The sequence below is a fragment of the Silurus meridionalis genome, chromosome 22 (genome assembly GCF_014805685.1).
Source record: "Silurus meridionalis isolate SWU-2019-XX chromosome 22, ASM1480568v1, whole genome shotgun sequence".
NCBI classification, from domain to species: domain Eukaryota; kingdom Metazoa; phylum Chordata; class Actinopteri; order Siluriformes; family Siluridae; genus Silurus; species Silurus meridionalis.
Window position 1 is genome coordinate 5522238 of NC_060905.1, and position 121896 is coordinate 5644133.

At 39.0% G+C, this 121896-nt stretch overlaps 5 protein-coding genes across 15 annotated transcripts in view; 2 read left to right on the forward strand and 3 right to left on the reverse strand.

Annotated features, from left to right (window-relative positions):
* The window catches only part of recql4 (RecQ helicase-like 4), a 19033-nt gene extending 13377 nt beyond the window's left edge, over window positions 1-5656 (reverse strand). Inside the window, 8 exon segments of the mRNA XM_046835562.1 lie at window positions 126-257; window positions 456-606; window positions 698-797; window positions 1958-2940; window positions 3018-3158; window positions 3266-3369; window positions 3942-3975; window positions 5383-5656. Of these exon segments, the coding sequence (XP_046691518.1) occupies window positions 126-257; window positions 456-606; window positions 698-797; window positions 1958-2940; window positions 3018-3158; window positions 3266-3369; window positions 3942-3975; window positions 5383-5466 (1729 nt within the window). The 5' untranslated portion in view covers window positions 5467-5656.
* Window positions 5657-12103: 6447 nt separating this feature from the next.
* Window positions 12104-31418, forward strand: si:ch211-80h18.1 (uncharacterized protein LOC555593 homolog). Of its 10 annotated transcripts, none has more exons than XM_046834345.1 (40): window positions 12104-12198; window positions 12756-12823; window positions 12940-13008; window positions 13566-13598; window positions 14776-14817; window positions 15183-15230; window positions 15422-15466; window positions 16590-16628; window positions 16724-16768; window positions 17278-17319; window positions 17428-17466; window positions 17587-17721; window positions 17849-17893; window positions 18003-18047; window positions 18368-18421; window positions 18532-18579; window positions 18810-18854; window positions 19777-19815; window positions 19940-19984; window positions 20069-20116; window positions 20189-20227; window positions 20335-20385; window positions 20839-20880; window positions 20995-21042; window positions 23761-23802; window positions 23936-23974; window positions 24068-24103; window positions 24404-24442; window positions 24614-24667; window positions 24774-24830; window positions 24924-24977; window positions 25070-25114; window positions 26419-26462; window positions 26554-26586; window positions 26723-26767; window positions 26865-26915; window positions 26994-27029; window positions 28764-28799; window positions 30549-30593; window positions 30912-31418. In XM_046834345.1, the coding sequence occupies exons 1-34, from the start codon at window positions 12188-12190 to the stop codon at window positions 26560-26562; spliced, it is 1584 nt and encodes a 527-aa protein (XP_046690301.1). In that variant the 5' UTR covers window positions 12104-12187; the 3' UTR covers window positions 26563-26586; window positions 26723-26767; window positions 26865-26915; window positions 26994-27029; window positions 28764-28799; window positions 30549-30593; window positions 30912-31418. The 10 variants fall into 10 exon arrangements, with proteins under 10 accessions (XP_046690301.1, XP_046690306.1, XP_046690307.1 ...); XM_046834350.1 differs by having other exon boundaries at window positions 24927-24977; XM_046834351.1 differs by having other exon boundaries at window positions 24617-24667.
* Window positions 31419-35915: 4497 nt separating this feature from the next.
* hsf1 (heat shock transcription factor 1) lies at window positions 35916-61943 on the reverse strand. 2 transcript variants are annotated; one of them, XM_046834447.1, is made up of 14 exons: window positions 61497-61943; window positions 57649-57757; window positions 57383-57519; window positions 54256-54380; window positions 49649-49724; window positions 46587-46648; window positions 46312-46399; window positions 45464-45597; window positions 43623-43856; window positions 40934-41011; window positions 40100-40205; window positions 37885-37935; window positions 37659-37701; window positions 35916-36796 (listed from the first exon to the last, which is right to left on the reverse strand). In XM_046834447.1, the coding sequence occupies exons 1-14, from the start codon at window positions 61620-61622 to the stop codon at window positions 36594-36596; spliced, it is 1572 nt and encodes a 523-aa protein (XP_046690403.1). In that variant the 5' UTR covers window positions 61623-61943; the 3' UTR covers window positions 35916-36593. The 2 variants fall into 2 exon arrangements, with proteins under 2 accessions (XP_046690403.1, XP_046690404.1); XM_046834448.1 differs by lacking the exon at window positions 40934-41011.
* Window positions 61944-62280: 337 nt separating this feature from the next.
* bop1 (BOP1 ribosomal biogenesis factor) lies at window positions 62281-119551 on the forward strand. Its single transcript, XM_046834446.1, has 16 exons — window positions 62281-62422; window positions 63152-63403; window positions 79462-79620; window positions 105344-105498; window positions 105729-105846; window positions 106588-106689; window positions 107235-107447; window positions 107710-107871; window positions 108887-108967; window positions 109635-109704; window positions 114167-114299; window positions 116559-116739; window positions 117273-117564; window positions 118268-118352; window positions 118453-118560; window positions 118833-119551. The coding sequence occupies exons 1-16, from the start codon at window positions 62327-62329 to the stop codon at window positions 118984-118986; spliced, it is 2361 nt and encodes a 786-aa protein (XP_046690402.1). The 5' UTR covers window positions 62281-62326; the 3' UTR covers window positions 118987-119551.
* Window positions 89166-93783, reverse strand: scxa (scleraxis bHLH transcription factor a). The gene is made up of 2 exons (XM_046834449.1): window positions 92925-93783; window positions 89166-89896 (listed from the first exon to the last, which is right to left on the reverse strand). Exons 1-2 carry the CDS (start codon window positions 93483-93485, stop codon window positions 89858-89860), a joined length of 600 nt encoding a protein of 199 aa, XP_046690405.1. The 5' UTR covers window positions 93486-93783; the 3' UTR covers window positions 89166-89857.
* Window positions 119552-121896: the final 2345 nt, after the last annotated feature.

The following is a 121896-nucleotide window of genomic DNA, read 5'->3' on the forward strand; positions in this document are numbered from 1 at the left end:
GTAAATTATTCCAAATACGGGTCCATTCACAGTACAGTGTGCAGTTATATATTTCTATAACATCAAAAATCAATAAATTTTACATATGTTGAATTGTAACCCTTTTTTTGGGGTACTGTACTCACTAATGGGTTCAGAACAAAGAGTTCCTGTCGCTCTGGCTACTTCCTCTAAGGTGGGCAGCTCAAATGGCTCCTCTTCCTCGTCCTCAGGGGTCTTGTCCTTCTGAGACGACCCTCCTGTACCAGGAGCCAGAGCTTAGACAGACAAAATAAAAAATAAAATAAATTAATAAAAAAAAAAAAAGCAATAGATTAATTTAAATAATTTGCTACGGGAGTGGACAAAAGTTCACCCTTCTTTCATTTCTTAAGCAAATTAAGATTTCATAAGTTTGTGTTTTCTCTCATAAAACTTTAACACCAAAACAAAAACAATAGTCTTCTGATTTTCACCTGCTCCACGACAGTCTCGTGCCCAGTGTCCACTTCCACCACATTTATAGCAGACGTCTCCCTGTCGGTTAAAGCCCCCGAATCGGCCTCTGCCCCGGCCAAAGCCTCCGCCGAACCGCTCGCCCTTCAGCTGGAACTTTTGCATGTACATCTGCAAACACAGCGCATGAACATAACTCATTCACGTGCAGTTGAGTTACTGAGTAGAAATTAGGATCCAAGTGGAATCGTGATTCACTCGCCTGCTTGCGGAGAGCAGCACCTCTCAGTGCAAAGCCTTTAACATGGGACTTCTTCTTCAGGTTGATTTTCACAAAGTTACCATCTGTGTTTTTGGTCACCCTTGGAAATATTTCATTTATTAATATTGACATAACAAGCTTATTTTTAAAAACTGTTGATCCAAGGAAGGATCGTCTAGACGTCACAATTCTTTCAAACTCGCTCAAATCCTTACGCTCGCCTGTTTTTCCCGCTTCTAACATCGACTTTGAGGACAAAATGTCCACTTGCTGTCTAATAAATCCCAACCACAAACAGGTGTTATGATGAAGATAATCAGTGTTCTTCACGTCACCACTCACTAACGAGTTACATTCCCAACGACCGCATATACCATGAATTTGTTGGGATACTGTTACTGTGTTTGTTATTGCCTACACATATCTACTATGATATAAGAGCTGTAAATACTATATTATTCAATAAAATGTACTAAAACACTGTATACAATATTTTGTATTAAGTAATAAAAAATAAATAAATAACAAAAGAAGGAAAATGCATTCGCTGCAGTCCAGTGCGCATCATGTAGTTACGGTGGACGATTATCCTCCGAATTTTTTTAATTTTACAAATTTACAAATCGGAACTAATTTCACTTTGAGGACAGGTTTGTTTGTATCCGCAAAAGTTCATAAAGTGAATGTTCGTAAAGTCAATATGTATGATGTTGGAAGACATTTCTTCCAACAAGACCGTAATAACACCTATAATTGTTTAGTATCTGAATCAATCATTTGTTTCCTTTCTTTTAATTTTATTACTTTTTTAATATTAAAGATTGGGTGCACAAATTTTAACTAAATTTTTTTATATTGCAATAGTAATGATGTCGAAAGTTAAAGACAACCATATTACGGTATTATCTTTTGATGCTGGATGTCCTGCTACTAACTTGGCCACTTCGGAGCTGCATTAATGTAACTGCATACATTTTTTTTTAAATAATTTTAAAAAATGGCAACATCTGGAAAGCAGCAGTAAATGTTCAGAATGTGGTATTATTGTCTATCAGATACCTTCAGTTGTGTGAAGTTTCGTCATTTTATCCTAAATGGTCATGTTTGTTTGTTAGTTCTGTCTGTCTGAGAAAAAAATGTGTTTGGATGTTGATTAGCTTGGATTCCTGGATCTATTTGCAAGTTAGATCTTTCTTCTACACAAAAAGAGCACCTACTATAATTCAGTTCATTGGGAGAAGATCAGCATAAAGGTTTCACCTGCTTCTGATCGGGTTCGTCTTCTTGGATGACGCCGCTCTCACGTCCTCCTCGTCCACTTCTCCAAGAAGGTTCTCCTGAGGCATCTTTGATTTCTGAGGTACTTTTTGAATCTCAGGAGTGCTTTCCTCCTCCTCGGTTGCTCGCTCTTTCTTTTTCCGTCCTTTTTTCACAGGCTTCTCCTCTGCAGCGTCCCCTTTCTTGGTCCTGCGTTTCTTCTGGACACTTTCGATTTGTCCTGCTTGTTCTTCGCCTTCTTCGGTTTCTCTCTGTCTTTTCCGTCCCTTTCTTCTTACAGGCTTCTGCTCGCAATCTGAACCTTCAGAATCCTGTGCTTTTCTTGACTGGGTTTTTTTCACTTGTTTTCTAGTTTGTAAAGGAGGACTGCACCTGTCGATGTGGTCCTGACCCTCTGGGACTCGATCTAGCGTCAATAATTTATCAGGGGTTCCTGGAATGTGATTAATGTCTACTGAACATTTCTCAGCATGCACCTGAGACACATCATGTGGTGATGATGATGCGTCTCTGGATGCTTCGTTCTCAACAACTTTTTTCTCACTCGTAGCACTACTCTGATTAATTTCCGGAAGGTCTACATTTCCGGCAACTGGTTTGTGCTCAACACTTGCCTCAGTGAAGCCCTGACAACGCTCCAGCCAGCCCCTGTCCACACACGACAGCCGCTTGGTCATGGACTGCCTGAGGAACTGGGCTTTCTCCAGGCTTTTACTCGGAGTCTTTGAGCTTAGTGAGGACATTTTCAAAGGAGTGAAAGAAGGAAAATGATCAGAGGGTTCACCCTCACACTCAGTGCTCCCTGTCTGATCTGAAGGACTGAGCAGCGCTGGACTCGTGTTAGCAAGTTTTGGGGATGGATTCACCACGTCCTCGAGTGCCGAGCTCGCGATTCCATCGTCTTTCCGGCTCTTTCCCGGTGTCCGTCGAAGAGTGACTGCTTTCTTCAGAGAGAACGATCGCTCCTAAAAAATATATATCAGATCACTGGTGAGAACATCTGGTTTAAAGAACTCCGGCATTGGAGGTTATATTTACATACCTTCGATAACGAGTTGAGATTAGACTTCAGCTTCATCCCAAAGTACTGAGGAGAGGCCTGTAAAGTCTCCTTGTCTGTAGATGTGAGTTTGGGTGTTGCTGCAGGCAGGTTTTTACGATTAAGATGAGAACCCCAGTAGTCCTTTTCAACAATTTTAGAACCAAATTCAAAGAGTGAGTCACATAGAAAACAACAACAACAACAACAACAACAACAGAAATAGAAAAATCAATCAGACAGTGGCTTACGGAAATGGCTGGAGACTGGACCTCCTGCTTTTGGATGCAACCAGCATTCTCATTCGTGGTCTTCTCCTTTGCCTCTTTGAGCATGCGGTACTCTTTATAAAGATCTGAAACGAAACAGGGAAATGCACGTTTTCTTTAAGACGCTATTTTTATTTTGCGTTTTTTGAAATGAGTCTCCAGTGTTAGTGTTTAATCACTTTGTCTTTTGAAGTTTCTCACTGACAAAAGTGTTTTAACTTTAAACAGATGATGTGCGACAAGGGTCTCCATCCTGCTGCAGCCCATGGAGCGCTTTCCTCAGATTAGAACAATCATTTACTAACTTAACATTTCATTGACAGGAAATCATCAATTTCATCTCCATAGCAACTGCGTACCTCAAACAAACGTTAAAAATAATCTAACCATCCATTTATTTCTTTAACGTTCGTAAAACCATGAAAAACTGTCCCTGTAGCACAATAAATAATAGCATACCATATGCCATGATTAGCATAAAAAGTGTCATATCTATAGACATTTTACACAGAACAGTTTAGCGACCCGACAGCAACTCTTTCACAATCCGGGGTTTGGTGACCTCTGATTTATGTTCTGCACAATGACTCATTCGTTAACAAATTCAAACTTGAAATCAAGTCTGTGAAATTAAACATTATACCATAACTGTACTTACTTTTAGTGTCTTCGGGAGCTGCAGCAATATCATCCTGAAAATACATTTTTATTATTATGAGTGGTAAAAGATTCCTCGCTTTTCATTCCTGTATTTCACTTCCTGTCATCTAGGCCCTGTTTTTTTTTCCCTCTTTCTGATCTTTATTATTATTATTATTATTATTATTATTATTATACTATGATTAATAAGTCAAACATTTTACCTACACTTTGTGACCATTTTTTGCAGACATACTACTGTATGTGGATAGAATTTGTGTTTTTATATATATATATATATATATATATATATATATATATATATATATATATATATATATATATATATATATAGAGAGAGAGAGAGAGAGAGAGAGAGAGAGAGAGAGAGAGAGAGAGAGAGAGAGAGAGAGAGAGAGAGAGAGAGAGGACAAAGTGCATGTGTGTGAAGGTGGAGGAGTTTAAGTACCTGGGGTCAGCAGTGCAAAGTAATGGAGAATGTGTTAGAGAAGTAAAGAAAAGAGTGCAGGCAGGGTGGAGTGGGTGGAGAAGAGTGACAGGAGTGATTTGTGATAGAAGAGTATCTGTAAAAGTGAAAGGGAAAGTTTAGAGACAGTGGCATTGAGTAAAAGACAGGAGGTGGAGCTGGAGGTAGCAGAGCTGAAGATGAGGTTTTCGTTGGGAGTGATGAGGATGGACAGAATTAGAAATGAGTTTATTAGAGGGACAGCGCATGTAGGACGTTTTGAAGACAAGGTGAGGGAGGCGAGATTGAGATGGTTTGGACATGTGCAGAGGAGGGACATGGGGTATATCAGTAGGAGAATGCTGAGGATGGAGCCACCAGGCAGGAGGAAAAGAGGAAGCCCAAGGAGGAGGTTTAAGGATGTGGTGACATGCAGGCAGTTGTTCTGAAAAAGGCAGATGTAGAGGACAGAGGGGTGTGGAGACGGATGATCCCTAATAGGAGCAGCGAAAAGAAGACTAATTATATTTACAAATGTATATGCACTTGTAAGTTTGCACAACGCTGCTATTTGCACTTCTGGTGGATGCATCTCGTTCTCTGGACCTGTACTATGCAGTGACAGTAAAATTGTGTCTATAAGAACCGACTCTTTCGACTCTGAATTTATTTTCCTATTCTTCTTATAACCCCTCACTCATCTGCTTCTAATGCACAGTTGTCTAGCTTTTCTACGTTGTTACATAGTAATAATAATAAATAAATAAAGATTTATCAATAAATAAATGCATTATATTATTCAATATATAGGTAAATCGGTTCTCAACGTGCATGCACAACTGGCAACTCGAAGAGCCGACTCAAAGAGTCGATTCAAAGAACCCACTCATAAAAATGAATAGTTAGAGAATGGCTGGTATTTTCCGAGACTGTTTTATTTCGTAGGAACATTACCGAATTTAAAGGATTGTAAAATGTCTGGTGTTTAACTCACCTTATTCGGTTTTCTGTGGTGTGTTTGCATAAATGAATGTTCCCACTGTTTTAAGAGTATTTTCAGGTCGTTATAGCGGTCCATGGCAACAGCGCGCGCTGAAATACGCTTCCGTGGTAAATAGTTTTAATAAAATCGGTCTTTTCCCACGACGTTTTATCTAATCACGACTAAAAGTTCATGTCGTAATTTAGTTCATTCAAACGAGCCATAAGATCAGGTAAAGTTTAACAGCGTCGCCAGGCTTTAAACACAGCGCGCCAAAAACACGGAAATGGGCGTGTCCGTCTTACATGTCAGAATAAGAGTCACCATAACAGGATAAGGGTTTACATTGTTAGTGTTTTACTCTGGTATTAAGTGAAAGATTGTATTTTTTTGTTTTGCCCTTTTTTTCAGAGTTTGGCAGCCGCCTTTATCCAAAGAGACACTCTCCATTACTTTGCACTGTTGACCCCAGGTACCTAAACCCACCTTCTCCACCTTTTCTCCCTGCAACCGCACCACTCCATTGCCCTCCCTCTCGTTCACACACGTACTCTGTCTCACTCCTACTTTCATTTCCCTTCTCTCCAGCACATACCTCCACCTCTTCACTCCTTACTAATCCTATCCACTTCCTGCTTCATCATCTCCACACCATCCAACCTTCTCTCTCTCTCTCTCATTTTCCTCATTCATCAGATGCTCAAAATCCTCCCTCCATCTTCTCAACACAATCTTCTCACTAGTCAGCACATTTCCATCTCCATCCTTTATTGCTCTAACTTGCAGTACATCCTTCCAGCTCGGTCCCTCTGCCTGGCCAATCGCTACAAATCCTTTTCTCCTTCCTTAGTGTCCATCTTCTCATACAGCTCCTCATATGCCATTTCCTTTTCTTTCGCCACGTCCCTCTTTACCTGCTGCTGCATCTCCTTGTACTCCTGCCTACTTTTCTCATCACTCTGTCAATCCCAGTTCTGTTTTGCCAACCTCTTTCTCCTTATGCTCTCCTGCACTTTCTCATTCTACCTACATGTCTTTTTCTCTTCCTTTCTATTTCCAGTTGTCACACCAAGTATCATTCTAGCTGTCTCCCTCATCCAGCATCTCATCACCACCACAGAGCCCCTGTCTGACCTCTTTCTTCAGGATCACCCAGATACAACATCCACACAGTGATAGAACAGTTTAAAGCCACCTCCAATGCTCCTGGTCTTACTCTCTTTCCACTTGGTCTCCTGAACACACAACACATCTACCTTTCTCTGCTCTATCATATCAGCTACCTCTCTCCTTTTACCAGTCATGGTACCAACATTTAAAGTACCAACCCAAACCTCCACTCTCCTCCACCTCTCTTGAAAAATATAAAGAATAAAAAGGAAAAGAATAGACTATTGTAATGAATTAACTATATATATATATATATATATATATATATATATATATATATATATATATATATATATATATATATTAGGGCTGTCAAAATGAAATAATGCGTTAAGCAAATTCATTTTAATGGCACTAATTTTATCAATGCACGATTAATGCAGCACACATTTCTGATTGACTATTTTTATTACAAATTTAAATAACTAAATATTAAAGAGGCGAAATTAAAACCAACGACGCAACACACGTTTATTCATAACATCCTTTCTTTACACCAAACTCCACCATGATGCACGCATCCGGCAATTAAAACCGTCCGTGTGGAAACACAGCAAAAGTTCCGTTTGGTATCCTGATGATTTACGTAATTTACGTAATCATGCTCGAAGTTGAGTTTGGTTTTACTAATAATAAACATATATTTGCATAAAGCATCCATATTTCTCCACGTCCATATTGATTAGAGTATTAAAAACCTTAAAAGTATTAATTTACGGTACAATTAGAACAGATAAAAATGTGATTAAGTTGCTTGACAGCCCTAATATATATATATATATATACAGTGGAACCCGGTTATGTCGATGTCCTAGGGGGTCGCCAAAAAGCATCGAGGTAACCGATGATCAAGATAAACGAAAATCAAAATGGCGGCAATATATTAACGTGCTTCAAATTTCTTTATGTACATGATGTGCGTTAATAAATGAGAATGTGCATGCACGTGTTTTTGAAGGGGTTTTTTACACAACAACGTTGCCGCGATTTGTTTGATGAAGGCATGCTATAAAAATACATACAGTACATGTTTATCTGTCAGGAATCCACCTGCCACGCCCCCTTCGCCCCCCTTCGGCGTGTCAGGTGCTTTCTCGGCCGCTTTCTCTGAAGCTCCTGCAGCTTCAATCGCGCACATATGGTGCTCGTTTATCATCATCACCAGCTCCTATTTAAACTTCCACACTCTCACCGTCCGTTATTGTTGGTATATGTTGGTTCACGCCGGTCGTTGTTATCGCTCATGCGTATCCCGGTACGTGCCTTCCCACCAGCACACTCTCAACGGCTGCTCTTTTCTTCCCAAAGCGCATCGCGGATTCCCCCGATCCTGCCGGTGTTCATTCTATGCTTTTGCTCATCCCACATTCCGCGCCGCCAATCGCGGCTTTCATCGCATAACATTTAACAACAAAAGGCATATGTGCACTAACTAACAGCAGAGATTCACCAGTATACAATACAACACCTGTAGCAGCTGTAATGCTTGATTTTTCCGCCACTTCCGCGAGTTCTTCTGCGGCTGCACAGAGATAACTGACGTTAAATGGCAAATTTTCCCCCCTTGTGCTCGAGATATTAGGGTTTGGCGACATAAAAAAAGTCGACATAACCGATAAAAAATGCTTAGAAAAAGCGAGAATTTGGCGGTTCCACTTCAAAAACGTCGACTTAATAGGGTTGTCGAGGTAACCGAGGGCGAGATCACCGGGTTCCACTGTATATATATATATATATATATATATATATATATATATATATATATATATATATATATTTACATTTGTACTATATGTTTGCACAAAGGCCTACTCCTGTCTGGATGGTCTGGGTGGGCTTACCTTGTCACCCTTGAGTACATATGATAAACACTTGCTCAAATGGGGTCCACCTGCCTGCATTTGAAGGTGAATGTTATCAGATCACAAAAATAGTCTTAAAGTTAGCTCATATGTCAGCAGGTCTAAAGCCAAAAAAGAGCTTTATATCATTCTTTTTTTTTTATCTTAAAGTCACCCGGCAGGCAAGATCATTTGACCCCTTCTCAGTGAAATACGTTTCCACATGTGCCTCTAAATGGTCCTCAGAGCAGGGGCCTCAGAGTCACATTACATATCGACTAAACTTGGTGGTCCAAGCCGGGTGCTCGAATAAGGCAGGGGAGAGAGGAGGAGGAAGGAGGAGTGCTTCAGACAAAAGTTACTAAACAGCTCAGAAACAAAGAGCCTATGCCCTGCCAGCCCGAGCAAGCCTTATTTCCCAGTCGGTACAAGCAGCCAGCCATCTCACCACAACCAGAGACGTACAGAGAGCCCACTGAAGAACCAGAGTAAATTTCCAAAAGTAGACAGCCAATGAAGCCTGACCCCCCTGGAAACGTATTATATGCCCCAGCCTACAGTGACCCACTTTCCCAAAAAGTCAAAAAGGCTAGGAAGGCCACGAGAAACTTTTCTGAAATATTACACTTTAATTTACGGTGTAAGAGGGTTTCAGTGTCTGCTCAGGTTTGGGACTGATATCTGTGAGAAAAGGTTTACCTTTACCTTATGTACAGGTTCTCATTCACACTCAGTCAAACTTATTTCACAGGGGTTTTTTTTGCATGTATTGTAATTTTAGCCCTGCCTGGACAGTGCATCAGTTTTATAATAAAATTGTGGAGTTTCATTTATGGAATTAATGAAGTATTATTGTAATAAGGTAATGGATTCATATAATAGCTAGCTCACTCTTATAGTATATGAGTTTAGTACATGGGTTCAGTATTTGGTTAATATTACATTTACATTTATGGCATTTGGCAGACGCCCTTATCCAGAGGGACTTACACATGAGCAGGGTTAGGGCCTTGTTTAAGGGCCCAGCAGTGGTGGGATTTGAACTTGTCCCTATCCAATCCAAAGTCCAATGCCTTCACCATTGAGCTACCACTTCCCACTTATAATAGCTTAAAGTATATAGATTTATATGTATATACCGTATATATTATGTATATAAGTTTAGTATTAAGGATTAATTATATGGGTTAAGTAATTAGGTTTAGTATATAGGTTTGTTATGTGCATTTAGAATATAGGCTTAGTGTATGGGTTTGGTATATAGTTTATTATATAGGTTTATTTTTTTATTTTTTTTATGTGTGTTTAGTATAAGAGTTTAGTATTTAGGCTTAATATATGGGTTTAGAACATTGGTTGATTATGTGGGTATATAGGTTCAGTATATGAATTTCGTATATAGGTTTTGCAATGGATTTAGTATATTGGTTTAACATAATGTATACATTTAAAGATGGATAGAGTATTTGGGTCTAGTTTATATATGTATTTATATAGGTATAGTATATGGGTTTATTACATATGTTCAGTATATTAATTTTCTACATATATTTATATATTTTTTATACAGGTTTAGTATGTAGGTTGTGTATACCTGTATGTATTTATTTTATGGGCTTATTATATGGTTTTAGTACATGGGTTTAGTATATAGTTTAAGTAGATGGGTTTAGCATATAGGATTAGTATATGGTTTTAATATCTTTACATATCACTTTTGTTTCAGAACAGCATGCCTAAATAACAGCTGTTAACCCGTCATGAGGTAAGCTTTGAGCCTTAAATAACAGCAGTGAGAGTAAGTCTATGTGAGATGTGATGGAGGAAGCAGGAAACCAAGCTGATGCTCTGATAAAGCGTAATATCCACCTGTAGTTCACCCACACTTATTCCCTTAGTTCTGTAATACTGAAGATAATATATCACTAATTAATTACAAAATAATAAAAGTCTGGGAGACTGAAACAGTACTCATTCCATAATTTCACCAAGATAATGTTTCTAGAGTAGGGCTGTTTCCTGACCAATAAGATAAAAAAAATTTTTTAACATAGCTTGAGAAAAAGATTTGTGCCTAAATGGATTTTCTTTAATTAGTATCTTGTACTTCCAGCATGTTGTACCGCATTTAAACCTAATAGTTAATTACCTGTAGGCCTTGTTGTGGGATTTAAGCATTTGCCAAGTCTGTGAATTCCCAGTAACACATCTCTTGTCACCCTAATTCTATCAACATAGCACACCAAACTCTCTGTGAACAGCAAAGACATAACCTCCCTGCCTGACCCCTAACCCCAGCCAAACTGGATGGAACCAGCTCCAAGGATTCTGGATCTAATCTCATCACCCAAGATAGGCTCCAAAGCTGCTATGGTTTCATCACACTACAGAGGGCTATTGTTCCGGAGCAGGCAGGCCTGCAGGAAGCCGGAGAGGCATAAGACACAAATCTGGCTAAGAGAAATCTTGGCAAGATGACCAGCAGACCCCTCTTGCATGTAATAATGTAGCCTTTCTATACATCCTCACCTCTGAACCCATTCATTTGATCTTGCAAGGCAGATAGGGGCTCTCATTTCCAAAGTAACACTGTTTACTTTAAAGGCGGCTTGTGCATGGATGTTTAAAACAACTGCTGTGGCAGGAAACCTCTGAGTCAAGCTTTAAGTCAGTTTGCAGCAAACTGATAAAGAATCGTTGGGGGGAAAAAGTATTTCAAAGATGAAATATTCTACTCATAGAACGAACTTGTCAAAGCAATTCGAGACTTAGGTTTCAGAACGGAACAATGAGAGCCTGTTCATAGTAATGTAGCTGATCATAGGGAGTTTATTAAACGAATAAGTATGGGTGCCTGCTCTCGTTAATTACATTCTAAAGCAGGAGGCTTGTCTGGTACCGCTGACAACTGGCAAGCGGAACGGGAATGCAATCTTCCTCTGAGGCAGCAGGTATTCAATAACAGTAAAGCAGCATTTATGTAGTAATCCTCTTAAACTTGCACAGGCACTGATATTGTCAATGCATATGAATACATATCCCTCATGTAGAATAACATCTTTAAGGCCCATGTGATAATAAAACTCCTATGTACACTGTAAATAGTGCAAGATCTTTATATTAGGATCCTCAACTGATCAGTACAATCACACAGTGCAATTATCAGAGGATAAAAAAAAGAGAAAAGCCTTGGATTGGATAATCAGCTCATTAAGGTTTTGCTAACAAGGTCATCTAACTGGGAATGGTGCACATTCTACAGTCCATACATTGTACATCCAGATGTCAGTTTATTTCACTATCTAGGAGGATCTGAGAGAGAGAGAGAGAGAGAGAGAGAGAGAGAGAGAGAGAGGAAGTTGATGCTCCATCTGAAAAAGAGCTGTGCTCTAGCCAATGGGTAGAGCTCCTCCATTGTTATCCACATTCCAGGAACTGTACATAGAGTACATAAAGTAAATGGAAAGCCTAATATTTAATTTGCCTGCTTTGATCCTGGCATACAAAATGTTGAATCGTTTTTTTTTTATAAACTGTGAAGGTGAAATGCAATTCGTCCCAAATTTGATCAAATATACATGTATTTTGTTTTATTATTATTGACTAATTTGTGCACAAATAATGGGAGTAGCTTGATTGATAAGGGCTGTGGTTAGAAATAAAGTCCTGCCCCTTACCAAGATGGGGGATGGGACGGTATAAAACAAATATTTGTGCCCACTGAAGCATAGGGAAGTCAAAAAATCCTGTGTGCTTCTTGTGCTTTATGTCTGTTCTTGAGTTTCCCACTTAAACCTGCAGTAAAGATGTTGTCACGGTAAGTAAATTACATGGATAATGATTTCGATGAATGTAGCACCAAATCAACAAAACAACTGAGATAAGTAAATGGTATTGGCAGGTAATGATGAGAGTATGACACCTTAATCAGTGAGTGTTTAGAAATGTACTGATTATGTTTAATATATAACTATGAACCTCAGAATAAAATATTGTATGCTGTGGTGATGAAATGAAGAATCTGGTCTGTTGCGGTCGATGTGTTTTGAAGCAATGTTTTAATATGTTTTATATATTTTAATTGGATTTGGTCACATGTATAGTGATGTCAAGAATAACTTGAGGATATGTGGCCTCTTGATACATTTGTTTGTTATATCTATTTTCCAACATATCATTTTACTCTCCGTGCATATAAAATAATAACCTGTAATAACCTTTAATAACCTTTATTAACAAATATTACCCATGACAGACAAGAATCATGTATGATGTGTTATGAATATTGGGAATATTGGGAATGTCCTGTATGTTGTGTCAGATTCTTTTTCCTTTTTTTTGTGTAATACCTACAAAAGATGTTTTACTTTACAGAAACCTTGTAGTTGCCTCAATAGCAATTGTCTTTCTGGCTACAGCAGTTTCAGCTGCTCCAGTCGAAGGTATGATGGCGTACCATGTTTTTCAGAACTAATCCTTTGTCTAAATGCAAGATCTCATGCAAGAACTTTTCTGTTACTGGCAACTGCTATCCCTGACTCTTTCTCTCTTTATTTAGACAAAGAACCAGAGGAAAATGATTTTGAAGCAGAGGAGGGTGAGGAAGAGCTCTCAGAGGAAGAAGAGGGTAGGAAATGTAGATCCACTTTCAATTGTGATGAGCATCCACAACCAGTACAGCAAAACAAAGAGAAAAAATGTGGAAAATCGTAAACTGTCTTTTTATTTTCTGAAATAGATATTTATATAAAATCCTATAAAGTTATATTTATATAAATTCTTTATAAAAAAAGAAATCCTTACACATGTCTGAGATAAAATAACTAGTGCAGATTGAGATGCTACAATAAATATAGCAATAATATGTGCTAAGTGAAAATGTAGCTACAAACATGTGGTTTAATAACATTTTTAAAAAGTCCTAAAAAAAAATCCTAAATATTTTTTAACAAGGACTAAAACAAAACCATTCTCAATTTCTGATATTGTACTGCTATGAGATGAGCATGAGTACCACTCTGAACACTTTTCTTTCTTTTTACTAGTTTAAATAGCCGAATAGCCATGCAGAAAAAAGTGAATCAATAGCAAATGCGTCAACGGAAGAAGAAATCGTCGGGAAAACAAAGTGAAAAACTTGTGAACAGTTGTTATAAACTGTATCCATCTTCCCTTTCTTTTCAGATGATGATGACTCCAAAGGTCAACATATGAAGGGTGGGTGACAAGTTAGCAACTTACCACCAAAATAAATAAAAAAAACTTCACCCATGGTTTAATTAGCCAACCTTGGCTGTGTATCTATAACATCTTTTGCGTATTTATTACTAGAAAAAAAAATATGGCACCACTTTATATTAAGGCCCACAAATAAAAAATATACTAATAATAAATAGTGTTTACTTGATGATGAATTGATACATGCGCTTGTCAGGAGATAATAAAGCATACACATTGTGCGCATCAGAGTCACATGACTAGCCATTAATAATACTATTTGTTAAGTATTTATAATAGTTATTAAAGTTTGTGTAGTTTAGCCCAAGTTATGTTATAATATTTGATATTTTTTGTTGTCCTGTACCTCGTGTTTAAATTAAAAAGCCCATTTCAGTGTCATAAATACAAAATCAGATGTTTTAAAGAACAGCTCGATTCGCTTCTTTTTTTTTTTTTAACATCGTTCCAATAAATTGAGTTGGTTTTGGTCACCGATGTTTTCTCGAACTGGATTTAAATAGCAAAATTGTCTCGAATTATTTGATAAATCTAGTTTGGGGTTAATCCACATTTTGTAGATAGCATAAATAATTTGCTAATGATGTAAAATGTAAAAAATACTGCAATTGTCATTATACTGTTAGTAGCATGATATATAATCATTTTCAAAATATTGAAAATGAACTATTACCATTATTAATAGGATTTTAATACTGGTAACATCATTTTCTAGTACACTAAGGATTGGTGTTTGTCTCAATTCATCATTTAATATAATTAATGATATTATAAAATAATATTAGTCAGCACAATTTTTCCTATTTGTGGACCTTACAGTAAAGTGTTACCAATAACCCAAGAACATATAGGGCAGGGATTGATGTCATCATACAAAAATTGTGTGTTTTTAACATTATGTCTAAAATGATCATAACAAACATAAACCCATTTCTAAGCATCATATAAACACTTATAATCCGATTTATAATACAGAACTGCATAGATTTATTTGTGTCCTTACATAAAATGCACAAGGTCTTGTAAGTCTGACAGAGTGGTATTGTGCTGCGCTTACTGACCCAGCCAGGACCAAACCAACTGCTCGGACAAGAGTTGATCTTGCGGAACCTCAAGGATATGTTTCTTGTTTCTCTGGATTTCTTTTTCTCAACAGGAGCTGGAGCCCAGCAAGCCACAAAGGTGCCCAAGGGCCCTGGTAAGATGATGCTAATCCTCTTTTTTAAGCTTTGGGGAGAGATCTCTTTGGGATTTGGGAGAACACTAAACCTCCTCACCTGTGAAAAGCAGCTCAGTGGGCACAGCTTAAGCTACCTTTACTGCCGAGTCTGCAAAGTCAATCATTTAATAATCTGGTTAGGGCTCAGGTATGTGGACATACTATACCTTAAAGGCTTCGTTTTACTTGATACATTCATGGAAGCAGAAAACTGAAATTAGTCCGGTGAGGATTTTCAAGTCTGGCTCAAAGAAAGCTTTGAGGTAGATATGGTTGGGAGTTTGCTGAGAAGTATTTTAGTAGACTGTAACCTTGCCTGCAATGAAGGTCTCGCTCTCTTCAAGGTGTGACTGTTCTACCTGGCATTTCTCCGGTGGGCGAACCTCCAAACGGTAAGGAGAGTAAACTCTATTCGTTAACTTAAGAAACAAGTCCATTAGCCCAATTTTCTCATGTATTCAGTGACAGAATGGTCCTGAGTGAGTCTGACAGAAACCTGGTGACCCCTTGGCTTATAAAATGTACTTTTATGGAAGCTTTTAGGGAAATGAAGTGTAAGAGACAACATCTTGTTATTTCCTAGGTCACAAAGTGAATGGAGCTGGTGCTTTACAGGCAAGCCTTGGCTGTAAGTTACACTTCACCCAATCAAAGACAGGCTAATGAAATAAAAAAAAAAAAGAATTTATGGTGATCAGTCGTGTATGAACCAAACATAAAAGGTTTACAAGCAAGAAATAGTTTTCGTCCCTCAATTCCTCAACTCCTAAACTATATTATAATGATTTTGATGTTTAGGAGTCATTAAGAGTCATGTGTTATTTATGAATGATAATGGCTAAAAAACCTGATTCTGATTCTAAATCTGATAAACGGTATAGATCTTCTTCTTTCGCCTGCTACCGTTAGGGGGCGCCACAGCGGATCATCCATCTACGTACCACCCTGTCCCCTACATCTGCCTCTTTTAAACCAACTACCTGCATGTCTTCTTTCACCACATCTGTAAAGCTCATGAACCATATAAATAATACATAATATATTAATGTAAGACTTTGTTGACACCTGACTCGAAGATTGTGGTTTTTTAAACATCCCATTCCACATTTAGTCCCTTTTGGCTGTTATAATAACCTCCACTCTTCCGTGAAGATGTTACACTAGTTTCTGGAGTGTGCTTGTGGAGATTTGTGCTCATTCAGCCATAAGAGTTTTAGTAAAGCCAAGTACTGATGTAGGGTGAGGATGCCCGGGGTGCAGTCATCGTTCCAATTCATCGCAAGTAGGGTTAAAGTCAGAGCTCTATAGCAGGCACTTATAATCTTCCACACCAGCCCATGTACACCAATGTTCTTGAATCTGGCTTTGTGCACAGGTTTGTGTGTCCTAGTTCAACTGAATGGAATTTTTTGCTACTTTTAACAACTTTAAGGTAAAAGTTTGGGGAGGAACCACGTCCGAGAGGAAACTTCTTAATACTTTTTTCCATCTAGTGTAAATGTAAAATGTAAATGTACTTGACTTTTCCTAGAGGCTATAGAGGTTAAATCTGTTAATTGTGTGAGGGTGGTAGCTCATTGGTTAATATGTTGGACTTCTGACTCTAAGCTGCCACTTCTTGGCCCTTAACCCTCTACCGCACAGTTGTACAAATGAGATAAATGTAAATGTCAAGTAACATAAATGTAAATTTAAATGTATTTGTATTTTGTTTCTATTTGAACAACACTTCTTCTCTTGTTGTTTTACAGCAGCAAGTGGATCCTCAGTCCAGGCAGTTGGAACTGATGGTAATAAAAGTCATCTTTCCAGCCACTGTTTGATGTTTGGTTAGTTTTATTTAACCATCTACATGCTGCCTAACCATATTTTCATATGGTTACAGGAAGTAACGGAAAAGACTCTCAAGCTTTGCCTTCAAGTTCTCACGGTAATGCACTCTGATGGTGATTCGATCAGCTTCAAACTGACCCAAAATATGGTCTCTTGCAAAGCAGTGTGTATACATCAGACACATTTTAGTTAAGTAGCGCTAGAGCACATGGTCATCATCTGAAGGAAACACAGTAAGCATGGGCATGTAGACTTTGTAGTGGCATAAAAAAAAAACATAAAACACAAAGTTAATTCACTTTCCTGGAGGTTTTAGGGGAAAAGAGGCCTCTTTATAAGTTTGGGATTAATACTTTCCTGTACTTGTTAATAGTGGACTTTGATGGAATTTCTTTTTTTTTTTTTTTTAAGAAAAAACAATAAAATTAAAGTAGGTACAACAAATAAAAAATGGAATAAAAGTAAATTCAACAAATATGCAAAGTAGGTAAAACTGGAGAACCTGAATTAAAAGGTGAATGATTTCTGTGGATTTTTGGATATAAAGGTGAAATGTGAAGTTATGTAACATGACACATTGTTGTGTTTAACAAAACATGATTTTAGGTACAGTTCATGGTCATGGGAGCTCAGGGTCCAAAGTCCCTGGTAATGGCAATTTTAATAAAAAATTATCAAAAATTACTTATAAAGAATTGTAATTCCAATCTTAAAATTCCCACTTTAGACTTCATAGCGTTTTTTTCTCTTTCGCAGGTGCAGCTGAAACTGCTTATTCAGACACTGCTTCTCATGGTATTTATCTAATTGTATGTTGCATGTCACATATACTTTAAAATATAGTAGGTTGATTTGTCTAGGTTTTTGTTTTTTTATCTTACTGTAAGATATTAGCCCATCACTTTTGTTCTTTAGGGTCATCAAGCCAAGTAGCACTGAGTCATGTGTCTTCAGGCCAAATGTCTTCAAACCATGTGTCAAGTCTGATGATATCAGGACACACAAGTGGCTCAGCTTTTGTTTCCTCTGAAATCCAGTCACAGACAGAGGGTATGATGAAGCATTCTGGGATTATTTTCCTTCCTCAGTGGAGTCAAGATGCCATACATTAAGATTTCTGAATGTGTGTGTGTGTGTGTGTGTGTGTGTGTGTGTGTGTGTGTGTGTGTGTGTGTAGAAGCAGCAACTACAGATGGAACTGCACATGACATTGGTGACTATGGTATGTTGAATATAAATCCCAATATTGCCCTGTATGAATAATTTCTTGACATTCCCCTTTTTTAACCTGATTATATGAACAATCTGGTAAAGTATTTCTCTTGCATTAGGTGAAAGCCAGGCAGTTCATCTTGGATCTCAGATTGAAGCTCCAGGTAAGATGATGCCGTATGAAACCAGCACAGAATTAAAAAATTTCTTCTGCAATTCACACTGACATTTAACATCACGACTGAATCATGATCTTATCTTCAACTGACCTCATCAACAATACCAAGGATCCAATATTATATCTGATCTGCCTCCACAAACACTAACATTATCACTAACAGTCATCATATATGCGTTACATTCTCTAGTTGTGTTACATTCTCTCTAGTTTTTCATATTTTTTATTATAAGCACATGACAAATTCCTTGTACATGGAACCCATGATGCATGATTCTAATTCTGATGTTATTTACATAAACATAGGCTCAGAGTCAATATTAGAGAAACCAGAGACGGGTTCAGAGACTGAGACCAATGGTAAGTATAAAGTTTTATCTTATGCATTATGTATAAGAGTTAAAAAATAAATATCATTATGTTGGTAACGAGGCCGAAGCACCAGTTGTGATCAAGATTTACCACCACAGGCAATGGACACAAACATCTCATTAATGGACAGGAGACAGGACACGCAGGTGAGAACATGAAACGTTGCTGATCTTAAAGATATTACAGAAAAGCTTCAAGGAAATTTTTGTAACATTTGAGTTTGACTTAATTTGACTTTATATTTAATTGTGAGTTATGCCTTCAATGTTTAGAACACAGGCATTTATTATCTAATGACTAATTGCGAGAAACCTTTTTTTAATGATGCTAGAATTATATTGTGGACTGATTTGTTCATTGATTGGTTCTTACACAGGCATGAATAATTTCATGGAAGGCACGACTCAAATAGACTTGACAGGTATGCATGTTTAAATTTAACCACATATAATATATTAAATACTGTGTGTTTATATACGTATATATATATATATATATATATATATATATATATATATATATATATATATATATATATATATATATATACACAGTACAGACCAAAAGTTTATATATATTATATATACAGTACAGACCAAAAGTTTGGACACACCTGCTCATTCAAAGAGTTTTCTTTATTTTCATGACTATGAAAATTGTAGATTCACACTGAAGGCATCAAAACTATGAATTAACACATGTGGAATTATATACATAACAAAAAAGTGAACTGAAAATATGTCATATTGTAGGTTCTTCAAAGTAGGCATCAAGAGAATGCCAAGAGTGTGCAAAGCAGTAATCTAAGCAAAAGGTGGCTACTTTGAAGAAATGAAATGAAATTCTTTGAATGAGAAGGTGTGTCCAAACTTTTGGTCTGTACTGTATATACACACACACACATATGTATACATTGACAGTAGTTTATGGACATCTGAGCATAAAATTCATATGTGCTTTTTAAACATCCCAAACCACATTTAGTCTCAATTTGCTGTTATAATAACCTCCACTTTTCTGGGAATATGTTACACCAAATTTTGGAGTGTGTTTGCAGAGATTTGTGCTTATTCAGCCACAAGGGTGTTAGTAAAGTCAGGGACTAATGCGGGGTGAGGAGGCCTGGGGTGCAGTCAGTTGCAATCAATCTCAAAGGCGTGGAATAAAATCTATATCTATAGACCTTCTATTCATATAAAGTTCCACAGAGTCTGTATGTATATGCATGTATATATATAAATATATACATACAGTATACATGTTGTTAAAGGGTGTTTGCATTTTAAAATCTTAGATTTATTTTAGAATTGAGGAAAAGACATGTAACAAGTTTTATTTCCCAGGTGGTTTTGATTCATATGGTTCCAATCTGGAAATGACAGGTATGTAAATGTTAGTACAAAGTGCACTAACAGTTGATCTAGAGACACTGGATTCCTCATTGATCTTGTATAACAGTGTAAGAGATGTTTCAGACCGTGCTCTTTGTGTCCATTAACTGCACAGGCATTATAGACCATTCCAGCCATGACTTCCTTATTGGTTTAATGGGTGAGCATCAATTTTTGCTCCTAGAAAGAACTCTTTTTTGTATGTCTGCTTGCTGAAACCCACTCATGGTATGTCTGTGTGCAGGTGGCATTGGGGACGGCTTTTCTCCAGATCCTTACACCGACACTATAGGTATGGCTTTAGACCTCACCGACGCTCCCTCAGACGTTATGCCCACTTGTCTAATCAATAATGCTGTTTCAGCAGATCACATGGGACTCAATTTTCAGGTAGAGTCAACAGGTTAGTGTCCCTTTGTGCCCAACCAAATACACTTGCAGGGTAGCTGTTGTACATTCCTAAGGATAGTGGTATCACTTAGATGTCATTCATTGGTCATTTTTTTGCAGGAGCTGGATTAGATCCTGGATTTCCAGCCATTATCAGTTCAGCTCAACCAGGTAATGGCTTTTTCTACATGACATATATCTACACTATCATTCTTCTTCTTCTTCTTCTTCTTCTTCTTCTTCTTCTTCTTCTTCTTCTTCTTCTTCTTCTCCCCTTTCTCTCTCTCTAGGCTTACACCAAGACTAATTTTTTTATTATTATTATTGAGAAACAAGATAATATAATGGGCCTAATAATATAATAGTAATAATGAGATAAGACCATGGGCTCATATGGAAGAAGCAAACACTCATCCCATCACTTGCCAAATTTCCATAATGTTCTAAGATTTAATTTTCCAAAAGCATCAAATAAATCATGCTAAATAGCTGCATGAGTATTACACTAAACAAAAGTTAATATGATCTTAGCCTTTTAGGAAACTGGAGCCCAAACACTAAATATATTTATAAGTTCTAATTAATAATGTAAAAATCTTTCATTCCTATACCCAACTAATCCAGCTCCTCACGCTGCAGAAAATGGTCCAGCTGCTTATGCCAGTGGTAAACATCTTTTTCAGCTATTTACAAAATGTACTAAATCAAGATGAAATCTATGTAAGCTTTTGTCTTTCATCACATTTGTTATACATAAATTATTAAATTATACATTTTCAGTGACCTCTGACAATGGTGCTCAACTCGGCTCCCCTGGAGATACGACAGGTAAATACAACAGATACTACAGATGTTGTGTAGCGTAGCAATGCTAGTTCTCAACACCAAATGATCAGCAACAAACCAAAATGGAAGTTAGGAATGGTCACCAGTGTGTGAATGATCAATGTGCAACATTTAAGGTTTTTAACACATTCAGATCCTACCTTTAATGATTAAACCATAGTGATTAGTTTTGATATAGAGTTTGGGTATGATGTGGTAATTAGTTTCAATATTGGAATTAGGGTTGATATATGGATTAGGGTTGATATAAAGATTAGGGTCGATAGAAGGATTAGGGTCGATACGGGGATTAGGGTGGATATAGGGATTAGGGTTGATATGGTGTTTAGAGTTGATATAGGGATTAGGGTTTATATAGTGATTTGGGTGGATATAGGGATTAGGGTTGATATGGTGTTTAGGGTTGATATAGGGATTAGGGTTTATATAGTGATTCGGGTGGATACAGGGATTAGGGTGGATATAGTGATTACGGTTGATATAGGGATTAGGGTTGATATAAGGATTAGGGTGGATAATGGGATAAGGGTCGATATAAGGATTAGGGTTGATATGGTGATTAGGGTTGATATAGTGATTAGGGTCGATATAAGGATTAGGGTTGATATAGTGAGTACGGTTGATATAGGGATTATTGTTGATATAAGTATTAGGGTGGATAATGGGATTAGAGTCGATATAAAGATTAGGGTTGATATAGGGATTAGGTCAAATTAGTGATTAGGGTTGATATAGGGATCAGGGTTGAAATAGGGATTAGCATCGATATAAGGATTAGGGTTGAGATAGTGAGTACGTTGATATAGGGATTAGGGTTGATATAAATATTAGGTGGATAATGGGATTAGAGTCGATATAAGGATTAGGGTTGATATAGTGATTAGGGTGGATATAGGGATTAGGTTGATATAGGGATCAGGGTTGAAATAGGGATTAGCATCGATATAAGGATTAGGGTCGGTATAGGGATTAGGGTTGATATAGTGATTACGGTTGATATAGGGATTAGGGTTGATATAAGTATTAGGGTGGATAATGGTATAAGAGTCAATATGAGGATAAGGGTTGATATGGTTATTAGGGTGGATGTGGTGATTAGGGTTGATATAAGGATTAGGGTGGATATAGGGATTAGGGTCGGTACAGGGATTAGGGTTGAAATAGGGATTAGGGTTGATATAAGGATTAGGGTGGATATAAGGATTAGGTTGGATATAGGGATTAGGGTTGATATAGTGATTGCGGTTGATATAGGGATTAGGGTTGATATAAGTATTAGGGTGGATAATGGTATTAGGGTTGATATAAGGATTAGGGTTGATATGGTGATTAGGGTTGATATAGTGATTAGGGTCGATATAAGGATTAGGGTTGATATAGTGAGTACGGTTGATATAGGGATTATTGTTGATATAAGTATTAGGGTGGATAATGGGATTAGAGTCGATATAAAGATTAGGGTTGATATAGGGATTAGGTCAAATTAGTGATTAGGGTTGATATAGGGATCAGGGTTGAAATAGGGATTAGCATCGATATAAGGATTAGGGTTGAGATAGTGAGTACGGTTGATATAGGGATTAGGGTTGATATAAATATTAGGGTGGATAATGGGATTAGAGTCGATATAAGGATTAGGGTTGATATAGTGATTAGGGTGGATGTAGTGATTAGGGTTGATATAGGGATCAGGGTTGAAATAGGATTAGCATCGATATAAGGATTAGGGTCGGTATAGGGATTAGGGTTGATATAGTGATTACGGTTGATATAGGGATTAGGGTTGATATAAGTATTAGGGTGGATAATGGTATAGAGTCAATATGAGGATAAGGGTTGATATGGTTATTAGGGTGGATGTGGTGATTAGGGTCGATATAAGGATTAGGGTGGATATAGGGATTAGGGTCGGTACAGGGATTAGGGTTGAAATAGGATTAGGGTTGATATAAGGATTAGGTGGATATAAGGATTAGGTTGGATATAGGGATTAGGGTTGATATAGTGATTGCGGTTGATATAGGGATTAGGGTTGATATAAGTATTAGGGTGGATAATGGTATTAGAGTCAATATGAGGATAAGGGTTGATATGGTTATTAGGGTGGATGTGGTGATTAGGGTCGATATAAGGATTAGGGTGGATATAGGGATTAGGGTCGGTACAGGGATTAGGGTTGAAATAGGGATTAGGGTTGATATAAGGATTAGGGTTGATATAAGGATTAGGGTTGATATAAGGATTAGGGTGGATATAAGGATTAGGGTCGGTATAGGGATTCAATTTGATAAAGTGATTAGATTTGATATAGTTGATATAAAGATTAGGGTTTATTTATGGTGATTAGGTTTAATATGGGGAGATAGTTATTAGGGTTTTTGTGATTAGGGTTGCTATAATAATTGGGGTTGATGCAGTGATTAGGCTTAATATAGTGATTTGTTTGGATAGAGTGATTAAGATTGGCAGCGATTTTGTATTCATATAGTGATTAGATTTGAAACTATGATTAGGTCTATTGTAACATTTTTAGGTTTGATAGAGTGATTCGGTGTAATATAGTGGATAAAGTGATTAGGGTTTATTTATGGTGATTCGATTTGATGTAGTTATTAGGTTAATATAATGATTAGGGTTGATGTAGTGATTAGGTCTAATATAGTGATTTGATTTGATCTATCTACTGCTCCTGGTCCACAGAGGGAGCTGATAACAATGGTGCTGACTCACCCAATATAAATGGTAAGATATAATACAAGCAAAGATCTAATGCTGGATTAACTGAATTTATTTCATAGTGTGAAGTCAGCAAATGAAATCAAAGTTTGTTTGAGTTTTTCTTTTTTTTTTTCTTTTTTCCATTCTCTCGTGCCAGGCAATGGCCGTCTCAGACCGGTTCCAGACATCCACAAAGGTATAAAAGTTGTACTAGCAAATCCATCATTTAAATTAGAAAACTTTGAAAAATAGAAAGTACAAATCTAGGTTTGTGTAATGCATTTTACAGGTGATGCTCCGGAGATCGGCATCCACCTTTACACCAGTAAGCACCAAAAAGAAGTCTAAAGTTCTAATCCAAAGGGGTTATTTTATATCTGGTCCTCACAGAAGGCTGTTTTTATATTTGCTTATAAAAAAAATTATGTTTCAAATGTACTACATTTGTATTGCTATGGAAGACAAATCAAAGAGATTTTGCTTGTACGTTATATGTAATGTGCAGGATGTTACATCGAAAATAAACCAGGAGTTCAAAAGTCAAATGAACACTGAATAGAGCAAAACCTTTGAATGGAATATAAAAGAATGACTTTCCATTTAATTGGTATATCTCTAATCTTAGCAGGTGAACACCAAGGACTCATTACACAAACAGACACAGGTGAGTTCAAAATCATTCAAGATCATTGTTTAAGGAACCCAGCAGTAAAACTGTGCCCCCTTTCACTATTTAGATACTAAATAGGCTTAGCTCTTAAATCTTTTCTAAGAATCTGAGTAATAGCGGCAGGTTTTAGTTCTGATTTATTTTTTTACCTATTTGCTTTTTCAGCAGAAACCCTGGATGTTATATACCCTACTGCTAGCCCTGTCACCAAAATCCCCTGTAAGTCTGCTAAATTTGTGGATATAGTTTAATCCTTTGACTTGTATATTGTGACAAAATGCTACTTAAAGACAGCTCACAATTTGAACCAATTCTCTGCTCAAAGCGGACACTGCGGTCACATCACACACTGAAGGGGTGGGACCGCAAACGGACGTGACAGGTAATATACTGAACTATTGTACTGAATTCTAAGACTTGAAGAAAAGCGCTGAGTTTGCATTAGATGAATTGAATGATTAAGTTTATGGTTTAGCAGGTTTAATAGGTGAACCAGTGACTAACGGACACAAACAGATTAACATAACAAGTAAGTTAAAGATTATGCACAAAATAATGGCTGTATAAGTATAAGGAAAACTAACAAAGGAGACATTAGTGACATCTGTTTTTACATTTCAGTCATGGCTGATTCCATCTACAGCTCTAGACCATCAAATACATTAGGTTTGTATTTGCTGGTTAGATGTTTCCTCACATTCATTACACAACAAATGTTTATTGATAAGTATAACTACAGAAAATGGTCCAGTGTTCTCAGTAAGCATGGAGTGATACGGATTGTTTTTAATTATAAATATAAATTGTCCACGGTCAAAGGGACTTGCATTCCGGCTGACTTTTTCATTTTTGGTGGCATTTCCACTAAACACAGTAAGCCGATTTGAAACAATATACTCAAATACGTTCTATTTCTAAAAGGAATCTAGAGCACCTGCCCTAATTCAATCTCTTTATGGTCATATCTCTTTGTTTGTCTTGATAGTAATCAGCAGTAAATATCGCTGAATTGGAAATGACAATCATGGTGACAGTATCAGAGGTGGAAAGTAACGAATTACATTTGCTCGCTTTATTGTAATCGAGTAGTTATTTTGTGTACTTATACTTTAAAAGTAATTTTTAAAGGCTGTCATTTTACTTTTACTTGTCAATTTTTTAGTTTGAAGTATTGTACTTAACTGCAATTTAAATCATTTTTGTTACTGAATAAAAAAAATAATATATGAAAATAGGAAAAAAAAAATCGCACCCTGAAAACTACCGCACTGATTGGTTGTTGGGAGGAGAAAAAATGTACTAAAGTAGTGGTTAAGGCACTGGTCGCTGAATCAGAAGGTCAAAAGTTCAAATCCTACCACCACCAATTTGCCACTGCTGGGCCTTTGTGCAAGGCCTATAACCTTCACCTGCTCAGTTGGAAGTTGCTTTGGATAATGCAATAATTGTACAAGTTGTACTTGGACTGGACTTGATTTAATGCAGAAATATTCCATATTTATATACTAATAATGTTTAAAATCTCTTTTTTGCATACTGTTTATCAGAAACACCCATCACAGTTCTAAGTTGCTCTTTGACGCTCTGACATTACCTTCTCATGCTCTTAGGATTTAATCTCTATGGCCTGATTTTAAAGCTCTATGGCCAGAGTTATATTTATATAATCTTATATAGAGAAGCAATCCTTCAGCATGGGGTTGAAGATGGACATGGAGACAGAAACCTGAGACAGTATTTAAAGAAAACTAATTCCACAAGATTGGCTTTTAGTGCCTAGGTCATGAAATAATCATTTATACTGCTTCAGGTTGAAAATAATACCATCACCTTATAAAACAAGTTCAAATTAAGCTTATCGTAATACCAATTCCTGGGGTAAACGGATCACTATTAAATAAAAACATTGGAGGAAAGAAAAGTATGAACATGAAGTCATTTCACTAACTAATAAAAGCAATCTCACGCAGGGTATGAAAGCACTGGTGTGACTGAAGGAATCGAAACCATACAGGTAATCAGTGTACGTTCAACATGCGGAACGATGGATCTGTTCAGCCTCACATGCAGCTATTTCATCATTCGATTGTCCTTCTCAACTGCAGATTCTGTGATTGATAATAGAGCTGGAATTACAGGTGAGTTCCTTTTATACACCGAACATTATTCACTGAATGTTTCAAACATCTCATTTGCAGCTAAAATTTAAAAAGAAGTTTAGGCGCAGTAAGAATTGTCTTACTATTGATAAGGTGTTATCCAAACCACTTTTAGATGCCTCACAGACACATAGTAATATGGTTCAGACAGAGATCAGAGGTAAGTGACGTTTTAAAAGCAAGCACCCTTCAGTGACGGTGACCTGATGAGGTCATGTGTGGTTGTACAGAGGTAATAACATAGCAACTCTATTCAGTCACAGGGGATCCAGTTGGAGTCTCCTCACAGACAGATGCTACAGGAACAGGTTGGTGGGTCTGCCATAGCATGGATAAAATCAAAGTTAATCATTACAGGCTTTTACATTTGCAAATTTGTCTTCTAGCTGTAGCTGAACTTCAAGGGACTCTCAGGGGTCTGAGTAAGTTCATTTTTTTATTCAAGTTTTTAAATAGTTAAATAAAGACATCCAGCTTAAGATATAGCACAAAATGCTATTTGTATGGGATCATCCATGGCTAGGTTTGTGTTACTCCTATTTGTTTTACATGCAGAAGTGAACAACTGCGAAGCAGAGTGCATTAAAATGGTATATAATAAACACTTAGCTATGGATTACCTTGTTTATTCCCTGCTCAAATGCTGGCATTGAAAAGTTATACACCGATCGGGCATAACTTTATGGCCACTGATGAACATTATGACCACCTGCCTAATATTGTGTTGGTCCCACTCTTCCTGCTGAAACAGTTCTGACCCATCGAGTATTAACAGCATGAACTTCTTCAGCAATTTGAGCTCCAGAATCTCGTCTGTTGGAATCGGACCAGGTGCGATGATGAAGAGATAATCAGTGGTATTCTCTTCACCGTTATAATTCATAATGTTATACTGCCATAGTGTTATGCCTGATTGGTGTATGTTCGAAGTGCAAAACTGACCAAAAAGATACAATTTTCAATATCTATTTCACATATGGGTTGCCAGATATGTCTGTTCTAATCATACACAGAGATCAAGTAGTAAAATACGATTACATTTATTTGAACTCATTTTAAGAACTAGTTAGAAAGAATAAAAAGGAAAACATTATTGCACAGACAAACAAAGTGTGTGTCTGTGCTGCATAATGAAGATGTTGGTGTTTACTCCTGGTGCTGAGTAATGTTATATTTCTCATTTGAACAATTTCTTCTCAGTTCATTACTTTACCTTGTGTCTAAGCTCATTGATTAAAATCATCTTATTCCCTATATTGGTTAAACGCTACTAAAAAATCCTCCATGTAGAACATCAGGAAGCGAACTCTGAACTGACTCTGTATATACCGTATTTTTCGGACTATAAGCCGCTACTTTTTTCCCACGTTTTGAACCCCGAGGCTTAAACAGAGGAGCGGCTTGTTTATGAATTTTTCCTGGGTTTTTCCCGGTTTCACAAACTTCAAGTCCCATAACATTAGACCAAAAGAATTTCAGACGGAAACGAAAAAACGCACCTCACCTGTGTATTGAGCTGCACGGCATCGGGAGGAAAAAACTTTTTTTTTAAACTGGGTGAAGGGAGAGCTTGCTAACTCCAGTTGCAACAGAAATCATATAAGCACAGACAGGTTTCCAAAACTCATGCTTTTTTATTTTTCTTGGCAACAGCGTTACGGGTTAGTTAAAGAAACTTACAAATGAGCATCAGAAAATAATAAGGACATATTCCTCGTCTTGCACACACGCAGAAATACCGGAAAAATCCGGTGGCATGCTATTCCCAAAATACCGCTATGCTCCTAAAGGAAGCGCAACATATTTCACCCGTTACACCGTGTAACAGACACTCTCTTTCATTAAAGCCTGTGTAAAGTTCATTAGTTTCAGTGTAGACAGGTGCGGCTTATTTATTTTAAAAATAAAAATCTTTGAAAAATTGCGGCTTATATATGGGTGCGCTTTATAGTCCGGAAATTACGGTAACTGTTTATAAAGGAAAGCATTAATATATAATGGTGATGAAACTGAACCCTGTGTGCGTTCAACAGTTTGATCATACACCATCCAGCCAATCCGAATCGAGTATTCAGGCAGACCATGGTTTAATGTGCATTTATTTACTTTCCTTATAAAGACAATCAGTTATGTTACTCATTTTCATTCATCAACAGATCAACCTGGTGCTACGGAACAGACACAACCAGCTGGTAAGCTTAATGGAAGTTAACAGCTGAAAAGTAATACAGTACTCCTTACATACAGTGGATGCATGTTATTTATGTGCAGCAATTTAACACCACATGGTTTCAGGAGCTTTGGAAGGAAAACGTGTGCTCACATGAATTCTGGAACTAGTACATGGTCTGAATGTTGTAACTGTCCAGACGTTGGCTTTAATCTGTCAGTTTTTTAACTGTAGCGTTTGACACAACCTCTATTAAATAATGAGAATGTTCTAATAAGAAGTGGAATGGCTGAGAATTTGACATGTGACATCAACATGGTTAGACATTTTAGATTTATATTTTTTTGCATCTGGAAATGGTTACACAGTGGTTAAGAGGTTAGACTTCTAATTGGATAGTTGGATTTTAAATACAATGACTACCAAGCTGCCACTCCTGGGCCCTCGAGCCCTTATCCCTCAATTTCTTAGTTGTATAAATGAAATAATTGTATCACTCTGGATCTGCCAAATGACAAAAATGTAAATTTAAGTGTACATTTTTCAATCCACGCATTCGGTTTTTACTTGACAAGCATGCTTTTTCAAATGCTTTAATCTTTGTAAGGATTTTTAGATTTACCAAAAAAGTACTATAATAATAATTATTAATAGTTAAAAAAAGAGAACATGGTCTCTTTTTTTTAATCTATTTTATCTCTTTTAATAGTAAATAGTAGATTCAAGATATTCAAGATATTGATATATTTTACATTTAACAGCATCTTCTTTATTTCATTAAGATCATTTATTTGAACCTCCAACCTAAATCCTTATAACTTGCAGTTAGAAGATACTCTGCCCTGGAATATGATGGCTTTGGTACTACAGAAGCATGCTTAGGAGTTTGTTTTCACGAAGGTGCAAAAAACATTTGATTTAATTCTGCTTTATTGATCATTCTTCAAAATGTAAACATCAGTTTATTATTAATGGAAAAATATACTGTATAATAGTAAAAAAAGAAATCTAAATGCCTTGTACATATTCAACATTCAGCTCCATAACGTTCTCTAACCTCTTTTATAACATCCAGACTACTCTCTGAGGTGTAACATTCAACCCCTTCCAGATGAAATACGAAATATCTGTTGCAATGTTTCCTGATCCCTCGCCAGAGTTACTTTTTCATCACTTTCTTTAAATCAGCCCCAAACACTGTTTTTTCTTGCTACATTCTTTTTATTTTACCTTGTATTTTGCAATTTTTTTGGTGATTGTCCAATTTATTTTTGTTTTATAGTAAAAATTTTCTTTGGACAGACAGACAGACAGACAGACAGACAGACAGACAGACAGACAGACAGGACGGACGGACGGACGGACGGACGGACGGACAGACGGACGGACGGACAGACAGACAGACAGACAGACAGACAGACAGACAGATAGATAGGAAGGATAGGATAGGATAGGATAGGATAGGATAGGATAGGATAGGATAGGATAGGATACATTACATTACATCCCCGCCCATATGTGTGATGTCTCTATGCACTGCATATACTGCATACCCCCATTTTTTGTGCCTCATCATTTGTATGCCTCATACATTGTACACTTTTGGCTTCACACTGTGTGAATCGAGTGTGAATCTACCTTTAGGTTAAAAGCTTGGAAGTGTAAAAAAATAAAGCAATTTTTTTGGAAATAATATAAAAAATGTTGAATATGTCTATAACCAGATGCTCAATAGCTCTTTTTTCTTGCTGGTTTTGCTTGTTCTGTCCAGTTTCAGCAGGTGAACAGTACCACACATCTGGTCAGGGTCCTGAAGGTGGGTCTTAAACCTTTTTTTTCTGACACATACAATATTTAATGCTGTATACAGTAGACCAGGCATATGGCTTTTAAAAAATTTTTTTTAAAAAGTATGTACAACTAATCAGTGTAAAGACAGATTATTATTTTCACGGAAACACAGTTGGCTGGACACTGGTGTGGTACATTAGAGTGAGGTAAGATATAGAGGTATAAATCAGTAGGCAGAGCCGATTCTCTCTCTCTCTCTCTCTCTCTCTTAAATTGCGGACAAAATGGGGAATAAAAAAATGATCAGGAATAAATAAATAATCGGATTGTGTCCTCCTGAAAGGTGCAGAAAATGTGGAACTGGAAGATACCTGCTGATTTTCACATGAAGCCACGTGTGAAGTTTCTGCGCTACAGATTTCAGTGTATGGAACAGACGGCCTGGCAGAGGAACAGCGACCCCAACCAATAGCCTTAGCTTTGATTCCAGTGTCTCAGTTTTTTATTTTTTTTATTTTAAGTTTAACTATTTAAACACCGAGACAAGACGACACTGTAATGAATATTTTATGGCACCTGTTTTCTACGGCCACATTGTATTGAAATAGTTTAATGCGAAGGGGTGAGGGATAAATTTAGTGATGGGGTGAAAGAAAAAAAGAATTGACCTTTTTAAACCTTGTTAAAAGCAGACCGTACAATTCCAATTTTCATTTCTAACTTCTTTTCCTATGTCTCGCTGTATTTCCATGCCTAGCTGTATCGAGCAATACTCTCTCCAAGTGTCATATATTGTACATTTCCAAATGTCAGTTGAAAATCACATTAAAATTTTAACATCTATTTTGAACATTGATCTCGGGTGTTTTGATTGGCCACAGGAATTGAGGCCAACTTAATCTACAAACTTGGAGACACACAATTGTATAGGATGTCTTTGGATGTGGCATTAAATTTCCCTTATTTGAACTAAGAGATCCAGACCTGTTCCAGCATGACAATGCTCCTGTTGACAAAGCCAGTTACATGAAGATATGCTTCATATTGTTTGGAGTGAAAGATCTCCTGCCATAGAGTTCTGACCTCAACCCTACTAAACACCTTAGAGATGAATTGAAACACTGACTTCACCCCAGGCCACTTCATCTCACCTACATCAATAGATGACTGTACTAACACTCGTGGATGAATGAGCTCAAATCTTCAAAAACACCCTCCAAAATCCAGTGGAACATCTTCCCAGAAGAGTGGAGGTTATATGGTGAGCAAAAGAGGAATAAATGGAATGAGATTTTCAAAAAGCACACACAAATCCGATGTTCAAGTGTCCCCAAAAATGTTGTTCATATTGTGCATCACATTATGTGTGTCACAAAAACACAAGTATTTTGTTGGAGCGCTTTTATGCTTTGATTATGGCATGCATGTGCCGTGGCATTGTTTCCATAAGCTTATGCAACAAGAGTTACATTAATTTCTCATCAAGATCTTGTACATTTACATTTATGGCATTTGGCAGATGCCCTTATTTAAAGTGATTTATCTCATGCATACAACTGAGCAGCTATGGGGTTAAATGCATTGCTCAGGGGGACCAGGAGTGGCAAGTTGGTGTGGCTGGGAGTTAAACTCACACCCTTCAGATCCAAATTCCAAATCCTCAACCACTACCAGCTTCTCATCTTGTATTGATGAAGGCAGAGTAAGATGCTGCATGAAGTCTTCTCAAGCACATCCCAAAGATTTTCAGGTCTGGACTCCGTGGTGGCCAATCCAAACTTCTCAATCCAAAGCATCCTTAGATCATAACACTTCCCCCATAGGATTGTACAGTAGGCACGAGCACTGATGGTGCATCACTTTATCTGCCTCTCTTCTTACCATTTCTCCAGAGTCCAACCTTCATACTTCCTATCATTATGCTTATGTGAAAATGCTCTTAATTTTACTATTACACATAGACATGAGGACCGTTTTGATTTGATTTCACCAAAAACATGTAAGTGATCATTTAACCAATGATGATTCATCACTAAACTTAACCTCAATTTTATTACTTTCAGCAATCTTTTCAGACTTCGTTGCTTAATGCAGGTCAATAGTTTCACCTTTCTAACACAGAGAACTTCTTTTCCACGACCACAGGCGCTAAAAACGCATTTTTCTCGCATGGAAAACTGTAGGTAGTTTTTCCAGGTCGTTTTTTTCTAGGTCAGGGGTGTCAAACTCAAATTCGCAGTGGGCCAAAATTAAAAACTGGGACGAAGTCGCAGGCCAAACTCAATATTTATTGAAAAATTGACTGCAATTGTGCATGTTTTCCGTCTCTCCTGATATGTAATGTTGAACCTTTTCATATGGAAACAAACTTTAGTTTTGCATAAACATTGAATCTGGAACAACCAAAGTTTAATATTATAAACACATGAGAAATTAAATTTGAAATAAAACACACATCAGTGCTATTCGTTTCTTATTATCTTTCTCTCTCTCTCTCCTTTCAAATTTCTTTTTAATGTAAATCCTTTTTTCACAGGCCAACAACAAAACAACCAATAATAATAATCATTTCCTTTAATAATAAAAAAAAATCTTTCAACCATTAACAGTGCATAAAGACAACATTCATTCAAGCTCAGTTTGCTACACTCTGATTTACTCTGATTGGTCTAGTGGTTAGGATCAGATATCTGCATCTCTTCTTAGATGCAGGTGCATCATGTCTGGGTTTAGGCTCTGAGCTGAGGAAATCCTCAGGATTGAGTGAAGGTGTTTATCAGTAAAACTCCTGAGTGGTGTTTTGTTCATCTTCATTAAAGAGAACAGTTACACACACAGATATGTGCTGGTGAACATAGAGAGTGTTTGAGCAGCTTGGACACGGAATTGGAGCAGTGTGTCGGAGAGGAAACATGGAAACTGTGCAGCACACACAGACTCCAGTCTCTACACTGGAGTTCAATCAGCTCCATTTGGAGGTTGGTTGGTGCGCTTTATACGTCAACCACAAACGGATTACTGAGCAGATCAAACCTGCATTTCTGGGCTTCAAAGTCGGTAAATCTCCGGGTAAATTCAGTACACGGAGTTTCTCAACTGACGCGCAAACGCACTAACAAAGCATTCTGGGATTTGTAGTATTAGCGGTGTATGCGCTATAGACTGGCTCGAATACACATTCGATATGATTTTGCGGGCCAAATATAATATGGACAGAATATAATAGACATTATAAGGGATACTCAAAACATTTGTAATGTACCACCTAGTGTAGTGTAATTAAGTGTGTATAAAAAGTCTTTTTTTAAGCTTGAATTAAACATTAAAATGTATCTCCGATTTCACCACAATTTCCTTAACCTATTTATGTACAATCATATTCTTTTTTTTTTTTTATTTTAATATTTATATTTTACAATTAAATTCAAATCAGAAAGCATATACTTTGTGTTGAAGGAACATTATTTTGATCTATTATTTTTATGTACATAATATTTACACACACACATACATACATATATATATATATATATATATATATATATATATATATATATATATATATATATATATATATATATATATATATATATATATATATATACACACACACATACATACATACATATACACACACATATATATATATATATATACATATATATATATATATATATATATATATATATATATATATATACACACACATATATATATATACACGTATATATATATATATATATATATATATATATATATATATATATATATATATATATATATATATATATATATATATATATATATATATATATATATATATATATATATATATATATATATATAAATAAAATGCATCTGGAAAAACATTCTGGAATTTAAAAAGGCTACCATCCATATCAGCTTCTGGAAAAACTAGAAATTGCTCTCTGAGCTCACACACACACACACACACACACACACACACACACACACACACACACACACACACACACACACACACCGTTTCAAACATTACTTCAACTCAAAGTTATTTTCAAAACATTTTTTTATTTGAAACATACACAAAGTTTTGTTGACATGCGTAAGAAAATAATTTAGCCGTGTCTCTATTATAGATTATCTAACAACTAAAATGAGCTGGATGATTGTAATATTAGAAATAATGAGCAATAATATCATATATTATATAGAATATTCCTGCTGTCTTCACACCACGTTGCTCTCTGCTTTAAACCAAAAAGAAAAGAAAAAAGAATTAAAGAAACAATAATGGACACATCAAAGCCACTAGGGGGCAATATGCGTACAAAAACAAATTCCAATCCGGAATCGTATCAATCTGGCAACATTGTCTTCATATCAGATCTTTCATTTCTATTAGCCCAGGCAGTAAAACGTTGAATTTAATAACATGTACATTCAGTCTAATGTGAAGAATCAGCTTAAACACGTGAGCTCAGTCTAGTTTCCTGATGTCCTCTGTAATAAGGACCACACTTTAATCACACAATGCTCTTCAGACACTCGGTATATGAATCTACCTTGCATCAACAAACCGTCTATTAACGCCAATTCCTCACCAGCTCTGCATGAAGGCTTGGACATTCATTTTAAAGAAACGCAGTAAAATTGCTGCTGCTGGAATCCTCATATTAGACTGAACATCTGTGTTCCAGTGGTTGGAAAATAATTAAACCAGAAAGCGTATGTGCAACAACATTGTACATCTTTACAACCTGAAAACGATCAAAGTAGAGAGTTGAGTAATCCACAAACATCACTGCTCTGACCATCACCTCCACCTTCATTCACACTCTCAGTCCTGTCTATGCTGAAAACACAAAATGAGGGGGGAGGTTTCGAATTCAAATGCGATGCGAATGTGAAGAATTCTGGATTACAGCACGTGAAACCATGATCCAGATCTACATGTGCTGTGTGGAAGTGTGTTGGGTTGCTTCTGGGCAAGTCAGTTAGTGGAGAGCAAATGGAGCTCTGTGTGTGTATATCGGTTTCAAATATCGGTATCGATAAAACGGCATTCAATTCAACAAAGTAAAAATCTCTTGGCAAAATTTTTTTTTTTTCTTTTTTTTTCTCTAATTGAATTCATTACTAATCGCGAGTGCAAATTCACACGAGTTCAATACTATGGTTTGGGACAAGCCTGAGCTCCAAAGACACAGTAATGACACCGACACACGCTGACAAACTTTCAATGACGAGATCTGAAAGGCTTCTCTGTGATTTTAAAATGGAGTGCGATCTTTACACAATACCTGCTGTGGAGGACAAATGGTCTATGCACAACATAATCCATTTCATTAAACACCCCCCACCACACACACACACACACACACACACACACACACACACACACACACACACACACACACACACACACACACACACACACACACACACACACACACACACACAGCATGCTCAGTGAAGATGCATCAATACTCTACGCTCTAAGTTTATAGATTATATGTTCTGTTATACACAGTAATTAAAGCCCCACTCAGGAATCAGCACCACTGGTGAACATGGTGCTCGAACAAAAGCTGTGTGAAAAATCGGACAAGAGCGAAGCACGTATTTATGAAGGTCTTAGAACTTTTTTTTCCCCCTTTTACACATTACTACAATATATAGTTTTATACGCTGCTATATTCCACGCCACTAATTCGGATTCTAATGATCCTCGGTGCTACTCATGACCACAGAGCTGCTCTGGGAATTCCAGATTAGGGCTTCAACTAATTCGTCTGCAGTGTAGGTGTGTGATGAACCCCGAGAGCCTGATGCACGTATTTGCTGACCAATAGGAAGATCAGAAAACGCTTCTGTAAAGATATACTGCTATTGCTATCGCAGGGATTATGAAATCAGAGGCCAGGAAACAACAGTGAATTGAAAACATAGATAACTGTAAAAAAACAAAAACAAACAAACAAACAAGAAAAAAAAAACCAAACAAAAAAAAAAAAAAGTGTTTTTAGAAGCTGTTGGTTTTCTATTAGAGCTTGGGGTCTTCAGGTCCTGTAGTTTGGTAGTCAGTGGTCAGGAGTGAGATGGTGGGATCATCAGCAGGGTCTGGGCTAAAGTAAGAGTCTTCCTCCAGCTCCAGCAGGCTGGGCAGATCCTCGCTGGTGCTCTCGGTGGTCGTCATGGGGTCGTTCACCACCACCGGCTGAGCCGTGTACTGAACCAACTGGTTTCCTGAAACACCAGCAGCAACATGATGATTATCCGAAGACTCTCTTTAAAGCAGAAGAAATGGACTTTTACATATGGAATCTACGCTCTCACCGACACTTTCATAAAACGCGAAATAGATAATAAGGGCGAAGGTTTGTGGACACCTAACTATAAGATTTTTTTTTAACATCCCTTTTCACGTTTACTCCCTATTTGCTGTTATAATATACTCCACTCTTCTGGCAAGGTGTTCCACTAGTTTTCTGAGGAGATTTGTGTGACATTCGTTTAGCCACAAGGGTGTTAGTAAAGTCAGGTACTGATGTAGGTGAGGTGAGGAGGCCTGGGGTGCACTCAGTGTTTACATTCATCCCAAAGGTGTTTAACAGGTTTGAGGTCAGAGCTCTGCAGCAGGACACTCCAATCTTTCAGTACAACTCATGCAAACCATGGAGCTCGCTTTGTGCATAGGCGCATTGTCATGCAGGAACAGGTTTGGATCTCATGGTTCAGTTGAAAGGAACATTTCATGCAACATCCAAAGACATCTCACGCACATATAGCTAGAAAAGTCAGGTGTGTCCCAATACTTTTGCTCATATAACGTATGTGCTCTGCCTAAATATGGGCTGAATTTACTTATTATTATTATTATTATTATTATTATTATTATTATTGCCACTACTACTAGTTTACTACTGATTCATGAACGCAGTATTTTTGCCATATGGTTTATGGAAAATCCAAATACCTGATGTATAAAATATTAAAATATGCAGATAAATAAGTCGATTAACAAACACATGCAAATCCAGAGTTATGACAACACAACAGGTTTGATTGTGTAAATATAATACGTGCGCATATTTTAAAAGGCATCTACCTGGTTTCATGTTGTCACCGCACTCCGACAGCAGCTCCTGAATCTGTAATGAGATCAGTTTATGTTTATTTCAACACCAACCTACGTTAAATTATAATAAATACATTTTGAAAAGTACAGATTTTTTTTCCCCCACTTCGAATACATTATTTGCGCAAAGGCAAATGTTACGGAGTCCATCACAAGATTAACCTTCACACACTCACATTGCGTGACTCAGACTTACCGTGGCCAAACTGTCCAGATCGAAGTCGGCGCTGCTGTTTGAACTGAAGATCTGCAAAATATTTGTAAGAAAAATTAGAAGCATGAATCCTACTATTTATATACACCTTTTTGTAAATATAGGGGGGGTGGTAGCTTAGTGGTTAAAGCATTGGACTTTAGAACGGAAAGGTTGTAAGTTAAAATCGTACAAGCTGCCACTCTTGGGCCCCTGAGCAAGGCCCTTAACCCCACATCTCCTCAGTTGTATGAATAGGATAAGTCACTCTGGATAAGAACATCTGCCAAATGCCTTAAATATAAATACGGATTAAATGGGAAATAAACCCATACACGTGTGGAGGCAGAGCTCAGGCCTGGTTATGCATATAATAACTTTTTTAGTTACAAACTGGAAGCAAAATGTGTCCTGTAATTTGAGTTAAGTTGCGTCACCATCTACCCATTTCCACACCTCATTTCTATGCAAGAGCACGAGAACTAGACTTCACACAAAGTACAATTGAATTAATGACAATTATGAACCAAATAAGCAAGAAATTGTAGAGCACTTCCACATGGTAAATACTCTCCAGTCGCTCTACACTGATGATGGGTCTTTTTCTACTTCTCTTTTCTCTGCACAAAAGCAATCGTTACTGGACTAAATGACAATCATCTGACATATTCGATCAGAAGTGCAAGTGCAAACTGGAGCTGATCGTTCAAACCACATTGGAAAGCGGCCTGAGACGAACACACTAGATAAGCAAAAGTTGTGTGGACCCATTTGTGCTTTTTTGAACATCCCATTCTTCTGGGAAGATGTTCCACTAGATGTTGGTGTGGGCTTGTGCTCATTCAGCCACAACGGTGTTAATATCAGATACTGATGTAGCGGAGGTGTGGAGGCCTGGGTGCAGTCAGCGTTTACATTCAACCCAAAGGTGTTCGACAGGGTCGAGATCAGAGATCTATGTAAAGCAAATCTTCATTGAGCTGGTTTTGTGTACAGGTGCATTGTCATGCTGGAACAGGTTTGGGGGTCTCCTAGTTGTGGTTCAAAATTTCGTTGTGCAGTTTGGAGAAAAAAAAAAAAGCCACGTGTCCCAGTACTTTTGTCCATATAGCGTATACATTTCCTAAAAGTACATTTTAATAGTGGTTCAGTGAGTCACTCTGAAGAGGGAACATGGTTAGAATCGTTCTTTTAAAGAGCACATTTAGCACTTCAGGAGAAGTGATCAATAAACGTACTTCTGCTATATTTATTGGGGAAGTTGATTTACGTTTTTAGTTAATCATATTAAGCATACACATGTTTCTAATAAAATAAAATGCTCATTGTTACAGTAGTTTAAAAAAATTAAAATGGTGGTCAACCTTAAGGTCCATGGAGTCCATAAATGTCTAACGTCCGTGTGCAACGAGGCCACAGATGTTTCTCAATAGTTGTTGCATTGTTTCTTAGGATTACTTTTTAAACTGAATATAAGATTTCTAACCCTTGATAGAAAGGTTTGTACAAGCTGGCCTCTGATTCTCAGAGCTGCTTTATTCATCACAAAATCATCAAACTACCATGAATGTTGAACCATGTTATAAAATGTAGGTTTTTTTGGTTTTTAGAAAAAAAAGTAATAAAATCAAGACATACATGAGCGATTCTTTGCATTTATGCCACTTGGTAGACACCCTTATACAGATCGCCATACAGTTATCTCAGTTACACCTGAGCAATTGAAGCGTAAGGGTCTTACTCAAGGACTCAGCAGTTGCATCTTGGTAGGACTGGGATTTGAACCCATGACCTTCCGACCAGAAGACCAACATCTGTTCATTGTATGCTAACTATAGGATACTGACTAGCAATAGGATTTGGCTCACTCATATTGCTAGTTCAAAGCATTTCTTACAAATGTTACAGGAGGCTTCCAAATCATCAATCAATCGCTCTTATTATGGAGGCATTTCCTGTTTACAGGTTTACATTTCCCCGTTACCTCACGTCCACCTCGGCACCACTCTCCTCTGTTCACCTCTGCAAACTATTTTTACGACTTTCCCCAACACCGTTTAGAACATTTTCAACTTTTAGATGCTTCAGGTTTAGTGAAAGTGACTGTAATGCATTTCCAGGCTTTTTGAAGCACCTGATTGTAACAGCCGGCAGCTTTCACACACGTTTATGCTTTTGGTGTACGCTTTATATCAAAAGGGTGCAAAAGGACACTCACGTCATAGAGTGGCGAGGAATCGAAGTTGATGGACTGCACGTTGAACATTGCCTGCAGGTTTTCCAAGCCGGTGTCGATGCTGTCCAGATGATCGCACAGCTCACTCCTGGGACATAAAATCAACAGTTTAGTTGGAGTGGCCTAAAAAAAACGTGGAGACACCTCTTTTTTTTTTTAATGTGATTCATTTTTTCTTTTGTAGCTCACTCTGTGGTTAAAAAAACCCAAAATAAAACACACACACAAAAACCCCTTAAACGGTTGCACATGAAAGAATTCATAAAGCGTAGATCATTTTAGTGATAACCACAAAGCTACAGAGCTGTGCCACACGCTGCTGAAAAGCATAGAACAGGGGGGTGGGGTGCTGGGGGGATTCCTGTGTCCCCAGAAACACGTTGGCATTTTATTTTTACGGAGAGGAAGGGGCATGTGGAATGCACATGCAGCACAACCTATAGGGCATGCCACACTCCAATAATCAACAAAACCAAAAAATCCAGGATAGAAATTTGCTTGGAATATCATGCCATTACATGGGGGGTTTATGAAGCCGCTGCTCTCCCTCCAAGTGCCCAGGAAATCCTCCATCACTTCACAGTAGACCCGAGTGTACAATTTGTGTAGCGCTAATGCACACATCAGCTATGCTACGCGCATTGTGCAGCTGTATCCTCGTTCCTACACAATGTGAACATGTGAAGTGTTGAGGCCCCTCGGGTGCGAGAGCGGAGAGCAGCGGCTACATGCGCGTTAAGAGTAAATGGGCCTTGACAGCTTATTGAGCACAGCGCTGTGTGTTCTGGGGTCAGCAAGGTCCACTGAAATGCTAACCGTGAATGTGATCTGAGGTGAGAAGACGAAGAGGAGAGGCTTGGGTAAGGGTGGGACACCTCGGACGTCTGGGAGGAACTGAAAAGATAGAAGCACAACATGGCACTGGAGACAGTGGGAGGGGAGACACTAAAATCATTACTCCTCGCAACCGTGCTGAAAAAAAAAAAAGGCCTGAGAGAAGGGGGTTCAGAGGAAACATGATGATGAGGCAGGTGTAATAAGAAAAAGAAGAATGCTTCTACAATCATGATGGTATACAGAACAGATATGGTAAATCGATTCAGGGTGAAAGAGAATCATTCACAGGGTTTCTGCAGGTCAAAAGTCAAATGTAAAACTATTTAAGACCTTTTAAACGCCATTAAGAATTACATTTAAAACGCAGATCACCACATCAATAAAAAACACAGCGAATTTAAGACTTTTATAGACCTGAAATGTTGATTCTTTTATATTTTAGACTCTAAAAAAAAAAACACAGACCCAGTGGAAACCCTGCATTCTGTAGCTGCTATTGGTAAAATCTATGATTTCTGTGAAAAGATAATTTAAATAATAATAACAAATAAATGTAAAAATTTGACATTTACATTTAACATTAGCAAGTCACTTGTAGTCTATTGTCTGTGGGTGTGGTGCAAATTATACTGCTCATATGCATACGTCTGTGTGTGTGTGTGTATATATATATATATATATATATATATATATATATATATATATATATATATATATATATATATATATATATATATATATATATACACACACACACACACACATATACACACAGACGTCTGTGTGTGTGTGTATGTATATTATGTATATATATATATATATACACACACACACACACACACAGACGTATGCATATTAGCAGTATAATTTGCTCCATTTTATATATAATATATATTTTATATTTTATACATACAGACAGAATGCATGCATATATATATATATATATATATATATATATATATATATATATATATATATATATATATATATATATATATATATACACACACATACACACACACATAAAATATAAAGACACACAAACACACAAACATATGCATATGAGCAGTATCAGTTGCTCCATTTTATATATATTATATATAAAGACGGTTTTAATGACCTAACTGCAAGTAGTTACTAAAATCGCACCTTCACGTCAAGCATGTGCACAGGAAATGAAAAATCGATTGTCGCTCGCTAGTGAGAACGCAGGGTAAATGGCTGACACAATCCAATATTAGCCACGTCTCAAAGCGCATACATTTGATTTATTCTGGGAAATAAAAGAACGATACATGGATGATGGCTCCCGGGTCTCTTGTCAGACCCAGAAGGGCGATCCGGAAACCTCACATTTTAACCTGAGCTCAAAACAGGATGTCTGTCTCTGTAGCTAAACAGGGGATGATGGGTATTTGAGTATAAACATGGAATTTGAAGGTGTGTGTGCAGCTATGGTAAGTTTATCGCCCGTGCATGCGTGTATACACTCGTGGAGGGGGTAAGATCAATTTAAACAGCAATTCTGACCATCACTAACAGCTGTAAGTGCATGTCAATAATGATCTGAAAATACAGTGCATGTTTGACCATCCAACTCAAATATTAATTAAAATACTGTTAAATAAATTAAATCTATAATTACAACAAACATATTATTATCGAAAATAATATATCAACCAAAAAGGTCATTTATATTATTGAATATTTTTTATAAGAACCATAATAAATGCAATCCTCTGTCGTTATTAAATAAATCATCAGAATTCGTCTACATTATTCAAAATTTTTGTGTGTTCTAAACACTCGCCAGACAATTTGGGATTATAGGGTGCACCTAAACAGGAAGTGGTGGTCATGAAGATAAAAACATGGACGGAACAGGAGTGAAGCGCAGCGCAGCCGTTACAGCAACACACTCAGCCAGTCTGCATCCTGTTCAAGGAGAACAGCTGGATGTTTTTCCCTGGATGTTCAGCGTGATGTGCTTTTTGAGAGGACTGTTTTTTTTTCTTTATCTTTGCGGACGTCTGCTTTAAAAGAAAATATACGAACAATTTTTACACCCTTGTAACAGGAACCAGTTCTGTGACTTTTTCACTGGAACGATGAGGATTTGTGTGCATTATGTAAACAATGAGCAGCACAGCAGCACATTTTTCCGAGCAATTGAAACGTTCAGGGTCACAAGTTACAGCCCTGAAATGTTGGTACAACTGCGATTATTTATTTATTTTTCTTTAAAAAGCTTTGATGTAACTTTCGTTTGCTTAATCAGTCCAGCAGCAAGGATGCAATTTAAATGAGTCCGTTAAAACCCATGCAGCTCTGCGCCAAATTTTAAAAATGATGCTCTATGCAAAGCAATGCAAAATGCAAAAAGACCCCACCTTATTAAAATGAATTTGTACTCCTGAATATTATGTGGAAATTTTGGTGGTGGTAGCAGTGGGGGGTGAAGCAGAATTTTTTTTTTCTATCGGTCAAAATTGCAATAAAATACACCTGCATGCATCTACTGTTCAAAGACATGAAAGCATCATGGTATTTAGAAACTGAGTATATCGTATACAGCATTCTGCAGCAGTTTATCTGTAAAAACATCTGGCTCTTAGAAAGAGCTTGATGAGGCTGGGGAGTGTGGTCATGGAGAATTATTAATACTCACTTGTCCAAACATGCCAGGCTTAAGCATTTCTCCGGGGACTGGGGCAGAGATGGGGCAGGTGATGGCTCACTCTCCTGCAGAATGGAGTTAATAAAGGTGGTGGGGGAAAGAGGCGTGTCTGCAGGTAAAGTCGACCCTGCCCCGACCTCCACCTCCACAGGACACACTTCTTCTACCTCAGAACCATGGGTGGGACTTAACGGCTCTTCCTTTACATGCACCAATGGGCTTGTCCTGTTAATAGCAGTTAAAAGAGGTGTGGTGATCAGAAAAAGTCACAATCGTATAACAAAAGTCTCCGACATTTTATCCAGGTTTGCCCTCACAAATGTCCTCTTTCCAAAAAAAAAAAAAAAAAAAAAAAAAAAAAGGAAAAGAAGGTACATATCTATTGCCACATATAACAGAACAACACAGTAATGACATTATTAGGAATAAAAAGTCTGATATAAAAAAAAAAAAAAAAAAGTGTGAATCTGGACAAAATGCCAAACAACCCGGTCTGTACCCTTGACTCTGAACATGATGTGCACTGACTCGAGCCTCAACAATGGATTACTTTCATACATAATGGCAGTGGAACCTCAGTGGAGAAGATGTAAAACCTCAATTGTTTCTAGTAATAAGATAATAATAAGTCGGTCTGGATAAGTGTGTCTGTAGATGTAAATCTATGCTATCGCCTGCAGGTTTACTTGGAGGAAACTCTAGAAGATTTAAAAGAGACCAACAAATAAAATGTGAAAATGGACTTCAGTCTCAGTTAAGCTGAAATATTATATCCACCTAATAAAAATATATTTTGCTGTTAATATACGATACATTCGTTCTTCAATTTTATAAAACACAGACTGGGGCAGGGAAGCTTGGGGGAATTTTGGAACTGGGATTGGGCGAACCAATTGTTTGGAACCATTATGACCTCGTTTCGAGCCCCTCGCCGTTAGTTATAACAGAGCAGTGTGGAGCGATGCGCAATGAGCGTTTGCTGTAAAACCTTTTATATACCTTTAAGTATGGTGATCGTGTGAGCAAAAGGGAATTTCGGCGGCATTACCAGTTACGTCATGATTGTGTCCCGTCTGCTCATTTTGAAGAAAATGGTTCAGCCTTAAAAAAAATACAAATAAAAAAAAGTTCCCAGGTGATGTTTGAAGGGCCTCCACACCAGAGAACATTGAGGCTGCCATCCTGAGGAGCTCCGTTCCACAACACACTGAGCTGAATTGAATTCATTCATGTTGGAATCATATGAGCAGATGGGACAGTTTTACTCACAGTATCACTATTCTTATAAAAGGTTCTACAGCGAACGCTCATTGTACACCATTCTACTGCTCCTTTACACCTCATGACAAGAAGTTCAAAACCAGCTTGCACTGGTTCCGAAGAATTGCCAAAGCCCCGGGATCAAAAACGGCTAGTTCCCAAATTTCCCGTTTCCCAGTGCCACCGTGTATAAATGATATAACTAAGTTACTCTGGAAAATGTTTCTGCCAAATGCTTTAAATTTCAATGTAAATCAATGATACGGCCTGCAGGTTTACATGGAGTGAACTCTAGAGAAACTGAGGACACACCAACAATAAAAAATGTGAAAATGAACTTTAGTCACACGAATGCTGAAATATTATACCATCACTGAACTAAACATAAGCCACCTAATAAAAAAAATATATGTATATATATTTAGCTTTTAATAGTTTTTAATTTTAAAAATACAATGTTGGTAGCATAAAAAGTCGACTAGAGCAGAACCATGTGTGAGGTAAAGCTCTCACTGTAACAAACATATAGACTGCACTTAAAGCTGCATAATTATTTTTAAATATTGACTTGCCTATCCTCAATCCATTCGTCTGCACTAGCGGGGCCGGACTGAGCCAGATCTGTTATGTCAGAGATGATCGGTCCAGTCTTGACAGGTGAGTTTGTGGAGAAGATTCCTGTTCCTGTAAAAGTCGATCCAGGGGACTGAAGGAAAAAAAGAAGAAATTATAAACAGACACTATGCTAGTGGATTGTAAATTGAGTTCGAACGATTCATCGGTTCTACCGTATAATCGGCACAGGTTGCTGACTGCTGGAACTATAGGTAAAAATCCATACCGGTAGTTTTTCCGGCTCCCAGTACAATGCCATTACGAAAGCGGCCTCTAGAGGCGAATCACTGACATCACGTGCTGTTTGTTTTCATACACGAGACGGCGCGCTGCACGGAGAGCGCTATATTATATTTCTTTTTCCGGCTGCTCCCTTTAGGGGTCGCCACAACAGATCATCTGTCTCCACAACACCCTGTTCTTATTGTGCTTATTGTGTACTTTTGGCCATAAAGATTTCAACTTGATTTATATATTAAGCAGCATCACATGGGTCAACTTAAAACAATGCGACAGTGTTTGCAACACATCTATTTATTATTTCCATTAATCTTTTTTCCTTTCTTTCCCAAATTGTGATTGAGGTCCCCCCCAATGTAGTGCACTTCATTTCTCCTGCACTTTTATGTTCTTACTCCATCCTCCACCTCCATCTGCTTTACTCTAGCATCCAGCACCAAGGGTGTGGGGGGGTTCCCCTCACACATTGGTTTCTACTTATTTACATATTAAGGAGCAATGGTACAGTGTTTATTAATTTATATAAACACAAGTGCTCAGTGATGTATAAATGTGTAGTACTCACAGAGATATTGGGTGATGGCTCCAGAGAGTACTGCCTGCTGTATTTAGGCATAGGGTGTGCTGTGCTGCTGTCATTCAACATCAGAGGCCTAAAGACATGAACAAAGCACAAGAATCAAAACTGCGCAAGATGATCAAATGGTTGAAGCTAAAACAATAAAAAGAAAAGTAAGGAAAATTTAAATTGGACAATTTAGAAATAAAGCAGTAAAAAAATATATAGAGAGAGAAGGTTTTAAATGTTAGTGGCATGTTTAAAACATCTGAAGGACTTGCATCTTTCTTTTCACTCCGAGAACCCTGTTGGTTCGTGCCAGTGTGATCAGGAACTGGATGAGCTATAGACAAAAAACAAAACAAAAAAAATGTTGTTATGAAACTGAATATAAATTTAACATTAAACAGTTATTATATATAACATTTCAAATATCCAACTTTAAAGCAATATTTAGGCAGATTTAGTTTTTATACAGTTTATTAAAATGATCTGTATCCTCTGTTTGGCTGTAAATTCTGCATGGTGATAGAGAGACATTAGTGGATCAAAAACTGATTTATGAAACACTATAATCTAGATATTTCGACAGTTGATTGCTGAAACGATCCTCAAAAATTGAATACTGATAGTTTTTCCGGCTTGCGCCTGTGGCAGGAGCGGCTGTCATTACTAGCTGTCATTATGAGGGCGGCCTCTAGAGGTGATTTACCGATGGCACAAGCTGTTTGTTTTTACACATGAGACTGTGCACTGCACAGAAAGTTCTACATTATATTTATTATTTTTTAATAATTTATATAATTATATGTATTAATGAATGCATTCATATTTATTTAATTTAGCACAATTCTCATTAATCTCATGAGTTCAGTACTATATTAGTGTTATGCTTGGTATAACACTCGATGTCATCCACATCCAGAAGTCATCCACTATCGGATGACTTCTACTATAATCAAAATTCTGTGGCATATGCAAATATAAAGTGAGGAGCTTTTTTAACTTCCAACAAAATCGGGGTAAACAGGCTTTATACTTATCACATGTACATTACAGCACAGCGAAATTCTTTCCTCGCATATCCCAGCGATGTCAGGATACAGCGCCCCTGGAGCACAAAGGGTTAAGGGCCTTGCTCGAAGCCTAAGAGTGGCAGTGTGGTGATACTGAGACTTGAACCACCGACCTTGAACCCAGAGCCTTAACCACTGAGCTACCACCTCCCTTCCAAACAAGCTTCTATATTGACAAATAGGTAAAGTGATTGTGAAGAAACATATAGTACAGTGAACTTTTAGTAACTTTTTTACAGCATCGATCACTTCATAATTGCTGACAACATTTTCTTTAAAAGCACACATACACCAATCCGGCATAACATTATGACATTATAACATTACGACGGGTGAAGTGAATACACTGATCATCATGAGGTTTCACCAGCTCCAGTTGTGTCCCACCTCATGAAGATTATGGACCTTCAAAGAAGTAAATGCCAACCCCGCAAACATCTTGGACCATCTACAAACCTACCAGCGCCAACTCTTTGAATGTTTAAAGGCTCTGGAATGGAGAAGCTGGTGTTGGATCTATGATCTCAAATGTTCAACTATTTTATGAGTTGCTCAGTAGCTTCTGGTTCCACAACGTTAACTGACTGTATAAGACTGTAGAAAGGACATTACTCAACCACACAATCCACTGCTCATATTGGTTCTCACTCTCTGGTGTTTTGTATTGTTTTTATGACTCATAATCACACTCTTGATATTACCCAAATAAGAATGGGTTCCCCTTTTCAGTCAGATTCCTCTCAAGGTCTGTTTTGGCAGCAAAAGTGGGACCAACACAATATTTATAGGTTTTGCCTGTTAGGGCAGCAGATGCCGTTATCGATTAGTTGGGCTGCTCAAGTTACGGTCTTAGCGTGATGGCAACATGCCGGTGTTTGAGAATTGGCACATCAGTAAAACACATGTTTAGTAATTCAAAATTACTTTCTGGTGAAGTTTATTTATTATACTTTTTTGTATCTGAGTGACGTAAGGATGTTGTGAATAAATGTGTGTTGTGTTTTAATAAGGATTTAATCTTTGCCATTAAAATTAATGTGTTAAATTATTAACGTGTTAATATAGACAGCCCTATATATATATATATATATATATATATATATATATATATATATATATATATATATATATATATATATATATATATATATATACATATACACATATACACATATACATATATATATATATACACACACACACACACACACACACACACACACACACACACACATACACACACACACACAGTATTTTCCGGACTATAAGCCGCTACTCCCCCCCCGCTTTAAACCTCGCGGCTTAAACAATGAAGCGGCTAATTTATGGGTTTTTCCCGGTTTCACAAGCTTCATGCCGCCAAAAAACTGAGCTCCATAACATTAGACCAATGAAATCGCCGAACGGGTTCAGGTGAACCAATGAAACTCTTTATATTAATTCAGATGTGCTCCCACTAAATCGGGCCGCACCACATCATAAATATGGATGCTGTTCCTCCATGACGTTTGACCTGCCGCTCACTCGGACTGTCTACAGGAAATGCGAATCATTCGTCACGCTGAAAACAACCGGGCATGAAAAAACACACTTCACCTGTGTTCTGAGCTGCACGGCATCGGGAGAAAAGATTCACCGATGGTGATATTAAACGCACGACGATGCCAAAAGATAAACTCCTGAGAGAAATTGTTGTGAAAGGAAGGAGGAAGACGGTGAACAATGACTTTCTTGGTCAGCTACTGTTTTGCTACAAGCCATGTTACAGGTCTTTTGTTAAAGCCTGTGTAAAGTTCATTTGTTTAATGTAGGCACCTGCGGCTTATTTATGTGCAAAATGTAAAAAAGTTAAATCCAGTGGGTGCAGCTTATATTTAGGTGCACTTAATAGTCTGAAAATTACGGTATATATAAATGATTGGATCATTTACAATTAATAAAGATGACGTTTAATTATCCTCCTTAACTCTAATCTCCTCTGCAAGGTGAAAAGCACTGGTTGAAAGAGTTAATTCAAAGTGAAAGCTTTAACAAAATAATGAATGCTGTCCACCAGTGTGTATGTACCAAGAACAAAATGGAGAGCTTTGCATACAGAAGTCACACCAGCATTTACAGAGAAACCTGAGGAACTGTTAGTAGAGGAAATGAGATTTGACTGTTTTAATTGGGTGGGTGAGAGAGAGAGAGAGAGAGAGAGAGAGAGAGAGAGAGAGAGAGAGAGAGAGAGAGAGAGAGAGAGAGAGAGAGAGAGAGACTGAAGTTACCTTATTCACAACTTTCTGTTGGTGGGCATGTTTCTGCCTCAGTGTGGCCACTTCTCTCCACAAAGCTTCATTTTCACTGAAACGAGAAGCCAAAGTGGATGTCAGGAAGTTCAACTACTCTAAACTGAAGATTAAAGGTTAAGAAGAAGCACAGAATAAAGGCATATGTGTCTCCTTTATAACAAACAACAGCAGTAAGCAGATGCTGAATCTGAAACACTGCATGGGACAAAGGTTTGTGCAGATATAAATATTAGATAATTGGTATGTACTTTTTGAATATTTAATTCCACACCAAGTCCCTATTAGCTGTTATAATATCCTTCACTCTTCTGGGAAGATTTTTAACTGGATTTTGGAGTTCGCTTATACGGCGTTTCTGCAGGGTTCACAAAGTCAAATTTTTAAGACCATTAAGAATGAATTGATGAATTTTTAAATCAAAAACACACACAAAAGTACGTTGTTAGCAACTGGCCTTAACCGAACCCTAACTACATTTTTTTTTTAAAGCCAGGTATCGCTAAAAACGTGCACTTCCCCATAGCTGAAAAATAAAATCCGTTTTACATCTGTGGTACAATCCAAGAGAAGTTTGTACGAATAACAGAAAACTGATTGGCTGTTGCATGTTGGTCTCAATTGTAGTTAATACAACAAATTATATTTGGACTAGCGGAAGAAAGAACTGCATCACCACAAAAACTAATAATGTAAACAAATAAAAACACTCTACAGAGCTGCATTTCAATGAGCATTAGAGGTTGTATTACATGGACATCGGTAAATGAAGACCTATTTTAAATTATTCAAAACCTAGAACAGTGAATTTAAGACTTTTTAAGGCCTAAAATTTCTATTTTTATGTTGTAGACTTTTTTTTTTTAAGACCCCGTGGAAACCCTGTTGTAGAGATTTGTTCTCAATCCACAACAAGAGTGTTAGTAAAAATCAGGTACTGATGTAGGTGAGGTGAGGAGGACTGGGGTGCAGTCAGCGTTCACGTTCATCCCAAAGGTGTTTGGTAGGGTTCAGTGTCCACTCAAGATCTTCCTCACCAAAACATATAAACCATGTTTGGGTCTCCTAGTTCAGGTGAAGGTACCCGCATCCAAAGACGTCCAATACAATCGTGTGTCTCCAACTTTTTAGCAGCAGAAAAACACATGGCTGGAAAATAGTGGTGTCCCAATACATTTGTCTTTATAGTGTAAGTGGGTGAAATTAGAACGCTAAATTCCTCACATATTGGATCTGTCTTCATGAAAACAACTTGGTTTTCACAGAATATTTATTCTCAATAAGTCTAAAAGTAAATAGAAAAAAAAAAAAAAATGGAACATGTCAGATCACAAACAGCAAATTTTACAAATAGTAAAGTAATACAGAAAGCAAACTGACATAGCTTGAGAACAACTCAATCAGTGAAGAAGAAATGGAATGCGAGAGCACAGTACATGCTATCTGCTGCTGTCTCCCAGGCTGAGTGTCCTTGGGCACAAAACCGAATGAAAAGACTGCTTCATTGTTTCAAAAATTAAATAAATCCCCTGGCGCCTTGTCAGCTGTCAATAGCAAACAAAATGAACTGAAAACTTACTTTTCCTTAAAAAAAAAAAAAATTAAAAAAAAGATTTTAAGCTCATACTTGCATAAAAATGATATAAATGCAAGCTTTCAGACTGAGATTAGGAGTGTGTTGTCATTCTGGATGACCTTCAGTTGCAGCAGTAAAAATACCGTGGTGAGATTACTGTGATTACTAGTCATTCAATTGTAGACAATATTACTAGGACAGGTAAATTCACCCCAAAAACATAACTGCTTTTAATGTGGGGGGAAAAAATAGTCATTTGGATAGCTCTAGACTACTGTAACATTCTGGATATTCCAGTGTGATGCATAAACAAGCTCCACTTTGTCTATAAAACAGCAGCTAAAATCTTTTTTTCAGGCTTCATGTTCAATTTCATATTAATTATAAACTACTAATAATAATCTAAGGGTTTTGAACCAAAGAACCACAGTGATTCCTTTGTTTATTATATGCTATCCTGGTTGTGTTTAAAAGTGCAGGCTCTTTATTAGTATCTGTATTAGTATAATGAAAACTAAAATCTGTTTTTTATCCTTTCAATAAAAAGGCCTTCGGATATGGAACGAGCTTTCAGTCACTGTTTAGGAGTCGGTGTTCTAACGCACTAGGTCACATGGAATTCTGTTGTCTGGGTTGAGAGATTTTCATTAACCACAGTGGGCACTTAGTGATGAAACACAACACCTCTCTCACCTGTTGCTCTTGCACTTCATCACACTTGGTATAATATGTATGGTTTGCCTAGATTACATATTAAAATAATGAACTGCCATTAGGACTTAAAGATACACTTTGCATGGATGGCTCTGTATGTGCATGTGTAACCCTAGATGCAAATATATTTGATAGCTATGTAGATATTTGCAGGCAGCCAAATGTTAAGAAAGGCAGAAAGAAGAAACTGAGCTGCTCAATTTGCTTGGACTGAAAAAGAACTTTCTGCAATGAGAGATTGGAGAATTCTTCACCTTCTTTTATAAAGCAGAGTAAAACTCTCAGCCACAATTCAAACCTCCAACATAGGACTGTTAAAAAAAAAAAAAAAAAAAACCACAGCAAGGGAAGAGCTCTCTCTTTTCAAATCGTCTCCGGAGTCCAATAACTCACCCATCCAACCGCAACCCTGCTCGTTATCTGGACCTTTACAGGGACAGGTGTAGATTCCACCATGCAGCTGGGAATAAAACTCTACCAAACATCTTACCAGATGACCATCAAACTGCACTCTCTTGCTCAGGACATACACGAATGACAAAAATCGGAATGCTGTCAAGATATTAACTGTGACGATATCCAAAAAACTAATCTAAAATCATTAATAATAAATATGTACCATATAAAAGTATTAATAGTTTTATAGAATGCCTTGTTTTTAAGCATTTTCATTTACAAAAATGGGACAATGTATGCAATCACTATTAATAACTTTATATAGTTTAAACAAACCGACAGCACATTTTGCTCAAAAGCGGATCTAGTGTGCATCATCGTCTTATCAGATGCCCAGAATGTGTTTCCATTAAAGCTGAAAAACAGAGCATCACTGACAGTATTCTGCCACCTTTTGGTGCGGGGTGGTGGGTGAAGTAAGGGTCACACTGAAGTGCGTTTTTGAGCTTTTGAGAGAGCTTGCCTTGTTTTAATATAGTGACTAAAGCTTTGGAAAAGAATCGCACACATTACTACACTGCAGAGCCGCAAAAACACTGCTAGCAATGAAAAAAAATATAGATGAAATTTACAGACACCCCAGCACATAATCAACGGCCGACTGGACAATAAATAAGAGTCATTATAAAGAGTCATATCTGAGAATTGGATTAAAGAAAAAAAAAGAAGACGAATCAAACAACTTGTCCAAAAAATAAAAAATAAAAAAAAAAGAGAGAGAATGGATGTAGAATAGGATTACAGGACACTGTCCATCTGCTCATGTTAACAGTGTAAATGGGTAAGTCTAGGTCACACTGTGGTTTCAGACAAGTATCATTTTCCAGGTCTCTGCTAATCTCCTGGGATTTCAGTCTCTAGAGGTAACACAGACTGGTGTAACAAATAAATAAATAAATAAATAAATAAATAAATAAATAAATAAAGACAAACCAGACAAACAAAACAAACAAACTGCGTGTCAGCGCCATGTCTACCCCCAAACAAACTGCGTGTCAGCGCCATGTCTACCCCCAAACAAACTGCGTGTCTGAGCCATGTCTACCCCCAAACAAACTGCGTGTCAGCGCCATGTCTACCCCCAAACAAACTGCGTGTCAGCACCATGTCTACCCCCAAACAAACTGCGTGTCTGCGCCATGTCTACCCCAAACAAACTGCGTGTCAGTGCCATATCTACCTCCACACAAACATCCAATAACCAATATATTCATGTCAGTTAATTAGAAGTGTTAATTTGTATTTGTTAAATTCGAATCAGAACCAAATAATTTGGGCAAAAAAAGTGGTAAAGCAAGATTTTTTTTTTGCAATTTTTTTTTTTTACTTCATTATAGTCAAATTTCCACTGATATGCAAGTCAAAAAAAAAATCGGGGACTTTGACAAGCCTAAACTACAGCGTCATAATCCAAAACAACAAAAATGATTCAACCATGTGATAAATACAGCGACACAGCAATGCATGAACACCTTGGAGGCCTAGGGGTTATTTCAGTGTATGAAGGCAGCCAGTGAACTCTTAGATAATCAGAAGCTGAAAATAACTGGGCTTTAGACAGGGTTAATGCCAATGCCACAGCCTCAGTCAATGAATATTAAAAACTATCGGTCGATTAATCAGCTATCAGCAAGAACGATTCAACACAGCTATCAGTAAAATCCACTATCGGTCCACCTTTAATAAGAACCCTCTTCTCACCAAACATCTGTGTCTAATCTCTTGTACGAATGCTCTTGAAGCCGGTTGTTTTTTTTTTTTTAAAGCTGGCTCTTGATACTTCTACACTCATACCTGTTTGGTATATAAGGCTTGGAAAGCACCTCAGAGTTTCACTTACTGTTTCAGGGTGCTGATTTTGCTGTCCATCGACTCCTGTTTTCCCTTCATGTGCTGCACATCTGAGATTATTTTGTTTACGTCGTCCGGACTCAGCTTCAGGTCCTCATGCTTAATATTGGACACCTGAGAATGAACACAATGAAACTGTCAGAAGTGTGAGAATGAGTGTGGGTGTGGGTGTGTGTGAGAGAGACGTCACACTAATGTGCACACTGATGTGTCCCAGTCCTGAAACCATGGACAAATGTTGGGACAAAAAAGCAAGAGGTTTTGAGCTTCGATTCTTACGCTGAACCAACGAGTTGTCCAGAGGCTGAGAATGGAAGGCAGTAAAATCTGAGAAGTGGATGTCTGGGTCTGAAGCATCAGGCAACACCAGCTTAATAACTCCTACACCACAGGCAGGTTTCCTCATATGAAAGCACACGATATATCATGAGGCCAACAGGGGAGTGTAATGTAGTGTTTTTTCCTTCTAAGTGTTTGTTTTAGTTCAATGAAGTGATGTGGTTATTGTCTTATTAATGATTTCATTTATTTATAACGTTCTTGTAGCACTAATTGGCTGCCTTTCAGCAGCACAAGGAACCAAAATGCGTGTCTGAATTACGTAAGCGATCTTATTACAGTCTATAATCTTATTACAGTCTATTACAATGAATAACTATACAGGTGTGAGACAGCCACAGGTAAGGACATGTAAAGACAGATAACTATATGTAGGAACAGGTTATGGCAGGTAAAAACAAGTTATGATGGGTAAAGGCAGATTATGACATGAGAATAATGTAAGAAAAGGTTATGACAGTAAAGGACAAATAAGAATAGGCTATGACAGGCTATGACAGGTAAGTACACGTTATGACAGGTTATGACAGGTAAGCACAGTTTATGGCATGTGAGAATATATCTAAAAAGGTTTATGACGGGTAAGAACAGGTTAAGACAAGTAAGGATACGATATGACGGGTAAGAACAGGTTATGACGAGTAAGGATACGATATGACGGGTAAGAACAGGTTATGACGAGTAAGGATACGATATGACGGGTAAGAACAGGTTATGACGAGTAAGGATACGATATGACGGGTGAGGACAGGTTATGACGAGTAAGGATAATGATATGACGGGTGAGGACGGTTATGACGAGTAAGGATATGATATGACGGGTGAGGACAGGTTATGACGAGTAAGGATACAATATGACGGGTAAGACAGGTTATGACAGGTAAGTACACGTTATGACAGGTTATGACGAGTAAGGATATGATATGACGGTAAGAACAGGTTATGACAGGTAAGTACACGTTATGACAGGTTATGACGGTAAGGTCAGGTTATGACGAGTAAGGATACGATATGACGGTAAGGACAGGTTATGACGAGTAAGGATACGATATGACGGGTAAGGACAGGTTATGACGAGTAAGGATACGATATGACGGGTAAGGACAGGTTATGACGAGTAAGGATACGATATGACGGGTAAGGACAGGTTATGACGAGTAAGGATATGATATGACGGGTAAGGACAGGTTACACGCAATAGAGCCAAATATGTTTTCTTATCAAAGTCACAGCTGCATAAAGTGCCCCGTTGCCAAGGTAACAAACAGACCTGTAATGTAGTAACGATTTCAGTGTAATGAATATTACATACAGAGTGAAACAAAGTGAAATGTCCCTGTGCTTTATACCAAGTTGAATTTGCTCCTATGATAGTACCCTCCCATGATATCGTGATGTCTACACAGATATAATAATATACTCAGATCAGATCTTCCTGTTACAAATATCTCACATACTCTCAAGAAGGAGTGAATAATCTGTCAAAAAACACCAAATCATCCAGCATCAATAGAATGATGATGAAGAGGTTAATATGATTTGAATGTGTTTTAATACTGAATATATTTGTAGCGTAAGTTTACATTTTATTTGCATTTTTTTTATGAGATGTTCGTGCTCTCATGAGTGTACGGCTGAGGAATGGTGGTGATAACATCGTTCTTAAATCAAAAAGAGGATTGCTTTTAATACCAATTTTAATACTAATATACAAATAATCTCTGGCTGGTCTGAGGAGTATTAAAACATGTCATCGTATCAGTGATGTCTTTTCAGTATTTGCCCTCCAGGAGTGCCCCCCCCCCCTTGTCTTTCTGGTTTTTGAGCTGCTTTCTTTTTAGGTGGTTAAACAAGTTTGCAGTCGTTTGTCGATCCCACTATATGTGTGGCATAAAATCCAAATTAGTGTAGAAATGATGGATATTTTAGACAATATCATCTTTGTGTTCTTTGTGTATCTTTGAGGAAACGTGCTCCAGTCATCGAAAAAACTGAATATTTTGGGGGGGAGACAATTTTTTACTCTTGGCCTCGTTTGTTGTTATTTCTGTATTTAGCAGAAAAGCGTGAGAAATCACCGAATGCATGCTTGGGATATTTTCGGCTCAGAGTTTGGTCACTTTTACTTTCACAATTCTAACAACTGGAAGAAGAAAAGAGGAAAAAAAACAATACCAAGAAGCAGAAAATACGGCCGATCACATTACGATGCGAAATTCCAACGATGATTTGTTCAAATTAATAACATTTTATTTGTATAGAATCGTTTTTTCAAGATACATTTTAATAAAGCAGCTTTTACAAAATACATTTGAAATTTATTAATTTGTCTTTGAAAAATTTAGCCCTATAAAGTCCCTCATGAGCAAAGCCAGAGTTGACAGTGTTGAGGTTTCAGTTTCAATTATTGTCTTTTTGATCTTCTGAAGTTTATGGGTGGTGACATTTAGCACCAGCTGATTCAGTCACAAAATTCTCATATCCGGTGATAAAACTCCAAATAAAAAAATAAATAAATAAAACAAACATCCAGAATTTTGAGGCAGAGTGGACTACATAAAGCCTGGTGTGTTCTGTAATACCAAAACTCAATCCTGTACCTAAGGAGTCCTGGGGCATGTAGAATCTCTGCCTCTGAGCTCAATACTCGTGAATAATAAACAGATTTTAACTGCACTTTCGTCGGTTCTCGCACTCTCTCACAGGCACGGTGATTAATCTGAATATTAGTCAAGTGAAGTTCTGTAAAAGGTTGTGAGGTTCGGAGAGGAGCTTACCGTGGTCACTTTCCTCTTAATGTTCTCCAGCAAGTGCTCCTGTCCACGGACAAAGTAGAGATGCTGGAACTCTGTATCGTCTTTCTCAGGCTTCACCAAACCCCCCTGCTCGATGTGGACCACTTTACGGAAGCCATCTGCCGGATAAATAGGATAAATCTTTATGAGGTTCATGATGTTGAATTGTGGGTAAAAAACTTATTTCGTTTGTTTGTGCATTAGTTTAATAAAAGGGCTTGTTTGTAACCCGGTTTGGTAAGACTTACACATGTTGAGCTGTCGAACAAAGCTGGCCATGTTGTTGTGCTTGAAGTATTTAGGAAGCACTTCTTTGGAGAACCTGCCCTGGTCGAACACATGGAAGCTGTTGCCACTCTACAAATCCGAGGAGAAAATGATGTAGTTATTATAAGGGTGCATGAGGGAAACGTGCCAAAGGCCCAATAGCCCCCAGCTGGGTGATATGAGGGTAAGACATTAATATAACTATATACAGTGGTGTGAAAAAGTGTTGGCCCCCTTCCTGATTTCTTTGTTTTTACACTTCAATGATTTAGATCATTGTTTCAGAACACACGTGAACACAACATGCAGTTTTTAAATAAAGGTTTTTATTATTTAGGCCACTACATGGCCCTGTGTGAAAAAATGTTTGCCCCCTAAACCTAATAACTGGTTGGGCCACCCTTAGCAGCAACAACTGCGATCAAGCGTTTTGCGATAACTTGCGATGAGTCTGTTACAGCGCTGTGGAGGAGTTTTGGTCACTCATCACTGCAGAATTGTTGCAATTCAGCCAAATTGAAGGGTTTTCAAGCATGACCTTTTTATGGTCATGCCACAGCATCTCAATAGGATTCAGGTCAGGACTTTGACTAGGCCACTCCAGTCTTCATTTTGTTTTTCTTCAGCCATTAAGTGGTGGCCAACACTTTTTCACACCATTGTATATTTTATCGAACACAAAGAAATGCTACTTTTTGAACATTACTTTACACACAATAATCCAGTAAAGTCACTGAGCACTGAAATCTCTCACTCGGCTAAGCATTTACAAGTATTTAAACCTTGACTGAAGTTGACCCGTAGCAAGCTCACGTGTATGTGTGTGTGGTCCTAGTGCATATCAAAGCAAAACCCAAGCCATTAAGTCCAAGAAAAACAGACCTCCACAATCAAACGGTGTCAAAACGCAGATCCGGACGAGGACATAAAACCAGTTTTCAAGCATTGAACAGTCTCAGAATCAAAGTGAGCTCGATCATAGAGAAACGGAAGACGTTTGGAGCCATCTGGAACCTTTCAAGTCCTCCAAGGAGATGGAAGATCCCACCGAAGAATGAACATCTTAAGAAAAAGCTGTAATGTTCAATACATTGCTACTCGTTTGAAGGTCGAAAGCGGGGATTTCACACGTGACCTTATCCAGAGTGACTTGCAAATTTCTCACTTTTCTCACAAACTTGCTCAAGGGCCGACAATGGCGGCATGGCAGTGCTGTACTGAGCGCATCTGAGCTACTTCCCCATACCCGCTTTCCCACATTCAGTATTCTGGACTACTGCAAGGAAAAAGAGAGAAATAAGAACAGTAAACTCGTCTTAGACTGACAAAAGTGTCAGGAATATACGACCAATATACATAACAATGAAATGTTATTGTCAGGTTTATTGAGCAATTAACCAAATAATTAAATGATTTAAATGTCTGCGGCATTAAGATCAACACCAATAAACATCTGGCAACGTCCTCTTTCCTCCCTCAAGGACTACAACATTAAAACGATTCAAACAGCTGCAAACTCGCTGCATTTGATGCGAGTCGGATTCACACCCTGCCCTCAGGATGAGTCAGCAAACTGAAATGCCTTTCAAATCGTTTCACAACTAATTCGGTCAAAAGTTTGTGGACACCCGACAATATGATTGGGATAAATATAAAAATTAAATGGAGTTAAAATAACCTCCATTCTTCTGAGATGATGTTCCACAGGATTTTGGAGATGTTTGAGATTTCATTCAGACACAAGGGTGTTAGTAAAGTGAGGTACTGATGTAGAGTGAGAAGGCCTGAGGTGCAGCAAGTGTTCACATTCATCCCAATGGTGTTTATTAGGGTTGAGGTCAGAGCTCTATAGCAGAAGATCTTCCACTCCAGCCCATGTAAAGCAGATGTTCAACTTAAGCTCACCCCAGCAAAACAGAACTGCTGGTCATCCTAGGTGATTCATCTCCAGGTCAAGATCTCCAAATAACTTTTCATGACTCTCTGCTCTCCACTTCAGACACTGCTCGTAACCTTGGGGTAACTATAGACAATGAACTGTCCTTCTTCCCACATGTCGCTAATGTTGCTTGTTCTTGTCGATTTCTTCTCTATAACATCCGAAGGATTCGACCATTTCTGTCCATACAGGCTGCCCAGGTGCTTGTTCAGTCTCTTGTGATTTCAAGACTTGACTACTGCAACTCTCTGCTTGCAGGTCTTCCCCTGAACGCTATTCATCCACTGCAAATGATCCAAAACACACGCTTGTGTTCAATCTGCCCAGGTTCTCCCACACCACCCCACTGCTGCGCTCCCTTCACTGGCTTCCAGTAGCTGCACGTATCAGATTCAAAACACTGATGTTCGCCTACAAGGCCAAAAATGGACCAGCACCATCTAACCTCAGTGACCTCATTACATCTCACACTGCACTATGCTGTCTGAGATCCTCCAGCACTGCTCGACTGGTACCACCTTCTCTCAGAATGAGAGGTAAGTACACTTCAAGGCTCTTCTCTGTGGTGGAATGAACTTCCCCTAGATGTCCGTACAGTCCCTGACTATCTTTAAGCGATGACTGAAGACCTACCTCTTCCTGAAATACTTAAATTAGCACTTTCCAAGTTTGTAGAAATCAAGAGTTATATTTATATTAAGTTGTAATCTTGTGTACCAGTGTAGATTTATTCATTACTAGAGACTCAAAGCACTTTTGTACGTCGCTCTGGATAAGGGCGTCTGCTAAATGCCGCAAATGTAACTATAACTATACTACGTGTAGTTATATCATTTTCACACACGGATTGGTGACACAGCGTCCAGACGTTAAACCCCGTCGAGAATCTTTGGGATGTGCTGGAGAAGACTTTGCACACTCTCTGCCATCAATACAACATATTGGTGAAAAACTCTGAATAAACGTGACATTGCAGAAGCTTATTAAAACGATGCCACGCCGAACTAGTGCCGTAATCAAAACTAAAGGCGGTCTAACGAAATATTAGTGTGTGACTTTTTTTTGGGGGGGACAGGCAGTGTAAATGGAACAGTTAATTAGAACATATCTTTAGAAAATTAAATATTAAAATAGTAAACACACTTTTCTACATGCATCTGTATTATGCAAATAAGGTCTAACAAATGTAAACTATAACATTTCCATTAATTTAATTTTAATATTCATTTGTGCCAATTTAACTGACTCAGTTAAATATAATAAAACGTGAATTGCATTCATTTGATTTGTTCTATTTTATTTTTTATTAAAAAATTACAAGATATTATTCTACACTATTGAACCAAGCAGGCATTTTATTTAGAATTGTTTACAACTGCAAACTGATGATGTTCACAAATGTTAATCATAATAAACTTTAATAAAAACAAGCAATTGTATGTTATGCATTTCTTCCCCTTATAAATACCGATATTGAACCGAACCGTGGCTTAAAAATCGAGGTACGTATTGAACCGTGACTTCGGTGTACCGTTACACCCCTAGCTACTGCACAACATAAATACAAATCATTACACAACAAACGACACAATAACAACAACAACAAGACACACAACTACACATCATGACAACATATAACTACAAGGCACAGCACTACACTTTAACAACCTTATAACACACACACAGCTGGTGTCTAAAGGAACACATACAGAAACAGTGATAGAAACAGGGGCAGGTACAGGAGTGAGTTTTCGGGCAGTGAATCGCTTCTATCCCCCGCAGGCCTGCACCGGGACTCGCTCCCTCACTCCCTTCACTTCCCCCTGTCACCCTGATCGCTGCTGTTAGCTGCCTAGGCTAAGCGCTAACGCTAATGAGTGCAGAACTTACAGGACTCCAGCAGATTAGAGGATCAGTGTCCGGATCATCCACCAGCGTCCACAGTTTAGTGAGAAACGCGGGCACGTTGCTCCCGGTCATAACAACTGCCCCTGATCCGGCGCTGTGGAACTCCATGTCCTGGATAAAGTCTCTGGAAGTTAATGCCCGAGTACAGATCCGCTCACTAGCCGCCCTGAGTGAGCCACAGCATTAGCCTGTTAGCAAGATGTGCTAGCGAAGACGCCCGTTCGCGTTAAAGTACGGGGTTTTATTCGTTTTTCTCTGCGTGTTCTATGCTCTGGTTCACGGCACGAAGCTCACACCTCACCACCTGACACCGTCACACAACCCCTGTGCTCATACCCGCGCTGCACCGCACCGCCGTGGAAATTTCCACCTCAACATAATTCCTGTGAACTGCGTAGGAAAAGCGTCGCGTCCTCAAACGCGTGCGAGTCGCACCACTGTGACGTCACCGGATTTTTGTTTTAGTTAAACGTTATAATTAAGAAATAAATCGTTTTCTCAACGCAGATATATTTATACGTTTTTGTATCACATAATATTTATTACAAGATTAATATAATTAAACATAATCATTTTTTAATGTATTATAAAAAAAATTCACCTTTGAACTTTGTCCTTAACGATTGTTTTTTAAATAATAATTATCCGTATTAAAAAAATATTCCAAAATGTATTTTCTCGTTTCCTTATTTATGAATGATATATATCTAATAAAAAAAAAAAAAATTAAATAACGTTTTTAATAAGTTTACCACGTGACCTCTGATCTCACGCGAAACCCACGTGGTAGCAGCAGCAGCAGCAGCTCCGGCATGCCTGAGTCTGGATCTGAATTAAAGCGGAACGTCGCTATGAGTAAAGTTCAAGCTAAGAAAAGAAACGTACAGGAAGAGGAGGATGAGGATGAAGTATGATCGTTAATATATTTTAATTAGCAGCTTATCTATAAAAAATACAATACAGATCATGGAACTGTTCCTGTCGTGCTAACAAATGCTAGCAATAAGTGCTAGGAGAGTTGTTCAAAACTACAACTGTGTGTGTGTGTGTGTGTGTGTGTGTGTGTGTGTGTGTGTGTGTGTGTGTGTGTGTTAGTTAGTTAGTTAGTTAGTTAGTTAGTTAGTGTTACTGTGGTTGTGGTGGGAGTTAAATGCAGACATCATGAGATCTAGATTGATCTGATCAGATCTGATCGATCATATCTGATCTGATCATATCACAGGACACAGGATCCTCCTCTGTAGGGTCAGTGGTTAAGATTCTGTGTTACTGAACAGAAGGCCGGAGCTTCAAGCCCCAGTATTGCCAAGCTGCTCCTCTGGGGCCCCTGAGCAAGGCCCCTAACCCTCTGATTAACTAGTGCTGTATCATGGATGAAGCGGCTCTCTGATCCCAGCTTCCTAACATCGATGGGATACGTGAAGAAGGAATTTAATTGCGCTGTTACATGTGACAAGTATAAAGCTTCCCTTTCATGTCTTATCTTTTCCTTTCTTTTTCCTTTCCTTTTCTTTCCTGCACTGAAGGTGCATGTGCAGTCGGTTTCCTGCCTTTGTGCTTCTGAACGTCTTTCTGCAGATCTGAATCTAATGTGAAGGAAAAAGGTTTCAGAGATGTCCTGTTGATTTCTTTCACAGCTCTTCACTCCACTCAGCGGTCATCTGGATGACAGCGATGAGGGGAATGATGACCTCTCGGACAGCGAGGAGAGTGTCTTCTCCGGGCTCGAAGACTCAGGAAGCGATGATGAGAGTAGCGATGATGATGATGATGAAGAGGCAGAAGAAATCGATTCGGCAGAAGAAGAGGCAGGTGTTAGTGAAAACGGAAAGAGCACGAGGGAAGCAGAGAGCAGCGAGTCTTTCACGAAGACTGTGGGCAAAGCTCAGGTATGCTCAAATCCATTTAGATAACATTCACTGTTTGAGGGGTTTCTGTGTTTGATCAGAGGTGGAAGGAGTAATAAAATATTCTACTCAAGTCAAAGTTTTGTTAGTTCAATGAAATTTGAGTAATTTTTGGAGAAGTTTCCAGTCGAAAAATCCTAAAACATTACCAGCAAACTCCTTCATTCCTCATGCATCTTTTCCAACCGGGGTAAAAACTCCACTGCATCTCTCTTAAACATCTCCATGCTTTTACTTGTATGTCATCTGGTCCATCCTCTTAATCGCTGTTCACACTTCCTCCTTACTAATCCTATCCACTTCCTGCTTCACCATCTCCACATCATCCAACCTTCTCTCTCTCTCTCTCTCTCTCTCTCTCTCTCTCTCTCTCTCTCTCTCTTGTTCATCTACTGCTCAAAATACTCCCTCCATCTTCTCAACACACTCTCCTCACTAGTCAACATATTTCCCTCTCCATCCTTTATTGCTTTAACTTGCAGCACATCCTTCCCAGCTTGGTCCCTCTGCCTTTCCAATCGCTACAAATCCTTTTCTCCTTACTTCTCATACAGCTCCTCATATGCCTTTTCCTTTTCTTTTACCACATCCCTCTTTACCTGCTGCTGCATCTCCTTGTACTCCTGCCTACTTTTCTCATCACTCTGTCGATCCCAATTCTGTTTCTCCAACCTTAATTTCCAGATGTCACACCAAGTATCTTTCTAGTTGTCTCCCTCATCACTTCTGCAGTAGTTTCCCAATCATCCAGCACCTCTTCACCACCACCGAGCCCCTGTCTGACCTCTTCCCTGAACCTCACACTACACTCTTCCCCCTTCAGTTTCCACCATCTTATTCTTCTTTCAGTCCTTACTCTCCTCCTCCTCTTCTTCTTCACCTCCCAAACCATCCTACAAACCACCATCCGATGCTGTCTAGCTACACAGTCCCCCGCTAACACCTTACAGTCTCCAATCTCCTTCAGGTTGCATCTCCTGCATAGCACATAGTCCACCTGTGTGCACCTTCCTCCACTCTTATACATCACCCTATGATCCTCCTTCTTTTTAAAATATGTATTCATATCACCTCCCTCTCTACCCATCACCTACTCATCACTTCTGTTCCCTTCAAAAACATGGCCATTGAAATCTGCCCCAATCACTTTCTTTGTGATAATCATCTTTCTTTCTTAAGTTCACTCTACCACTTCATCTAACTCACTCCAGAAATCTTCCTTCTCCTTCATCTCACAACCCACTTGTGGAGCAGAAGCATTGATGGCATTTATCATCGCCCCTTCAGCTTCCAGCTTCATGTTAATCACCCTTTTAGAAACTTCTCTGTTACACTCTTACTAAACTCTTCCTTCAGGTTCACCCCTACACCATGAAAGAACAGTTTAAAGCCAACTCCAATGTTCCTGGCCTTACTCCCTTTCCACTTGGTCTCCTGAACACACATGTCTACTGTTTCTCTGCTCCATCATATCAGCTACCTCTCTCCCTTTAACAGTCATAGTACTAACATTTAAAGTGCCCATCCAAGGCTCCACTCTCCTACACTTCTCCTTTCCCTGCTGTCTCTGTAGACGTCTTCCTCCTCTCCTTCTCCTCCTTCAGCCAACAGTAGCCCAATTTCCACCAGTACTCTGTTGGCAAACGGTACCTGCGGCGGTCGTTGGTAACCCAGGTCCATTTATCCGGGCTTGAGACCGGCACTAAGAGTGCACTGACTTGTGCAACCCTGATGGCTGGGTTGATTATTTCATCGATTAATCTGGTAATCGGATAAGAATTACTTTTTCTTTATTAACGAACGATATTAAATACACAATAGAAAATAAGACAGGTATTTGCACACATCAATTGCTTACAATATCTGTAAAACCTGAAGCCATTTAGTGCATTTAATTGCCATATTAGATCAAAATGCAAATATCAATATAAAAACATCATAAATAAACATACAGAAATCAATTTTAAATCACCCCCAAAAAATGAATAGATAAAAAGGTAACCGCACTGCAGGGTTTTTTCTTTGTTTAAGGTTTGAAAAGTCTGAATCTTCTCTTCACCTCTCACTGTTTTCTCTCCGTTCCTCTATGTTTCATTATGCAGCGTGTTCTGCGTTACCTGTCCGGAACGCTCCAGAGTTTAGCGGGTGGTGCGTTATTAATAATAGTCCGTGGGGAAACACAATGCTCTGTGTGTAATTAAATGGAAAAACCTACAGTCCATGATTTGAGTCTAATGTGAGTTATATATACACTTACACAGCAAAAAAAAACTAATTCAAAATTCAGACAGCGAGCACACGCATTGAACACTTTCCGATTCGACGGCATTACGCTTTCAGCCAGGGTCTGTATTACTGCGTCTGTCATGTCTCTCCATCTTTCTTTATTGTGAGTTTGTTGTCCACCCTTTAATCGATCACAGCAGGAATTTCCGGGGCAAAATTTTTTCCCTTGCATTATTTGTATTTGTTTATTTATCAATTTATTATTTACTCTAATGAATTTGATTTAAAATGTAATTAAGTCCAATACTTCAAACAAGTCAAGAAGCTTTTATTGTCATTGCAGCCATATATAGCTGATGCAGTACACAGTGAAACAAGACCACATTTCTCCAAACCCTGTTGCTACATAAGATATACCTTTATTCGTCCCACAGTGGGGAAATATACGTTACAGCAGCAAAGAAAAGACGTGCAAATATATAAAGTAGAGAAATAATACAAGTATATACATCGTTGTGTATAAGAAGAAAAGATCACAGAGCTGAGGACTGCAAACACATCAAAACATCATCTTTCCGCTGCTTCCATTAGGGGGCGCCACAGCGGATCATCCGTCTCCATACCTCCCTGTCCTCTACATCTGCCTCTTTCACACCACTACCTGCATGTCTTCCTTCACCACATCCATAAACCTCCTCCTTGGTCTTCCTCTTTTCCTCCTGCCTGGTGGCTCCATCCTCAGCATTCTCCTACTGATATACCCCATGTCCCTCCTCTGCACATGTCCAAACCATCTCAATCTCACCTCCAAAACGTCCTACATGCGCTGTCCTCTAATAAACTAATTTCTAATTCTGTCCATCGTCGTCACTCCCAATGAACATCTCAGCATCTTCAGCTCTGCTACCTCCAGCTCCACCTCCTGTCTTTTACTCAATGCCACTGTCTCTAAACCATAAACCATCTCAGGTCTCACCACAGTCCTATAAACGTTCCCTTTCACTCTCACAGATTCTCTTCTATCACAAAAACACATCAAAACATACTTAAGTACAATTACAGGTTTTAAAAAATGGTAGTACACAGAACAACTACTGAAATTCAGCAACTTTAAGGTCAGGGGAAATGTTTCTGCTGTACAGGGTGAAGATGAGTGGAGTGGTGGAGTGGCACCACTAGACCGGTGCTGCTGCTGTGGTTTTTATGTTGAAATGCTACCCTGAGAATCAGTCAACCAACCGAACTGTCCAGCAAACAGCAGCAACTTTTATTCCAAGTTGATTGTATTTAACAGACCTGCCAAACTTTACATACAGCGGCTTTCCTAGTTCTCAGTAACACAGAGGATCAGTTACATAGGAATCCAGGAATCTCTTGTGTGCAAGACACAAATACTGCACACACACACACACACACACACACACACACACACACACACAGCCTGTCAAACTGTTGGAATTAGTCTTTTATTGTAATTTGAAAGACACTTATATGCTCCTTTTGTTTACACTTTTACTTTTAAACAAATCAAGTGTGTAGACGCACCTTTATGTTCGACTTTATTTTCAATACTTTGTTACGCCTCTTTTGTAAAACTTGTCAAAGATGTTCTTCACTAGTTGGAGATTTTGTTCTGAGCTTGTAATCCAGTTCATCACAGAGCAGTTCAGTAGGATGAAGTTGCAGTGACTGGGCAGACTGGCAAGTTAATTGTTCATGCTGATTATAGCCTGCAGGAACAAAACTGTTATGTACCTGGCTGTTCTGGTGGACGGAGCTCTGTAGAGAGTGGGCTGGGTGTGTGGGCTCCAAAGTGATTTTCATAGCCCATTTTTTTCCACTCTGGATGAGTAAAGATCTTGGAGATTGGGCAGTGGGGCACCAATAATCCTCTCAGCAGTCCTGACCGTACCCTCTTGATGTCTGATTTGGTAGCTGAACCAAAGCAGACAGTTATAGATCTACACAGGACAAGTAGAAGTGTTTCAGCAGCTCCTGTGGCAGGTTGAATTTCCTCAGTTGCCGAAGGAAGTACAACCTCTGCTGGGCCTAGTGGAGCAGGTAGCACTCGGCCCAAATTTGGTGAGAATGTTCCTCAGCTTCTTCTCAAACCGTGTGATTATTTCCACAACGTTTTAGAGGAAGTTCTTTGTGCTGCCATGCACAATGTAGCCAGAAGAAGAAAAGGTTTGAACAATTCAGTGCCTATGCACAGTTGGTAATGGGCCAATAATCATAATAATAATACAATAGGTAGCTGTGATAAACACACAATCGCAAAACCCTGTGTTTTTAATGTAACTCGTTTTACGTCTCGGATTTGGATCGCAGTTGGAATCGCCCTGCTCAGTTACCTGCATTGATACATTTAAGCTGTTTTTGCTGCTCAATGCAAAGCTAACTGAATTGAATTTTGTTAGTTATGATTTATATCAACTGTCGCTAAATCATACACGGAGATACATGTGATTACATGAATTATGCTTCTTCGCTGTGTCTTTCCTACAATGACGCTGTCGCTGTTAACTCCTGATGTCTCGTTTTGACCTTCAATTCATCTTGCGTCTCGGTCCATTTACCACAAATCACAGTTTTCACCAAATGAGGTGCAAAAGTCATCCATGTAGCTCATTTTTTTACTGACTATGTTGTTTACAGTTACTTTAAAAAAAAAATGTATGTTTACTGGCAGCGTATTCATTTAGATTGGTGATTAAACTGACCACAAACTGCAGAGCTTCCAGTCAAATCAGAATCATTATACTGACTGACTGTGGTATAATAATTCATAGCACTGATGTTATTACTGATCTTTAGTAGAAACCTAAGACCTAAACTGCTAGCAGTTAGCTGTAAAAATCAAAATCTGGTGCATTGTTTTGCTATTTTAGGCAGAAATACACTAATTGGACAAATAGACACCTGGTTTCTTGCTTTTTGAACATCCCATTTCTTATTAAGCTTCCATTTATTATTATAATCTCTACTTCTCTGGGATGGTGTTCCACTAGATTTTGGAGTGTGCTTGTGGAGATGTGTGTGCGAATTCTTTTCTTTTTTTTGGTGAAGTCAGGTACTGATGTAGGTTGGGTGAGGAGGCCTAAGCGTGGACTTCATCCCAAGGGTGTACAGTAGTAAGTTTGGAGCTCTATATCAGGACATCTTTCACTGCAAACCATGTAAAACATATCTTCATGCATCTGGCTTTGTGCACAGGGCAGCATTTTCATGTTGGAACAGATTTGGGTCTTATAGTTATGAAAGGAAAATGTAATGCTACTGCTTCCAAAGACGTCCTACATAATTCTGTGCCTTCAGCTTTGTGTTAATAGTCTAGTAGTTGTGCTAATAAAAAATTAGCTGTCCCAATATTTTTGTCCATAATGAGAAATTTGGATGAATATAAATCAGATTGACATGTGGCCAAATGTGCTGATAGAGATTTTAGTTTTTACTTTTATACATACTTTTACACACATAAAGTGGATTTCTTTTAAAAACTTCTCGCTCTAGTCATTCCTCAGAGCTCTCAATACTGCCCTCTAGCAGGACATTGGTGGTACTGAGCATCATCTTTACTACTGCTTTATCTCGAGTTTACAGTGTGATGGTTATTATTCACATGAGCTGCATTAAGGTGCTGGTCATGCTCACATCTTGTCACTCATGTAATTTAGTGATCCTGGAGGAACCTAATAGCAGGGTTTTGTTTGTGTGTATGACAGCAGTGCCTGTGTTTATGCCTCACAATTACAGCATCACTTACAAGGTTCTGGACACACACACTTGCAAATCTCAGAATGACTTGCAAATCTCATAAATCCATAATTTGATTTCAAATAGAACATAGAAAACATAGATTAAATGTTTGAAATGTGGAAATGTAACATTTAAGGAAAGCATAAGGTAATTATGAATGTGATGGCTGTAACGCATTTCAAAAAATTCTAAACCGTGCCACGTTTACCACGGGGTAGCATCCCTACTTCTTTTACAAGTTTGTATACATCTGGGATCTGAGAAAACCAGTTACTGGAGTCTTGGGAGAGGAATGTTATCCCATGCTTCTCTGATACAGGATTCTACCTGCTGAACAGTCCTGGACTTTTTTTTATTGTGTTTTTCCTTTCAAAACGAGTGAAATGTTTTCATTTGGCCAGGACAGTTCAGCACCCAGACACGCTATGAGCTATTGTTGTTTTTACCCAGTAGAAATGGATGATTTTATTTTTATTAACTTTTAGTTTGCATTTAGATTTAGTTTAATATTTAATATATTGTTTAAACCTTGATTTGTGTAAATGTGTATTAGAATGTAAAAGGTAGCATGAAAGGGTCAAACAACAAGAATATCTTAAATCTAATAAGCTGAAACGATCAGTCGGTGTTGAAATGAGCTGGTTTGACATTTTATTACGGCTGAAATGTGTTCTTAAACATGTCGTAATTAACCTGGACCTACAATTCCAATAGCCTAGAAATAATATTGAAAAGTACTAGATAGATAGATAGATAGATATCTTGTGTATATATATTAGGGCTGTCAAAAAGTACGCGTTAACGTTAACAATGCAAATTCATTTAATGCACGGTCAATGCATAAATAAATAAATATCAAATAAAATATAAATAAATAAATAAAATAAAACCTTCAACACAGCACACATTTTTACAAAGTCCTTTACTCAGAGAGATTTTTTCCCATTTATTTATATATATATATATCCCACCCAAAAATCATTTCAAATCACTAAACATTTGTTTTACGTCAAGTCTCAAATCGAGCACCAAAATCCGCCATGGATTAAAAACCTGAAAAGTGTTCATTTAAGGTACATTTTAGAACTGAAAAATATGCGATTAAGTTGCCATTAATCACCAATTAACTGACAATTGTGCGATTAATCGCGATTAAATATTTTAATCGATTGACTGCCCTAATGAATAAGCTACAAAACCAGGTCAACAGCACTCAAAATGTAAACTCTGAAATAAGGTTCAAGTAGGTTTCGTCGTTTTCAGCTTATACGTATACAGTGCAGTATACAGTGACACGAAACAACATTCACTCAGCACCCAGATGTTACAGCAAACAACATAAATCAAGAACAAGGAAATACACAAAACATAAAGTGCACATGAGACATTCTACTTATTTTTATTTTATATTGGAGGTCGACATTATAATTGTGGTTTAGTTTCCAATTATTTGTGTATTCACATTATTTTAGTTAATAATGTGTTTTTTTTTTTTTTTTTACTGCTTAGTGTTTTTTTTTTTTGTAAAATAAGTTGACTAATTTGCTGTGAATAGAAGTATGTGGAAGAGGGCAGATAAAGGCAGTTTCTGAGTGCAGCACTGCTCTGTATGAACAGGATCTTCCTTAATGCTGTACAGTAAATGTTACTCTAATGTATGAAATAGTTTGCTTGTTAGATTTGTGTCTGTTAAAACATTCTACTAACTTACACCAGTTTCGAAGAAGCCATGCCCCAGTTCACACAGTGAGCACAGACCAGAAGCACTTACCTCTCACATTATGAAGGCACTGGAGAGACTTGTCTTGGCACACTTCTGTCTACCAGCACAGTTAGGGCTGAAAGATGTTATAACTGTCATCCCTCATTAGGTTTATAATCACCTGAATGAAAAAGGAAGTGTTGAGTATTATGTATTTTTATCTCTCTGTGCAAATTATTTAAACCTGGTGTTATACTGGAAAAACACTATGGTTACACTGGGATTATGCTGGTGCTATATTGGTTCTGGGGTTGTAATAATACATGTGTTTATAGTAGTGAGGTTTTCCGGCATTCCAGCCAACTAGTAACCAAGAAAAAAAAAATCCTTATTGGATTCAGAACTTCCGTCTTTTATGGACGAGCTCATGCTCTGGTTTTTGTTCTTATTATTCCTACAGAGAAACACAAAACTCTCCTTTGCTTTTTTTTTTTTTTTTTTTGCTGTCGAATGTTGTAAATTCTGATGTTCTTCATGCATCTGCATCTTTAATTACACCCATTTATGTAATGTTTAAGTATGTAGACCTTATCCAGTGAGAGCATCCAGACATTACGTTTTGAGACCCTTGCAGGTACATGCTTGCTGAAGCACAAACCAGGTCTGAGATTCACCCACATGGCACTGTGGATGAGGTAAGGAAACAAGTAAAGGGGGTAGAGGAGGCAGGGGAACCGAGTGCAGGGTGGTAGAGGATTTAGGGGAGCCAAGTGCAGGGTGGTAGAGGATTTAGGGGAACCGAGCGCAGGGTGGTAGAGGTGGTAGGGTAACCGAGCGCAGGGTGTTAGAGGTGGTAGGGGAACCGAGCGCAGGGTGGTAGAGGGGGTAGGGGAACCGAGCGCAGGGTGGTAGAGGTGGTAGGGGAACTGAGCGCAGGGTGGTACAGGTGGTAGGGTAACCGAGCGCAGGGTGGTACAGGTGGTACAGGTGGTAGTGGAACCGAGCGCAGGGTGGTACAGGTGGTACGGGTGGTGGGGGAACCGAGCGCAGGGTGGTATAGGTGGTACAGGTGCTAGGGCAACCGAGCGCAGGGTGGTACAGTTGGTAGGGGAGCCGAGTGCAGGGTGGTAGAGGAGGTAGGGGAGCTGAGCGCAGGGTGGTAGAGGAGGTAGGGAAACCGAGCGCAGGGTGGTACAGGTGGTAGGGGAGCCGAGCACAGGGTGGTAGGGGAACCGAGCGCAGGTGGTACAGGTGGTAGGGGAGCCGAGCGCAGGGTGGTAGAGGAGGTAAGGGAACCGAGCGCAGGGTGGTGGAGGAGGTAGGGGAACCGAGTGCAGGTGGTACAGTTGGTAGGGGAGCCGAGCGCAGGGTGGTAGAGGAGGTAAGGGAACCGAGCGCAGGGTGGTGGAGGAGGTAGGGGAACCGAGCGCAGGGTGGTGGAGGAGGTAGGGGAACCGAGCGCAGGGTGGTGAAGGAGGTAGGGGAACTGAGCGCAGGGTGGTGGGGGAACCGAGAGCAGGGTGGTAGAGGAGGTGGGGAAACCGAGCGCATGGTGAAAGAGGAGGTGGGGAAACCGAGCGCAGGGTGGAAGAGGCGGTAGGGAAACCGAGTGCATTGTGGCAACACTTTTGGGAAGAAGCACATGTGCGTGATGGTCAGTTGTCTACGTAATTCTGATTGTATAGAGCTGGTGTGTAACGTATTTAAAATGGCTGCGAACAAAAATAGCGACCAGTTGCATGCTCCAACAGCATGTCTAAACAGTTTAAAAGTGTTTTTCTGCGAGAAAATCACAAAATCTGCTAGGACTGGTGCCTAGATGGTGTTTTGATGATGTCCAGGATGCGAAGGAATAAATGTAGCTATATAGAGAAAGCATTTCGGCATGTTGCTTGAGTAAAAACAGTTAAACTCTAGCTCAGGAAACATTTGATCAGGGTAGTTCGCTATTGTACAGGCATCAGTTTTAGACATGATAATTCTTTTAAGTCGTGAACTCGTCACCTTCTGAGTCAAATTAGGATTTGCAGCTTGATTGGCCTAGCTCCATATATTATTTGTATAGCACTTTCAGCAGGAGACATTTTTTTTCATTAAGCAGCTTTATAGAAATGTTTTAAATCCTGGTACCAATTTATGACTTTTGCCTTGATGGTGAGCAATAAACCATTGTAGGAACCCGACAATAAGGAAACCCTTCATATCTGCTTTATTTAAATGTAGTATTGAAGGTTTTACTGGAAAGGTCTCAAACCTCCATCAGCTCTTAATATAATGTACACCTGGAGTGCTACAGGATGCGAAGGGAGGGTTGTTTTGTGTAGTCGATGTGTCTGTGATCACAGGAAACCGTATCGAATCTGAAACCTTGAAGTCTTTGTCAGGAGTCAGGGTCAGTCACTGGGCCTCACTGTTTTTAATCCATCTAGCTCTTCTTTTTTCTCTTTCTTTATTTCACTTGGTCTGGACTATGATGCACACCAGGCAGAAGTTAATGCAGCTGCCGGAGAAGTTTTATGATCCCTGAGAGAGTCGGCGCAGCAGTTGTGGCTCCGATCCAGCAGCGGCCACATTCACGCTGTGTTAGTGAGTGGGTGGGAAGGCGAAACGGGGTTCATCTTACCAGGAAGGCTTCTTTCTCCCGCAAATTACACTCCCACGCACAAGTGCCACTCCACAGACGTGTCTGGTCTACTTCCATCATCAGCACACCAGATTTCTCTGCCTCGATTCGATGAGGAGCCGACTGTGGGCGAGAAGTTTCAGCTGATGGAAGTTCACCTGTTTATGACCTCTAGTTTTTGTGGGCCTTCTGTCATTTTGTGCTGTTTTAATTGGGTAATGTTGTCGGTCCAGACTCACTAACTCATCTGCAGTTCACAGGAAGCAACAGAATAATGAAGGGCCTGCATAAGAAAAATTACAGTAAGGCAGCCAACACGCGATGTGTCTGGCACGCGCGTTTGTGTGTCTTGTGTGTGCTAACCCCACATGTCTGAAGGCAGCGTGGGTGTTTGTTTGTTCACCCAAAGGGCCACTGGAGGTGCTCAGATTTGAAACGGATGTCCTGAAGATTACTGGCTCCAGTTTATCATGTGCTGCGCTCCAAACCACGTTTAGCCGTTCAGTGTGTAGGTGATTCACAACTGTTCAGAATTATAAAAGAAGCAAGTTGCCATGGGCATTTGTTTCAAATTTTCCCCCCACATGGTTTTATTTTTTTTCCCCTTACAGACCACAGCTTTTCATCTTGCAACACAGTCGATTTATTGCTCCCATAGAAGAAATATAGACATATATTTGTACTCTGCTGATTTCAGTGAACATGGAGCAAATCTAGGGAAAGCATTTGAGTAGGGAGAAGGATATACATGTAAATCGTCAGCATGTTCAGTTCATACCAGCAGGGCAGTCATAGCTCAGTGGTTACGATGGTCATGAGTTTAAATCCCTGCACCATCTAACTAGAGGTCGACCGATAGTGGATTTTACCGATATCGATAGCTAGGTTGGTTCGTACTCGCTGATGCAAGCAACAGATATCAATCGATAGTTTTTTAAATAGATACTGGAGAAAAAATAAAAAAAAACCTCCATGTGAAATAGTACTGAACGTTATTACAAGAATTTTAAAAAAGGTACCGTCTTTTTTGGACTATAAGCCGCTACTTTTTTTCCCACGTTTTGAACTCCGCAGCTTCAACAACGAAGCGGCTAATTTATGGATTTTTCTTGGGTTTCTCCTGGTTTCACAAACTAAGCCAAAAAACTGAACCCCATAACATTAGACCAATGAAATTTTCGAACGGAAACGAAAAAACGCACCTCACCTGTGTTCTGAGCTGCACGGCTTCGGGAGAAAAACTTCCACCAGTGTTGATTTTTAAACGCACGACGATGCCAAAAGATAAACTCCAGAGAGAAATACAGTAGTTGTGAAAGGCAGGAGGAAGACAGTAAACAATGACTTTCTTGGTCGGCTACTGTTTAGATACAAGCCGTTGTAACGCGTTGTATCTGGGTGAAGGGAGAGCTCGCTAACTCCAGTTGCAACAGAAATCATATAAGCACAGACAGGTTTCCAAAACACGTGCTTTATTATTTTTCTTGGCAACAGGGTTATGGGTTAGTCAAAGAAACTTAGAAATGAGCATCAGAAAATAATGAGCACATAATCCTCAGTCTCACACGCACACACACGCAGTAATACTGGCAGAATGCAGTGACCCAAAATGCCGCTCTGCTCTTAAAGGAGCCACAACATATTTCACCCGTTACACCGTGTAACAGACACTCTCTTTCAGTAAAGCCTGTGTAAAGTTCATTAGTTTCAGTGTAGACCTGCGGCTTATACACAAGGTGTGGCTTATTTATGTTAAAAATAAAAATATTTGTAAAATTCAGTGGGTACGGCTTATACAAGGGTGCGCTTTATAGTGCGGAAATTACGGTACTGAATCATGAAAATGTGCTAAATGAAATAAAAATTTATCTTACTTAGTAAATAAAATTATGATTAATAAAGTCTAGATGATAAATAAAATAGCACACTCTCCGTGCAGCACGCAGTCTCGCATGTAAAATCAAACAGCATGTGGTGTCAGTAATTCACCTCTAGAGGCCGCTGATGTGAAGTCAGCAGACCGGAAGAAGGAAAAACTATTGGTATGGGGTTTTTTTGCTAATCTGTTAACCTCTACATTAAACTACCTCTGCTGGGCCCATGAGAAAGGCTTTTTTGGATAATGCCAAGTGCAGATGTACATTATTTGTATTCTGACCAATTGGCCAGAATTTCTATGAATTTTTATGCATCAAAAGCTCCTAGATTTGTTCCTGAGCTTAGATTTCTGCATGTTTTCCTCCTCTATATTTGGGTTTTCTTCTTGGTTTGCTTTTACTTACCAAAAACATGGCTTAGACAAATTGGTGTAAACGTGTGCATGAAGTCCTGGGATATCCTGGAATACTCCATCCAGGATGCATTCCCACCTCACGCTCTAGTTCCTAGTACTTTTTTTTTAATCCTTATTAGAATAAACCAGCTACACATCATTAGTCTGCAAGAATATTTAATTGAATTATTTTGCAGCAAACCTTTTGAGAATTTTAGAGCTTCAGGAGCAAAGATGTTGACAAGTGGATGTTTCTCTGTGGTTAGTCATCTACCTTAGTGGAAAGATTCGTTTTTATTCAGATGAATTGTTAAGGATAATTTGTCTGCCTCATTTGGGAATATTTACCACATCTTTTTATTCAACAACTTTTGCTTTTCCGTTTGGCTACAGTTTACACCACGACGACGGGCCACGGCTGTTCCACTTTTTTTCTTTTTCAAAGTCTTTAAAAATCCTTTTCTCTTTGTGTTTTCAGGGAAGTCTAGGGAAAAAAAATCCATCTCCCAGGTTTCTGGAGGCCTTTTCTTTTGAAACGGCTCAGCTAGCTTGATGTGGATTTAACTAGACATCAGGGAGGAAGTGTTTCACTTAATGCTGCGTTCCAAAAGATATCAGGACACCCCGGAGCCATAAATTCACCAGCTCCTGGGACATTCTGGAGCTTAAACCGTCCCTTTTATGTTTGGGTCTGATGGCCCTGCTTTTCCTGACCAAGTGACTTACGGGAATAAAGGGTCATCGTTGTGGGATTTTCCCCACGACGTCCCTGACCAAATGCCCTGTACATAAATCGCACGCAGGAAGTTTGCGACCGTAAAACATTGCGTGCTGTCATGCTGCCACACAGGACTTCGGGATTTAAGACTGGGAAGTGGAAAGCAACGTGATTTTTTTTATGTTGTTTTTGATAATTCGTCCTACACATGCGCTTTCTTTTCTTTTCTCTTTTTTTTTTTTTACTACGACCAGACATTGTGCATTGTCCAAAAAATGTGAGTGAAATAATTGCCATTAAAGCTGGTCGACCTTGCAGAGGCGTTTGTGTTTGTGGATTTGGCTGACTGGCTGATTTCCCCATTCACAGGAGCAACTCTGGGCTTGCACAATATCCTAGACGTGAACCAGCAATCCATTAGCATCCCAAAGCTCAGAAAACAGTTTTTTTTTTCATAAATCCTTGCACTTGTTGCCATTATCCTCAAGCAGTCTGCCTGATCGTGGAGACAACTGTCCAGCCAAAAAGATTTCTCTAAACTTCAGTCAGGGAATAATGTTTAATATTTCTCAGGTGGTGCTTTTTTTTTTTTTTTGAAAGATGTATTGGCCCTTTTATATGGTCAAACTGAATGTATTGCTGAAATCCAGTTTCCTGAACTGACATATGTTTCTCTTTTACATGTATTGTATGCCACTCACAAGGCAGGTTGTCATTTAAAAATCTGTCTACATCCTGAAAGGAGAAAAAGGACCGTATGCATTTCAGTTCCACTTAAGAACCGCCCACATACCCGGGGGTAACATAATTATCCATTTCCCCTCATTTACCCAATTTTGAAAGCATCGAGTGACAGTTATTCATCATTTTGATGCATATAAAATAAGGTTTCTAATCTTGGCATGTACCATATTCCTCATCAGAGCTGTTCTAGCAAGCGGTAGGTCAATGGTTAAAACATTCGACTTCAGATAGAAAGATTGCGAGTTTAAATCCCGGTGCCACCAAGCAGCCATTGTTGGGCCCTTAAGCAAGGCCCTTAACCCTTAACTGCTAAGATAAATGTATGTTGCTCTGGATAAGGGCATCTACCAAATGCAGTAAATGTATCTAATCAATTGTTTGGCTGTACTTTTTCTTTCTTTCTCTTTTCTTTCTCTGTCTCTCTCTGTGTCTTTCTGTCTTTCCTTTCTGTCTTTCTGTAATTTATTCTTTACTCATGCATTTCCACGAGAAACGTTCTCAGTGGCAACCTGAACGCTACTCTTTATTATCGGATACAATGACTAGTGGTTTCAATTTTCCTGCTGGCAAATGAAACCCATTTTATAATAATCGACTACGATAGAATTTTATAACCCTGTCCATCTTCATCCTAATCGACTCCTGAAATTACAGCATCACTGCCAGGGAAACATGAGTTTTTATTATGATTATGACTTGTCCAAATCGCTCCTTGCCTCATCAGCTGAGGTTAGAGACATCTGTGACCTCGAAACACAAGCCTCGTCTTCACCTTTTCATCAACCGATCTGTGTTTTATGCTAACATCGGGAGGGAAATCATCAATGATTACTTCAGGTTCTGTTCACTATTATTTTACAGAAACGTCTTCATGTGTACAGAATAAATAAGCGCACTCTTTTATGTAAAGGTGCCTCATGGACGTATAGCTGATTTATCACTAAGCTATATAACAATTTATCAATACTATCAGCATATACCTTTTTAATGATTACGATCTGAAAGGAAATAAATAGAATATTGTGATCCATATCTTAGACACTATCCAGACAAAAGTTTGTGCACAACCAGCCATTAGTTATGCGATTTTTATTTATTTTTTTTTTCCCATCTTATTCCACATTTAGTCCCCATTTGCTTTTATTATAACCTCTACTCCTCTGGGTGGAGGATTTTGTGGAGATTTGTGCTCATTTAGATGTAGGTGAGGTGATGAGACCTGGAGTGCTGTCAGCGTTCACACTCATCCAATCACAGTTGAGGTCAGAGCTCTATAGCAGACCACTCATGATCTTTCGCTTCAACCCATATAAAATTTCTTCATGGAGCTCCTTTTGTACATAGGGTATTGTCACGCTAGAACAGGTTCAGGTCTCCTTGCTAGAAAAAAAGGGAAAGTTTTATGTCCAAAGACATACTATAAACATCTTGTACAAGCATTCCTATGTGCCTCCAGCTTTGTGGTTAACAGTTTGGAGAAAAAGCACATATGGCTGAAAAAGTCAGGTTTGTCCATATAGCGGATCATACAAATGTCAACAAGTATTGTGATAGGATTTTTTTTTTGTATTGTTCTTTAGCTATGGTTACCCCATGAATTTGTGCCAGATGTTTCCTTAAACAGGAGGAGTGATTAGGATCCTCTATCACGCTCTATAAACCATGATTGTTTGGCTGAACTGGACACGTCTCCTCTTTGTTTTTCATCTCGTTTCCAACCAACTTGCAGTAAAGTGGCAGAATCAGGGACAGAAAACTCACTCCCCCAGTCAGGACATAAACCTAAACCCCAGCTGTAGAGAACATCTCTGCCTTTGAACTTTTTTTTTTTTTTTTTTTACTGCTAAACATTTTACCACTCGTGTCCTCCAGGGGAAATGTTATGTTTTAAGGTTTGATTTTGTTTCCGTCTGAAAAACTTTGATTACTACTACATGTTTTTGCTTTTTAAATACTTACAGACTTTGTTGTGACTTTTTTTTTCTCACCCCTGCAGACTGATGACAAAACAGCCAAGAACAGAAAGCCAAAGAAGGAAAATCGTACGGCTGAAAAGGATGACACGGAGGATAAAAGTGTGAAATCGGACAGAGCCGGTGGCCTTAATGTGTCTTCTCAGGTGGATGAGTATGACCATGACACTTCAGATGAAGAGGTGAGCTGGCTTTCCAGGGCATTTACTTGTTTGACTGGTGTGGATAATATTTGGTTTTGTCAGTATTTGGCATAGTTTAACGCACTTACATTTACTGTATAGTTTACCTCAGAGACAGTCTCGTAGAAAATCTGTGTAAAGCAGTTGATAGTTCTTGTTCAAATGGTAGCTAGCAGCAAACAAAACAATCTGTAGGGTTAATTTTTTCATGATATGCCTGAATATTAAAAACGGCATACGAACACTGTTTTTCCCTCCATTTCTTGGAAACGGATGCGCCTCTGTGGCGACCCCTATTGGGAGCAGCCAGAAAAAGAAGAAGAACTCGATACGTTTCTCATCTTTCTGTATTATCTATCTGACTCGTTTCCATGATTTGAAGTTGTCGGCGCATCTATTGGTTCTTGGTTTGACGGTCGTCATAGAAGATATCACACTGCAGGAAAGAGTCTGAAACCCTTTTGAGAATCAACTGAGGAGAACAATTATTGCAACGTCCATTAATCGGTTGCCAAACAGATGAAAGACTACAGATTTTCACCTTGGATTATTGGAATCTTTTACAATTTTTAAAATTGAGGTTTGAAAAATAAGTTGAATATACATTGGGGGAAAAAAAGGGCTTTTAATTTAAATTCCTAACAGCATTTGTGAAGAAGCTTGTGCACTTGCACCTCCAGCTTCATGAGCGAGAGCTTTTTCTCTAATACACCCAGCTCCTCTTGACTTGTTCTTTTCCTTCTTAATTCTGTAGGCAATCGACTAATTTTTAAAAAACAATTTTGTTTTTATTTTGTTGTACCCAGTAGCCTTAAACTAGCTGTTTATGGGTTTATTAGACAGTTAATTGAAGGTAATTGAGTTGCTGCAAATCCAAATTGTTCAGGCAAACTCTCTACCTGAAGTTATTGCTTTCCAATGCACGCTGTAATCAGTTGCATTTTTTTTCCCCTTTTTTTTGTTTTTTTTGTTTTGTTTTGTTTTTTGTTTTTTACTTTAAGAGGTCTCCAGAGTTGTGATGCAAAACTTCTTTCATTACCAGGAGCTCTGCGACTTCTCATATTTGCATGTGGAGCCATTAAAGAATTCTTCCTGTTCTCTTTATTTTAAATGCTCCATTGAAAATCATTGAACCTCGGCACACAGAGGGCCGAAGCGTCTGCCAGGCTCGACAACATGTCAGCCATCCAAAACTGTTCTTGGCAGTTCCTTACCAACCCGGAATGAACTATTAACAGTGGCCTTGTTTTGGGGGGGGTCCCTGATTTGTGCTTGTGTATTTGAGGGGGTGGATCGGAGTCATTGACCACCTTTCTCATTTTGCCTGTAATTGCTGAACATTATACAGAGGTTGTGCAGGATTGTTTCCACATATTGTAGCATCTGTAGGCTTCCATGTGGGCAACTCGCTGTTACAAACGCCTAATGATTTATTTTTACTTCATTGTTTTGGCATGAAGCCCGGTGAAGTCGAAAGAAATCATTATTAGCCTCATGTTTATTATAGTGAGTTGCCCACATGGAAGCTCACTAGTTGTCCACCGATTGATTGGCTGGCCGATTAAACAGGCCGATTTTAGGAATTCTGGAACAAATCTGCATCGGCCGATTATTAGGCAGGCGCATTTGGCACACCAAACCATGCGTGTACGTTCTGTGCTTGTGTGAGAGAACATAACTCTCCTATATCAGCAGGTGGCAGTAGTCTGTATTCTAAAGTCTAAATTGCAGCGAACATTACAAATAGATTCATGTAGTTGCAAGGACAAGTGGCCAAAAAAACGACAGTTTGTCAGTTTAGTTTTTTTTTTTAGCTCATTAGCTAAGCTGAATAGCCAATCTGTGTTCTCTTTCTCGCCCCATGAGCTCCGCTGCATGCAGAACCTGCGAAAAACAGCTGACGGCACCCGACAAAAGCTAACGCCGCGAAAATACTAAAGCTCACAGAAGTTCAAAACACAAAATTTAAGCAATTTCCTGTATCATGTCTTAATAAATAACTGTTGGGTTTAAGTAGATGAAGGTGGTTAAAAAGAAAATCGGCCCAAAAAATATTGACACCTGCCAGAGAAACACCCATATTGGTCGACCTCTAAATCTTACAGATGTTTTTTTTTTTTTTTTGTTGTTCCTCTTGTAGTTCCTTTGCTCAAGAAGGAGTTACACATAGGATAATGTGTCCTGTTTCTTACAGGAAAAACCCTCTCCTAGGGTCAGTGCTTGTGACTTTTGAAACTACATGAGCTGCAGTAAATGAAGCGAGAGTTTCCAGCACACTGCCTGTCCTAAAGATGCTCATCCTGTCACATCTCAGGCTTCACTTCAGTCACATTTGTCACACACTTAACTTAACCTCCAGTGTCTTTAAAATGCATTTCAGTTCATGCAAAACACAAATGGTTTTGCACAATTCACTTCTGTTGTGTTTCTGCATCTTTTCTATCAGACGAGACTTGAGTTTGTCACTTCAATTCTTGTCGATCATCAATCCCTGTTCTCGTTTGTCACTTTTCACCTTATGTTTAGCACGTGGTTCTACAGTTCTTGTGACTTTCGGGCTCCGTTAAATTCTTTGCCCGGAGACAGCGGATAAGATCAGCTCTCACTTAGTCCCTCTCGGATCTCGGCCACAAGTTGTCTACAAATAAAACTCCAGACTTTCAAATCCCTAGCTTCAATCCTTCCTCCTCTTCCACCCTCCTTTGTAATAATGGGCTATTTCCTGTGAGCAGAGTGAAGAGGGAATACGGGCAACTGCAGCGCCTGTCCAAAGCCTAGCCAGCAGGAAAGGACCCCCCCCACCACCACCACCAATTTCTTTGGAATGGCTTTTCCATGTGCTCAGCAATATGAATAAAGACACATTACGGAATACGACAGACTGCGACTCCGTCTTCCGGCCACCGAGCAGCTACTGCAAGAGAAAAAAAATAACCTGATCGTTACCAGGAGCTGTGCACCGCACAAGGGCAGGAGGGTCATTCGCAATGTTTGTCTGAGCATGCATATGAAGGAGTAATGTATTCATGTGGAGAAATTGTGCATTCAGAGAGGAAGCAGCTTGCATGTGTTATGAGCGCACGCTAGACAGGTCAACCAGGTGGTTTTGCATCTTTGCTGAGCCGTCGTGTCGGAGACGATGCTATTAGACACTCGTCGATGTGTCAAATCGGAACGTATCGCAGGTTCACAACACAACAATGTCCCGCCTGAACGGGTGACCTTTCGGTATCAGGCGGATCATATAGTGAATTCAGCAGAGAGCAGGCCGAGATTTCCATTACTTTATGTTGAAGTGATGAATCATCTGCACATGACTAATAACCACCTCTGCTTGTTCCCTAAAGTATACACACATTTATCCATCCGTCCATCCATCTATTCCTCCATCCCTCACCTCCCTCCCACAGTTCAGTGGATTTCCATAATGTCATATCAAGCCTTCGTCCCACTTCATACCGAGTTTAACTCTTAAAACGCTTCAAATGAACCATTTCATTGGTAAGGGATGTTGCGTTCTTGCCTCTGGTGTTCCTTTGACCTGCTGACTTTTAAATTGTATTGTAAGCATTTCTGGACTTCTGATGCCATGAAAAAGTGAAGTTTGAGGACCGTTTTTATTTGGAATTGTTCAGCTTTGGACTATACAGGCTGTATAGGGAATACAAGATGGAGATTTTTTTTCCATTCCGAAAGTGATGATATTCTTTATTTTTCTTATTCTAATTAAAAATAATAATAATAAAGCTATGGTAGATGCAATATAATGTAGCAAATAAATGTTAAGTATTTATTGTCCTGTCGGTATGTATTCAGCAGGTTCATGTCATAGAAATGGCTATAAGATTCCTATGGGTTTTTTTTTTTTTTTTTTTTTACTGCATATTTTCTTTTCCTTTATTTGATAATTTTCTTGAAAATTGTGGCTGCATCCACTCATTTAGATAATTTTTACATTTAAGATCAAGTGACGCTTAAAAAATACAAATAAGTAGGAGTTCTTGTGCAGAAAGCTTTGTGCTTGGTCTTTATCTCTGAGAATAGAGATTATATTGTATTGGTTTGTATTAATCATGTTCTTGGACCATAGAGAATTACACAGAGCTGCCTTTGCTCTCTCCCTCATTTCAAATCCAGACATTCAGAGTTTATGGTTTAAATATCAATCTAATATTATTTAACAGAAAGCAGGTTTAGTGCTACATGTATCTTATTCATCTGAAACTCTGAGCCTTTAAGGAGAAACAGATTTCCCCAGTCCTCAGTACTCGAATCACCAGTAGCAAGCAGGCAGGAGTAAATGAGTTTAGATAGATAGATAGATAGATAGATAGATAGATAGATAGATAGATAGATAGATAGATAGATAGATAGATAGATAGATAGATAGATAGATAGATAGATAGATAGATAGATAGATAGATAGATAGATAGATAGACAGATAGATAGATAGATAGATAGATAGACACACACACACACACACACACACACACACACACACACACACACACACTCTTTGGACAAAAGACACCTGTGGACACCTGACCCATCCCACTCCACAATGAGTCCCCCATTCGCTGTTATAATGCCTTCTGCATTTCTGTTAAGATGCTCCACTAGATTTTGGAGTGCGCTTGTGGAGATTTGTGAGAACTCATTCAGCCACAAGGGTGTTGGTTACTTATGTAGGTGAGGTGAGGAGGCCTGGGGTGCAGTCAGCATTCACATTTATTTCAAAGGTGTTTATAGTACAATAGAGGTCAAAGCTCTATAGCATGAGATCTTTCACTCCAGCCAATGTGAAACATATTTTTATGGAGCTGGCTTTGTGCATAGTCATGGTTTGGATCTCCTAGTTTAAGTGAAGGGAAAATCTAATGCTACAGCAACCAAAACACTACAATTATTATGTGCCTTTTGTGAAAATAATTTGGGGAAGAACCCCCTATGGCTGGACACTGTCCCAATACTTTTGTCCTTCTAGCATATCAGCTCAGGTAGAGGCATAATCACCAGTACACTGAGCCAGAACTTTGTCAAAAAGCTGCTATCTGCTTTTATAACGTTGGAGCATAAGCTTTGGCGGCTTCTCACAGCAGGTTTTATAGACATTTTTGAAGAGGTTTGGATGTACTTATGTGCCCAAAATGCAAATGCGTATGCTTTGCTCCTTGTCGTCTTCTTTTTTTTTTTTTTTTTTTTTTTTTTTTTTTATTTTTACTTCTTTTCTCCTAAAACTTATTGAAAAACGATATTTGCTAAGAATGCCCAGAGTCCAGAGTGGTATAAATACGCCACAGATCAGGAACCTCAACAGCCCAAAGACTCGTTTTTTTAACACCGGAATAAAATAATCATTTCCAGCCCTCAAGCACCACTAAAACTTCCTTTATGGAAGTCAATGTAGCTATTAACGGTGTAGAAAATGCAGTTGGTGCTGCATAACCCATAGATGACTACATTTTCCACTGTCTGAGAGAGCTCTGAAGTTTTTACCCATAGTCTTTGTACTTTTCGAGGCACGACGATCTAAAGCCCGCAGGATGACGTCAGCCGGAGTCTCCTGCACCGTATATTAATCAGTTTGTCAGTTTAAACCTTATAGGAGTTTTGAATGATGTCTGTAAACAAATAAATTATTAAAATTAGGCACAGTTTCAAATAATGTATTTATTTGTTTGTTTAAACCTACAAAGTATTTCATAAAATTCATATATACAATGAATAATTTGTGAAGTAGTAATAATAAGTGTCTTATAATAATAAAGTTCATTTAAATAGTTATTATATAGATTTTCATGGCCCCGTTTATCACAGTATGAATGTTAAATTGATCATATCCAGCCTTAGCCTAAAGGGTGTTCAAAAGATCAGTTGGAGACCACTCAAGATCTTTGGTTTGAAGTTTGTGAAACCGGGAAAAACCCAGGAAAAATTCATAAGCCGATTCGTTGTTTAAGCCGCGGGGTTCAAAACGTGAAAAAAAAGTAGCGGCTTACAGTCCGAAAAATACGGTAATCGTTTGCCTTTAACTTTATGGTCACAGTTTGTGAAAAATGGCTGGAAAATGAAGATGTCCCAAAATTTTCTCCATAAAACAAATTATTTGAATAATATGTCATTCAGAATTGAATAAGCATTGACTTCAATGTTCGAGCTGGACTCTGAATGCATTCCTGTCCATGATGCAGTATGATCAGCTCCAAACCTTCACTCTTCAAATCATTTCAATCTGATTCCACCATTAGATTTTTAACACTGCTTATATAAAAAAAATTCTTCTGAACACACTCTTGAACGAACCAACAAATGTTCAACAAAATCCGCTTGACGCACTTATCCGTCGCAGTGGATCCCGGCAGTGAATTTGCAGATGAGAATTAAGAGGCAACTAGTGTCATGATGTAATAACTACAGCTCATGATTACACTACTGAAGAGGATAATCGGGACATGAGACCAGGAGTGATGAAAGGCTCCTATATAGTGAATGTCTTCCAGCTTTCTTTCTTCAAAACCTAATTCCAACCTAACATGTTAGACTGACCTTCGTAGTTTATCCAATTAAAATGCACACGTACAAGTTCATGAGATCACATGGGAAACTCCTTCTTCTTCATGGGAATCTCCTACCCTCCCTTATACCAGAGTAACTAGACTTGGCCATGAACTAGGAAAGTGAGAGATTTAGATTTTTGTGCACACAGTAAATGAACAGTCGAAACGCTTTCCTTTCGCGAGGACACAAAGGTCTGCTTTTAGTCTTCTTCAATCTGCTGAAATCAATACAGTGATAAAATTGACAGCTCGCTCATAAATTATGTGGAATTTTGGCCCGTCACTGCGCTATCAGCAGGAAATCTCTTTTTAATAGTCCATTTAAGGAGAAGCCGGGACGTGTTTTTCTAAGTCGACGGGGGAATGTTGATCTAGAGCACTTGTCTGGGCTTCGGGGTAGCGAGTACGAGGGTGGTCCGGGGGAACGTGACTAGGTGGATTGTGAAACGCACGCCGGTCGGACTGAGCAAGCAGCACCCCGCTCTCCAGTTGGGGCAGATTCTTGCAGGTGTGTGGAGGTAGGCGGGGGAAGGAGGGGGGGTAGGTGGGTGGAAAGGATTGGGGAGAGATGAATTTTCAGCCTCTGCCAAACTAGCCACCTGTCGTTCCGTCGTTTTTAGGATTTCCTTTTCATCCGGTCTTCAACACAGCTCCCTGTTGGCCCAACGTGTGTCCGGCCAGAAGACTTGATTGAAACCAACTGCCAGCGAGCGCTGTCATCGGGGGGTTGGGGGTTGGAGCGAAATCCTGCTGTGGGTCAGAAGGGGTTATACAGAGGCTTTAGAGGAAGGAGCATTCAGCACTTTTTCCCTGAACACATACCTGTGACAAAAAAAAAATCTCTCCTCCATCACAAAGATAAACGACACACAAGTTCACTCAGTCATGAAGGATTTTCATCTTTTCATTTTTCCTTATCCAGCATTTTACCGAAATAAAGGCAACCGAGGCGAGTTCTCTCCCTGGCATCGCACACTTACTTTATCCATGACTTTCTGTGAAAGAAGTGTTTACCTTCCAGTCGTAAATGCCGATATGCATATTTTTTAACCTGGTGTGTAACGAGGAAAAAAAAAATATCTGTATGCAACTAACATCTGGATGTTTTCGGTTAATGGTTAAGGAGAGGAAAGTTGCAATCTCAGGGCAAACTGTTTGCTCTCCTGGCCCCAACTAAATGGCTTTCACTTCTGTCATAATACTGGAGTCTGTAGTGAGGAAAGCTTCAGGGCATCATTAGATATTTAATTTTCAATAAATAACGACTTTCTCTGAGTGATGTACCGGATGCTCAGAGGCCAGGTGGGAAACCCATTTGAAACCCGCTTTGCCAAAATGCAAACTTTCCACATGCATTTTCCAAGGTTGAAGCCCTGTGTACAAGAATCTCCAGGTTATTTATTTATCAGGAGTCCTATGGCAAGTCAATGCTGGAAGCAACAGCAAACATCAGCCTTTTAGGGTTTTGGTTTTTTTTTTTTCCTATGAGTAATTGGTTGACCTCTAATTGACCTCTATTCCAGGATTGTGGATTTTGGTCTTTTAGAAATAATGATGGAATTTATTTTATGGGGTTTGGGCCATAAAGGATGATGAAAGTAAAGGGAGGGGGGGGCAGGGATAAAGGTGATAAAGGCTCACAGCTGACTCAGATAAGGGGGTGCTAGAAGGTTCCAGCTCTGAGAAAACGGAGTGTACGATTGTTTTTTTTTTTTCTCCCTCAGTTAAGTGCCATGCTTTTTGGGATGGGATGCCTGGAGCAAAACAAGCTGATGCTAAGCAGAGTAGAATCGGGCCAGACCAGTCTGCTCGTCATCTGCTAACCATCCTCCAGACAGACTCGGGTCTAGAGGAAACTTGGCCATTGGGACCATTATTACAGTCACTTCCAGTCTCTTGCTGTGAAGTCGGAGCTTGAAAATGGCCTGTGAGCCCTGATGGTATGACCGGTTTGTCTCTGCAGATGGTCACGGTCTGGTTAGAGGAAAAGCTTAATAAAGGTGGAACGCTTTGGTACATTCATGCACTAATCGCTCATATGTATATATGAGTATGATGGATTTTGACGTGCACTTCTAATAATGATATTATTGCACATGATGTTCAACTCCATGGAAATCTATCCTGGCTAAAGGGGGAAAGTGTACTCACATTTGCACTTGAAATTTTATTTGAACTTTTCAATAGTTTATCATTTATTTACATTTATTTGGATTCTAAATCTAAAACATTCAATGTGATTAATTGAACTGCACCATGCCTGTCGAATGCAAGGAAACGGATTCGTGCATAAAAAAAACGATTCGGTTTAATCGAATTGTAATACTTGTGCTTTATGTCAGCGCCATAACGAGTCTGGAGCAGAGCCTGTGGGGAGGTGGAGAAGGTTACTGGGTTTGTGTGGATGTGGCGCTGTGCTTTTCACGCTGATCAGGGATGAGTGTCTGACAGCACGCCTCTCAGAGGTATATACATGAGAGAAAAAACTCTCAGCAGGATCGTGTGTAGGAGTCAGAGACTAGACTGGTACTTGTAACCTGACCCATGCTGGTGAAAGTCATCTCTTTTTTTTTTTTTTTTTTTTTTCGGTCTAAAGTGATCTCGAGAGGGCTGAAAGCTTTGGTGCTTGGAAACTCTGTGGGCAGTAAATCAAGTTATTTGAGCCGTCCAGACCTCATCTACCTACAACTCAGGAAACGCCTCCGAGGGCTACTGGTTATTGTGTCTGTTAATGGAGGCTTAATTATGACCACACATGTAAAGCTTATTTCTTGTGATTAAGCGGGTTTTTCATGCTCTTAAAAAAAGAAACAAGAAAAGTCCATTCTGCTGTGAAGGTCATAGATGAAAGATGATGGTATGATGAATTGCTTTTTCTTCCTTCAGGGGCGATTTACAGACCATTTAAGCCTAATGTGAAGACAGTACATACAGGAAAAAATAAAATAAAAATGAAACTCTCTAAATAACAGTAAAAAGACTAGAAAAAAAGTTTTTTTTTTTTTAATTGAATGAACAGTGAGTATATGAATTTTGCAACGTTTAACATACATTTATATTCCGTTCAAATTTCTGAAATTGTTTTTGGCTTATTATAATTTAACCAAATGCACATTTTAGTAAACGTGCAAGACACATTTCAGAGAAGTTTGGTAAAGGACACGCGTCTCGTCATCTGTCCACCCGAACAAATAAATTGAAGGCGCTCACAGTGTCTTCCTTCAACTTTATATCTGTTCTTCATTTCTCGCTTTTCGTCACTATGTCACGATGGTACAGTTCCAGTTTAAACCGCAGCACTGCTCCTCTTTCCGGATGTTCACCAGCTCATCTTCGAATTTGTGGTGGGGGGGTTTTGTTGTCCAGATTTCCATTTTGGTGAATACTGTTGCATCCGCTCTGTGCTGAAACTGGAAAATGTGGGGGTCCCTATTAAGTGGTAGTGAGAAATCTGTGCTACCTTTAAGGCCGCGGTGCAATTGTTTCTCACACACCGCAGTCTGAGAGGTTCGGTCGTCACCATGATCGCTTTCCAGACCAAGCATAAGGGTCAGAGTGTAGTTTAACATAAAATCAATTAAATATGTTTTTTTATTTGCATGTATATATACACAAGTCGAGTCCAAAGTTTGTGATTGTCCTCAAATCTTCGAGTCCAACTGTTCAGTCGTCTCGGGAATTAATTCCTCAGCGCTGTTTTTCTTTCTCTGTCTTTGCTCTGTGAAGGACACGGAGAAGAAATGTTGATTAGATTCGTGAAGCATAAATAAAATGCACATGAAATTCGGTTAATTCAGTTATTCAGCTGAGAAAATATTCGCTCACTTCTCTACTTTTTGCTCTGACCCGCTTTTTCGAGAAAATTGTCCGTTATGCTCTTGAACTTCACATTCAATAGGCATCAAGTCGACTGGTGTTTTTATGGGCTCACCTTCCACTCTGTAGTACACACACGCAAACGCACAGACACCTGAGAGAAAGAACAGATGCAATGGCATCGTTCATGAGGCTCGTTTCTCAATTTCTATATCTCTCTCTCTCTATCTCTTTTGTCTGTGTGTTTCTCTTGTCTCTCTATCTCTGTTTCTGTCTTTCTTTCTGTCTGCATTTTTATTTATTTTTTCTCTGCATTCATTTTAACGTCTGTTGTAAATGGATAATCAGCGACAGATGAAAGAAAGAAAAAGTGAATACATTTTATATATATATATATAATTTTTTCTGAAGCCTCAGCGGTATTTTTCGTTTGACTTGAGACGTAACACAAATATTTGGGTTCGTAGGTTGACAGGTAATGATGTCATACACGGTATCTGGGGCAGAGTGCAGACGAAGATTAGATCACCAGCTTTTAATAGACTCCGCAGCGTATAGAGGGTGTAATATTTGCTGAGTTTAAAAGGCTGGACTGTTTTTGTTAGCGTGTCTGGCCAGTAGTAAAAAAAAAAAAAAAAGTGAGTTTTTTTTTTTCATTTGTTTTGCCACATTTTAGGTATTTCGTTTGAGCGTTTCAATCTTCTTCTATAAAATAGTCCGCTGTGGAAAGGTGCTAAACAGACGTAATGCCTCGATTGTTTTGAAGGTAAACATGTAATAAAAGATACCATTTGCTAAAGTTCGCACAAATGGAGTTCTCCGTATGCCGGTGATAAAAGGACGCCATAAAAACTGCACAGCTCTGGACTTTGCTCGTTTTGTTGATTAGTGACCTGCTCAGCTGTCTTTACCTCAGAGAGGAAACCCAAAGACGATTCTGTGCCTCAAAAAGCGTCACCACGCCAGTGTCGTTTTTAATCCCGTTTATAACGCCTTTAAAACCCTCCACTCCAACCTCTTCCTCTCTTTCACACACGCCACCCTTCTATCCTGTGTGTCCAGTTGAGCGATCACCTTCTTCTATGTAGAAATTTTATACTCTATGGATAAGCACTTACTATGTTTCTGTTTTTTGTTGGGAGTTTTTCCAGAAAATTTGTATTATCGCTTTTCTATTACTTTTTTCATGTGACATTCATTGGTCTACATCTTTCCAATGCTTTTGGTTCTGAGTAATTTGATTTATCAGGTATCGATTCTGGAAATATGTTTGAGCAAACAATAGAATTTACCTCAGATTTGATCTAACACTGAGCCTGCATCCAGAATACTAAGATGTTATTTTGTCTGCCACAATATTTAGTTTATTTGCTTCACTTGGTGCTTCACACTGACCTGTCTGTGGTTTATCTCAACATTCCGAACTTCTCCAACAATTAAACATTCATATTGCCTTAGTGTCCTCCTTTCAATAAACGTGTTATTTCCCTTTAGAAACAATAAAGTAGTGAGTCTTGGCCAAGCAGCATGTTGCTGTGTAATAAGCCGGGCTGAGGCGTGCGGTTTTGGCGAGATCTCATGGCAGAGCTCGGTCTGGTTTAAATATCCCAGTGGCAAAGAAATCCTCAACACAGTTGTCTAATCTTCAGCACAACATATGTACTCGTTTCACTCACTGAGGTCAGTCAGGGGTGGGTTTGGATGTCTGTGGTCTTGACCTTTTTCGAGTGGTACAATACGTTTGTTTTGTGCTGCTTTGCCTGACAAATTTGGTGCAATGAGAACCTGTGAAGAGGATTTAGATTACTTGGTTTTGTGTGTGTGTGTGTGTGTGTGTGTGTGTGTGTGTGTGTGTGTGTGTGTGTAATATTCTAAAAATTTCCACACACTCCACTTTTTGAAATTTCTCTTTTTTTGGTCTTAAGTGAGTTCCACGGTGTGTTTTGCTTGACAGGGTTATTAATTGAGCAGTTCGGAAGAACTTTAAAACAACAAGAGTGTAAATCGCTCCGGATGGTGCTGAGCTGCTTGACAGATGTTCCCGCAATGCTTTGGGCCTAATATTTAGCTCACGGAACATTTACATTTGCATATTTATATCTCCCTTTGGCCCATTTTTCATACATGCTCATGTTTTTAATTCAGCATAAGTTCTGCATATACACTCGTGATTTCTACTTCAGTCTATTCATTCATTTGTTTTCACTAACCTGGGTTTTTAGAGTGCTTTACATTTCTGAATGGAGAAAAACGCACAGTCTGGTGGTTGTATCAAACCAAAAAAAAACCTGTCCAGCTTAATGAACGATACAGGTGACCCGGGTTTATTTCACACCTGCTCCACTTTAGCTGTGAGGGTTTGAGTGACCGTTTTCTTCTTTTTTTTTGTTTGGTGTTACTGTGTATAAAGCTGATCGCTAGCATGTGATTAACATATTATTATGTAATGCTCTATGATGTCTGCGTTATGGACTTAAGTAAAGGACCGGTGGCAGGACAGACATGTGCATACTGCCTGATATTCTCTTGTTGATCAAAATGAATTATATAAATCAATGAAGACTTTTAATGAAGTAATGCTAACAGCTTTGACTGAGTGTGTACACATTAGGAGTATATATCAATGTGGCTCAGTATGTGTGCAGACTAGATTTAATGTCCGAATGCATAGTTCTAGCTTGGTCTTAAACATGAGGTCAGTAGACATCACCCAAAATCTCCTTTTCCAATTTATGACAAAATCACGACCATGTTCGATTTCACATCTTATAATTTGAAGTCCGTTTATTCTTAAAATCACTTAAACATTGGGAGAATTTACTCAACGTACGTATCTGTCATGCAGCTGCGCCTTGAACGCAGTAGATTCGTCCTTCAGCACGTTAAGTTTGCAGGATATTTCAGGGCAGACATCTATGTTTGCCACTCACCATTTTTCTCTGGTTGCTGAGGCAGAAAGTGCAGATCTGTTTGGGCTGCGAATTCTCCGAATCGCGTGTAGGTGATCCATGATGGTGGTAGTAAGGCGCCGAAGGGCCACCGCTGTGGCACGGCTGACCATCACCACAGGCCTCGCCTACCAACAGGACATTCCCAAGATGCGAGATGTAGCTGGAAGCAAGGCGGAGAGTCTCGATCTTAGACAGCTTCCTGTCTGCCGGCTCGGTGGGGATTAGAGTCCTGAGCGCTGTAAAGGCCGTGTTCACGCTGTTGGTGCGGTCTCGTTCCCTTGCGTTGGCCGCATTACGTTGCGGTTTCTCCCCTGGTGGACCGCTTAAGATGCTCGGGATCATGCCGCCGATCTGCCCTCCTCCACTGCCTGGTTTTCGTTTCCTGCCAGCCACCTTGAGCTCGTAGCCAGAGGCGTCCATTCGGAAGGAGCGGTCATCCGAACCAGAGCTCTCGCTGCCGTTTTCGTCGTCCTCGGACATCATTGAGATGTCAGAATATAGGTAGCGGTTTGGGGCTGGACGCACCATTGCAAATGACATTTTGTACGTGGAAGAAAAACCTCTAGAGCACCCTTTGGCTCAGATTTCAGACGTGGTCCAGAGTCATGCAGTGTTGGTCATGCAATCACGCAGTATATAAAAATCGCAGGATTGTGACTCACTTCTCACTTTTGATTCCTTCCCTGCGTGGCTGTCACGTCAGCGTTGAAACCTCATGGAAATTCTGGTCTTTCTTTTTTCTTTTTCCTTTTTCTTTTATGAAGCAGCATAAAAATGTCCTCCTTGCTTTTTTCCGAAGGCTTCCACTGACTATATTGTCTGCCTTTATGCCTTCTGTACTCACTCAGCTTCTTTGGCTCCCTCGAAACTTTGTCCCGTGCTCTCAGTGCCTCAGCCACTAGCTGTGTGTGCCTTTCGAATCGAGCTCCACGTGTGGTTTCTGTCTGAGAAATTCAGTATGGTTTGGATTTATATGCTGTGGGAGTGTCTGGGCCGAATGCACCCCTCCTCTCTTAGTCTTCCTTTCTCTCACTCTTTTTTTCTTCTCTCACTCTATCCATCTCTCTCCTTCACTGTTTATGCAAATATCCCAGCTGGCAGCATGGTGGAGGCAGGCAGCTGAGGTGAGCTATCAGCTCCCTTATTTAACCCTCTGTTTACTGGACATCCTTCAGCATAGACTTCAGGTTTTTCTCGTTTCTATAATTCTTTGGGTTTTAAGAAAGACACTTGACTGCGTGCAGCAGTGTTCAACCGAAAGTTTGTCCTTTTCGGGGACGTTTTTGACCTGTGACGCCAGTAAAATCACCCTAAATGTGATAAACCATGCTAAGAAATTTGATCGAAAAATAGTTACGAACTGAAAATTTTGACACTTTCTGCAGGTGCTACAAATGTTGGTACAGAGGCTGCTGTCAAATTTCCAAAAAGAAAACGTATTTTAGTATTTAGTTCGAGTCAAATCAGAGAAAATGGTCATTTTGTGAATCTTTTTCTTTCTTTTTTTTTCACCGAATCCATAAAACTGTATGTGCCTTGTCTGTCTGCCAAATCTTTTATGGAACAATGGGATGTTCTTGCCAGTTTCACTTTCAAAACAAATATATTTGGATTATTAAATAGTTTTGTCCTGTTTTAGGCAAAATACAGTAGGATATAGTGAGATTGTAGATTTCTTTTAACTGTATAAATGTGCGATGAAAAAAAAAAGTCAGATAGACGGTTTATACATTTTTAAATAGATCTGTGGTTCCAAAAAATGCGATCGGGAAAAGTGTAAAGGAAAAGAATAATGTGAAGGAAAAAAGAACAGAATGCAAGAGTTCAATACACATTAGCATTTTAAACACTACCTTTAGTTTTAGGGAGATTGCTGGTATAGAAATCATTTGAAGATATTACAAAGTTGAATTATGGGTTTCAGTGCTGACTGATATATGAGCATATTTAATGAATAATACTATTACTTCAAATTTGCATGTTTCTTAATATCCCAATTTTTTAAATTATCAACCTAAGAATTTGTAGAACGTTGTTAGCTTTTGGACATATGGAGTATATCCACAGTTTGTGTATTGTGTTGAACTTCCTTTCCGTGTGCGTTCCTTTTTATTTTTATCAATTTTTCAATTGGGACTTTATAATTACCTTTTACATATTTTCCGTTAAAGGGGTTTAGTCAGAAGGAAGCAATCCGGCACATTTCACAATGATTTCAGACTCTTAGATTGACCAGAAAATCATATGCATGACTTATGTTTGATTCTTGAAGAAAACTCATCTCGTATCTACTCAAAATCCTGGGACCTTTTGAAATACTAAATATAATTGCTTTGACCTCCATACCCTCATACCCTGATGTAAGAAAGTCTCTAGATGCAGCTTGTGGTGGAAAAAATTTTTAATTGCCATAATATCACAGACAGCACTGCATCATTTTTTCTCATTATAGATATACTTAGTTCCAGCCTCTGCTTTGGATCCACTTGAAAAACTGGAAAGAAAAAAAAAACTTCTCATTAAAACAAAGAAGAAAAAAAAAGGTGCCCAATTTAAGCCATGGCTAGACACTATTTGAAAGTGCCTTGATGTTGTATTATGTCGCAGTCCATAGAGTAGTAGTGTCTGTAATGTCCTTGTTTCACACTGAGCCCTGCTGATGTGTCTATCATCAGCCATTTAAACCCATTCAGACTCCTATTTCATGATCTTTTCCCATTCAAACTCTTGAAAATCCTCAAGCAAGCAATGTAGAACTCTTTTCACAAGCAGTGTAGTGTTCCTTAGTCCAGATCCCAGGTTTAAACTGCAGCTGATGCAGAGCGCTCAACTTAATTTGCAAGCTTTACATATCTCGTTGATGCGTTCAGGATTTCTGGAAAATATTATAAAAAGTATAAATGATAAAATGAGAGAATCCAAATTTTTAAGATACAAGATCAAGTCTGGTCAGACTGCATAACGATGTGGTTTGAACCATGACTTTAAAAATGATTTCTTAAGATCGACTCTGATAGAAATGTTTTATCAGCCTCGGATGTTCTAAGGGCACAGTAAATCCCTATAAATGCAGACTTGTGTGTTTAGTCTGCCTTGAACCATATCCTCATTAATGAGCGATGTGAGCTGAAGTCATTGGGTCAGCCAGACAGGATATCTCATTTCCCAAAGAGCTTAAGAAGATCATCAGTATGAGTAGCTATCAATGCTTTCTCTCCCTCTCGCTCTCTCTCTCTTTCTACAGCAAATACGTTTTTTTTATATATATATATATATATTTTTTTTTATTTTTTTATTTCTGCCTTAAGGTGCTCACTAAACAACTTGTGCTCAAGCAAACCTCAACTTCAAGTCTTTCTTAAAGCTTCATGGCCAGTGGCTGTGTGTATGTGAGACTACAGAATTACAGAAATGACATTGTCGTGTACAGATTTATATTTTATGCAGGGGAGTGAGAGACGACTCATTTGCCTAATCCTAATAAGTAGGAACTTTGACTCTCTTTACTAGCAGCAGTAAATCATTAGTAGGCTTTTTTTTAACACTATTGTACTCAGATAATGGTTTCCTCATGTCCGTACAAAAATCGGATATACTTTTTGACTACGCTGGAATAAAATCTAAAGGTTTTTTTTTTCTCTTGAAACTAGTTTTATATCTGAATTGCTTTACCATTCACTTCCCGGTTTAATTCTCTGAACAGACTAAAGAGTATCAGTTGTCCGAGTCTGTGGGGTTTCACAAGAATAGTGGAGTTCAGCCCTTTTGTTTGTGATACTGTAGAGAGTAGTATAATCAGCCTTTAAAAAAAAAAAAACTTTCACGTGTTTGGCAAAACACATTTTGAAAGCGATCGTATTGGTTAATGTTTGAGACAGGATCGGTCGATTCAGGCCAAGCAGGATGTGCTTTTAAATAGTATCGCTGCTATTTTTTGTAACAGTCATTTCCACCGTTCGGTTTTGATCTGATTAAGTTTTTTTTTTTCGCTCATTCCTGAGGGAGGACAGTGAAATGAATATATATATGCAGTGGAACCTTGACACACGTGACCTTGACACTTTTAATTTGGAACCAGACTAAGAGCAACTCGCGAAAAAGACCTGATGCTTCTGGCTCGAAAGTTTGGAGTAACATTTCAAAAGAGAGTTTGTACTAATAAATTACATCAAAATGTTTGGAAAACGATTTTATTATTGTATTATTCATTTAAAGTAGTAAATAAAAAATAAATTGTGAATTACTTGTCAAATGTTTGAGTTTACAGTATAAGAACCATCAAAAGGAGATGGTCAAAAACTCATGGGTCAAAGAACGTAGCTCTTTCTTTTCTTCAGTCGTTTCTTCAGACACTCCAGTCGGTCCTCCCTCTTTAGGACTTCAGCTTTAACCCAGCGAGCATTAAGGAGCAAACTTCATACAGCAGACGATCCGTTAAAAGTCAAACCTGGCTGTAATATGACGACATTCATTAGGGTTAAGCGAGACCACGGTGGCCCTTTCCTCAGCTGGAATGTTTTGTTACCTCATAAAGCCTTGCGTCTGGAGTAACAAATGACAACGCTTGTTATCATCCTGTCGTGTGGGGGTCTGCCCGCTTGTTTTCCTCAAAGCAGAACCAGAGGTTCTCAGCTGACAGCCATTCAAGTTCTTTTACGTCCCCCCAGCGTGAGGTGACATCCAATCCCATCCGTACCCCCCCCCCGGACACCACCGTCCCTCCACACGTCGAAAGTTCTTTCTCAGTCCCACACCTCTCCCAAGACATGGTTCCAGCTGGGGGATGTGTCTCCAGGCCAGAGCGCCGTCAGTCTCGGGTTATGCTCTCGGCGTGTGCTGTGCGTGACCACATCTGCTGCGTTCCAGCCTTCAGAGCCACGGCTGCTACGAGCGCGTGGGCTTCAGCGGGGGTGTCTCCGTCTGGACAGGCCCTGAGGATATGGGCCTCTGTATCACTTTCAGGCGGGTGCAACATAGTCAGCTTAATTTAAGCCAGACACAGAGCAACCCAAGATCCCATACACACACACACACACACACTCATTTCACAGGATCTCACTCACACACAACCTGTTAAGGTCACAACAACTTCAAATAAATCTAGCAGTGAGATCTTATGCAGAGAGAGACGTAAGATGAAGGCAGTTGGATCAGCCTTTAGTTCTCGTTTAAAACCGTACTTATTGAGACTTTTCCATTGTTCCACCAGCCCTTTAATGGAGTGTTTTCTCTTGGGTCCATTTGCACCGTGTTGAGCATATAAACAGGCTGGAAATAGGAACGAGCAGAGGAGGACTTCTGCGAATTTAGTTATTCTATTGTAATAAGTAATACGAACATCTCCTGGGTTGATATTAAAAGGGGCAGTGCAGCGTATTCTTCCATGAGGTACGGAGAATGTGGTGTTCAAGTCTTTTGCACATTGGATGTAAAAAGAAAAAGAACAGAATCTGCAAAAATATTGACTTTTCAGTGAATTATTTTCTAATATTCTTTTCTCGGCCTGAATGGGTTTTTGGATATTATTCCATGGTCATTTTCCAATTTCTGATTTTTTCCAGCGGGCTGTTAGTGGTAGCCGTTAGCGGCGTTCCTAATGGCTCGCGTGCTGCCAGTCGCGAAACCCACACAGACACGAGTATGACTGAACGCACCTCGTGAAACGTCAACACGCATTCTCTCAGCAGACACATCACTCTGTTTGGACGGGGCGAGTGGAAAGTGGAGCGGCGGACGAATTCCACGTTGGGGTGAAGATTACTTGTGTTATAAATGATCCCATTAGAGGGAAAGGCGAACCTACACTTGTGGAAAAGAGGCACAGTCTGCTGAATTTGCTCCATGAGAGTATGCTATGGAACCACTTCCATAAATCCCCTTGCTAAAGCAGTTCTGCCGTCTCGGTTTGTGCCCCAACGCTCTCTCAGCCCCCTTTAAAAAAAAATAAATTTGGAAAAAAAATAAATAAGAAAAACGCTCCGTTCTGAACTAGCTGCACTCGGCAGTGTCCAGCCCGTGCCGCCACAAATGACCCTGTTGCTGGAAAAAATTGCAGGGCCAACTTAAGTTCATACATCAGCTCAGCTTTAAATGTCTGATTCTTTATATCTGGAATTGAGGAATCTTTCAGCAAATGTTATACACTCCTTGAAAATGACTGAACTTCCATGAAGATCCATCTTAACAGTCGCCGTTTTGACACTGTTGCAGAGATCCAGCACATATCACAGAAGGTGCTTGACAGAACACTTCCAGGACACATTCCAGAGGTGGCAGGAACGCTGGGAGTGCTGTATTGCTGTACAAGGGGACTATTTTAAAGGTCATAGTGTGTATATAAAGTGTATATATATGTATATAAATAAAGTACTTTCTTGTAAACAGAGCTGGTCTCGAAACCTTTTGATACCACCTCGTATAACACACATACAGTTCTGTGTATCTGGACACGCCCCCTTTCTCCCCAATACCCCTCACCCCAGACCCCTCATTGCTACTTGCTGACAATTTTATTGGGTGCAACTGCATGATGTAAGTATACAATTACTGACTTTAACCCCTCTGTTACTATGCACCATTTGTGAACTTCCCTCATTGTTCAACAATGGAAAGAGACCACCATAGGACTATGAAGATCAGAAATGACATCTACACTTGTCCTAGCATGTCTCAGGAAAAGGAGAGCATACACCGTAGCATATTTGTGGGTATGGCTTCTTTTCCCATGTTTTTTTTTTCTTTAGTGCTTGCTTCCTCCATCATGCCTTTGTATTAGACCGCATTGGTGATGAAACTGCCCTGTCTTCATACACCCTCTTACACTGCCACCTATCCCCATCTCCATTCCTCCTGTCCCAAGATCTTCCCGAGAACGCAGACACGTCCATAAATGTCTGAAATATCACACACACTCTACTAATAGACCGCTGCGCTCACACAGGGACCAGAGGCCCGGACCGCAGAACTCGCAGTGGATACGCCACATCCGTAACGACACCCTGTCAGCTGTTTAAGGCATTATCAGAGTCTGGTTCTGATTTTTCTGTTTCTCCTAATACCCTTACTGTGCTTCCTTTTTCGGCGCGTTTCATTTTTCCATGCCGCTTTACTTTGATAAGACGTCCCGAGTTATCAGTGGACTACGGTTTTAATCCAGAACCAGGTCAGTATGGAGAAATATATCACATTAGCACCAAATGACCCATCAGATTAGAGTAAGATTAATGGACGATTAGAGTGTGGACCGAACCTTCCATTTTTTAATGACTCCTAATGTACGGAACCACATTTCAAGACCCCGAACCGGTCAAGAAATGATGGCGATAGATGGAGAGGTATTTGGCAGAGAGGAAAAAAGCAGGGACCTCTCTACATCTGCCCTTTCTCCCTCCCTCTCTCAGTGTAGGTCATTGAAGTACACTGAGCTCATTGTTCCTGAATCCAGTTTGAGATGCTCTGTGACATGGCACAACATCATATCCTGAAGCACTTGATTAGGTTTTTAACCATCATATGAAGGTACATTGTGGCTATAAAGGAATATTCTCAGTGAGCAACAATACCCTAATAAGCTTTGAAATTCAATTGATTGATTGTGATGAAGGGCATTATTGTGTGCGCCCCAAGAAAACCTTTCCCACATGGTCACCACAAGCTTTAGTAGGTGGTATCCATGGATTCATGCTGTTGATGCAAATGGTTTTCCTTAACCATCCAGTTTCTGTGGCAACATGATAACATCAGAGTCTTGTACTTGTTTAACAGGAGTTGAACCTGATGTGGTCATTCGCTATTGTAGCTCATCTGTATCATGGTTCTGAGTTCCGAGATGGTACAACCATTAAGGCAAACTTGTCTGGCCATTCTTCTCCTGTGTGAACTCTAGAGCCTCTTGTGTGCGTATAAATCAGACCAAGCAGATAAAGAACATTACACACTATTGTAATAGTACTTTTACATAGTAAGCTCTACAAGTTCTGTTATAAGTATGGGGTCATCCAATGATAGGTGTTTGTTACCAAATTCTAATGAACGATTCAGAGGCAAAGACTTGAAGCGAAGTGTGTTAAAATGGTAAAAACGGCTCGCAAGTAGTTAATTATTCGTTTTAGATCATGGTTTCTTAATAGCGCGAACAAGTTAAAGCAGTCACTGAAGTTTGCATTGCTGAACTGACTGAATGGATAATGTCAATTTTCGTTAGTTATTTAATTTACAGATCAATAGGTCTTGAATTCTGCCCACTTTAAATCATACATAGTGCCATAAGCTTGCATTTGATTTTAAATAACTATTTCTCATCTCTGGTTTCTTCTCCATTTCCTCAAATGAATTGATTGGCTGGTGAATTCACACCTTGCAGCCAATCAGAATCAAGTATTCAGACGGACTTTCTGACCTCTCGTGCATATTAACCTGCACTTCAATACAAGATCTTAATCCATCATTTCTTGCGATGTTTTTCTTCCAAATAACCTGCCAGCTCGATGACTTTCAGATCGATGTTCTGGCGTTTATACAGATATATAGATATGCCAGGGAGGTCTTTTTTATAATTCACAGTAATTTACTTGGTTTTAGTGTATTTAAAGCATCTTTCCATCTGTTGCGTGCCGTTTGCGTTGTCCCGGTTGATCCTTTAAGATCTGCCAGACTGTGATTTTGGATCTATTTTCTGGAACAAATTTGTATTTGATCACATTGTTGCATTTATTTGTATTGAGACAGTCAGGTTTTTTTTCGCTCCTGTCTAGACAGTCTCAGGTTATAAAAGCACATTTAAAAAATAAAAATAAAAAACTGTCAAGTGATTTTTCTCCCACGAAAAGGAATAATGGACAAGATTAGTGACGGTCCTGAGGAAAACCAAAGTTTCGTGACATTCATCAGTAATCTACGATTGTTTTCCACTGCCATAAAGTAAACTGTGTAGTGAACAGTTTGGAGAGAAAAAAAAAATCGTACATGCGGTTATTGTCTAGACTGTAAACGCGGATTTGTTCTTTAATCAGATGCCTTAACCCATGTCCTTTAGCCCTTCCCACATATGGAATAATTCATTTCTTCAAAGGTAATATATCCTTCTAGGTATACACTACACCAGATTCTTACTACACCAGATTCGTACCTCGCAACCCATTATTCTGCCTTGCGTCTTGAAGCGTTGGAGGAATTTTCTCCTTCTGCAGTGGTTTTATTTCATAGATTTGCCAATACTTTAAATATAGCTGAAAGGACACTTCCAAACATAGTCCTTTTTTTTTTTTTTTTGAGAGAGAGAGAGAGACGAAGAACATTCTTTTTGAAATTTTGGATTCTTGTTCTAAAACGTGCGTCACCGCTAAATTTTGCTTTATAATTCTTTTAATATTGAAATGGGCAAGGAATTCCAAGAGGTCAGCGGTACGACCGGGTGGAAAATGTGAGCCATTCTCCTGTCAGCGTGCGGCAAAGACGACGCGATTTTCCTTTCCTAAAACTGGTAGCTATCCTGTCAGTGGCACCGACTTATTTTTACCCCCCCCTTTTTTTTTTTTTTTTTTTTTTTTAACCAAAGCCACAGGGCAGCTTAGTGATCCACAAAAAGCAAACCAGAGGGGAAGTCTCAGTTCGGCACTTCTGCTCCGTTTGTTGTGATTGGGGGAAGTTTTGTGGGCTCCCCGACCTGTTTTGATGGATGAGCCTGTCATTTGCTTGCCACTGCGTGTCTTGATGTGCCAGTGCTACATCACGCTAACCACTAGTGCACAGAGGTTCCAGCATCTGTAAGCTGAAGATCATCCAGCATTCATCTCTGTCATTGTCTTCTACTAGGTTATCAGGCAACTTTCCTGAAGAATTGAGTTCTTACACTTACATCTTCTGTTTATAAGAACTGTTCTGGAAATCAAATTTGTAAGGTTGCCTTAATCATTGGCATCAAGCATTGGTTAATGAACTGAATGAGGTGTTCAGGGTACAAAAAAAAAAAATATAGCGGTCCTCCAGAGGTCATTCGCTGAACTCTGTGGAGTTCCTCAGACCCCATGACGCATAAACCTCATGAAAATATGAGGAGTCATGTTCACCATTACAGCCTCATGAACGATGAGGCATCTTCTTAAATCTGGGCTCTCTGTGTTTGATCTACTCTCATAAAGATAGTATTTCATGGGTGTGGTATCCTGGCTCACAGTTTATAAAAGCTTTAGCGTGGCATTACCTCAACCAAGTTGGGAAAATGTGTTACCTCAAAAGTGGGAAAATAACCTCAGGTTGGCGATAGGGAGCCTCTGTTGTCTTTTGTTAGTAATTTGGAGGAGTGATGTAGATTTTGTGTTTTCTATGGAGACAGTTTTACAGATTAGGTAAGGTAATATATGTTGAAAGATCTAAAGGGAATACTTGTGTATATACAATACATTTAAAGGTAAGAGGTGTTACAGGGTTTACTGTTGTGACCAGACATGTTTTTTTCAGTGTCACTTGCTGAACTTTTACCTGAGATTTTTTTTTTTTTCCCCCAGTTGTTTGCCTTTATTCATGGTTGTATGTCTGTTTATAACTTTGGTCCAGAACTGTCCAAGTGTCAGCATCCTCTCTGTGATTTCTCCTCTATGTGCAAACCTCCTCCACCGAACAAACCCCCCACCCCCCCCACAATAGCAGCTTTACTCATACCAGACACTTCATAATGGCTGTGTTTGCCTGCTGAATTGAAAGCAGGTGAGCTGTAGAGCTTTCAGGGTCGAGGTGGACCTCTGTGTCCCTCTGCTTTGTGTTGTGTCGTTCCAGACTGTCGCCGAAGTCTGAAAGCTCCTGTCGGTTCACAAGGAGATGTTTTTAAAGGGCTTTTTCTTTTTTTTTTAAGCTGATGGTGCGATTAGGAGTTGGATGAAGTTTTAGGCAGGATTACCATAGTTTTACTGATTTACTTTCTAGAATTTTGTGAAATGAGATATCTTGATCTTTATTTCTTTTTAAGAAATGGGCAAATCCGGTATTCTGGATTTAATATCTGCACTGGCTAACACGATGTCCCTGAAACAAGCTTGGGATCAATTAATCAGTTGTCGTTTCAACTAAACCTTTTTGTAAAAAATATTATCTCATGTCACATTTTTTTGTCAGGAAATATACTTGTATAACATGCGTCTCCTTAACATTAAGACTTTGGGATTCTAATACATGTTTAAATACATAGTTAAGAATCGGGCCAGTTTGAAAAACATAGTGTGGAAATTCAATGTGTTTTTATTTGTGTAGCGCTTTTAACAACTTTTATTGCGTCACTGCACAATTATCCCTGCACAACTTTTTTGCACTATTATAGGACACCTTAACTCTGGACTGTGGTAACATTGAAACCTTGAGAGAACCCAGACTCAATAGAGAACCCATCCTTAGCTGGGTGGCACTGAATGTCCAGAATTAAACTGTCGAATGTTTCCACACTAAATCTGTAATACTATTTCATATTTATTTGGGCAAGAATAAGAATATCCACAGAGATACTTGAGTATATACTGTACTTCAGATGTAGTGGACAAAAACCTACAGGAAGTGACCACTTGTGTTTGGAAACCCACTGGAGTAACATTTTATTCTGAAGCAAGACATGAAGACTAAATAAATAATGAAATCAATACATTTAAAACAAACAAAAAAAAATGAATTAGAACCTGGCTTCAATAAAAGCATCATCAGCAAGCATTTGGTATCACATTCTCTTTACTTTTCACCAATAAATGCCTTACAGTCCTCAATCAGTGCACACATTTCACTATTCAGTCGTGGTTGTGCAACCAGGCCAGAGGTTAATGCCCCAATTTGAAAGAATTAGGGGTTCCACAGCTGCTTGAGGCTGTGAGAGAGAAAGCATGGCATGCCTGCCTGCTTATTTCTAATTGGATATGGTGGGGGGTGTATTTTTATTGAAATCACTCACAGGTGCAGGCCTTACATTTAAAACCTATGAAAAAGATTAGCTGTATAGTAGAAAGTATGTCTGTGCTGTGTGATAGTGTGTGCATATACTCACTTTTTTATATTGTTTGCTTTATTTGTTTAATATTGGCTGGATTACAGTAGTTTGCTGTAAATGACTGAGTGGAATAAGGAGCTTTTACAGGGTATGGGTTTGATGTCATTGAATTAGTTTTTACCACCTGTTGCCCTAAGAACGGGGTTCTGACCCAGGGTTTTATCCAGGCGTGGGTATTAATGAGGAAAGGGGAAGGGCCTGAGCAGTTTCAGAATAGGGACAATAGCCAGGGCTTTGCTGGCAACCTTTTGAAAAAAAGGGGAAAGGAAGAGGACCGAGTGTATAATCCTGTATTTGTATTATATTGGAATAATGGATTGCTCTCTTTCTCTCTGTCTTCCCCTCCTCCACTCTTGTCTGTTCTTTCTGTTTTCAGGACATCCGCAACACAGTGGGCAACATTCCAATGGAATGGTACAAAGATTATCCCCACATCGGCTATGACCTGGATGGCAAAAAGATCTTCAAGCCAATCAGGAGCAAGGATGAGCTAGACGAGTTCCTAGACAAGATGGAGAATCCTGATTACTGGTGAGTGCAGTGTGAGATACGATACTGCTGTTTTGATGAGCCAAAATCACGATACACTGCATTGTCTGGTTTCATGGTGTTTAGAACTCGCTGTAAAAAACCAACCGGTTCGTTCCAGTGGTTTCATTGAACGAATTTTCAGTATAAAGTGATGCAATGTGATTTCTGTCAGTTTACAAACCTCTCCTGATGGGATGAGAAGGAGACTGATATTACTATTTCTACACCAGGCGCACTGTACACGACAAGATGACTGGCACCGATGTCCGTCTGTCCGACGAGCAGGTGGATCTCGTGCATCGTCTGAAGCAAGGCAAATTTGGTGACGTTAACTTCAATGAGTATGAGGTACAAACAAGAACACACGTTTTATAGTCTCGAACACTCTCAGCATCTGTAGTCTGGTCTCTTTTATTGGGCTTTTATTTTTGGATTATTCCTGTATGCAGCATCAAGAGGAGAAACGCAAACCAGCTTCACTTGAACAGCCTCGTACCACAAAAAGTGCCATTCGGTGCTCACCGCTAGCTAATAGCTCCCATCACGGCATGTTAACACGCCAAACATTGGGGTTATTTAGGAGGGAAAGTCTGTTCCAGTGGGCGGAGTCCACATGTTACAATGTCTAAACATGTCTAAATGCCATCAGTGAGATCTTTTATTAGCGTTACTGCTAATTGTCCATTAACTTGTCCTGTAAAATAAACAGGCAATGAGTCACCCCAGGCTGTGATCAGTTTGTTTTAAAAAAATAAATAAAAAAAGGAGAAGAAAAGAAAAATAACCTCAGACACTGTGTAATGACAAGTGTCTGAAAAAGCCACCTGTCATCTGGGACATGGTCATAGTGTGACAAGTTAAATCTATGTGTTGTCTGCAGACGTTGATCGGCCAGCTGTTCTCTGTTATGTCCTGTCCTTTACTCATGTCTGTTCCTAATTCTAAAAGTGTGTTTAGCAGCAAACATAACAAAAACAGTTTGTACTCTGGCTGTCGATCCTACTATCCCCCACCCACCAACACAACCCCTCCACATCAGTTATATTTTACTCAGGTCTGATCCTCCATCTTGTTTTTATTCCTCTACAGCCCGCGATTGATTTTTTCTCCAACGAAGTGATGATCCATCCAGTAACCAACAGGCCTGAGGACAAACGCAGCTTCATTCCGTCTCTCATTGAGAAAGAGAAGGCAAGTGCCCCCCTCCCCCTTTTTTTTCCTTTCTTCTTACAAGTCTCTCGATCTCATCTCCCAGCTTATGATGTAAATCATTATTTGTATATGCTGCGTGTTGTGCAGCTGGGGTTAGACCTGAAGACTCATGTTTCGACCAGTTGGACTTGTAACTGTTTGCATCTGTAGAGCATTATAGGTAATGATTCCCACATAGTGTTTTTTTTATTTATTTTTATTTTTTGTGGAGAAAAGGAGGAGGAGATGAGGTCTAAAACTGCAGTAATTGGAAGCTGAAAGAAATTAGACCCACAACCTTTTTAGTCACAGTATTAGGAGGGGAAAAAAAGGCATTCACAGTCTCTTTTAATGCGGTGGTTTTAGACAGTCAAGCTGAGATTTCTGCAGTAATTTATATCAGTTTGGTTTCCTGCTGTAAATTGGTCATGGGTGATTTGTCACTCCATAGACCATAATCTCCAAATAGCCTGCACTGTTACTGTAGTAATATTAGAGTTTTCAGGGCAGGACCATCAGACTGCACTTTATTCCCTTCTGATTAGGTAAGCAAGCTGGTTCATGCCATAAAAATGGGCTGGATCAAACCACGCAGGCCCAAAGACACCACACCTAAATACTACGACCTGTGGGCACAAGAGGACCCAAACGCCATCCTGGGGCGTCACAAAATGCACGTTCCTGCTCCAAAGATGAGGCTGCCTGGTCACGAGGAGTCCTACAACCCCCCTCCAGAATATCTGCTCACAGAGGAAGAGGTCTGTCTGATTAGTTTGTTTCCATTTTCTTTAGACATTTCCACAAGGGCATTTCCACATAGTCCATTACAATGCGGTGTGTAAAATTTGCCTGTAAGGGATTTGCTTGTGGTTTGCATACAAAGTGAGAGTGCTCAATACAGGTGCATCCTCACTGCAAGCTGCACTAAAACCAGTCTTTCTCCTGCTGTGTCACACAAAATCAAGCACTTAAACCAGTAATAAATGTTACTCCGATGTTTTTCTATGTCATTTTAAACAGAAACTGGCATGGGAACAGCAGGACCCAGAGGATCGTAAGCTGAACTTCTTGCCGCAGAAGTTCTCCTGTCTTCGCGCTGTGCCTGCGTTCTCACGCTTCATCCACGAGCGCTTTGAGCGCTGCCTCGACCTCTACCTGTGTCCCCGTCAGCGCAAGATGAGAGTGGGTTTTCTCACCGATATCATATCACAATAAGTGACGTAACAGTGTGTAGATGGATAGATAGATGGATGGAGGGATGGAGGGATTTGATAGATGGATGGAGGATTTGATAGATGGATGAAGGGGATGGATAAATGGATAGATAGATGGATGAAGGGATGGATGGATGGAGGGATTTGATAGATAGAGTGGATGGATGGATGGATGGATGGTTTAGAAAAATGGGTTGATTGATGAATGGATGGATCGATTAGAGAGATGGATAGATACATACATAAATAAGCTATGGGCAGTGAGGTAACATTTGCACTAATAACAGTATGACAGTTGTAGTAACAGAATGGTTAATTACACTGTTGTATCTAAAAAAAAAAAAACTAAAAAAAAACCTAATATTTATGAAAGAATATATATCTTGATCTTTACATATAAAAAAAATACATGTAAGATAGACTACATGTACAAATGTATTTGGACATTAGACTTTTCCAACCATTTGTTGTTTTCCAAAATATTAACACAAAGTTGGAGGCACACAATTGTATAGAATTTAATTGGATGTGGCAGCATTACATTTTTCCACCAATCTACCTAGAAGATTCAAACCTGTTCCAGCATGACAATCCCCCTGTAAACTTAACGAAGACATGCTTTACATGGGTTATAGTGGAAAGTCTTGAGTGGCCTGCTATAGAGCTCTGACCTGAACACCTTTGGGAGAAATGTCTCAAAGCAGCTTTACACAGATAATGTGGTAATAAAAATGAATATGTTGTTCTTTATAAGTGTAAGTTTGTTTCTGATGAGCGAGCCGATGGAGACTAAATCTCCACAAGCACACTCCAACATCTAGTGGAACATCTTTCAAGAAATGTAGAAGATATTTTAACAGCAAATGGGGCTTAAGTGTGTAATGGGATGTGCAAAAAGCTTATGATGTTCTCTATCTCTCTCTCTCTCTCTCTCTCATACATATATGTTCCCATGTATCTCTTCTCTTGCCTCCCTCTCACAGGTGAACGTGAACCCAGAGGATTTGATTCCCAAGCTGCCCAAACCTAAGGACCTGCAGCCCTTCCCCACCACCCTGTCCCTCGTAAGTGAACATCCATCAAGGATCTGCAATCACAATGCTGACTCACCTGAACACCTTCCCCTGAAGACTGGATTCACCGCTTTATCCTCACATCAGATCAAGCGACAACATGAAATGAGCTTAGGGTGTCGGATTTCATAGATGCTTTATAGTGGAAGAGAAAAACACAGTCTGTTTGGGTGGCATTTTTCCGGGAGTAGGAAAGATCAGAGGAGTGCTGTTTTTTTTGGGGGGAAAAAAAAAAAACAGACAGTCGTTCTTGTAAAACTCTCAGTGAAGAAAAGTTTAGTCTGCCATTTTTCATGACTGTAAATAGAGGAGTTCTAAACATCTGGGCAACGGCAAGGAATTAGTGTGAAAAAGCTGCTTTGTTTGTCCCCATGTGATCTCACTGGATTTATGATTATATTGTGCTTAGCCAAGTCGATGTTATTCACTTGCACTTTTTTTTTTTTTTTTTATCTTATTAAGACCTGAACATGTCACTTGTAAGTGACACATACTTAAGAGTTAAAACGTTTTTCTTTTCTTTTTGTAAACATGTTTAATAGTATGTTCTTTGCCTATGTCGTCTCTGTTATTGCATATAATACCAAGAGCTGTGTGTGCATAGTTTACATTTAAAATCATTTTAATACTGCTAATAATTGTTTCTGATCTTCCTCAGGTGTACCGTGGGCACTCCAGTCTAGTTCGTTGTATCAGCGTGTCTCCCAGCGGACAGTGGCTGGTTTCAGGTATGTTTTTTTTTTTCTTCTCAAGTCAGTTTATTCAAATAATTTCAATAAATTGTTTTGTGTAGCACTTTTAACAATGGCCATTGTCTCAATCAGCTTTACAGAGATTGAGGTTATAAAGCAGTATAAAAGAAAGTTTAGTCCCAATACGTTTTTTCCTTATAATGGTAAGTCTATTCCTGATGAGTGAGCAAGTGGTGACTGTGGCAAGAAAAAACTCCTTTAGCTAGAGGAAGAAACCTTAAGAGGAACCAGTATCAAAAGGGAACCCGTCCTCATCTGGGTGGCACCAAATATCCATTTATTACAGGTCCATCATTGTTGAGGTGTGCAGTGATGGGCACTTCAATGCAAAACTGTTCATGCAGCTTGTGATCCTGAGGCATTGTGGTAGATATTAATTCATCCTAATAGTTCATGAGTTGCTCAGTAACCTCATCCCCAGCTGCATAGAGTGATCTCCATTTAGGTAGGGCATGGAGATGAATTGGATAGATCTGAAGAGAAGAAAAGGACAGGAACACTGGTACCTCAGGAGCATGTTGAACTCGACAGAGAGAGAGAGAAAGAAGGAGAGAAGAGGGGTGACTGGGAGAGAGAAAGGAGGATTGTTAAGCAATCTAATGCAACCAAAGTGAAAGAAAGCCAACACTTTTTTTATTATGTGTCATTGTGCGTTGTGGAAGAGGCTTTATGCCGTAGCTCATCTCTGGCTCAGCTCCAGCCCTCGTCTGCTGTTATTTTATCCGGTAGCTGAACGACTGCTCAAAACATCCCCAGAGCGCTTGCTATGATGTAATAGCCCTTCGTGATGAAAGGACCAGCGTCTCATTTTGCAGACGTCAGACTTGGAGTGAGGATGAGCGCAGACAATTTTTTGCTGGAAATGCATGAACCTGATAAATTAGTCATGTCTTACTCACAACTCATCTCCGTCTCTTTTCTCTAGACGTTTTTTTTTATGTTCCACTCGCTTTTTTTTTTTTTTTGTCTGCTTGGCTTTCATTGTTCGCTGCTCTGGGAAATCAAACAGGAAAGACTTCACTTATGTTGTTGCCATTTAGGATTTTCATAAAGTCACAAGGGGAACCTCAAAATATTTCGGACTACAAATTAGTAATGGGTGCTGTTTATCGGGGGGGAGTGTTCTTTACTTCTTTCCTGAATGTTTCTTTCTATAAGATCAAAAGACCTGCTTTAGTTACAAAACCCTGAATGGAGCAAAACTAAACTCCAGATAATGCTATAAAACATATTTAAATGATTAGCGAGGGTTTTTCTCCTCTCCACTTCAGAAGCTCTGCCTGTTCGGTATTTCTTTAACTATATATGTATGTATATAATCACATGCTATAATTGATATATTTCCTAATGTAGTATTAAGCATCTGATTGCCATTAGCCTTGGTATGAAACATATGAAAGAGCTATAGTAGAACACAATAGTCGTAATAACATCGAGCCCAAATCTGATTTAATACGCTCTGTTGAAGGGAGTGGCCATGAAACCCAAAGCCACGAAACCCAAATGATATCCCTTTCAGTATGAAAATGTGGTCGCATTTCTTTCTGCCGATTTGAATGAGGAAGCCTAGGTAAATAATAGTCTATCAATTAGAAACAAATAAGTGGTGGTAAGCCCATACTCTGTGTTAAGATCAACCTGGTCACACCTGTGCTCTAATATAGTGTGTCCATGTGTGTGTGTTTTTATTTATACAGTAATACCTTGGTTCTTGTTCGGCTTCTAGAGTGCCCTCCAAAGCGTTCTCTTTTGTGCTCTGTGCATTTTAAGCCTAAATCTTGAATCCTAAATGGTAAAAAAAAAAAGGAAAAAAAAAGAATTTTCTTATACATTACAATACTCCCTTGATGAAATCTTGGTGAATCTGTTTACTTATAAGTAGACTTCTCAAGCCTTCTATACATATATTTATTATGTCTGTAGGGCTAGTATTCACTGAGATTCAGGTTGTTTAATTTATGTGTCTGTGAAGAGAGACGACAGACGGCAAAGCGCACCCTCTGTCCGTTTTCTTTATTTTACAAAGCTACAGCGTTTTGTTGTTGAGTGTATACAAATAAAAGAAGACCCTTTACAGATTCAAATGATGTATTGCTCATAGTAAATTTAGTTCGTTCCGGCGTTATGAGGAAAACAATGCCACAGAACGCACTGGCGCGTTTGTCGACCCCAGAGGGTTAAATGACGTGTGTGTGTTATTGTGGATTTTGGTGCTGATTTGAGACTTGATGCCTCAGTAAAACAAATGTTTACTGATTCAAAAAAGATTTTCGGTGGAGTTTATTTATCTGAGTAAAGAATGGACGTCATTAATAGTTGAAGGTTTTAATTTTGCCTCTTTTATATTTATTTATTAATCTCGATTTCTTTTATAAAAATAGTGTGGTAATTATATATATAAATATATATACATACACTCAGTTCGTACTGAGATAATGAAAACAAGTACACTTATGAATAATGTGGTGGGAGGGACAGATGTGTAGAGAGAGAGAGAGAGAGAGAGAGAGAGAGAGAGAGAAAGGCTGGTAACAATTTAGTGGCAGTATCTGCTAAGCCGTCCATAACAAAGGACTCTATAAAGCCATATGCAAAACCGCTAGAGTCAGGGCCGCTGTTTTGTCTTCGCTGTAAAATATATTAAACCAGTTATAAAATGCCCGTTCCCACAGTAAAAAAGGCAGTTGACAACCTCCCAGGCTTTACCAACCCTCTTAAGTCTTGAAACACCCCCACACACACACACACACACACACACACACACACACACACACACACACACACCCTCAAAGCACCCTAGACCCAACATTTGTTTTTCACTTTGTGCAGCGTTGTAAATCGCATTGTCTTCCATGTCACTGGGTTGTATGATCATGACCGTTTTGTTCCACGAAACCATGACGTCAGTCCGTTCTCCCGGATTTAACACTTAGCTTGTGATTTACAGGCTAATTGGGAAGTCTCGAGAAAGCAGTATAGTATGCTAGTGGTAATAAAACTCTCAATTTGGTTTCAAATAGACAAAGATGTTTCAGGAAACTTCAGAATGCTTTTCTTGTGTTATGAATCAGAGCATTTTCTTTCTGGCTTGTTTAACAAGATATAACCCAAAAAAAAAAAAAACATAAACCTAAAGTGAGTTTAAGTCCTTTTTTCTTAACTGAAGCACCTCAAGCTTAGATGTTTGATGCAGGCAGAGCAAGAGCTCCCTGTCCAGCATTTGTAATTAACAGTATCGCCATGGAAGAATGATGCGCAGATTTTCATCCCCTGCTTGATGTTTTTGGACAGGATGGAAGGACAGAACGTCTGTAACATCTTCAAACTGCTGCAAAGGACTTCATTTTAAAACACTAACTGTTCCAATAGGCTGATATCTTTGTTCTACTCCTCAGCTGAATATAGGAATATCTGTAAAACTGAAAGTACAAAAAAAAAACACAACTACAAATTAGTGGGGTGGAGCCAGGAGATTTGAGGGGTCAGAGCAGGCAGATCTAAGCCACACACACAAAGTGCACACTAAACATCACACCATCCTTCATGACACTCTGCCCTGCCTGGGGTCACGTCCAGACAGATTGCCATCGAGCATTTGATCAAATGGTTTTGCTTTTTAGATTTTAAGTTGAATGTGGAGTATCTTTAGAAGATTTTTGATGCCTTAAATATTTGTAGATGGTTTTTTTCTTTAGTATTCTACTCTTCCTCATGGTTTTGGTTTGTTGGTGAAAAAAATCTGATTAGTTTTCTCATCCTCTCGCAGTGTAATAACAAAAATGAATGAAATGGAGTTTAGATGCAAATCAGACCTCAGATCCACGATTTCCATTCACAATTAATCTAAAAGTGCACACACATGCAAACATACACCTCAGAGAGAGTGATGCTTGCGTGTGTGTGTGTTTGGCTGAGTCGGAGAGCTTTACGGAGGAGACCACAGCTATGTGTGCCAGACGGACCTCTGGGCCACGGCCTCGGGGACCGTCCCTGCTTTGCTATATCCGTCACCATAGCGCTCACTACTTAAAAAGCGATTATGGTTTAGGGAGGTATTACACTCCACCCTCCATCCAGGACCGCTCAACTTTTTTTTTTTTTTTTTTTTTTTTCCCTGCATTTGCGAAGCGTGCAGGTATTACAATTTTCACAATGGGACACTTTTAGGAGAAGGGTAGTTGTTGTCCCAGTGGTAGGACCAAAAATGTTGTGCATCCAGTAACAGCATCTTGCTGGGCTTTAGCACTTAGCCGGGTTGCCAGATCCTTTGTTTTTTTTTTGTTTGTTTTTTAAAGCACAACCAATAGCATAGGAGAGTGATTACAGATATCCAATCACACACAAGCTTAACACAATCTGCACGAGCATCTATGCATAAATTTGTTTGATTATACCATCAAATAGATCAAATGTTTGCACTTTGACTTTATTACCCCAGGTTCGGATGACAGCACAGTGCGCTTCTGGGAAGTGAGTACAGCACGCTGCTTGAAGACGATGGAGATGAGCGGGGCGGTAAAGAGCTTGGCGTGGAGTCCCAATCCTGCCGTGTGTCTGGTCGCCGTCAGTTAGTAAGTCCATTTCCTTTTCTATTCAGTTCAGCCACAGAGCAGCTTTTGCTACCAAATGTGCCACTTCCACCCCATGTGACCCCTCTGTATGACTTCAGATTACTAACAGCACTGTTTTTTTATTACGCTGTATAAAAGTGGTGGACAGTAACAAGGTGAATGTGATTCATTACTGTAAATGTAATTGAACTTGCTTTGATGGCCGCTTGGTGGTATCTACTTAGCAGGAACATACAGTTTAGCGTCATTCAACAGCAAGCAGAACATCGTGAGAGGAATAAATGAACTCGCCACAACACCCCTGGTTTCATTTTGCGATTTTTTTCTTTTAAGTAGTTGAAAAGGTTTTGAGCTCATAATAATTTTAACATATCAAACAGTGTCTGACTCATTGATATGGTGCGCTAAGAGTCTTTTTTTTTTTTTTTTTTTTTTCCTGCATTTGCGAAGCGTGCAGGTATTACAATTTTCACAATGGGACACTTTTAGGAGAAGGGTAGTTGTTGTCCCAGTGGTAGGACCAAAAATGTTGTGCATCCAGTAACAGCATCTTGCTGGGCTTTAGCACTTAGCCGGTTGCCAGATCCTTTGTTTTTTTTTTTGTTTGTTTTTTAAAGCACAACCAATAGCATAGGAGAGTGATTACAGATATCCAATCACACACAAGCTTAACACAATCTGCACGAGCATCTATGCATAAATTTGTTTGATTATACCATCAAATAGATCAAATGTTTGCACTTTGACTTTATTACCCCAGGTTCGGATGACAGCACAGTGCGCTTCTGGGAAGTGAGTACAGCACGCTGCTTGAAGACGATGGAGATGAGCGGGGCGGTAAAGAGCTTGGCGTGGAGTCCCAATCCTGCCGTGTGTCTGGTCGCCGTCAGTTAGTAAGTCCATTTCCCCTTTTCTATTCAGTTCAGCCACAGAGCAGCTTTTGCTACCAAATGTGCGCCACTTCCACCCCATGTGACCCCTCTGTATGACTTCAGATTACTAACAGCACTGTTTTTTTTATTACGCTGTATAAAAGTGGTGGACAGTAACAAGGTGAATGTGATTCATTACTGTAAATGTAATTGAACTTGCTTTGATGGCCGCTTGGTGGTATCTACTTAGCAGGAACATACAGTTTAGCGTCATTCAACAGCAAGTAGAACATCGTGAGAGGAATAAATGAACTCGCCACAACACCCCTGGTTTCATTTTGCGATTTTTTTTCTTTTAAGTAGTTGAAAAGGTTTTGAGCTCATAATAATTTTAACATATCAAACAGTGTCTGACTCATTGATATGGTGCGCTAAGAGTCTTTTTTTTTTTTTTTTTTTTTTTTTTTTACATATACTGAGTTGATTAAGCAAAGACTCTTGTAGTAAAAATTATAATAGGAACATTACAGCCATAATAAATCATAGAACTTTAAATGCTTAAGTATATTTGAAGGCAAATACTTCTGTACTTTTACTCAAGTGAAAGTTCTTACTTTAACTGAAGTCATATTTTACTTAGTGTATCGATACTTTACCTCTAAATGTATTGTGTAGTTTGTCCACCACTGGCTGTACAATTCCACTGATCATTTTCTTGCGATTATTTCCTTGTCATGCTGTATAAGAAAATTCCATTAGAAATTTCTTCAACAGCTCATTACATGAAAAATTTTGTCCGATCAAATGAAGACAGTGAGGAGGCTTTGGCTGAACAGCACAGACTTGCAGTTTTTTTAATTTGAAAGCATGAAGCTAGTTGGGGGAGCTGGTAGCTTAGTGGTTAAGGCGTTGGACTTTTGATCTGAGGGTCGTGAGTTCAAATCCCAGCCACACTAAGCTGCCACCTCTGAGCCCCTGTGCAAATCCCTTAACCCCATCGCTGCTCATTTGTATGAATGGGATAAATAGAAGTCGCTCTGGATAAGAGCACAAACGTAGATGTAAATTTAGTTTCAAAATGCTATAATAGAAAATAAAACTTTCCAAATGGATCATTTGTGTGATCTATTTTTTTTTTTTTTTTTTTTTTTTTTTTTTGGCCACACACCTGGAAGCTGTATTTGTCCTCTATTTATTGCCATGGCATGTCAACATGTTGTGGCATTGTAGCATCTTCAAACTTCTTTTTATTGTGTCTACTATAACGGCATGCCAAAGTTTCTGTCATATGTAAAGGTAAAACATGATTTCTTTACAAATGATCCGAACTATAAGATACAGGAGTTCAGAGCTCCTGGATTTATTGATTGTTCTTCTGTGTATGTAGTGGTGAGACTGTAGTGCTGATAAACCCTGGGCTTGGAGATAAACTGATCTGCAGTGCAACCGATCAGCTCCTCTCATCCTACGAGGAGCCTGAGGAGGCCAAGGAGCAGGCGGTACGGTGGGCAGTTGCTGAAGGCAAAGGTCATGACCAGGGCCAGCGGCTCATTCTCACACACCCCAAGGTAAAAAAAAAAAGAAAGGAAAAGAAAGCAAAGTTCAAGCACACTTGAAGTCATTTCACTAGAATGTTAACATGAACTGTGTTTAATCATGTGGTTTGTTTTAATGACAGCAGCTAGTTTCTAGCAGTGTCTGTATGATATCTGTGTAAAGCTGAAATGATATAAATTTTGATGTCTCTTTTTTTTTTCCTCTGTGGTGCGTTCTGTCCCTCACATGCGCTGCAGCCAGGAGGCTTTTAACTATTGGCAAAAGCCACAAGGTTGTGGTTGTCTTTTTCCTGAAATGGAAAGAAATATAAGACGCCTCCAGTGTCCAATTAAAACTACTGGAAAAAGAAACGCCGGCTCACCAGCTGGCAGGCTGGTAAAGCCAGCATTAATAGTCGTAAATTTAGTCTCGGAGTGTCTTTGAGGTTATAATTGGATTAACATTGTTAAGGTTACCGCAGAATGACTTTGACCATTGACCTGCTGGTCATAACAGCCATCTTTCCCCTCTGTTTCACTCTTTCTCACTCTCTCGCTCTTCTCAGGTGGTGAGACAGGTAACTTGGCATAGCAAAGGTGACTACCTGGCCTGCGTTATGCCCGACGACGGCAGTAGTCTGCAGGTGTTGATCCACCAGGTGAGCAAACGGCGCACACAGATCCCCTTCCGGAAGAACAAGGGCATGGTACAGTGCGTCTCTTTCCATCCCATCCGGCCCTACTTCTTCGTGGCCACACAGCGCTACGTGCGTATCTACAACCTCATCAAACAGGAGCTCACCAAGAAGCTCATGACCAACTGCAAGTGGATCTCCAGCATGGCTGTGCACCCAGGAGGTGAGTGTCCATCACTGGGTTCGGGATCTCTCAGGAGTACACAGATTTGTAAAGTGATAGCTGAGCGGATGGTGTTAGGCTTTGGATTGGAGGGGTTCAAAATTTGGAATCCACATGATGCAATTGCTGGACCTTTGAGTAAGACAGTTTTTAGTTACGCTGGATAACGGTGGTCTGCCAAATGTCGTAAATGTAGAGCTCAGTTTTTTAGTAAAATGATGTTAGCAGTTGACAAAACACCAAACTATCTTCCAACTATGGAAAAGAAAAATCAAACAATCAATCTGTAAGTTGATTTCTGTCTCTAGCATGTAAATTAGCTTCTGTGTATGAATTACTTCTTGAGTTAACAACAATGGTGTGGTTCTGATATCTTACACTATATGGATAAAAGTTTGTCAACACCTTAACATGTGGTTATCATCCCATTGCACATTTGCTCCCCGTTTGCTATTATAAAATCCTCCACTCTTTTGGGAAGATGTTCCACTAGATTCTGTAGTGTGTTTGTGGAGATCTGTCCTCATTCAGCCACAAAGGTGTTAGTAAAGTCAGGTACTGATGTCGTTGAGGTGAGGAGGTTATCGGGTGCAATCAGCACTCCAGTTGATCCCAAATGTGTTCAATAAGGTTATAGAGCCCTATAGCAGGCCACTCAAGATCACTCCAACCCATGTGTTTGCTTCGTTTCTAATTTTGCCAGGTGACAATGTGATCTGCGGGAGCTACGACTGTCGACTGGCTTGGTTTGACTTGGATCTGTCTACAAAGCCGTATAAAGTGCTCCGGTGAGATGATTGTGGTGTCCAAAGGAACTCTAATAGGAACATTTTGCTAATACCAATACTTGTAGCTCTTATGGTAATGCTTTTCTTTGTCTTTAATCAGGCATCATAAGAAGGCTCTGAGGAGCGTAGCCTACCACAAGCACTACCCTCTGTTTGCTTCGGGTTCAGATGATGGCAGTGTTGTGGTCTCTCACGGGATGGTCTACAAGTGAGTGTTCTCTCCCTTCATCTTCTTGATCCAGTCAGTATGGTTAGAAGGCTCTTTGAGCCGGAGAAATGGTCCGTGCATGGTCCAAAGGCATCAAGTCGGGCTTTGTGTTTGTACCCAGCCAGAGGATGCTTATAGTGTAAATCATAGTTCCATTAATATAGACTTTATTAACTATAACCTTCACCACCATTTTACCTCCTCCATCATTTTTGATAACACTTATTCCCACTTTCTAAACCAGTCTCATGCTCTCTCGTTCTTTTTCACAGCGACCTGTTACAGAATCCCCTCATTGTCCCGGTGAAAGTTCTGAAAGGTCATACCATCGCACATGACCTAGGGGTGCTCGATGTGGCATTCCATCCTACTCAACCCTGGGTCTTCTCCTCGGGGGCTGATGGAACAGTCCGTCTTTTTACCTAGTCAGCAAGTTTTCTGTAGCTAACTGGATAAGGAGTGAACGTTTTTTTTCTTGTTTTTTTTTTTTATTCTACATTTGTACAACTTTTAGTACATCTACATCTTGTTACTCCCAGAAAATATGTGCGCTCAGTATAATTGCCCTGTCTGTCACAATTTTATTAGAAACATGAGGGAAAAAAACACGTATTTTTACTTGCTTCACATCCATAAACCAAAAACGTGTTCAATTACCTACAAACCTAAACAGTGAGAGATCCGGAAGGCCTTTTCCCACACCGGGCCGTGCAGCTGTCTCACGGTGAAGCAAGTATGAACCGCTAATCCTTGGACAATGAGACAACTCATGGAAAAAATATATATGTTCAACTGTTATTCATGCCAAAAGATACAAGAAAGAATAAAGTTCAGGCTGCGAGTTTCAGAAGTCCTTTCTTTACCAAGGCTAATTTTTCAATTAAACCCGAGCTCGTTTTACATCTTGATTTTGAACTGCTGTGTAAGTCCTTTGCCAGTATTCGTGATCAGGCACGTTACAGCGAGTCATTAAACATGTTGAGTTGTGAAACATCGACTGAGTGAATTTCTGAGAAACATTATTTTTAATTAAACATGGTGTTCCTTGAAGGGCCTTTTTTTTTTGGCTTTTTCTTTTGCTGTCTTTTCTTCCTTTGCATTGCCACAGGTCAGCAAGGGTGATTTGAAAACTCCTGAAATATATGCAGCAGGAGACTGGGGAATGGGGCTCTTTTCCTGTGTGGGGAGGCCCAGACGTGAGCGATCAGAAGCCTGTGTGTATTATAGATCGGGTTTCAGCAAGGCAGTCCACCTGCAGGCGTCTCTCACCACGAATCTCGAGTCTGCACGCCTGCCGATCTCGTAGGAGTGTTGGGGGCAAACCTGTCAGCTTTGTTCACACCATTTCTACAGTCTAAGACACCAAACTCAAATAAATGTCTTTACTGATATTTTGGAAAGAATGAGTATTGAATTTAGATTCTGTGATCATTCTGCTCATGGCATGTACAAAATGGTCTATAATTAGCATTAAATCTACAGTCTTGTTTCTGTCCCCATCACAGAAATGGACCTTGAGGCTCATTATAATTAGAGTAATGTTTTCTAATATAATTTACATATACATTATTATAATTTGCATATACATTATAATATCAATGACGTGTTCTAATTGAGTGATGTGTTCAGTTCTATTTCTTATTGAAGAGCAGGATGTTGTGTTGGGGGTATGATTGCCTTCCACTTCATGCACTGTTACAAATCCACTGTTACTGTTACAAAGTCTATACATTGTTACAAGTTCCGGGGCGGTTTCCTGCTTTTTGGCACCCTAGGTGAGATTCTTATTGTCAACCCTCTCTCCACAATGCTCCGCCCCCACTCACCATACAGATTATTCTCACCCTTTCATAAAAAAGGTTAAACACAATGAAGTCATATAATTACCTGTGTGCAAATATGTAAATATCTACTGGATATAAAACTTAAGCAGAAAAACATAAATGATTGTGAAATTTTTATTTGCATTTAAATGTTATCAGCTATTAAGTATTATAAAATAACTATGCACATTCATGTTCAAAAGGAAATAACTGGTAAACAACTCAAATAAACTTTTGCATATTTTAGCATATATTAAGCATGGACAGTGTTCCCTGTCACCCTCTGCATCTCTTTTTCTTTCCTAACAGCAGCAGCCACTATCACCAAAGAGACTGTTAGTCAGTTAATCGTAATTGATCATAATGCATCTTAAATAAAAATGATTTAATAATTATATAACGACTGCATAGTTTGCCTATTCTTAGAAACGGTGCTGACATTTTCATTATTTAAGTAAGCTTAGATTTAACCATACTGCCCACTAAAGGAATGTTCTTTGTCGCATTTACTTGTCACTAACATTTGATTCGTGTAGCGTTTTACACCATACAGCCAAAAGTTTTTGGACACGACTATCACATCCATATGTGCTCCTTAACCAAACATTTAAACACACAGTTGTATAAAATGTCTTATGTTGTAGTGTTACAATTTCCTGTACACAAGACGTGGTGTGTTAAGGCTGAAGAAGAAGATCTCGTGTCCAAAAAAACATAAAAACATATGGATGTTTTGGACAGGTGAGACTACAAACTTTTGCTTGTATAGTGTGTGTGAGTACCGAAAATAAAAAGATGATTTTTTTTTTTTTTTTACGAACCTGATCATTTTATTTTATATGTATACAAATAGCGATACGAAAAAAAAAGCTTGATCAGAATCGCATATGTTTCAGACTAGATCCTGTAGGAAGTACAAAAATGTTATTATACACACTTAAGTGCACAAAATAAAAAAATCGCTGACTACCAAAGACCACAGTTATTAACGTGGATTGGTTAGAAATTAATAGGAAAGTTAAAAAAAAAAAAAAACAAACTTTAGTACAAATAATTATGAGCTGGGATGCTGTAGAAAACACACAGCATGGAGAAAGTGGTGTTATTTATTACCACAGTAGAAAGAAAAAAATGTTTTGACTGAACTGAGCTTTTTTCTTTGAAGAGCCAGAAATAAATCTTGATTGAGTGCCTTGGGCCAAAAATAAATCTTGCATTATACCAAATATATTAAAATTCAAGTTGCCATGTTTCCTCTAATTTACAATGCAATATATATATATATATATATATATATATATATATATATATATATATATATATATATATACACACACACACATTAGTCTGTAATATGCTTAATTAAACTAATGCAGGTCCAGTTCAGTGAAACTTATAATACAATAAGAAAAAATATAATTTATTGTTCAAGTATTCAATGCGTAATACAACTATTCAGTGGATCACCACACAACCCTTTTTTGGCTTTCTCTGATCTATTTATTTGTCTTTG

Excerpts from the sequence above, each read along its gene's own strand:
- si:ch211-80h18.1 (XM_046834345.1), top strand. Across the intron at positions 17,467-17,586 it reads TTCAGACACTGCTTCTCATG|GGTCATCAAGCCAAGTAGCA; the intron begins GTATTTATCTAA and ends TTTGTTCTTTAG. Across the intron at positions 18,422-18,531 it reads TTCAGAGACTGAGACCAATG|GCAATGGACACAAACATCTC; the intron begins GTAAGTATAAAG and ends TTACCACCACAG.
- scxa (XM_046834449.1), bottom strand. The coding sequence starts at position 93,485 with ATGTCATTTGCAATGGTGCGTCCAGCCCCAAACCGCTACCTATATTCT. Across the intron at positions 89,897-92,924 it reads TCAGCAACCAGAGAAAAATG|AGCAAAGACAGAGAAAGAAA; the intron begins GTGAGTGGCAAA and ends TGTCCTTCACAG.
- hsf1 (XM_046834447.1), bottom strand. The coding sequence starts at position 61,622 with ATGGAGTTCCACAGCGCCGGATCAGGGGCAGTTGTTATGACCGGGAGC. Across the intron at positions 57,758-61,496 it reads CTCTAATCTGCTGGAGTCCT|AGTGGCAACAGCTTCCATGT; the intron begins GTAAGTTCTGCA and ends TCGGATTTGTAG. Across the intron at positions 40,206-40,933 it reads CACCTCAGATCACATTCACG|GAGTGAGCTGTGCGATCATC; the intron begins GTTAGCATTTCA and ends TTTATGTCCCAG.
- bop1 (XM_046834446.1), top strand. The coding sequence starts at position 62,327 with ATGCCTGAGTCTGGATCTGAATTAAAGCGGAACGTCGCTATGAGTAAA. Across the intron at positions 105,847-106,587 it reads TTAACTTCAATGAGTATGAG|CCCGCGATTGATTTTTTCTC; the intron begins GTACAAACAAGA and ends ATTCCTCTACAG. Across the intron at positions 109,705-114,166 it reads CGGACAGTGGCTGGTTTCAG|GTTCGGATGACAGCACAGTG; the intron begins GTATGTTTTTTT and ends TTATTACCCCAG.